General features: G+C 43.0%; 1 protein-coding gene across 1 annotated transcript; it reads left to right on the plus strand.

Annotated features, from left to right (window-relative positions):
* The first annotated feature begins 37,459 nt into the window (after positions 1–37,459).
* LOC145412090 (lachesin-like) lies at positions 37,460–74,353 on the plus strand. Its single transcript, XM_080282007.1, has 9 exons — positions 37,460–37,694; positions 58,345–58,442; positions 68,272–68,479; positions 68,816–68,974; positions 69,715–69,843; positions 70,986–71,133; positions 71,819–72,009; positions 73,313–73,381; positions 73,815–74,353. Exons 1-9 carry the CDS (start codon positions 37,460–37,462, stop codon positions 74,129–74,131), a joined length of 1,554 nt encoding a protein of 517 aa, XP_080138133.1. The 3' UTR covers positions 74,132–74,353.
* The last annotated feature ends 69,826 nt before the right edge of the window (positions 74,354–144,179 follow it).

Consider the following 144,179-nt stretch of genomic DNA (forward strand, 5'->3'; position numbering starts at 1 on the left):
TGGAGGGGTTGGGGAGGGGTTTGGGGTGAGGCTGAGGGTTGGGGGAGGGTTGAGAGTCTTGGGAGAGGTGAGGGTTTGCAGTTGGAGTGGATTTATGGAGAGGGCTGGGGTTAGGAAGGAGTTCATGTTATATGGGTTGTTAGTTGGGGAGATGCTGAGGTTGGGAGTTCGGGAAGAGTTGTGGGGATTGGGGACTGGTTGGGAGGTTGGAGAAGGGACAGGGTTAGGGTGAGGTTTGAGGAGGTCTGGGGAGAAAGAGAGGCTGGAGAGTAGGAAGGGTGAGAGTTTAGAAAGGATGGGATGAAGGATTGGATATCTGGAAGCATAGGATGAAGGACTGGAGATTTGGATAGATGGGATGAAGAATTGGTGGAGGTTGCGGTTGTGGTGATTGTTGTGCTGGTGGAGGGTGTGATGATGGCGTATGGTGGTGAGTAGTACAGGGGTGAATGTGAGTGTGATGTTAGGTAGTAGTGTTTGGTATGTTGGTGAATTGTGGTGTGGTTGTGAGTGAGGTGGGGGAGATGAGTGTTACCGTGTGTGGTGGTGAAAAGTGGTGTGGGAGTGACTGTGTTGGTGATATGCTGGGTGTGGTGTAGCAGTGTGGTGCTTGTGATGTGTGTGATGACTTCAGTGTGATGACTGAGTGATGTTTTATGTGAAGTGTGTGGTGTCTGAAAGTATATTAGTATGATAGGTAGTGTGTGTTATGATCCTGCTGCGGTTTAATATTTAGTGGAGTGTGGTGAGATGTGTGGTGCTGTGTAGTACGGCAAGGGGTATGATGAATGTGATAATAACAAAGGATATCAAATTACTATATTATACTAATTGATACAGGGGTACAGTTACATTCTTTATCATTTCTCTACCATTAGTGATGCAATCATTCTAATCACCTATTTTCTTTGGCAGGTATGTGTGTGTTAGTGAGCAGACAAGAGCATCAGTAACAACGGTAAGCGTCTGAGTATTCCATCTCTCCCGACAACGTGGAGAGTATTGAAAGGGGGGAACTGCACCGTATTTACTGAGTTTGGGAATCGGGATCAGTATTCAGAAGATTTTTTTTCTTCTTCTTCTTCTTCTCCGCTCAAATAATCACTGAACACTTCATATGAAACTTAAGTGAATAAGAAAATGACTAAGTATGACCAAACTAAACAGTTTCTTCATACTGTTAGTACACTTTTAACAATAAACTATATTTTATTCTCACATCTGTACTCCTGCCATTTGAGTGAAGGAAACAGTAGTTAAATATGTTCAGGAAACGAAGATATCTGGTTCTCTGTTAAAATGGTAGTTCTTAAGGTTTATTAGACTGCACGACAAAGCTAAGAATTAACTGCTTTAACATCATTACCTCTTTGCAAATTAACCATTGTTTAAAACGGAATGGGAAACAGAAACGAGACTAGAGCAGTAGAATTATGCAAGAATTCTCTCTCTCTCTCTCTCTCTGGGAGGCCGTAGATATGCTTTTGTTCCTTGTACTCCTTTGTATTCTGCCTTTTTTGCTTCTCCATTAATGTTCTGGGTCTGCTTCGCCTTCTCTTCCTGCTCTTCTCCCTCCACCTCGTCCTCGTCTTCCTCCTCCTCCTCCTCCTCCTCCTCCGTAAATGTTTGGTACTAGTCTTCTGGCAGTTTTTTTTTATATTTCTCACATATGTAACTTTTGTTGTTGTTTTTCAACTTTGGGGATGGAGATCGAGTCGTTCGTCTACATCCCCTTCACTCCGATGACTTATTTTGTGCTATCTCCGGACGATTTTATTCAGCCTAGGAGATGCTTCTCGAACTCAGTAAAATCGTCTAGATGTTAAAAATAAAGTGAAATAGCAAGCCACTTTACCGAAGGGTTAACGTGTAAAAGATTCCTTGTTGAGCTCCTTTTGTCTCCATAAAAAAACAAAAAAGTTAATCTCGCCATACTATCCTCCCGTCTATCCATCCTTCCATCCAGTTGTATCTATTTCCATGATTCCACTCACGGGATCCCATGCTAATTGACTCTCCATCCACTTCATTCCATCCACCCACTTATCCCACCATGAATCTGTCTCTGTTTCCATGACTAAGCCTCTATAATCCTTTAGTAATTTGCTATGCTTCTATCTATCCTTCATTCTATCCTTTCATCTGTCTTTCCATCTGTCTGACAATCTATCCATTCATCTATCCATCTTTGTATCTCTCTCTTAATCCATCCTTTCATCTAACTATCTTTCCATATATCCCTCCAACTATTATTTCATATATATCCATCTCTCCATTCATCTATTCTTCCATTTATCTTTTCATCTATCCCTGACTCTATCTGTCCATCCACCTGTCTATCCTTTCATCTCTCCATCCATCAGTTTCTTCAATCTATCCATCCATCCTTCAATTTATCCCTTCATCAACTCATCCATGTATCCTTTCATCTGTCCATCAATCTATCCCTCAGTCTATCCATCCATCCATCATTCTGTCTCTACAATTACCCCCCAAATGACCCCCCTGCAATTAAGGGCTAATGATACCCCTCCTTGCTGGGCCTAATGAGGGATTTGGCTGTTAGGGTGATAGGGTCTCATTAGGGAAGGAAACTGCCTGCGTCTGGGAGAATGGAAGGGGATGGATAGCAGGATAGGCAGCATCTTGTATGTGTGTGTGTGTGTGTGTGTGTGTGTGTGTGTGTGTGTGTGTGTGTGTGTGTGTTAGAGAGAGAGAGAGAGAGAGAGAGGGTTTTGGGGGAGATTTGGGGAGGAAGCGTGTAGTGTACCGGTAGTGATGATGATGATGATGATATGGGGTAGGATTCTTGAGTGTACTGTTTTATTCGTACTTCTGCCAGACGATATTCATTAACGGAGGAACTGCATCATCATCATCATCATTATCGTCGTCCTCTACTGTACCCCATCGTCTTCATCATCATCCATAGTCGCTTCCTCCTCCTCCTCCTCTCCTCCCTTCCCCTCCTTTCCCCTCTCCATTTCGCCCATTACAAAATTCAGATAGCAAAAACTCCCACTACAAGATAATGGCTCTGGAAAACGACTTGGGTACATGGGGTCATTACAGGAAGACGTAATAGATCAATTAGACATCAGGCCAGCAGAGAGCAATTTAAATGTTCTCTCTCTCAGCCTTAATGATGTCTGGGTTGGGTCATTAACACTTTTGCACTGGCTCTTCTCTCTTTTTTTTTAGGGGGGGAACTTAATTTTCTCTTATCTTTCTTCTTTTCTCTCCTTACGTCTCTTTTATCTTCACTTCCGTTCTCTCCCCTTCCTTTTTTTTTTGACAGGATTCCTTGCATCTCTCACTGTTCCTCCTCCTCCTCCTCCTCCTCACTCACATCCCTCTCCTGCCTTGATTCCCTTTTTCCCCTCACATCTCCACTTTATCAATGTCTCGCTTTTTCCCTTCCCTCTCTCTTGTCTGGCCTCCTCCTCATCCCTCACCCTAACCTCTCTCTTTTGTCATCTCTCCCATCCACCTCCACGCCCATTGCATTGGCTCCCCTTCTCTAATAATTCATCTCTCTCTCTCTCTCTCTCTCTCTCTCTCTCTCTCTCTCTCTCTCTCTCTCTCACTCATTTTTCACTCTTTTCCATTCCCTTCTCCCCCCACGTTTACTCCCCTTCTCGTCCTCCTCCTTTCCTCCACCTCCCAAACCACACTCCACCCCCCTCCATCCCCTTTGCATTTTCTCCCCCCCTTCTCATTACTCCCCCTCTCCTCACCCCCTCCCTCACCCCCTCCCTCAATCTCACAAGCAGATTAAGAACAGAAAACCTGGAATAGCATCACTTTGTCAATGAGTGCAAATTTCACTGATATCCCACTGCCTCCCTCCTCCCTCCTACTCTTCCCCCCTCCTCCCCCTGCTTCTCTGCTCTCCCCTCCCCCTCCCCCATATCCCCTGGCTCTCCCCCTCTTCCCCCAGCTACCTCCCTCAGTCCCCCCCATATCCCCTTCCATAACCCACATCTCCCATCTCTCCTGTTCTATCCTCTTCCTTCCCCATTAACAGGTCCTCTTGCAGTTTGTCCCTCGCTCTTCTCTCCCCCCCTCCCAGTCCTTTCCTCGTCCTCCTGTCCCGTCTCTCTCCACTTCCCCCTTACCCTTCTCCCCCTCCCCCCTGTCTTTCAGCCTTCTCAACCCTTCTTTCTCATCCCCTGCCTCCCCATCCCCTCCCGTCCCTTCCCCATTCCCCTCCCCCTCCTCCTCCCCCTCATTGCTCCCCACCACCCCTCCCCCTCCCCCTTCACATTACCAATAAGACATCTCCCCAGGGCACTCACAATGGCCCACTTTTACGCCCCTGATTCACGTAGACGGATATTTGGCGTTTTTGGCGCGAGGTACGAGGGCCCTGTAAGTGGATGGTGAGAGAGAGAAAGTGAGATAGTGGGAGAGAAAGAGAGTGGGATAGTGAGGGAGAGAAAATTTTAACTGCAGGTGAAATCTCTGAATGCTGGGCCACGTTTTATGCCGTTCTTGAAATTAGCTTTTGTCGTATTGTCAGTGATTTATTATTATTATTATTACTTTTATTATTATTATTATTATTATTATTATTATTATTATTATTGCCCGAGTAGTCTTGTAGTAGTTGAAGTAGTAGTAGTATTTTTTTCTTTAATGCGAGAGCGACCGACCGCTTCATTAAGTTGATGTCACGCTACTTTAACCTTAAGGTGGTAGGTGCATTCTACCATCCACTCACTCATTGTAGTGCTACCCTTAGATGACTACGCTGCACCCCAGGGAGCCATTTTACTGCGTTCACTCTTAACCATGCAACCAACGAATCAGGAGTGGTTGGGTTTTGTAGTTCACGAATTTCCACTCAGGGAGAGCGACTGGTTATTCCCACCGTATATGTCTAGACTGAGCAGCCTAGCCCAGGGACCCTACACGTCTAATGGATCAATAAAGATGTAATGCGATGAAATAATTACCATATATTATGCACTTCGGATTGTTTTGTGTGTGTGTGTGTGTGTGTGTGTGTGTGTGTGTGTGTGTGTGTGTGTGTGTGTAAAGAGTATACACTGTGAGACTCCAGCCTGTCACAGTGTTGTCATAAATTGCCAACATTTTACATATTTCCCTGTCAAACATATTTTCCCTTCACTTTTATCTCGCTTTTTTTTTTTTTTTTTTTTCGCGAGCGTGTGTTTTTGCGTGCGTGCGTGCTTGTGTGTGTGTGTGTGTGTGTGTGTGTGTGTGTGTGTGTGTGTGTGTGTGTGTGTGTGTGTGAGAGAGAGAGAGAGAGAGAGACAGACAGACAGACAGACAGACAGACTGACAGAAAATGTATACCAGCGTATTGTATGTATGTAAATATACATTACGTGCATGTGTGTCTGTGTGCACAGACAGACAGACAGAATGTATACCAGCGTATTGTATGTGTGTAAATATATTGTATGTGGATGTGTGTCTGTGTGCATTTGTGAGCGTTTTTGTGTGTGTAAGTTTTTTTGTTTGCTGGCGGAAGTTCAAGGGAACAAGCTATCCAGTATTAGCTAATGTTGAAGATAATTGGTACATGAGGCGGAAGTCGGCAATGGACATGGGCAGCGATTAGAGAGAGAGAGAGTGAGAGAGAGAGTGAGAGAGAGAGAGAGAGAGTATATTATTAGGTTTGTCCACTGTCCCCTCACACCATCATCTGTTGCTGTCACTCTCTCCCCTCTCTCCTCACCTCTCCCTCCTCTTCTTTCTCCTCACCTCTCCCTCCTCTTCTTTCTCCTCACCTCTCCCTCCTCTTCTCTCTCCTCTCTCCCTACCTTGTCTCGCCTCTCTCTCTTTAACTCTCTCACCCTTCACCCCTCACCTCCCGATCCTTCTGCTCACTTCTTCCTTCCCACCAGTCTACTTTCCTCCTCTCCACTTTGTCATCACCTCTCCCCACCTCTATCTCCACTCCTTTCTCCCCACCTCTATCTCCACTCCTTTCTCCCCACCTCTATCTCCACTCCTTTCTCCCCACCTCTATCCCCACCCGCTTTCTCTCCTCCTGCCTTCCCCTCTCCCCCCTCCCTCCCCCTCTCCCCACTCTCTCCTCCTCCTTCTCCCTCTTCCCGTCCCTCCTCTCCACACCTCTCCCCTCCTCCCTATTCCTCTCCCCTCCTCTCCCCTTTCTCCTCTCCTCTCCCCCCTCGTTCCCCCGCTCTACACCCTTTCTCCCGATTGATTCAGCAGACCTCAAACCCAACATTTTCAGTCCTATGTGTAGTGGAAACAGAAATTACCGTGAGAGAAAGAGAGAGAGAGAGAGAGATTGTAGTCCACCCTATTTTTTTTATCCCTTCACCATTTAGTTTTACCAGAGACGACGGTATCTTTAAAATGATCAGCACTGCCAAAGCCAAACCTCAGGTTCCTACTCCCCGAAAAGGTTAATGTATGTTTTATTATTATTATTAGTATTATTATTGTTTATTATTATTATTAAGAACTCCACATTCTGTAGAGTTCTTTTTTTTTTTTTTTTGGGGGGGGGAAGGGGAGCTCTAGAAGGCTGGCATTCCAAGACCATTCGAGATAGAGACGGGAACATTTTCAAGTGATGTCTCTTGGTCGCAGGCTTCTCTCGGCACAATTTTTTTTTTTTCCCTAGCACTAGCGCCTTCTGTTACTTTTTCAATTTTTGCCCTCTGCGCAGCAAAAAGCTACTGAATCGATTGATTTCCAAATGTTCCAGTATGTAGTCGTCAGCATATACTAGTGCATCTGGATATTGATATTGAGATCCAATAAATACTTTTTGAGATATTGAGGAAAATTAAAATGGCCGCCTTGTACCTGAAAGTGCGAAATTGGAAAGTATTTGGCCGATTTTGGCCAAACTCGGTGGAAATTTAGTGGGTCATGAGTGAAGAGGATTTGCATTGCACGAATGACCTTGACCTTGATCTTAAGGTCACAAGTCAGAATCCATAAGAAGTTTTGGGTCATGGCAAAAGTCCCTTAATATTAGGTCTACAGTGATGGTAAAAGTATTTTCATGTGGAATATGAATTTCTTTCAATATTGCTTCAGCAGTTTCAGAATTTTAGTTATTTTATTGATGATATTGATCTTATTCTTTGCATCAGTCCTACAGCAATCTGAATTGTTATTAATGTTCACTTAGAACTCTCTCTCTCTCTCTCTCTCTCTCGTTTTGCAATCTTTTCCTTCGTTCTGAATATATTTTGTTTCATAATGCCAGCACAGGTTGCATCATAGTGGCTGAGGTGGGGAATTTTTCAGCTGTTGCAGTGGTTTTATCTTTTTCACAACAATATGCAGAATTTTCGCATTTTTTTGTGGCCACTGTAAAATGCGATGGCTGAGAGAGAGAGAGAGAGAGAGAGAGAGAGAGAGAGAGAGAGAGAGATCGAAAATAGCAAAAATATATAAATGTGATGTTTTAATTCCAATCTGAGTGTAAGAGCTTCACTGACGAGGAGAGCTTCTGAGAATTGAGAGAGCTCTGATTCCGATCTGTGGATATAAGAAGATTATTTTGACAGTATCATAAGCAAAGCATGAATGACTAGGAGACTGTATGAAAATTGGGTGACTGTTCTCTTTAACTTACCCTGAAATTGCCATCTCTCTATTTGAATGTGGACTTTTAGGAATGAACAATAGAAAAATAGGCTAGTAACGAAAAAGTGCTATGGAATGGTTATAGAGCCGTAGCATTTCCTGATCCTGCCACTGAGCTTCGTGAAATATGCTACTAGGGACGAAAATCTGGGTGAATTTGGTGTAAAAAATAGTATAGCACTAGAAGGAGAGGTAAGGCGATAAATACATGTAGGTGGTAAGATAGAATAGTAGTTTATAAGGGAAGTGTTGTAGGAGGAATATTCATTGTTGTGTATGATCAGAAATACTTGGAAGGAATATCGATTAATCTTCCTCACATATCATAATCTATATTGACCATTTAGAATAGCATTAGACCTCTCTTGCCCAGTACTCCTTTGACCATATATATAAATCTCTCTCTCTCTCTCTCTCTCTGCAGAAAACGCCAAGACCCTACTCGATCAGATTTAGTCGGATCGAACTTGGGGGCTGCAGGGTAATAGGTCGAAAGGCTATTGTGTTAAAACTGAGGGGGCTGAGGTGTGGACAGACCCCCAAGTTTTTTTTAAATTGTATAGCTTATGATGATGGAACATTGTCACGGGATTTTTATCTTATCGCGGTAATTTTGATATAAATGGTTAAATATTATTTAATTTGATAATAATATTCAATAATATTGAAGAGCAAAGACAATGATTGTCTTGCTACATCAAGCAACGATTACTTTACGCTGACTTGCTAAGATTCTCAAGAACGAGAATTTATAAACTTTCTCAACAGCACACAGCAGAGACCAATTACTCACAATTGCTGAATTACTGTACTGTTAGCCTCTGGAGAAAGTTACATCACTCCTGACAATAAATAACTAATACTAACATCAGGTTCTTGCCGATGCTTAACTCCCAGATGGCACAACGGATATTAAGTTAATACAAGACTGGTCTAAATACCAGTTATGAAAGCAAACGTTTATGCAAGCTAGGAGCTATATGGAAAATAAGCTTAATTTGGATTAAATGAAACAAGATTTTACTTTACATTGAAGCTCAAGAAATAGAACTGTTAAATTTATTAATCCCAAAAAAATAAATTTAACGTTACATTTCAAATCAATGAGACGCACTCACTCACTCTCACACGAGCTAAATACTTACGTCTAAAAAAAAAAAAACACCTTAATTAAACTCTTATAACTAGAAAATACACAAAAGAAATACTATAATCGATGAATGCTGCGTATCACCAGATGGGTGGGAAGACTGGACTAACTGTGAAGTGGAGTTTGGGTACTAGCTGACCTCTCACACTGCGGCACAGGACCTTCCTCCGTCACAACAAACACAAGACTGACTAAGTCGTGGGAAAGCGGAGCACTCGGCCGCATTTTTTTAACGGTCAGAGGCGAACAATAAAAAAACAATAGTATCGCTCAGTACAGCACTTAGTGACGTGCATTAAATCGGTCACTCTTTGAAAACGGTGACGAATTATTTGAAAAGTATACTCCGATAATGGAGGGAGAAACGGTTAGCTGAGCGATACACAGTGAGTTTTCCACTAATAGTTCGTGGTTTCTCACAAAAAGGAAATGTCGCGAATTGATTCGTGACATTACGCCCCTTGAAAATTAAATCTTTCTTCCTTCAGAAGAAAGATTTCAATATACATACATATACATCCTAACTCAGTCACACAAGATTCACACTGTGGTGTGTGTGCTATCCTGCTACAGGAGTATGTCGCAGTCGCCAGTGAGCGAGTAAACCTCGTATTTACGTTAATAGAAACAAGCTTGAGGGAAAAACTCCGTGACGACGGTGAAAATCCTGTACTCAGGTCAAACTGAGCGAAAGTTCGCTACATTTACATTAACAACTAATTGTTATGTAGTGTTGTGTATGTAATACACGGTGTAGGTGTGACAGTTGTAGTGTAACTGTACCTACGTGTAAAATGACACAGTAATACAAATTTATAGTAAAATAATGATGACGAGGCAGAAGAGAAGGGCGGCAGCATGCAACAGGAACGGCCAGCTGATCTGCACGGCAATGCTGCACCCACCAGCTACACCTGCGAAAGGAATTAAGGTGGAGCATCAAAACTGTTATTTCTGTCTCTCTCTCTCTCTGCCTAGCAATCAGTACTTGTCATTATTAACCAGGAAACGTAATTCTTGAATTCACAAATTGCTTAGAACCCTTATAGCTTACTGGTTAACGCTTTCATTATTAACCAGGAAACGTGCCAGTTCTTGAATTCACAAATTGCTTAGAACGGGCAGTTTACTGGTTAACCTAACATTATTAACCAGGAAACGTGCCAGTTCTTGAATTCACAAATTGCTTAGAACGGGCAGTTTACTGGTTAACCTAACTCTACACTTACGAGTAATACAGGAAGCTGAAAATCGCTACGCAATCTCGGGCAGGTCACGTTTTAACACCCACCGTGGGTGTGAACACTCATGTGGGTAATGTGCATTCTCCGGGAATCCTCAGAGAGGCCCACAGCTCGAGACATTCCACAAGGTAATTCATACACAGCCTCGGACTGTCTCTGCAAGGTTCTCAAACTTCCCCTTAACTTATGGTATACATGTATGTACAAGCCCTGGATATACTGTGTCCTGTAGGGCCAACGAGTGAGACGTCTGGTCTACACTTTTAACTGGGAACCAGGCTGGTCCTTGGATTACTCAAATCGCTTAGGATGCCTATTACGGAACCCAACATACAACAGTTGCTAGTTAGTAAGCAGCTAGTAGGTGAGACATCAGGTCTACACCCACATTACCACTATCCTGTCTCTCAACTGACTCAGAGATTACAGGTGTGGTTAGAAACGGCACAGGAAGGGCATGTCCCTGATTAGTGGTGTTACTTTGACACACACTGCAGGAACGGACAAAACTATCTATGTCTCGTCCCATCCCTGGCCAAAAAAAGTCAGCTCGGATACGGCCCTGGGTCTTCCTTTTGCCCATGTGACCTCCTGAGGCTGAACAATGACCCCATTGTAACACTGCTAGGCGGTACTTGGCGGGAACGACAAACTGCAATCGAACCTCGCCCTCGGGTGTTCGTGACTCACGGTAGAGCCGTCCTTGTTTGCGAAGGAACTTGGCTCGACCTCCCCGTGAATACTTGATCACTCGACCCTTTTGTTTGTTCCGCACGGTAGCAAGTGTCGGGTCAGAATGTTGTTCTTGCACAACAAGTTGACTGCACATCAGATCTTGCGGCGATTCAATGATCACTGGGGTGACACAGTCTGGAGCCTCAGCCATGGCTCGTGTTACCGCAGCAGCCGAAGTCTGAGTAGCATCATCATTGGAGCAACTATCCTTGACTCCTTGAATATTTCCATTGATGAGTTCAAATAAAGGTTCTGGCATGACAACTGCAAGTGTCATACCAGTATAAAATGGAGATGCCACCTGGATACATGCCTCAGGGAACAATCTCACTGATCCATCAATAAGGCTTGCATGGATCTGTCGACCTGTATACTGCTCAGGCCGAACTAAACTCTGCTTGACAGAGCAACCTGAGGAACCATTGTCTCTCAGGACCTTCACAGGAATGCCTCCCACAAACCCTGGCTGTACAAGGAAGGTACTGTCACCTGTGGGAGGGCCTGTGGAGGAAGCAGCTAGCCACTCATGAGGCTGCTGAATTGATGTGGCAAACATTGTGCCTTGAGGATTATATTGAGAAGATGGAACATTGGCCATCTGTGGAGGGGGGTTCACTGTCACTGTGGGACTAGTGAACTGTGGGGAAGTACCCACACTGGTAGGGACGAGACCACCAGGCTGCTGCAGAGGAATGAAGGCTGCATTAGCTTCCTGCCTCTTTTGAGCTGGTGGTGAAAAAGTTTGTCCCGACGGTCGGTTGCGTGGCTGATACTGCTGCTGGTTAGGGTACTTGTACCTCTTCCACTCAGGTTTCTGAGTGTTTTGCCCCTGGTCCTTCCACTGCGGTTTTGGACCTTGGCCATTATTCTGAGAATGGCCTTGTTGCTGGGATTCAGTCTGAGACGGCTTCCCAGACTTATCAGGTTTTCTGTTCCAGGTGTTTTGCTGCTTGCGAGCTTGATACCCGTATGCAGTAAAGAATGCGTCAGCCTTCTCTACCATTTGGCTGGCATCTTTCACCTGGCAGATCTTAAGCTGTGCTATGAGCTCAGCAGGCCATGACCTCTCTAGCTGTGTACGCAGCATAAGGTCAATTATCCCCTCACGCGTGGAAGGAGTTTCATCTTTCTCCATCCACTCACCTAGGTAAGCAGTGAGACGGTCGAGGAACTGAACAGCTGTCTCCTTGTCTTGGAGACGAGCTCGCATGAACTGAGCTTTGGCGTCGTCTACTGTGAGACCATACGCCTTAATGAGTGCAGCTTTCATCACTTCATACGTGAGATTGTCTCCACGAATTCTGTGGAGAATATCGAGGGCAGGGCCCTCAAACAGGCTAAGAAACTGAAGCCGCTTAGCTGCATCATCGAGCTGGTAAAGCTGAGCCATGTCTTCAAATCGAGCTATGTATGGCTCGATTCGCTCGCCATCTTTGTATGGGGGAAGCTTGATGTGTGGGGTCGCCATAACATGTGCAGGGAGAGCGCTCGTGGAGCTTGAACCAACTGCACCAGATGTGTCTGAACCCAAGGAATCTCGCTTGAGCTTCAGCACTTCAAGTTCATGTTCTCGTTCTTTGTCTCGTTGTTCACGCTCGTATTCGCGCTGTTCTCGCTCTTGTACTAGCTCGTGTTCGCGCTGTTGTCGCTCTTTTTCTAACTCGAGCTCGCGTTGTTTTTGTTCGTGCTCACGCTGTTTTTCGCGTTCCTCACGCTGTTCTCCCTCGTATTCGCGCTGTTCTCGCTCGTATTCGCGCTGTTCTCGCTCGTACTCGCGCTGAATCCTACGCTCTTCACGAGCATCTTTCTCACATTCTTGCTCGTAATTGAACCGTGAGAGAACGTAACTCTGTATTTTCTCTGGGTCTGTGAGACCAATATCTTTGGCTTCCTGTACATAAGCACTGGCTGCCATGATGCTAGCTCAATTTACTAAGTAACTAGCGACTCAGTACTGATTGCTGCTTCGCAAACGAATGCTAATAAACAAATAAAGAATACAGACACAAGCTAGTGGTGACCAGTCTTATCTAGTTAACTGGCAAAAATTAAAGCAAAAATGCAAATGATTGGGAAGACTCAATAATAAACACAATGGGTACGCTGACTTCCCAGAAGCGAATAAAATCGTCTGGCGTTACCAAGAATAAACTAGAGTTAAGTACTCTATTGATTAATAAAGCAAAAACTCACTTGTTAAATTAACGGTAAACACCAGTAAACTTGTGCCTATAAACTTTAATGATAAATACCTAAATATGAATGAGTGAGCACTATCTCGTGAATAGCTTTAGAGCTAGGAGTTAATATCCTGGAATGAGGTCGCCAATTGTCACGGGATTTTTATCTTATCGCGGTAATTTTGATATAAATGGTTAAATATTATTTAATTTGATAATAATATTCAATAATATTGAAGAGCAAAGACAATGATTGTCTTGCTACATCAAGCAACGATTACTTTACGCTGACTTGCTAAGATTCTCAAGAACGAGAATTTATAAACTTTCTCAACAGCACACAGCAGAGACCAATTACTCACAATTGCTGAATTACTGTACTGTTAGCCTCTGGAGAAAGTTACATCACCCCTGACAATAAATAACTAATACTAACATCAGGTTCTTGCCGATGCTTAACTCCCAGATGGCACAACGGATATTAAGTTAATACAAGACTGGTCTAAATACCAGTTATGAAAGCAAACGTTTATGCAAGCTAGGAGCTATATGGAAAATAAGCTTAATTTGGATTAAATGAAACAAGATTTTACTTTACATTGAAGCTCAAGAAATAGAACTGTTAAATTTATTAATCCCAAAAAATAAATTTAACGTTACATTTCAAATCAATGAGACGCACTCACTCACTCTCACACGAGCTAAATACTTACGTCTAAAAAAAAAACACCTTAATTAAACTCTTATAACTAGAAAATACACAAAAGAAATACTATAATCGATGAATGCTGCGTATCACCAGATGGGTGGGAAGACTGGACTAACTGTGAAGTGGAGTTTGGGTACTAGCTGACCTCTCACACTGCGGCACAGGACCTTCCTCCGTCACAACAAACACAAGACTGACTAAGTCGTGGGAAAGCGGAGCACTCGGCCGCATTTTTTTAACGGTCAGAGGCGAACAATAAAAAAACAATAGTATCGCTCAGTACAGCACTTAGTGACGTGCATTAAATCGGTCACTCTTTGAAAACGGTGACGAATTATTTGAAAAGTATACTCCGATAATGGAGGGAGAAACGGTTAGCTGAGCGATACACAGTGAGTTTTCCACTAATAGTTCGTGGTTTCTCACAAAAAGGAAATGTCGCGAATTGATTCGTGACAAACATGTCTTTAAAATTTGGGGGGATGAGCTAATTACACTTTAAAAACTGCAGGTGTTCCTTAAATTACCGTAAATAATTAAGACATTGATAACAGGTGTTCCTTAAATTACCCTAAATAATTAAGGGATTGATTACAGGAGTTCCATCAATTACCGTGAATAATTATGGGATTGATTACAGGTGTTCCGTAAATTACTGTAAATAATTAGTGGGTTGATTACAGGTGTTCCATAAATTACCGTAACTAATTAAGGTGTTGCAGGTTAAGTACACTTATGCCACAGGTGTTCCTTAAATTACCGTAACTAATTAAGGTGCTGCAGGTTAATTACACGTAAGTTATAGGTATTTCGTAAAGCACTGTAAATGATAAAGGGGTTGCTTACACTTTAGCGCACTTTTTAAAATAATAATAGAACGGTGAGTGACGATGAAATAAGTGAACAACGGTGCAAGTGTTGGAGGGTACGTGAAGGTGGGGTAAGTGGCGGTGAGGGATGTGGAAGGGGTCATTACTTGCTCATAATTGTGTCTCATCAGGGTAATGGCGGCCCCTGAGTGCACCCTAGGGACCCCCCTTCCCCCCCCTCTCTCTCTCTCTCTCTCTCTCTAAATTTCCCCTTCAAGCTCCTCTTCCCCTCTCCCTCACTTCCCCTCACCACCACCCCTCTCCTCCCACCTACCACCCCTTCCCCTTTTTCTGTTTCATCCTACGTGTATTCCTCCTTCCAAAATATCCCCTTCCTTCTCCTCCTCCCACTTCCTCTCCTCTCCCCCCTCAACCTTCCCTTCCATCCTCCCTTCCTCTCCCCCTCCTTCTCTCCCTCGTTATTCTCCGCCCTCATCTTCTTGCAGTATTCTTCTTTAATTTATTACTATGGTTGTTGTATTTGTTAAACGAGAAGATTTATGACTATTTTCCTCCTCCTCCTCCTCCTCCTCCTAATTTCTCTTAATCATCATCCTCTGCCTTTCTCATTCTCCATTTCTTCTTCATCTTTTTCCTGGTCATTCTTTCTTTCTTCCTTCTCCTCCCCTCTTGGTCTTCCTTGTTTTCCCCCTCCTCATTCTGTAGCTCATTTTCCCTTCGCCCTTTGTCTTATACCTCACATCCTCTTCATTAATTTCTTTCTTTTGTCTCGTCTTCCTTTCCCTTCCATTCTATCTTTTCATCCTCTTTCCTCATCAGCATCATCATCTTCATCGTCATAATAATTTTTCTTTGTATTCTGCCCTCTTGTGTATTCTCCTCCTCCTCCTCCTTCTCCTCCTCCTCCTCCTCCTCCTCTTCGTCTTCTTTCCGCTCCATGGGTCACTAAACGCCCCACACAATATAGAAATCGGGATGGTACAAGAGAAGTGTCTGTATTGGAACGGTATCTTCTGTATTTCTTCTGAGGGTCTTCGATTTTGTTATAGTCATTTGAGATGGTGTTGTAATCGTTTATCATTATCATCATCATCATCATCATCATCATATTCATCACCATCGTTATTATTATTATTATTATTATTATTATTATTATTATTATTATTTATTAACACCATTTTCATCATCATTCCTGCATCATATTCCCACTATTGTCACTGGAATAGGTTGGATCCGGAAACTGGAAAAATTGAAACCATAAAAAAACAACTATCATCATCATCATCATCATCATCATCATCATTCACACAGTACCTTCGTGTTCGATCCTATTCCCAGACGCTCTCCACAAGAAATCAAAACCCCCTTCAGCTCGCTACATCACACCCTAAATCCTGCATCCCCCCCAGCCCATCCAGCCAGCTCTCCTCACCCCCATAAATCAGGGTTGTGAGTCCGCTGCATTTGGCCCGGAGAGCGGTGTAATGCTTCGTGTAATTATAGTAGTAAATAACCACATTAGCCAGGGAGTCGGGCGTCGTTTGTCATGTCTGCTGGTGGGTTTTCCTTCGGCGGGATGATACTGTTAATGCTGTTGCTTTTCTGGTATTCCCCGTCAGGCCGTCCAGGTGAGTGCCTTGATGTGTTCCTGGGTCTGGGAGGAGATTGTTGTGAGGAGGTTTATGTCTTGGCCCAAAATTGCCGTCTCTCCATCATCACTGTTCGAGATCTCAATGCCTTCTCTGTTCTGATTTTGCCTAAAGTTGCCGTCTGTCCGTCTTAAATGCTCCAGATCATCTTTACTCTCTCAGGCTCCAGTGCTTCCCACAGACGAATTAAATAATCGTGTTAATTATAATAAAATAGTAGAGCTCTCCCTGTGGGTCCTGTGATCCACTATTTGCTGCATAAATTGTTGGTCGTTAAATGGAATAGAATATAAGTGAGGTTTAACATGGCCTAAAATTGCCCTTTCTCCATCTTTAATTTTTATGAATATATATGTAGACATAGAAAGACAGGTAGATAGATAGATAAATAGATAAATATAGATCTCACGTAAAAAGGCTAACATATATATAGACATAGATTTGATAGATAAATAGGTAGCTGGATAGACAGGTAGGCAGGTAAAGATAGAGAGATAAACTGACCGACACAGACAGACAGATTCCTGGACAAATAGATAGTGATAATCAGACATAATGTAAATAGGTAGAGGGAGTAAGAGAGAAAGACAGACAAAGAAAGAGTAAGAAAACAGAGGACATAAACATTAAAGAGTGTGTAGGTGGTTTGAAATTGAAGGTGTGATGTTGAGTCTGGCAAATGAGAGACTGTAAAATTAAGATGGATGATTTTGTGTGTGTGTGTGTGTGTGTGTGTGTGTGTGTGTGTGTGTGTGTGTGTGTGTGTGTATTATTTTTGTGTATGCAGTAATGTTTGTGTATGAGAGAGAGAGAGAGAGTATATGAGCTCACGCATTTTTTTTTTACATGTAGATTACCTTTGAGTGCATGAGTGTTTGCATAATAAATTGAAAACTAGTGTATATGGCAGTGTGTTTGGTGTGTGTGTGTGTGTGTGTGTGTGTGTGTGTGTGTGTGTGTGTGTGTGTGTGTGTAAATTTTTCTAGTAATATGATACTGTATTTCGGGTTGTTCTGTATTTACCAAAACACGCACACACACACACACACACACACACACACACACACACACACACACACACACACACACACACACACACACACACTTCTTTGACACCCTCTCCCAATCTACCCACCAACGTCTCTCTCTCTGACACCCTCTCCCAATCTACCCACCAACGTCTCTCTCTCTCTCTCTCTCTCTCTCTCTCTCTCTCTCTCTCTCTCTCTCTCTCTCTCTCTCTCTTCTTACCCCTCATCCCTCTCCCCTTCTCCTCTCCCCCTCACACCTGCGCCCATTTCCCCTTACACACCTCCCCTCACATACGCTCTCTTCCTCGAACATTTTCTCCCCCTCTCACACCACACCCTTCCCTACCTCCCTCTCCCTCCCTTCTCTCCCCTCTCCCCTCTCACACCTGCGCCCATCTCCCCTCTGAGCCTCCCCTCCCTTGATTTAAATATTGTGAGGGGAACAAATGAAGGCAAATTGAGGCGCATCGAAACTGAGGGGAATTTCTTCATTGGTGAGTGCATAGTGATGAGGTGCCATGATCTGTGTGTGTGTGTGTGTGTGTGTGTGTGTGAGAGAGAGAGAGAGAGAGAGAGAGTTGTATAGGTGGATGGATATGTGGATGTGTGTTATTGTGTGAGCGTGTGGTTTTGTGTTCGTGTGTATTTCTGTGTTTGTGGTTGTATATGTGTAAGTAACTGTCAGGAGTGTGTGTGTGTGTGTGTGTGTGTGTGTGTGTGTGTGTGTGTGTGTGTGTGTATGTGTACTCCTCGGTTAAATGGATTACAGGGTGTCCAAACAGTTTTATCCCCATTCCCTGGCCCGCCTCTGTACCACGCTGACTTTTAACTCACACACACACACACACACACACACACACACACACACACACACACACACACACACACACACACACACACACACACACACACACACACACACACACACACACACACACACACACACACACACACACACACAGCAGGTTATATACATCCCCTTTGGGGCTAATGCCTGGAAAATCAATAAATCAATCAGTCATTCCACGTAATTAATTCTCTCTCTCTCTCTCTCTCTCTCTCTCTCCTCAGTGTATTTTTGTCTGTCACTATCCATACATATATATTTGTCTATATCTGTCTATCATTATCTGTCTGTCTATCTATCTATCTATTTCTGTCTGTTTCTGTCTGTCTATCACGTCTATCTACAGGAGAGAGAAGGGAATGAGGGGGAGTGAGGTACAAGGAAGTAAGGAGGATGGAGGGGGGGAAGGGGAGAAACAGGGGTTGACAGGACTGAATGGGAGAGGAAGGTAGAGGGAGGGGGAGGAGTGGGGAGAGAGGAGAGAGAGGGGAGGAGGAGGTGATTTGGATGGAGAAAGAGAAAAGAGAGGGGAGGTGGAGGCGATGTGGATGGAGAGAGAGGGGGGGGGGAAGGAAACCTGGGTGTGGATGGAGAGGGAAGGGAAAAGGAAAAAAGAAATAAAGCAGTGATAAGAGAGAGAGAGAGAGAGGGAAGCAGGAGAGGAAGAGGGAGAGACGAGAGGGAAGGAGGAAATTAAGAGGGAGAGGCGAGAAGGAAGGAGGCGAGGAAGAGAGGGAGAGGCGAGAGGGAAGGAGGCGAGGAAGAGAGGGAGAGGCGAGAGGGAAGGAGGAGATTAAGAGGGAGAGGCGAGAGGGAAGGAGGAGATTAACAGGGAGAGGCGAGAGGGAAGGAAGAGAGGAAGAGGGAGAGAGGGAGAGTGAAGGAGGTAGGAGGGAGGGGGGAGATGGGGTAGGTGTCTCGAACCTTAAGTGGCCACTGACACATGGACGGCCCTTCTGGAGTGTCGGGTGAGAGAGAGAGAGAGAGAGAGAGAGGGAGATGAGAAGTGGAAGACAAAAGGAAGAATGGAAGAGAGAAAGGGAGACAGATGAGAAGTGGAAGACAAAAGGAAGAATGAAAAGCAAAGTCGAGGAGAGTAAAAAGAGGGAGAATGCGTAGGAGGAGGAGGAGGAGGAGATGGGGTAGGAGGAGGAGAGGTACGATGAGGAGCAGGGAGGAAGAGGCGAGTTAGGAGCTGAAGCCCGACTAATATGTGGAGACAGACAGACACACACAGACACAGACGGACAGACAGACAGACACAAGTACCCATATCGAAAAGTGGACTAATATTTTACAAAGAAACGGAATAAGTGCCAGTCCGAAATTACTGGAAAAAATTAATAAAAAGTACCCAAAATTATTCCACGGAGCCAAAAATAGATAGAAAGGACATCAGTAATTGTCTGTCTATAACCATTTATGTATCTGTCTATAAAATAACATCAATAGATAGATTGATGGATACCGCTATAATGAGCGAGTGAGAACGAGAGATAGGCAGATAGGTGAGAAGCCAGAGGAAGTTACGAAATATATAAAAAAAAAATACATCAACTACTGAAAAGTGAGTTAAAAGAGAGGGAGGCAGGGAGAAAGAGAGAGAGGGAGATGAAAGGCAGTAGCAGGGACTGAAAAGGGAGAGGGAATGAGAGAGAGGCGCATAGAAGAGGAGGAAAAGATCACGAAGCTAATGAAAAGAGGGAGAGAGAGAGAGAGAGAGAGAGAGAGAGAGAGAGAGAGAGAGAGAAACGTACATATCTCACAAGACCACATCCTCCCTAGTGAAAGGATGTGTGTGTGTGTATAAATGAGAGGAGTGAGAAAAGTTAGGAAAGCTAGCTGGGTGCATAGTCTGTTATTTATTTATTTATTGAGAGAGAGAGAGAGAGAGAGAGAAATTAATGAAATCCTCCTTTACTCAGACGCCCCCTCTCAAAACAACATACCCCGTTTTCTGTCTCCACGGGGGTACTCAGCCAGACTCCCGCGCACACCCACACCGCCACACACAGTAGGTCACGCAGGGTCTATTTCCGAGTGGCACAGGGGCAAAACAGGCGGGCTTCTGACTTAGTGATGCCCTGCTAATGGCTGACTGACGCATGGACTGACGGGTGAGGGACGGGGGAAAGGTCAGGCCTGTCGGAATCGTAGTAAAGGTCGTCGAATATTTTTATTGAGCGTGTGTGATGTCCGCTTTTTCATTTTTAGGTCATTCTTTGGTTCCTCTAGATTAATTTGAAAGTTGGTTTAGAGGGTTTTATATACATAGAGAGAGAGAATGTTCCGTAAGTTATTTATTTATGTATTTATATAATTTTTTGAGAAACAGAGGCCATTCTATGGATGAATTTAGGAAACAATTCAGTATTTTCGGCTAACATAATTGATGGCATTTATTTGTATTTATTTATTTATTTTTGAGAGGGATGCCATTTTTTTTTCCATAAGGGCATGAGTTATTGTAGCGCCGGAATGGTTGATAAATAGACCAGTGTTAATATAGCGTTTTTTTTTTTTTTTAACTCAAAAATAACACCTGAACCACCTCCGGCAATTCTCTCTCTCTCTCTCTCTCTCTCTCTCTCTCTCTCTCTCTCTCTCCCTCTCTCCCTCTCTCTCTCTCTCTCTCTCTCTCTCTCTCTCTCTCTCTCTCCCCCTCTCTCTCTCCCTCTCTCTCCCTCTCTCTCTCTCTCTCTCTCTCTCTCCAACCAACTTTCCCACCTTGCTTAGGTATATAGAGCGATGGTGGGCTGTCTCCTTGCTTTGTTTATCTTGATTTGCTTACTTCATTTCCTTGCTTTTTTTTATTCCTCCGTCTATTCATTATTTTCCTTTTTTGAGTCTTGATTTTTCTTGATTATTTCCTTGTTTTTTTTTTTCCATATCTCAACCTTTTTTTTTGCTTACCTGATGCGCCCCTTGAAAGTTTGTTGTTTTTGTTGTTTGCTTGTCTCATTTTGCATCTCTTGTTGTTTATCTGATGTTCTTTCTCTTGCTTTGTTATGAAATTGTTGTTGTTGTTGTTTTGTTTTTGCTGCTGCTGTTGTTGTCGTCGTCCCAGCGTGGCTCCCGTATATATAAAAGACTAGCCAAGTTTGGTATAAAGTTTGTGGACTTGCACACTCTGGCTCACATATTTGCCCTCTCTCTCTCTCTCTCTCTCTCTCTCTCTCTCTCTCTCTCTCTCTCTCTCTCTGTGTTTATGCCTGTCTGTCTGTCTGTCTCGGTCGGTCGGTCAGTCTGTCTTTGTTTATGCCTGTCTGTCTGTCTGTCTGGATCAGAGGGGAAAGGAAAGGGAGAGGGGAAAGGGAAGGGAGAGAGGAAGGGGGAGGGGGAGGGGAAAGGGGAGAGAGAGGGGAAAAGAGAGAGAGAGAGAGAGAGAGAGAGAGAGAGAGAGAGAGGAAGGGGGAGGGAGAGGGGAAAGGGGAGGGAGAGAGAGAGAGAGAGGAAGGGGGAGGGAGAGGGGAAAGGGGTTCATGTAGCCTATATTTCCACTCTCCATAACCCTATAATCCCCCTCCCTCTGTGTTTTGACCCATAAGCCGTGTGATCTAGTTTTTAGATTAACTCACTTTTATATTTTGATTTTACGTATGTCATTTTATTTTTCGGGAGTTCATAGACTTTATTTTGTTTTTGTTTCAATTTTTCCTTCATTTTGACACACTAGTCATGTTATCTTTATTTTTTAGGGAGTTCATAGACATTCCTTTATTTTTATGCTAGTCTGTTTTATTATACATAGGGACTAAACAGGCTTTCTTTCCCCCATAATTTCCACTTTTCCATAATCACTGCAGTTTATAAATATTGTGTTTTGTGTGTGTGTGTGTGTGTGTGTGTGTGTGTGTGTGTGTGTGTGTGTGTGTGTGTGTGTGTGTGTGTGCAGTTCATACATAATTGTGAGACTCTTATGGGAAGGAGGTCATTGCATATGCTCTTTACGTAGCTACTTACTCATGGGCTTTCCTTCCCCATCTACCCATACCATCATAGGTGTGTGTGTGTGTGTGTGTGTGTGTGTGTGTGTGTGTGTGTGTGTGTGTGTGTGGTTCCATAATTTGCCTGTCATCATTTCAAGAAGGAAGTAATAAAGCAGTACATATAATTTTCCCCATATAATTTTACCCTCCCCCATATATCTTCCCCTCATATATCCTCCCCCTCCCCCATACATCCTCCCTCTCCCCCTCATATCTCCCCCCCTCTCAATGGACCCCAGTGTGTGTGTATGGGAAGGGGCTGTCTCTCTATAGTCGCTGAGTCTGCCCACATAAAGTCTCGCACGTAGACAGCTAAGGAGACAGCCGACCTATCTCGTAAATTAGGACCAAGGAGTGATAGGGCCCTGTCTAATATTTCTTTGTCTCTGTGTCTGTCTGTCTCTCTGTCTGTCTCTCTGTCGTGTTTGTCTGTCTGTTGTGTTTGTCTGTCTGTTGTTTTTGTCTCTGTCTGTCTGTTTAGTTGTGTGCCCTATCTTCCTGGATGTCTCCTCTGTCTGTCTGTAATTATGAAGTCACACTGGAAGACATAGGAAGACATAAGGCTATCTCATAAAATTATTTTCCTCTCTCTCTCTCTCTCTCTCTCTCTCTCTCTCTCTCTCTCTCTCTCTCTCTCTCTCTCTCTCTTTCAGAGCCTGTCTATCTGAATGTCTGTCTGAGTAGTGGAAGGGAATGAAGGTATGAAAACTTTGAAAGACCAATTTAGAACGTCATTTGCTCTCGTTATCTAGAATTAGGTAAACAGAAGGACAATCGCGTGTACCGCCTCCTTTATCTACTCCCTCTTTATCTCTTGTCTGAGTCTTCTTTATTCACTGCTGTTATCTCTTTATCGTTATTTTTAGTCCCCCTCTCCGTCTCCCCCTCTTCACATAATTATCTCCCTCTTCTCTATCCTTTTCTCACATGTGTTTGTTAGATATCTTGTAAATTTAGTCCTAACCCAGCGTATCATCTCGTTATCTTCTCTTATCTGTACTTCCTGTGTATTCCTGTGTAGTGTTCCCTATCACCCCCATCCTTCCCTGTCTGCTCTTCTCTTATTTCCTCCTGTCCCTGCCTCTAATCTCTCCTTTCATCCTGTATCACTCCCTCTCACTCCTTTATGCCTATATCTCCTCTGTTTTCCCTTTTTATCCTCCTTATCTCTATCTCCTCTTTCTATCTCCTCTTTATCTCCGTTACTCCTTTCTATCTCCTTACCTACTCTTTATCTCCGTATCTCTAACTCGTATCAGCATCTCCTCTTTCCTCGCCTCCTTTCGTCATCCAAACATCCTCTTCCTCTTAGGCAGTCACCCAAGTCCTCTCTTTCTTCATCTCCCTTATTTTATCTTCTTATATAATCTCGTATATGTTATATCCTCTTTATCTCCTTATCTCCCTCTTTCTCCTCTTACCCCTTCATCTTATCCTTTTAGCTATCTTCTGTTCCCCTTTATCTGTTTATAACCTTACCCTAATCTCTTCTTACTCCTCTTTATCTCTTCATATCTTCTCTTCGTCTCCTCTTATCTCTTATATCTCCTCTTCATCTCCTCTTCATCTCGTCATATCTCCTCTTCATCTCCTCTTTTCTCTGTTATCTCCTCTTACCTGTTATCAGCCTGTCTGCTACTCGTGTTGATTGCCCTCATCCCACTTTTATGGGCAATCGTTACGGCCTCTTAATTGACGCTATCATGATTTCCCATGTGAGGAGTTGGGGAGGGGGAGGGAAGGGAAGAGGAAGAGGGAGAGGGAGAGGGAGGGGGGAGATGAAAGAGAAAGGGGGAGCGGGAGGGGGTGGAACAGGGGGAGATAGGTAAGAATAGGGAAGGGTAGAGACGGGAAGAGGGAGAGAGGATTTGAAGAGGGGAGGAGGGGGAGGAATGTGGGGGATGGTGAGGGTGTGGGAAGGGAAAGAAGGAGGATGATGGGTGAGTAGGGAGGATGGGAAGAGGAAGAGGGATGGGGGTGGAAGGGGAGGGGGGAGAGAAGAGAGGGAAGGAAGATAGGTAAGGATAGGGAGGGGGGAGAGAGAAGAGCAAGGAGATGGGTAGGTAGCAGGCTTGGAGTAATTGTAATTTAATTGAAATGCAATTAATTACACCTTTTGGGGGTAATTGTAATTGTAAACAGTTATTTTATTTACCAGTAGTTGTAATTGAACTTTAAACATAAAGTAATTGTAAATGTAATTGTTAGAAGGAGAGAGAGAGAGAGAGAGAGAGAGAGAGAGAGAGAGAGAGAGAGAGAGAGAGAGAGAGAGAATATACGCCATAAAGTAAACATATTACATGACATAACACTTCCAGTACTTGTATATCTAAGATCTGTAGACTGTACGAGACTGATGTGTGTATTGACTGTCGTGACTACGTCAACATATGTGGTGGGACAGGTGTGTAAATGTAAACAGTTATAAAGTTCACGAATCACGAGTTGACAACACGTCCAATCTTTATAATTCTGAGATCAGTACGTGTTGGCTGTGGAGTGGGGGCAGAGCCAGTGAGTCACGCATAATCAGTATTGCTGGAAATTTCTACACTGCCAGTAGGGCAAAGCCAGGGCCTTCCACCTTCCGTGAACTCCTCTTGATTAACAGACAGATCTATTACTTCCTTGCTTGAAGGGTGATGCTTAATAACCCGAGATGTTGAAAATTATGGAGGTGAATATTGTTTAAGTTAGTAAAAAGTTAATTTGCCGTTTGTATTTAAATTTTAGTTTTGTACTCTAGATCAGGGTTTTTTTTTTTTTTTTCATAAAAATTATATATTTCTCAAGCATTTTTAAGGTACTAAATTTAATCACAAACTAGAGGAGATATTTACTTTTAACCTGTAAACTATCCATCATTTTTATATTCATATGATTTGTTTTTCTTTTTGGACTAGAAATTGTGGCTGCATAAATTTTGTTTTCAAATTAGATAATTTTTTTCTTCCATGTAATTGTAACTCCATTTGTAATTGAGTAATAGGACAAGTAATTATATTTGTGATTGTAATTGACCCAAACCAATGTAATTACTCCATGCCTGGTAGGTAGGGAGGGAGGAAGGAGTGGGTATGTAGAGGGGAAGAGAGGGGGAGGTGGGTGGTGGGAGTTGAGAAGGGTGTGGGGAGGGGAAGATGAAAGAAGAATGGGGGGGATGAGGAGCAGAGAGGTGGAAGGAGGGAGAGGAAAGGGAGGGGAGGAAGAGGGGAGAAGGTATGGGAGGAAAAGAGAGTGAGGGAGAATGGGAGGATGAGGAGCGGGGAGATGGAAGGGGGTGGGGGAAGAGGGGTGGGAGGGAGATAGACAAGAACGGGGAGGGGATGGAAGGGGAAGGGGAGGGGAATTGTAGGGGAAGGGTGGGAGTAAATATTGGAAAGAAGAGGATTTAGGGGAGCACTCGGTGTATGGCAGGGAAGGGGATTGTGTGGGGAGAGGGGAAGGGGAGGCATGAGGAGTAGGGGGTACGTGTGGGGGGGGGAAGGGAAATTTTGTGAGACAGAATGGAAATATTGTTTTGCAACAGAAAATTAATAATTCTGGAAGAAAACAGAAATTTTCAGGGATATAAGGGAGAATATTAGGAAAGTAAGAGAAATTTTGGGGACGGGAACGGAAAATTTGTAGGGGTATGGGGGCAATTTTTAGGGAGTGAGGAAAATTTTTATGGTAATGGAAATGAAAAATTTTTAGGGAAGTGAAGGAAATTTTTATGGAATGGAGGAAAATTTTCGACAAATGAAATATTTTGGTGAATGACGGGAAATTTCCAACGAGTGAAGAGCAGTTTAAAAGGGACTTAGGGAAATTTTCATGGCTGGGAGGAGGATTTTTAGGGAAGGAAGAGGACACTTATACTGAAAGGAAGGGAAATTTTCAGAGATGGACGAGTAGACTTATGAGGTCTCGGGATTCTATATATGGGAGAGAATTTATTTATTTCACGGAGGAAGGAAATAATAGGGGAGATAAGGAGGCGGGAGGAGGGGCAATAGTTGAATTTATGAGAGAGAGAGAGAGAGAGAGAGAGAGAGAGAGAGAGAGAGAATGAACAAGATGGACAGGACAAATGAACGAGATACGACAAGAGAGAGTCAGGCAGACACAGATAGATTAAAGAGGCAAATAACAGACAGATAGACATCTCGAGAGATTAAAAAGATAGACAAAAAAACAATTCCACCTCACTTCATCACCAACACCACCCTAATTAACCATCATCAATTAAAACCGATAAATTAACCTCGCCATTAACCATGCCACCAATAGGCTCATTCACCATAGCACTAATTAACCGTGCTGATGCGGACAACACTCACTTCATTAACCCCTCTTGTACGGTGCCCCATTTTCATGTTAACTATTTGATAATACTAGATGGTGTATGTGGCGTGGGATTAACTTAGCTTAACTAAGCTTGACCTAACCTAGCCTAATCTAAACTAACCCAACCCAGCGTAACCTAACCCAACCTAACCTAATGTTATCTAACCTAACCTTACTTTCTTTTACCTTACTTTACCTCACCTCACCTCACCTGACCTAACTTAACCTATGCTAGCCTAACTTATGCTAACCCAACTTAACCTAACTTAACCCAACCCAACCTACCCTACCCTACCCTACCCTACCCTACCCTACCTTTCCCTGCCCTGCACTGCCCTGCCCTGCCCTGCCCTGCCCTTCCCTACCCTTCCCTACCCTACCCTTCCCTACCCTACCTTACCCTACCCTACCCTACCTTACCCTACCTTAACTTAATCCAATCAAACTTGATATCTAAATTTCTGCTATACCTAACTAACCTAACGACGTAACTTAACCTCATTTGACCAGTATCCCGAAGACTCTGGTTTGACCTAGTTATTACCTACCGTCCGTATCTGAAGTCAGACTTTACTCATCCCCTTCTGACCTAATCTAACCTGACCCCCCCCCCCAACTCAATTCCTCGCGAGGAGCAACTAATAGAAAAAATAAATAAATAAATAAATCTCCAAGCCCATCACCTTAGCCTCCTGTCTCAAGCTTCATGATCCTCACCTGTACCTCCAATTTTTGCCTGCCCTGGCCTCACCTAACCTGACGTCACTTGAACTAATACCCCAGCTTCCTACACGACCTAACTTCGCCTGACCCACCTTATAAATGACCAAACTTCACGTGACCGACATCTCAAATTCCTGACAGGCCTAATCTAACCTATCCTGACCCATACCCTAATTTCCTTGCATAGTTAACCTAAACTGACCTGATTCGAGAGTAATTCCCAGATAGCAGCAACAGACAACAAAAACAGCAACAATCTCACAACTCCCCCCCCTCTCTTCTCTCCCTCCCCCTCCCCCTCTTCTCTCCTTTCCCTCCCTCCTCCCTGTCCTCTCCCTCCCCCCTCCTCACCTCAGCCTCCCAAACGTAATGATAACTCACTCCGCCTTGAAAGCTTGTACTCGGGCCTCTGAATGCAACCAGCTGTTATCTCCATGTTTATTGGGCCGGGGCTGAAGGCTGGGCGGGGCTTATCTTATCTGCCCCGTGATTGGTGCTCCTCTGAAGAATGGGGCGGGGTTATCTGGGGGGGAAATTAGTATTCATGGGGGAGGGAGGCAGGCACCCCTATTTTATTTTGTTGTGTTGGGCTCTGGGTGTGTGGGTGGGTGTGTGGGTGGGGGGAAAAGTGGGTTATTTGGTGTGTGGTGGGGGAAGATCGTGTGGGAGAGTGGGAGGGGGGGAAGAGTGTGTGGGTTTGGGTTGGTGGGTGGGTGAATGAGTGTGGGGAGGTTGAGTGCCTATGTGTGTGTGGGGGTGGGGGGAGTAAGTGAGTATGTGTGTGTGTGTGTGGAGGGGGAGTTGAGTGTGTGTGTGAGGAGGGGCAGTATGTCTGTGTATGTGTATTTGTCTGTTGTACTATCTGAAGTGAAACAGGTTTGGTTATCTCAGTGATCCCTAGGCTATTGTTTCACTATCCTTCTGTACACCGGCTCCTGCAACTCTCACGGCTGAACAGAATCATCTAATGTTAGCTAGAATATAATACAGTGAGTTGCCACGATCATGAGAGGGTACAGTAGCTCACAGAATTATGAATCGTGAATTAATGTCTTTCATCTCCCTCTCCCAGCCCATTAGAATTAATCTCCACTACTCATCTGAATCATATGACGTGTTCCTATGACTACCTCCATACCAGCAGCCTAGCCTCGGGTCCCTACACCTGAAGTGGGTGTTAGGGAAGTGGCTGTTACCCTTATCGTTTTACCAGGTAGTTTCATGCCGGAGTGATCTGAGACTGAGGGTTAGTATAGTCTTCAGATTAATATGCTCTTCAAATCTGGTTTCCCCCGAGACTGATTTCCACCACCATAATCATTGTTACCCTTGTGCTGGACAGATGAGCCTGGGTCCACATTATCATCATCATCATCATCATCATCATCATCATCATAGGCAGCATAACCCTATTCCACTATTAATTAGGCGACAGTGATGCGGAAACAGGAAATAGCGTAAAAACACAAGAGTAGGAAAACCAATATCACAGCCCTTGGAAACCCTCGCTTCATCCACACACACACACACACACACACACACACACACACACACACACACACACACACACACACACACACACACACACACACACACACACACACACACACACACGGGGCTTCACGTGATGGAGAAAGCGGGAAAGAATGAGGAATCAGACCAGTAATGGGAAACGCAGTTGATTCCCATGTATTCCTTCTCTTCCACATTGTATTTTTTTAGTTTCTTTTTGCTGATGATTTAAGATTTTATTCGAAGACATTTTGGTCTAGAGTGGTTAAATACAGCCATCATTAACTCGTTCACTCCCCAAGATCCTTCCAAAGGTAAAGAAAGAAAGAAAGAAAGCGAGCATTATCATAAAACATACTGTGGGTGTATGAGTGCTTTTCTTGCATTTATTTATTCATTTATTTTCATTTACCTATCTGTGTCTGTCTGCCAGTATATATGTCTATCTATATGTCTGTCTGTCTATCTATCTGCCTTTATATCTATCTGTTTACTCCAGAATTAGATCCAGTGAAAGAGGGTTGACTTAAGTAATACTCATCAGTAACATTGACATCATATTTTTTTACTACATTCGTCCCGTATTCAGAGTTCATTCAGCTTTGGAGTGACTTTTCGTACTGTTGAAGCGTTGTCTGTATTAACATCGTCAGTGTGAGTGATATTTACTAGTCGTCCTACTTTCTAATGATCACACACACACACACACACACACACACACACACATAGATAGGCAGATAGACGATGGATAGATAGACTGAAAAATAATGACACAGTATTTCTCGCCCAGACTGTTATCTCCAACTTGGGTTCGACCTCGCGTCCTCCTTCACCTAAAGTACAAGACCCAACCACTAAAACCCACAACACTAATATCCCTCTCACTCCACAAAAAACACCCCCAACTATCCATCTATAATTTTTCGGCTACGGGGGCTTCTCAGATAATCGAACCTGCCTCAAAGTAATCAGCTCCTAATCAACGACGTAGCTCACAAAGTCAAAAAAAATGTAATTGGAGGGTGAACGAAGCGAGCGGATGGATGGTGATTAATGGAGTGGATCGAAAGGTTGGGAAACAATTAGGGATGAGTGAAAAATTGGGGGAGGTGTGGTTTGTTTAATTGGGAGAGAGAGAGAGAGAGAGAGAGAGAGAGAATAAAACGGACCACACAGACTTAAGGTCCGTGGTGGGTGATCCGGCGTTATGACCAAGGGAGAGAGATTTAGGCTGTGATGAGGGGGATCTCTCTCTCTCTCTCTCTCTCTCTCTCTCTCTCTCTCTCTCTCTCAAATGATAATACTCCAATAAATCCTAATATGCCCTTTGGAAGACCTTTGTTCCTTGCCACATTCAATTTATTTCTTTTTCGGTCACTGTCGTAGGCTCGTAGATGTGTTAGAGAGAGAGAGAGAGATGGAAGACAACGTAGAAAGAAATACGAGAGAAAAATAGAGTGGCGGAAAGGTCAGGGAGAGCGAGAGAGACATGGGGCGAGGAGAAAGAAGTGAAACGGAAGATTGGATAAAGCCGGAACAGAGAGAGAGAGAGAGAGAGAAAGAGCGCAATTCTACGTTCCGAGCTTGCCATGTTTCAAATCTCACATATTATTACTTTTGACCGTGAGATTAGTTCCGACCATGAGATTAGTTTTGACCGGGAGATTAGTTCCGACCATGAGATTAGTTCCGTCAGTGAGATAGTTCTGACCATGAGATTAGTTCCGTCTAAGATAGCTCTGACCGTGAGATTAGTTCCGACAGTGAAATTAGTTACGACCGTGAAATTGGTTCAGACTGTGAGATTAGTTCCGGTCGTGAAATTGGTTCAGACCGTGAGATTAGTTCCGATCGTGAAATTAATCCCGGCCGTGTGATTAGTTTAGACTGTGAGATTAGTTCCGACCGTGATACTGTCTCGGCCGTGAGATTACTTCCGACCGTGAGATTAGTTCCGACCTTTTGTCAGGTGAATATCATCTCGTGGTAGCAATAAAATAAAAATCACACACACACACACACACACACACACACACACACACACACACACACACACGTACAGAAGGGGTTAATAATTGGTCGGGCGAACCAGGAGAGTAAGAATGAAACTGACACATAATTAGCTTGTCAGGTGGAGGGACAGGTAATATGTGAATGGATATCTACCTTAATTTCTATACAGGTGAGCGTGGTAATTTGTTGGACAGGTAAAAAAGGTAGCCAGGTACTATGCGGACAGGTAAATAGGTAATCAGGTAATAAGTGGACAGGTAAAGAAGGTAGCCAGGTAATAAGTGGACAGATAAAAAAGGGTAGTCATGTAATATATGGACATGTAAAGGTAACCAGGTGGACAGGTAAAGACGGTATCCAGGTATTATGTGGACAGGTAAAAAAAGGTAGCCATGTAATATGTGGACAGGTAAAGGTAACCAGGTAATATGTGGACAGGTAAAATAGGTAGCCAGGTAATATGTCGACAGGTAAGAAAAGGTAGCCAGGTATTATGTGGACAGGTAAAAAAAGTAGCCAGGTAATATGTGGACAGGTAAAAAAAGTAGCCAGGTAATGTGTGGACAGGTTAAAAAAAAAAAAGTAGCCAGGTAATATGTGGACAGGTAAAAAAAAAAAGTTAGTCAGGTAATATTTGGACGAATGTGTACTTCATTCTCTATACAGATAATTATTAATTAAAGCACCAATTAGAGGCAAGGATCATTATTTTCTTCGTGTAACTTTCTTTCCTGTTCAAGGCTTCTTCAGAGAGGGTGAAACGATATGCTTCAAAACAATAAAGGCTCTTACCTCTAAATGGTGCATCTGCCCTGGGGTGGGGAGGGGGGGGGAAGAATACGAGTACCTCCCCAGTGTCCCTGCTTGTCGTAAGAGGCGACTAGAAGGGGCCTTTTTGTCTTCAGTCTTTCTCTCTCTGTTGGTCATCTCTTCTCCTCTGCCCTACCTCTATCCCGTCCTACCTCTCTTCTTGATATTTCCGTGTTTCTTCCGGCCTTTACGGGCATAGTAGCCCTAATAACACAGGTAATCATATTACATAGGTAAGTGGTAGGTTGGGGCGCTCACCATCCTCATACTCGATGTAGTGCTGCTCTCAGGTGTTTGCCCTTTCCTCTCATCCCACCTTTCCTTCCTTCCTCTTCTGTCTTTCTTTACTTCTTTCCTCGTCCTTCTGCCTACGGGTGACTTTACACTCCCTCTTTTGTCTTTCTTTCTTTCATTCTTTCCAGTTCCATCTGCGTATGGGTGACTCTACATTGAGTGACAAGCTAAATGGTTTGCTGTACACCAGGAAACCATTTACTACGCTGGGTGGTAACCATATAACCAAATTATGGCGCCTGGTGGTTTAGCGGCTAATTGCGGCGCTCCAATCCGATTGAGCCGGTGAAGGGTTATATCCAAGGGATGGTTTGGATTTATTGTTCACGTAATACCACTCAGGGATGAGTGAGGCTGGTCACTCATCTTAAATGTCAGGACCAACTTGCCTAGCCCCGGGGTCCTACGCTCCTCATGGGGCAACGTAGGATTGGATGATGGATGGATGGAAATTTCTATGCAGGTATATTGCAATAAAGGCAAGTGTTGTACAGGTAAATTGTTATACAGGTAAATTGCAATAAAGGTAAATTGTTGTACAGGTAGCTTGCTATACAGGTAGCTTTTTGTACAGGTGGCTTGCAGTACAGGTAAACTGATATTCAGTAAAGGTAAAGTGCTGTAAAGGTAAATTGTTGTACGGGTAGTAGTTATCCTTGTTTATTATCATTATTATTATTATTTATTATTATTATTATTATTATTATTATTATACAGAGCTACAGACGATTTTATTCTGCTTAAAGAGGATTATTTCGAACAGGAGGTGAATAGATAAATAGATAGATTGATAGACACAGACGTAGCCTTCCTTTACCCCTGTTTTATTCTTGCCATCCACAGACGATTTTATTCAGCATAGGAGAGATTTTCGAACTAGAGGGGTTAGAGACAGCCTTCATTAACCTCTTCACTAATAGAGTCCCTTCCTAGTCTGAACAAAATCGCCCTTGTAATGTGTAAAAATATGAAAACCCGAGCGAAAAATTTTGACTGATTTTTAGAGCGTGATGAGGCGTGGTTTGTTGGGAGAAATACCGTCAGTGTTACAGAAGCTTAGAGTGAGGCTGGGTGAGGCAGTGTAAGGCAGGGTATGGCTGAGTGAGGCAGGGTATGGCAGGGTGAGGCAGGGTATGGCTGAGTGAGGCAGGGTGAGGCAAAGAAAGAGGCAGGGTAAGGAAGGATGAGGCAGAGTTAGGCAAAGGAAAGCAGAATAAGGAATAATAAGGCAGGGTGAGGCAAAGTAAGAGGGAGGGTGAGGAAGGGTGAGGGAGTTAGGTAAAAGAAGGCAGGGTAAGGAAGAATAAGTCAGGGTGAGGCAGAGTAAAGCAGGATGAGGCAGGGTAAGACAGGTTGAGGCAGGTTAAGACAGGAAAAAATAAAGTGAGTCAGGGTGGGTCAGGAAGAAGCAGGGGTGAGGCAGGAAGAAGCAGAGTGAGGCAGGGTGAGGCAGGGGGGCGCTGTTCGACAAAGACTGGGACAGAAGTTGGCGTGTTCGGAACTCCAACGCGAACCTGTAAACTTTTTGCCGGCGCCTCTAAAAAATACCTTGCTGAGATTCTTTCCAGCGCCACCGTCCGCGTCGTCTTCCGCAAGGTGAGGAGAGAAAAGAAAGAAGGGAAAAGGAGGAGAGGTGAGGAGGGAAAAGAAAAGTAAGGAGGAAAATGGAGGAGAGGAGAGGTGAGGTGAGAAAAAAAAAAAGTAGGAATGGAAAGGGAGAAGAGGAGAGGTGAGGAGAGAAAAGAAAAGTAAGGAGGGAAATGGAGGAGAGGAGAGATGGGGAGAGAAAAGAAAGGAAAATGAAGAGAGGAGAGATGAGGAGAGAAAAGTAAAGTAGGGAGGGAAATGGAGGAGAGGAGAGGAGAGGCGAGGAGAGAAAAGAAAAGTAGGAAGGGAAAGGGACAAGAGGAAGGTGAGAGGAGGGCGTGAGATGAGAGACGGGAAGGGAAGGGAAGGGACAGGGAGACGAGAGGAAAGACGAGAGGAAAAAGGAGACGAGGTGAGATAGGGAAAAAGAAGCAAAATAAAAGAGAGGGAATGAGGGGTAGGGGAGGGGAGATTGGTAGGCGGAAGAGGGGAGAGAAGAAAGAAGAAATGCATAGAGAGGAGGGGAGGTAAGGTGAAGAGGAGGGAGTTGGGAGGGGAAGAAATGAAGTGAGGAAAAAGGAAGTGGGTAGGATTTGAAAAGGGGCTATGGTTTCTTTATTATCAGGTATTTTCTTCTTCCTTCAACCTATAATTAGTGCATCTCTCTTTCCTTCGATCTTTGTTTTCATGCATATACCCTTACGTCCTTATTTATTTCGACATACAATTATCTTTTTTATGGTGGATTTTATTATACCTCAGTGACATATGTCGTAGTGAATGGGGTAGACCCAGTCTCCATTTACCTGCCCAGTCTAGTATTTATTTATTTGTTTATCTATTTATCTTTATTTATTTATTTTATTGCAACAAATGCTTTTCCTTTCAAATGTCAGATATTCAGGAGAGACAAATGGGTGTATGTGTGTGAATTCTCTCTCTCTCTCTCTCTGGCTGAGTGGCTCTTTCAGGCGATATATAATATTGTTTCCTTACTCGTTCTTCTGGATGGCTTCGTTTAAAGCAAAAGCTGTGTGTGTGTGTGTGTCGGAGAGAGAGAGAGAGAGAGAGAGGGAGGGAGGGGGGGGGATATAGTGACTGATGGAGAGAGAAAAAATAATAACATGAACAAGAAAAGTTAGAAAGGAAGTGATAAAAAGTGAGAAAGAAAGACAGTGAGATGGGGTAGGAACAGAGGGGAAAAAGAGAGAGTAGGGAGAGGAAAAAAGAGAGAGGGAGGGAGGGAGGTAAGGAAGAAAGGGGAGGTAATATTGGAATGAATTTGGTGAGAAAGGATGAAATATTGAGAGAGAGAGAGAGCGCACACACACACACACACACACACACACACACACACACACACACACACACACACACACACAGAAGAGTGCGGGAACGAGGGTGAGCCAGTGTAAGAAAGGGAGATAGAGTGAGAGAGTGAGCGAGAGAGGGTGGTGTCCCCAACAATGGATGGACAGCGACACTGCTAATGGGCCAAGACGCACATCCCCCCCCTCTCATTGTACACACACACACACACACACACACACACACACACACAATTATTTTGTCCTCATAGTATCACCCATGTTTCCATTTTCTCCCAAACGATTACTCCGCTCTCTCTCTCTCTCTCTCTCTCTCTCTCTCTCTCTCTCTCTCTCATATCCATTTTCCCATATCTTTCCTTCATCTTCCCCCTTCCTCTCCCCCTCCCTCTCTCTCCCTCTCCGTTTCTCTCACCTCCTCTCCAACCCCTCCCGTCTCTCCCTGACCTTCCTTTTCTCCCTTCCATTTTTACTCGTGTTAACACAAGGGGTGCGTCGCCTCTCTCTCTCTCTCTCTCTCTCTCTCTCTCTCTCTCACTCTCATTTTTCCCACTTATTTTTCTCCTCGTCTCCTCTTTGCTTCTGTTTCTCTCCTCTGCCTTTTCTTTGTCTCCCTCCCAATCCCTCACATTTCTCCTCTCTTTCTCCATTCATCACCTTTTCTTAGCATCTCCCTTTCCTCCTCCTCCTTCCTCCTTTTTTCTTCCTCCTTCCTCTTCTCACCTCCGTACCTTCTCCTCTTCCCCAAAAATAGTTAAATTCCTTTCATATTACATTTTTCTCCCCCCCCAAATTTTCGCCCATGTAAATTTTATCCCCCAGAGGCACCATAAGGATATCAAGTTTACAAAATGACACCTCTGTGTGTGGGGGGGGGGGTTCGTGAAATACGGTCTCATAAAAAAAAAAATTAGGATCGAACACTATTATAAACCAAGTAAATTTAGGGCACACACACACACACACACACACACACACACACACACACACACACACACACACACACACACACACCAAATCAACAGAGAAGTAGCGTTAATTCAAGCCTCCTCCGTTTTCTTTCATCTGGTAATGGTAGGGCAGACTTTACCATCATGGGGTATGGGGTACCCTTGTGGGGTTTGAGTTTTTGATGCGGCAATTCCACATCAGATTCATGTTTGATTAGATGGGAGTTTTATTGGGGAGAATGTGAGTGGTTGGTGATATGGGTGGTGGTGGTAGTGGTGGTGATATAGATTGTAGGTGGTTAATTGTGGTGGTGGTGATGATGGGGTGGTGATGGTGGTGGTTGTGGTGATGGTGATGATGATGATGATGCTTAGTGTGAATTGACTGGCTGTAAATGCATTTGTGTAGATATTAAAGCCACGTACAAAGATCAGTATAGTATAGTATCCTGCAAAATAAATCGCCGAGGAAAAGGTGTCAAGAGCCATCGTGTCCGGTTCCGAAATCGCCAACTCGACAATCCGGCGGAGCGATGACAGGCTGAAACAGAACTATCCTTGTCTGTAACTTTTTGCTTCTGTTCTCTCCCTCTCCTTCTCAGATTTTCTCGTCCCACATCTCCATTTAACTCTCTCTCTCTCTCTCTCTCTCCATCAATTCTTGTTATCATCCCTTGTGTTTATCCTTTTCCACTTTGTTTTTCTTCAATATCATTTTGTTTATTCCCCTTCTCCATTTGTATGTTTTTAATGCATTTTTTCTTCATCCCCTCTGATCCTCATTCCTTTTTTACTTCTTAGTTTCATTCACCTTTTATCATCATGTCTTTTCGCTTTCATCATTCTTCTTCCTCATCCATCTTCCTCTTTATTTTTATTTGTTTTTCATCTTTATATATCTATTTTTCATCTTCATTTCCCCCCCCTCCTCCTCCTCCTCCTCCTCCTCCTCCTCCTCCATCCAAAGCAGTGTGTGTGTCAGCGTCATTGGTGCTCCTGAAACCCATTTGTTCCCCCACCTGTCCTATCCACGTCCTCCCCCCCTTCCTCTGCCTCTTCCCCACCCCCCTTCTCTTCCCCTCCCTTGCCTCCCCCCTCTTCACCTCCCCGGCCTGTCCCCCCTCCTCTTCCTCTTCCTTCATTCTTCGTTATCACCTCTACTCTCTGCTCCCTTCCTTTTCCCAGCCTCTTTTCTTTCATATTTTCATCACTCTTTCTCCTCATTGTCCCTCTCCCTCGTTTTTACACCTCTTCCTCTGCACTTTTTCTTCTCCCTCTACGTAATTTTTATCCTTTCATCTTTTCTTCCCTCATTTTTCTTCTTCCTCATTATTACTGCTCCTTATGCTTGTTTCTCCTCTTCGTTTTCCTCTTCACCTCTCGCTCCTCTTTCTTCCTTCTTTTACTTCTCTCCCATCCTCCTCCTCCCTCTCCTCCCCTTCCGCCTCCACACCCCTCCGAAAACTCCTGAAGGCCATTTGTCCCTCCCTAACCCCCTTCATGCCTCTTCCACGCCCATGTCAGGTGAAGAGTCCAACACAGCAGCCATGTCCATCCCTGTCACCCGAGCTGCTTGTCTCGCGTCCTCTTCCCTGTATTTTCTGTATCACTTCTCCCCTCTTGTTTCACCTTTCCTCCCCACCCACCCTTTACTAGCGAATGGGGATGGGGAGATATATGAGAGAGGAATGTGAGAGTTAGAGAGAGGGCAACCTAATGGGAGAGGACAAAGTAACATGGAGGCGATTTGTTTGTGACCACACTTTACGGGATTAGGGCGTCTGGCTGTAGATAGATAGATGAGGTGTGATTGTGAAATGCATGTGAAATGTGGCAGTGCGAGACTTGTGTGCGTGGTGTGACAGTATGAGATGATTGTAAGATATGCCAGTCTGAGGTGTAAGTGAGGATTGACAGTGAGAGGTATGTCGTGTTAGGTGTGGCAGTATGAAATGTGCCAGTGTAAGGAGTGGCAGTGTACAGCGTTCCCTTCAGGCATTCGTACCGACGGGCGCGAGACAAACGGGGACAAAAGAAGAAAAGAATAATAGTGTAAAAGGTGGACATCCGCTGCAGGGGTCCGACAGAGCGAGGACGTCCCTCACTGTCAAGGAGAACCCAGCCAAGGATTTTACGTGGCCCCACCGTCCAGGAGGCCCACTTGACGACAGATCTAGCCAGGGTAAGGGGCGGGGAGGCTTTTGAGGATGAGGGAGGACGTGGGAGGTGCTGGGGGTGGGTTTTGAAGGGGACGGCAAGAAGGGGGAATTAAAAATCGGGAGTGGGGGTGGGGGAGTGGATGGTGAGAAGGAAGGGCTATAAGATCGAGAGTTGGAAGAGGGGGGCAGGAGGAACGAAGGATCGAGGGTGGGGTAAATGGAGAGAGAAGGGGATCGAGGGAGGGAAGAAGGGAGTGGAAAAGGGAACGAGGGGTGAGGGGAGGGGAGAGGAAATGGGAAAGATGTACCGTGACGAAGTAGGAGGATGTGTCGAGGAGTGAAGGCTGGCAAAAGGAGGGTGTGGGTGGGAAAGAACAAGAGATCGAGGAGGGAGGGAGAAAGAGGGAGGGTGTAAAACAAATCGAGCAGGTCGGGGAATGTGTTTGGAACGGAGAAAAGGAAGGGAGGATGTGGGCAGGGACTAAAAATTGGAAGAGGGAGGGAATACGGCGACAGGAGAGCGACTTGATAACAGTAAAAGCCAGATTTTGTGTCGGGGGGTGATGGTGATGGTGTCGGGGGCGGGGGGCTGGGGGGATCGGAGGGAAAAAGAACCAAAGACTGAGGGTGGGGGAGGGGGGAAGGGAACATTTGGCAGGGAGTGGAGGGTGCGAGGGAGGGAGAGTGGATATGTGAGACGGTAGGAGGATGTGTGTCTGGGTGTGGTGTGTGTGGGAGGGGAGAGTAGGGGGGTAACGGGGAGAGTAGGGGGGTGACTGAGAGAGAATTAAAGATTAAGAGTAGGGGAGAGGTGGAGGGAACATTTGGCATAGAGTGGAGGTGGGAGGGAGGGAAGGAGAGTGGATATGTGAGAGGATAGGGGGATGTGTGTCAGGATATGCAGAGTGGGAAGGGGAAGGTGCAAGTGGAGAAATGACGAATTAAAGATTACGGAGGGGATGTGGAATATGTGGTAGGGAGTGGAGTGAGATGAAAGTGGTGCGGGGTAGGGTGTAGGGTAGGATGGAAGATAGGATGGATCTGGAGGAAGGTAAGGGATGTGTTTCAGAGGTTGGAGGGAGGGGGGATGGAGGGATCTGAATAAGGAGGGGTTAAGGATTCAGGAGGGGAGGACGAAGGGGTAGGTGGGGAGGAAACCAGGAAGGGTAGCAAGGTTTGGGGGGAGGTAGGAAGCTGAAAATGGAGGTGGGCGCTGGTTACGATTGGAGAGAGAGAGAGAGAGAGGGGGGGGGGTAATAGGAGGTTACATCGAAACTTCAAAATGGCACACTTCTGTTTTCTAATTTTATTCATGTCCCTCCAAGCCTAGACTATAAAGTTTAGCGCTCCCTAATTCACTTAAAATGGCTGGATTCGCCAAGTTGGATTTTCTGGTGGGCTGAAGTTTTGTGTCTAAACTTATTTGGTAAGTAGTGAAGTGGCTGTGTGTAAAGATATTGGGTTTGGTCAGAAAATACTTACTAAAACAGAAATGCATAGGTCAGAACTAACTAGGTGTAGATAGATACATAGATAGATAGATAGGCAGATAGGTAAATAGGTGGACACGCAGATAGGTTGATAGATAGGCAGATAGATAGATATAGATAGGCAGATACATAGATAGATAAGTGGATGGTTAGAGATAGATGGATAGGTGGATGGATGGACAGACAAATAGACAGACAGATAGACAGGTAGGTGTTTAGATAGATTGATAAACTGATAAATAGATATATAGTTGCGAGCTGGATATGCTGGCCATTGTTCCAACCAGATCCCCAAAATAGGAGGACTACTGGGTCACAGGGAACGGACTAGCTGGTCAGTACTGGAGTCAGAATGGGGAATGAGAGACTGACTGGGAGAGTGTATCTGAGGGGGAGGAGGAGACCAAGTATGAGATTCGTAGAGAGAGGGCCGCTTGATGGCCGTGACGAGAGCGACATGGAAAGTTTGTTTATTTATTTATTTATTTATTTTTATGTAGCCGGCAATTTCAGGGTTAAGGCGTCTGGTTATGAATTGATAAAAGAGTGAGTTTTACTCCAGGTATCCCTTTTTTGGATAAGGGCAAAGGCGTTGCCCCTGGGTAGAGGACTTTTGGTTTGGAGCGTGTAGCATTTTATGACCGGATGCCCTTCCTGATGTCTACCAATGACCCTTGGGTGGATTCGATCCTCCGACCCTTCGGTCAGAGCGGAGCGCTCTAACCCACTGAGCCACGGCTGCTGATAGGAAAAAAAAAACGAAAAAAAATAAACTTGCCCAAAACCTCCATCCTCCTTGGAAGAGAATCCGATCCCATCTTAAGAGAATCCGATTCCATCTTAAGAGAATCTGATCCCATCTTAAGATAATCCGATCCCATTTCAGAGAATCCGATCCCATCTTAAGAGAATCCGATCCCATTTAAGAGAATCCGATCCCATTTTAAGAGAATCCGATCCCATTTAAGAGAATCCGATCCCATTTAAGAGAATCCGATCCCATCTTAAGAGAATACGATCCCATCTTAAGATAATTCGATCCCATCTTAAGAGAATCCGATCCCATCTTAAGAAGCGATCCTCCTGCTGCCTCTTGCATCACGTTAATGAGTAGGGAAGGTGTCGAGGCTGTCAATACCCCCGCCTCTCGTTAGCAGCAGTGGGTGGGGTGGGGGTGGGGGGGGGTATTGTTTGCCCTCACCGCCCCGCCAATGATAAACAAAAGTATCTGGGGATGACAGCACGTTGTAAAAGTTGGTGTGTGTGTGTGTGTGTGTGTGTGTGTGTGTGTGTGTGTCTGTGTCTGTCTGTCTGGGGTTGGGAGCGTTTTTTTTAGGGTTTTGGCTAGTTCGTTTTGTTATCCTACCCCCCCCCCACCTTTGGTTTTCTCCTCCCCTCCCTCCCTCGATCCAGTCCCCTTCTCTCCATCGTCCCCTCTTTATCCCTCTCCTCTCTCTCCACACCCCGTCACCCCCTCCCTCTATCTTCCCTCCCATCTCAAACCCTCTCCATCCCCTCCTGATCCATCCCTCCTTTCTTTGTCTTTATTTCAACGTCTTCCAGCACCCCTTCCTGAACCCCGCCTTTCGTTCCCCCCATCCCTTCTATCCCTTTCCACATCTATCCATTCTCCTCTCCCCGTATTCTCCCTCCTCCTCCTCTCATTTCCTTCTCACCCTCTTTTGCTTCCTTTCACTCTCTCCAGTGTCCTGTCTCCGCCCCACTCGTCATGTTTTATATTATCATTATCATTATTATGTTATTATTATTATTATTATTATTATTATTATTACAGCAACAACAACAACAACAACAAATACTATTACTACTACTACTACTGCTACTGCTACTACTACTACTATTACTGCTACTACTACATAATAATAATAATAATAATAATAGTAATAATAATGGTAATACATAAAGGGACGTGAGAGTTACCTTGTACCCCACTCCTTCACCCCCACCGCGGCTCAAAGTTCGATTTTACTCTCATTCTTCACTTTTATTTTGTATTTTGCATTAACACACGTGGAAATCAGCTTACCACCCACGCCTCCCTCCCGCTGCGTCTGAAACCAGGATGTAAATAGAGTGTTTTCCCATTTTCTTTTTATAGACGCCAAACTTACCAGCTTTTGCAAGGGCGTCGGTTTCTTTGTATATATATGGATGGATGTACGTATGTGTGCATATGGATGGATGGATGGATAGATGAATAGAAAGATGGATGAAAAGGTAGATGGATAGAAATATGAATGGATAGGTACATAGAAAGATGGGTGTATGGGTAGATGAATTGATAAAAACATGAATGAATGGATGGATGGATAGGTGGTAAAGTTTCTCATGAACCCCTAATCCGATCAAAATCAAACGGCACATATATATAAATAATTTGTGAGTAAAGTAAGTAGTGAGTCATTTTCCTGTAAATCAATCAGAGGTCAAGATCAGGGGGTCAAGGTCAAAGTTCAAAGAGTGACGTCTGTGTGTTTTGAAAGTTGGGTTTTTATTAGGCTTACTTTTTTTTATATATATATTTCTTCTTTAGAGGTTAGTAAAACGAGGTATGTGATTCCCCCATCTTTTTTTTTTTTTTTTTTTTTTTTTTTTAATAGAAACATGGGAGCCACCTACTCCTCCGCCCACTCCTCTGTCCGCCCATTCCCCTTCGCCCACTCCTCTCCGCCCATTTCCCTCTGCCCAGTCCTCCCCGTCCAGTCCTCTCCGCCCACTCATTCCCTCCTACTCTTTCCCTCCTACTCTTCCTAGCCCACTCTTCCCCTCCCACTCCTCCCCGCCCACTCCTCTTCTCCCACTCTTCCCTCCTACTCTTCCTAGCCCACTCTTCCCCGCCCACTCCTCTTCTCCCACTCTTCCCGCCCGCTCTTGCCCGCCCACTCTTCCCGCCCGCTCTTGCCCGCCCACTCTTCCCCGCCCACTCCTCTCCGCCCAGCCCGCCTCCAAGCCCGACCAGCCCGCGCGTCAATTTTGGCCATTACTGAGAGACAAGGGCAGAAGCAGCTTTTGTTACCTACGCCCATTTAGATTTCACGCCCTTCCATTCCGCTTATCTGGTGGAGAGAGAGAGAGAGAGAGAGTGTCTATGTAAATCCTTTCATTAAGTAATTCTTCTGCAGGTGAGAAAAATTAGAGCCTTGGCAAAGACACACTCTCTCTCTCTCTCTCTCTCTCTTTCTCTCTCTCTTTCTCTCTCTCTCTCTCTCTCTCTCTCTCTCTCTCTCGTAATTTATTGGTCTCTTCATATCAGTTACTATTTGGGGGGAGAGAGAGAGAGAGAAGGTTAATGTAAAATGATACTAAAGCCAAGAGGAGGCAAATGGAGGGACGAAAAAGAGAATGAAAGAGATGAGCTAAAAAAATGAGGGGGGGGGGGAGAAAACTGAAGAGGGGAAAGAAAGGAGATGAAAAGGAAGAGGCAAGGAACACGAGTCAAAGAGAGAGAGAGAAAATACGACGGAAAGAGTAGGAGATGGGAAGAAGCAGAAGAGCCAAAAGTGGGAAGAGAAGATGAGGAGGAGGAGGAGGAGGAAGAGTATGAGGAGGAGGAGGAGGAGGAACGAAGAAGAAGAAAGTTGGAGGCGGGGGAGAAGGGAGGGGGGTCTAAAGGCCAAGCCCCTCTTGATCCAGCTCCGTCAGAGCCTGTGCAGTTTTGGAGATGCTGCTAGGAAGAGGAGGAGGAGGAGGAAAGGAGACGAGAAGAGAAGAGAGAGGGAGAGAGAGAGAGAGAGAGAGAGAGAGAGAGAGGGGAAGGGATGAAGAGACTATGGAGCAAGGGAAGGAAACAAAGGAGGAGAAAGAGCTGGAGATGAAGATATCAACGATGATGATGATGATGAAGACAAATAAAGAAAAACGGAAGGAATCACGGCAGAAGTAAACATGAAGTGGAAAGCTAAATAGAGACAAAGCAAAACGTGAAGACAAAGATGAGTCACGAAGAAGTGGAAGAAAAAGGAGGAAGATGAAAGAAGAGGGCAAGGGGGAAAAAGAAGGAAGAAGAAAGGCGAGGGGAGAAGAAAGAAGAAGGAAGACTGGGGAAGAAGAAAGAAGACAAAGGGAAGGGAGGAAGAAAAAGAGGAGGAAGAGAAGGTGTTAGAGGGTGAGCCATCTTGATCCTGTTCCGTCAGGGGGAGTGCAGTTTTGGGACGCAGCGAGGAAAACACTGACTTAGGCCAGGGGAGTGGGGGGAAGTGAGGGGGAGGGGGAGAGAGGGGGTGGAGAGGGAAGAGGGAAGGTGGGGAGAATGGGTGAGATGGGGAGGAGGGAATTTGGGGGATGGGTGGAGCTGGGAAGGGTTATGAAGTTGAAATTTGGAGTGGAGGGGTGGGAAGGGAAAGAGAGGGAAAGGGGGAGGGGTGAAGAGGAGGAGGAGGAGGGAGGGGATACGGGATGGGATGGAGGTAAGACGGGGCGTTGAGGATGAAGTTTTGAGGGGAAGGTAGGAGAAGAAAAGGGGGGGGAAGAGGGGGGAGATAGTAAGGGGTGGAAGAGGTGGCTATTTCAAGTGAGGGGAAGGGGAGAGGAAGAAGAGGGGGGAGTAGGTAGGAGGGGGAGGAGATGAGGAAAAGAATTGAAGGGGGAAGGCAGGATGATGGTAGGTGATGAGAGGGAGGAAGGATAAGGGAAGGATGAGAATAAAGTGAAGGGGAAAGGGAAGGAGGGTGCAGGGAGGGAAGTGAAAACTGAGGGAAAGGGTGTACAGTTTACAGAGTACAAAGGAAGTAAACAGCAACTGACCTGTTGGTCCTTTGGTGGCTGTTTGGTGGATGGGGAAAGGAGGGGAAGGGAAAGAAGGAAGAATTGAAAATGAGGGTAAGGGTGGGAGGGGAAAGATGGGGAGGGGAGGGACAGGTTAAGGAGTAGATGAGAGGACTAAACGATGAGTAGACAGAACGGGTAACTGGAGCAGATAGAGAGATTAGGAGAGACTGAGAAGATCGAGAGAAAGTGAGATTATGTGAACTCAGTGGACCGCAGGCTTAAGTCGCCCTTCTCCTGCAGTCCACCCTCCTCCTCGGGGGGGATTAGAGAAGTAACCGAGGGACGTTTGTATAACAGGCAGTTGAGCCGATCTATTATGTCGGTGCCACCACACGAAGGCGTCCCTCTCCAGCAGCGGGGAGATTATAGTGTGCAGCCAAAGAAAACGGGCGGAAATCTTATGAGCAGGGGGACTGGTACATTTTTCTGCCCCTTGATATAAGTGTAATTCCCTCGAGTCGACCTAAAGCGCTCATCATCCCCGACCATTTTTTTCCCGCCCCTTAATCGCGTCTGGGTGGGGATGGGGATGGGGGTGAGGGTGGGGATGGGGGTGGGGAATCTTACACAGACTTCAGGGTTTAGGTGCTTTTCCAGCTCCTCTTCCTTAGCGACATATGTTTTGCTTATTGTACCTTCATGTTCACATTTATTACTCTGCCTCAACAAGACCAGCAGTTATTTTCTTAATGTAGTTTTCTTCTTTGGTCAGTTTCGTAAGCCGTCAAAAAAATAGGGGTTTTTGAATTACGCCCCCTCACCTTCTCTAAATGTCCATAAAAAAGAATAATAATAAGGCAAATATACCCAAAATAAGGACGAGGATACACCCAAATGAGGACGAAGATACACACAAATACCTCATTCCGAAGTGCACAGTTTTTCTCCCAGCTTCCTGTCCTGTCGTCATTTCAGCATGATGTCTAAAAGGAGCTTGGGAAATATGTCTGAAAAATTGCTTGCGATATCCACAAATCCCCTCCTCCCCAAAGAGATGCAGGAAATGTAAGAGGAGGAGGAGGAAGAAGAAAAAGAAGAAAATGCATATAGATTTAGATAGATAGTTAGTTACAGAAAATGAAGAGGAAGAAAAAACTAATTAAATGTGCAAAAGAAAAGCCGAACCCCTAAAAATCGACTTAAGAAAAACAAGAAACACATATAACCCGGAAAAACAACACACACATACCAAAATGCCTCTTTCTTCCGGAGTCGTGCACAATTTTCTCGCAGTCTCCCTCTTGTCGCCACTGGATATCACGGGACCTGGGTGTATCGCTCCAGACATCCGGGGACTGGCTGGGGACTATCAGGGGGACTTCTGAGGGCTTTTCTGGGGGGTTGGGGAGCTGTGGGGGCGTTTGAAAGGCGGGGTAGGTTGTGGGGGAGGTGCCTGAATGCGGGGAGTTGTGGGAGGGCTTGTGGGAAGGGGTGATATTGAGAGGGTTGAGGGAGGGGCCCTGTTGGGAGGACTTGGGGATGTCTAGGTTGGACTGGGATTGGTCGTGTGGAGAGGCAGGTGGATTTAAAGTGGACTTTAGGTGGAGACAGGTGGATTTAAGGTGGAAACCAGATAGAGATAAGGATGGAGTTAAGGTGGCGAGACGGGTGGATTTAAGGTGGAGAGGCGGGTGAAGAGAGGTGGACATAGGCTAAAGAAAAGAGTACGTGGAAGTTAAGGTTCAGTTATCAGGGCACAATGTCAGGTTTCCACCTTTTTGTACACTTTACTAAATACCACCATCATCATCATCATCATCATCATCATCATCGTCATCATCATCATCATCATCATCATCATCATCATCATCATCATCATCTGCGGTAGAAATAAGCAGCGGCATAGATGTGTATATTATACTGCCACTGACCTAGGACGAACAGTTTAATTTTCTAGCGTCGGAATATGGAACGCAGTATTATTTTTAGTGTGTGTGTGGGGGGGGGGGGTCGTGAGGTATTGCCATTATTATTACTAAAAAATATAATATCTTCTTGTTAGCATGCTTTAATCTGTTTTAGTCTGTTTATTCTTGACGTATTATACAATGTTTGTAAAGAGGAGTCATGTCCTTTTCAGCTTTTTTTTTTTAATAGCTTACCGTACATCAGCATTTTCAAAACATCCATAGCGCGCGCGCACACACACACACACACACACACACACACACACACACACACACACACACACACACACACACACACACACACACACACACACACACACACACACACACACACACACACACACACACACACACACACACACACACACACACACACACACACACACACACACACACACACACACACACACACACACACACACACACACACACACACACACACACACACACACACACACACACACACACACACACACACACACACACACACACACACACACACACACACACACACACACACACACACACACACACACACACACACACACACACACACACACACACACACACACACACACACACACACACACACACACACACACACACACACACACACACACACACACACACACACACACACACACACACACACACACACACACACACACACACACACACACACACACACACACACACACACACACCGAAACTGACAGCCTATCCATTTTTCGCCCCCGTCCCTGCCAGATGTGGGTGAAGCAGCAGGGCCTTGTTTTACCCGTTACGCCAAATGATATGCAGTTAAAGCCGACAGAGCTGAACTCCTCTTTGTGTGTGTGTGTGTGTGTGTGTGTGTGTGTGTGTGTGTGTGTGTGTGTGTGTGTGTGCCGTTCCACTTCAGCTGTATGGCTCTCTGGGTTTACTTTTCATATATTTTTTGCGGTTTAATTTAGAGGATAGTGTGCTCTTTTGGTGATAGTTGAGGTGTATAGTTTTTATGATGATGATGGGCCCCTATGTTTTGGATGCTATGTCTGTAGTCCATTTCAGTTCATCCCATTAATAAAACATGAATGTAGTAATAGTGATTATAATTATGATGGTAAATGGTTGGCTTTATTTATCTTTAATGTGTTATAGATCTGTATTTTGTGTGTATTTGTTTATTTATTTATTTATTTATGTAACCACAAGTCCTCCTACTCCTCCTCCTACCCCCCCCCTCCTCGGCGAAACTTTTCATTTATTTTTACTGAAAAATACGTAAATTAGGTTACGAGGCTGATTTTTTTTTTTACAGTATAGCCTCCGATCGAAATCTCCTCTCTCCCCTCCTTCCATCGTTCCCCTCTCTCCATCAGCCCTTCCCCTCCCTCTATCATACCTCCCCCCCTCCCTTCATCATCCCTCCCCCTCCCTCCATCATCCCTCCTCCTCCCTCCATCGTACCCCCCCATCGCTATTATATATTCCTGAAAGTTACTCCACAAGGATGGATTTGCAACTTTAATACGGCCACGAAAATGTTGGTCCTGATGACAGTCCTGGGTAGAGGGATGCCTGCCAGCTGTTTATTGATTTAGTTAGTTAGTTAGACAGATAGATTGACAGTTGTTATTAATTTATTTATTTATTCAGATAATTAGCTAGATATCGATTGACAGTTCAGTTATTCATTTATTTCTTTAGATAGTTAAATAGACAGAGATTGACAGTTCAGCGGAATCGTTACCATAATCATCATCATCTGTTTTGAGTATATGAGTCAGTGAATATAGTGAGGGTACATGATATGGCCTAGCTTTGTTCCTAAATTATTATCATTATTATCAGCAGCAGCAGGAGCGGAATCGTTATCATAGTCATCATCATCATCATCATCATCATCATCCCACTATTCTACAGTAAACAAGGTACACACCGTCCAGAAATGTCAAAGGAAAAACACACACAAAAAGTAAAACTGTGATCAGAGTGCCTAGGGAAAATAAGCCAGTCCATTACTCACTACCACTGTTCATTTAATAATAATAACAATAATAATAATGATAATAATATAATAATAATAATAATAATAACGTTGATGATAAATACAAGGACAGTGCCAGAGTTAACCTGTTGCATACTTGAAGGACTGGGAGCATTGGTTAACTCTTGCAATACAGAGGTGGACGGAAGAAAAGTAAGAAGAAACACATTATAGCAGCACGAGTAAATAAAAAAAAAGAAGAAACACATTATAGCAGCACGATTAAATAAAAAAAGGAAAAGTCACCACAGTGGAGAGATCATCCAACTGTATTTCCTCCATTAGAGAGAGAGAGAGAGTAGAGGGTTAATTCAGTGTGTCCGGGTAGAGGTGTAGGTGTAATTGCGTGTATATTTTATGCGTGGGTGTGTGGGATTGGATTTTGTGTGAGGAAGTTAAGCAAAAAATGTGACCTTATATATTGGTTTAATCTCTCTCTCTCTCTCTCTCTCTCCTGTTATAGTTCCTGGATCTACTGTATATTTGTCATTTCTCAGTCCATTTATCGAATTCTATCTGTCTGTACTTACGTGTGTGTAGTATATATGTATATATATATATATATATATATATATATATATATATATATATATATATATATATATTGTATCTATCAGTCATCAATCATCAGTCTGTTTTTCTGTTCGTTTCCTCTTCATCCTACTTTTGTATTATATCCAGCATTACTATTTAATGGTCAAATGTCCACAATTCATCGTTCAGTTTAATTTCACTTACTCTTTTATTAAGTCCCCCTCCCAGTAGTCCATTTTTTGTTCCCATATTTTTCCCATTTTTGGCTGTCATTATTTTTAACATTTTTTCCTAGCTTAAACACACACACACACACACACACACACACACACACACACACACATTGAAAACTTTCCTTAATCTTTCGTTATATTTATGTTGTTCGTGGTGTTATTAAAGTACAGTATCATTCTTTCGTTTTCACATCTTCATCCTCACTCACCGCCTTCCCCTTCCGCCACTCCATCTTCTTCAGCCATCTTTTACAACCACTCTCCCTCCCACACAAAACCCCACAAACCCGGAATTACAGAAGGCTTTTGTGCTGCAGGCTGGGGTATGTGTTTGCTAGCCCTTGTGTAAGAGGGTTGTTGCTACTTTTAATTTCTCTCTCTCTCTCTCTCTCTCTCTCTCTCTCTCTGGCAGAATAATTAAGTTTCCCCTTTTTTTGTCTGCTCATTGGTGCATTGTTTCTTTCATTGTTTCCGTTTTCTACTTGTATTTCCTTCCTGGTGGTAGGTGGTGGAGACCATCATCCACTCACTTGATGCAGTGCTGCCTTCTTTTTCGCCTTTATCATTCTTCTTCTTCTTCTTTTTTTTTTTTTTTTTTGTATTTCCTCCTCTCTTCTTGTTTCTCCCCTCCTTTCTGTCAGTTTTTAGTGTTCTTCGTTCCACTTCAGGTGGTTCAGCTCTTGAGTGACAAGCCTACTGGTTTCCTGTAACCCAAGATGCCATTTACAACGCTGGGTGGTAATCATATAACCAGATAACGAGGTGATGTGGAGCCTACTGTGGTGCCCCATTTAACTGGATGGAGAGACGCACATGTGGCGTCCATCCAGCAAACAAACCTCCACACACTTCCTCGAGTTTCGCTGTGACGAGGCACTGTTCACTGCAAGGGAGCGTCGGTTCACGTTAGGTGATGGCCCTGCAGGGACAATTGTTTTCTTGCAGTTGATGGGTCTGTTCGGCCTAACAATTTGTGGTTACTCAAAAAATAATTTGTAATTTCTCGTCCATCTCTTTTTCCTCACAATTTTTTTGTTTTGTTTCAAGTAGAATTTAAGATCCCCTTTTTCCCTCTGTATATGGGTGCGTTATTTCTCTAGTTACCTTACGTAGAATGATTGCGTTTCAGCTCAGTTCTCTTCTGAATACTGTGTTTCTCTTACTATTTTTTTCTTCTGATCTATTGTATTGTTATTTTCTTTTCTCCCTCTTTTTCTCCTCTTAACCATTATGTCTTCCTCTCTTCTTCTCCACTTCGTGATTAATTTATCCAGTTTGTCCTTGTTGCATCGTCTCTGCGCTGTTCTCTGGGAAACTCTTGTGTACGAGAGCTATGTACTTAAAATTCATCTTCCATCTCTCCTCGCACTTTTTCATTCGTTTGGTAAAATGGTTAAGTCTCCCCTTCCCTGTTTTTATTTTCTTTCTCATTGTAATTCCTCTTCTGTCTCTCCATTCGTCTCAGTTTCGGTCTTTTTCTTGCTTTTGTTGAACTGTTAATTCCTTCCTTCCCAGTGCTTAGTTAATTTTAATTGTTTTCCCCATTTTCTTATCCCATTTCTCATATCGATTTCATTCTATTCTCTTCATTTATTTCCGTCAATGGCAGCGTATTGTAGTTTCCCCTACTCTCTTCTTCTCTTCTGTTTACGTATATTCTCTATCTATCTAACTATCTATCTATTGCCAGACGCCACAATCCCGTAAGGGGTGGCCATTTGACTTTGAGTTATTTGTTTTATGGGAAGGAGCACTAATCCTCCACCAACCCACTTGTTGACACGTAGGGAGCACGTATGATTTGGTTATATGGTTACCACCCAGCGTAGTAAATGGTTTCTAGGCTTACAGGAAACCATTTGGCTTGTCACTCAATGTAAAGCCACCTATAAAGGAAAGAAAAGCAATAAGAAGTGACAGGAAATATGGGAGAAATATGAAGAGAGGAGGGCAGGCACAGAAACAGAATGATAAAGGCTAAGAAAGAAGTGGGAAGCTCTACATCAAGTGAGTGGATGATGGTCGCCACCACCTACCACATAACATATATTCTCCCTGTTGTATAATTATCATCTCATCTTCCATTGCATTCTTTCATTCTTTTTTTCCTCATTCCCTCTGTGGTTAAGATAATATGTCGACTTTCCTTTGCAATTTTAAGTAGTTAATTTCTTATCATTTTCCCTTATTCTTCGTCTTCCATTTTTTCTCCTGATTTTTCTTTCACATTTTTCATCTTCAGTTTTATTCTTTTTCCACTTCCTTCACATCCTCTTCTTACTTTCCTCCTCCTCACGTTTTCCTTCCTTATTTTCATTCTCTTCTATTTTCCTCCTTATCTTCCCTCTCTTCTTCCTCCCATTTTTCCTCCTACCCTTTCTTTTTCTTGATTCTTCCCTCCATTTTCCTCCTCCTCTTCCTCCTGTCCCTCCCATTTTTTCATCGTCTCTTCCTCCTTCCTCCTCCTCCTCCTCATCATCATCATCATCATCATCATCATTTCACTTTGCTAATTCTCTCTGTGCTAGTATATAATAAGTTTCCCTTGGCTCATTTTAGCTGGGTACTCTCTCTCTCTCTCTCTCTCTCTGTTTTATTGTTTTTAGGTCTTTTCCACTCCAGTCTAACACCAAAAACAGTGCTAGGTTGATGATGATGATGATGATGATGATGATTTTATGACTACTGCTACCATGTTCCCTCTCTCTTCGTCTCCCATTTCATCCATTCTCTTCCATGGTAAGAATATTAGAGTCTTCCCTCTCTCCTTCTTCGCCTCTAAGACCTTCATTTCTCTTATCGTGCCCGTTTTCTTTGCGTCCCTTAGTTCCCCGTTTGGATAAGTACCCCGTCGTTTCCTCTGTTTGGCATTTTTTTTTCTCTCTCTCTCCCTTATCCGTCTCTCCCTCCGCCCTCCTTCCTTCCTTCCTCTTTTTCTTTTTGACCCTCCTTTCTTTCTCTTTTTTACCCTTCTTCCGTTCTTCCTCTCTCCTCCCTCCTTCCCCTCCTCCCTCCTTCTCTCTCTCTCTCTCTCCATCCCTCCCTTCTTCTTTCCTTCCTTCCGTCCTTTCTCATCCTTTGACCTTCCTCTCCTCTTATGTTTACCTCAGTTCACTTTTTCTTTTTTTCTATTTTTCCTTCACTTATTAGTCTCTCCCTTCTTCCTCCCTCACTTCCCTATCCCTTCCTTCCTCTCCCATTCTTTCTCTTTTCTCCTTTCTTTCCCCATTATTCCTCCCTCACTTCCCTATTCCTCCCTCCCTCTACAACTTTCTCCCTCTTCCTTTTCCTCTCATTCTCCCGGGACGCTTCCTCATGCGATCTTGTCTACTTTTATTCCATCACTGATTCTTCTTCTCCTCCTCCTCCTCCTCCTCTTCGTCCTCCTTTTCTTCCTCCTCTTCTTCCGTCCTCCTCCTCTTCCGCCCGTCTCATTCTCTCTCTAGTGTTCTCTCTTATCCTTCTCTTACTGCCCAGTTTCCATCCTTTTTATCGTTATTTTTCCACTTCATTTAGCTCTCTCCTCCTCCTCCTCCTCCTTCATTTTGTATTATCTCGTAGAAGGGAAATACTTTTAGACTTCATGATTACGTCTAGAGATACTATCTCTCTCTCTCTCTCTCTCTCTCTCTCTCTCTCTCTCTCTCTCCCCCTAATTTTAATCCTGACTTTTTTTTTTCTTCTCTTTTACCTCTTACATCTTCTTTCCCCATTTCTCTTCGTCCTCGTCCTCCTCTTCCTCGTCCTCCTCCTCCTCCTCCTCCTCCTCCTCCTCAATTTTGTATTATCCCGTAGTAAGAAAATACTTTTTGGGCAATGAAGTTACGTCACGGATGGCACTCCACTTCCTCCATGTTTGTTTTTCCTCCTTCTCTTCTTTTTTTTTTCCTCCCTACTGCTCTCTCCTCTCTTCTCTTTTTCTTCCCTTTTTTTCCCTCTTCTCTCTCCTCTCCTTTTTTCCTCCTACGGTACGGGCCGAGTTAAGGAGGAAGTGAATGAGATGAATGATGATTGTATTGCCTTCACGGTGCCATCCTGACGAGTAAACAGTGAGAGAGAGAGAGAGAGAGAGAGAGAGAGAGAGAGACACACACACACACACACACACACACACACACACACACACACACACACACACACACACACACACAGGTAAAGTACTTAACGTGGTGTAGAAGAAAGGGAAACTCGTACCCCACATTAACACACCAAGAAAACAATAATACTGCAATGGGTAGAAAGGGAGAAGCAGCTGGGTAGATGGGGAGGGAGGAGTGGGGGTGAGAGGCTGGAGAGGGATAAATGATGATGGGATAGGTAGGGAAGGAAAATAGAGTTGTTTTGAAGGAGGAGGAGGAGGAGAAGGAAACGATGATGATGATGATGATGATGGCGATGCTAAAGAAGAAGAAGGAAAAAATAAGAAGGAATAGAGGAAGAAGGAAAAGCAGAAGAAAGAGAGAAGGAAGAATAATGAGGATGGAGTTTGATATCCTGAGGGGAAGCGCAAAATTTAAACCCCACATTAACCCACAGAAAGAAAGAAAATGAAAACAAAAAAATAAGATGAATAGGAAGGAAGATGAGACAGAACTGCTTGATTTTGTTGAAGGAAAGAATGAGGTAGAGATACTGGAAGGAAAAAAAAAGTAAGTTTGGGCTGAGAGAGAGAGAGAGAGAGAGAGAGAGAGGTTAGTCTTGTGGGTGATGCTGGTAATTCATTCACTGTGTATTGTGGTGACTGGGTTTGCCTTTTTGTTTGTATTTTTTTTATATGTACACTGGATTAAAATCTTTTCTCTAGCAACAGGCGTGGTGTTGGTGCGGAATTTATATTGATGAATAGATATAGATAATAGACAGATAGAGAGATAGGCTGCTTTATTCAGCTTGGGGGAAACATCCTTAGGTTAAAAAAATCTTCTGAAGATAACAAGAAGAAAAAATGTAACTCGACTGAGGAGACAAAAAGGGAGAATAAGAAAGATCGATAGCTTTCCCTTTTTATTTCCTTATGTATTTTCCTGTTATTTTTTATTCTTATTTCAGTTTTCATATTTATTTTCCCTTTATTTTTCCTTAACCTCCTTCCAATCAGCTGAAAAAAATTGGAGATGGGTGGCGATTGAGAGTCCCAGGAGACATTATTTCTCATCATCACATTATTTATTTTTTTTATTTATTTTTTTTACTTCTCATGACCGGGAAAACTCTAGATCTTTATTCATCCTGGAGTGCGTCACAGGAGCTTGTGAGTCCTTACCAGAGTGAATAATTGAAGGATCATTCATTACCTGGAAGCCTTTTCAAATTTTTCATGGTATTTCGGCAGAGACAAGACGCTTCTGAAAATATATACATACATTATTCAGCCAGATCAGATGAAAAAGGGATGGTTGTCAGTGTATAATGAAAGTGTATAATGGCACTTCATTCAATATTTCAAACGCTTTAGAGCTCTGCCTTGTATAGCGACACAGACACATGATTTTCGAAATTTATACGCGACTTCATAAATAAAAATAACGCAAAAAAAAATCAGGCGGGGTTGTAACTTTTGAAATCTAGTGAATAATATAAGATCCATGCATTAATTTGGACACATCAGAGGTCTTCAGTGTATATTGGCACAGACATGGCCCTTTTGGAAATCGTTCGTCATTATCATCGTCGTCGTCGTCGTCGTCGTCGTCGTCGTAATAATAATAGTAGTAGTAGTAGTAGTATCTCCAGTCATCTATATCAGTCATCATTCATCATCATCATCATCGTTACATCATCATCATCATCATCATCATTCCTATCTTTCTTTGCACCTCGGTATACGGAATATCATCGTCTTCACCAACCTTGAACCCTTAGAGCTCTTCATTGCATATCCGTAAAAACCAGAACGTCCAAGTGTTTGTGCTGTGAAGGATGATGGCTTTGGGCGAGATGGAATGCTGATATCATATTGTATTTCTCGATTTGCAGTGGGGGCTTTAGGGGTGGAGGGGAGGGAGGAAGAGGAAGAGGGAGGAAGAATGGTGGGGTGGAGGGAGGTGAGGATGGAGGCAGAAAGGGATGAAAGGAGGGGGAGAAAGAGGGAGGTGAGGTAAGAGAGAGGAAGTAGAAGTAAAAGCATTGTACGAATAAAATAAAACGTACTGGCCCATCAGGAGGTTATCTTCTCGAATTAAACTAACAAGGATTAAAACACACTAACGTGCACAAAGAAATGAAAACAAAGAGGAAGGCTCTCCTGCACCCACCACACCCACCGGAAAAATATCTGGCAGGGAAAAAAGACGTAAAAATACAATGACGATCGAGCACCATGAAAATCGAGGCAAGAAAAACATCGAAGGGGGAAATTTTATGAACTCTTTTCTCTCTCTTCAACAATTCTGAAAATAAAAAGACTAAAAATGAACACAATAACAGAATGTCGTTGTAGATAATAATGTAGTTTATCTCACACTGATCTGCCCACGTGTTAACATAAAAATATAACACTGCAATATTTTAGGCGTGTAGTGTCGAAGTGGAGGCTAAAATAGACAGGGAAGAGGAAAAAAACGCAAAATTATGGAAAGAAGTTGGGTGCGCAGAGAGAGAGAGAGAATTGACGAGACTGCAGGGAAACAATAGAGAGGGCCGGAGAAAACACAATAATTGAATAAGAACAGACAGTATTTAAAAGTGAAGAGAAAAAGGGGAGGAAGGGAGTGATGAGGGAGAGGGGAGAGAGGCGGTGGTAGGGGGGGTGTTGGGGGGAGGCAGATAGGAGGGGAGGAGAAAAGGAAATAAAGAAAAGAGGGAAAAGCTTGAAACAGAAGAAAGGAGTGGAAGAAAAATGGAAGGAGAGAGAGAGAGAGGAGAGGAGAGGGAGAGAGAGAGAGGGAGGACACCACTACTAAAAGCTGTTGTATGTCATGTACCTGCCGGCGAGGGGAAGGGGAGGGGGAAGGGAGAGGGAGGAGGGGAGAAAAGGGGAGGGGGAAGGGAGAGGGACGAGGGGAGAAAAGGGGAGGGACGTAGGGGGTGAGGAGAAAGAGGAAGTGAGAGGGAGAGGGGAGAATGAAGGGAAGGGAGGGGAAGAGAAGAATAGGTAGAAGGGTAGATGGAGGAAAGGAAAAGGAAGGGGGAAGGGGAAGTGAAGCGGTAGATAGACAGGAAAAGCAATGGGAGGTGAGAGGAGGAAAGAGAGAGAAATAGAAGAAGAGGCAAGGAGTTGGTACAGGGAGAAGGGGAGATATAAGAGGGGAGGCCAAAAGGAAGGGGAATGGGGAGGAAGAGGAGAGGTGAGGGAAGAGAGACAAGGGGAGGGCCAAAAGGAAGGGGAAGGGGGAGGAAGAGGAGAGATGAGGGGAGAGAGGCAACGGGGGGGAAGGGAGTTATGAGGAGAGAGCAGGAGAAGGAGGAGGAGAGAAGTGGAGGGAAGAGAGACAGATGGGGAGGGAGGAGAGAGCTGAAGGGATGAGAGAAGGGGAGGATGAAGGAGTGAAGGGGAGCGAGAGGGAAGAGAGTGAGTTAGGGAAGGGAGGGGAGGGGAGAGGGAGAAGAAGAGGGAAGAGAGTAGAGGAGGATGGAGTGGAGGGAAAGGAGAGAGGGAAGGGAAATGCAGACGGAGAGAGGAAGGGAAGAGAGAGGGGAGATGGGGGGGGAGAGAAAGAGAGAGGGGAGGGAGAGGGGAGAGGGGCACAGGAACCGCCTCCCTTTTATTCCTCTCAATATCGCACGTGAAATACATTTATCTGGGCCTGCAAGGAGAAACCCATGTACCTGCACGTTTTTTGGATCTAATTTCCAAATGCAGTTCCAGAGTCGCATAGGCGTTTTGGGGAGCGGAAAATAAAATAAATAAAAATTGGAATATATTGGTTGTCGTTCCACATTGCAAGGAGAAATTCATGTCCCTCCCCTTTTTTAAATACGAAATGTACTGTAAAGTCATACAGGTGATTTGTGATGATGGAAATATTTGAGATAATAAAATAAATTATTGGAATCCTACTATAATTTAATAATTATAGAAAACATTAAAATTTCACATGTAAAGAGAAGCTCACACTTCATGGTATTGAAATTTTAGATGTTCTAAACTCATAATGGTTTAGGGAATATATAGATAGATAGATAGATAGATAAACATAACAAACTCCTGATTTACCATGACAGAGTATATAAGTGCCTGTTGGCCTAGATTTTCTTTATTTTTTAACTAATAACAAATAGCATTGCTACTGATGTATAGACTTATGGGGTAGCAATATTTTAAGAATGATAAATGCAGTGTTATCAGATACTGTAGGATTCACCAACATAAAAATTCCATATGTAAGGAGGTAATCTGGTCGCCTTTTTTAAATAGTAAGTTCCAAACACAATGCCGAAATCATGTACTTTAATCATGCAAAAAAAAAAAAAAAAAAAAAAAAAAAGATTCTACTCTCGAAATTGTGCTTGAAAAAGCCTTTTGTTAGTTTCCTGCTGCAAACTATTATTGCTGTCATAATGGAAATTAATACATTCCTTCTTTTTTTTTTTTTCGAAAATTGAGAAGAAATTCCACGTGCAAGGAGAAACATATTTCTAAATGCAGTTTTGTAGTATAAGTGTAAACTTGGGGCGGTACCGTAAATAGTAAAAGAGAGAGAGAGAGAGAGAGAGAGAGATTTGCAGAAGATTACGATTAAATTCCAATTCAAAAGCAAGGAGAAACTCACGTGCTTCAGTGTTTTCTTTTTCAGTGCAGATCTTAAATCGTAAATTTTTTTGAGGGGATGGGGGTAAGGGGCCGACAGAAATATGAAATAAATAAAAACGGCAAAATATTGATTCACCAAGATTGAAATTCCACATGTGAGGGTTTCATAAAGGGGGCGGCGTCCCCCGACATGAAAGAAATGCACCGTCCAATAAGCCGAAATTTTTCCACATGGCGTTATTACATTACACCCCCCCTCCTATGAAATTTGTATCCCGGACATAGCCACGGGTTTACCCCGGATTCTTGCATTATTCTCTCATTCGTTTGGTCGTCTTGGTTTGCTTGATCTGTGTACAGTCGGGGACCATAATGTGCCTCCATATTTCTCCTCTTTCCTACTTCCTACTTTCCTTTGCTAGCTAATAAAATCTAAGGACAGTTTCGCCTTATATTTCCCCCTCTTCCGTACTTCCAACTTTCCTTTGCTGGTTAATTTCTAAGGATATTATTTTACCCTGTATTTCACCTAATCCTACTTAGATTTTCTCTGTAAACTGGTATACCAGAACTGAGAGAGGCTTAGTATGTTTTCTTGTCCATATATAATTCCGTCTGATACGGTTTGTCAGGGCTGAATAGTGACGAACATGCCTCGTGGGAAGTAGACTCGGATGAACAATAGGCGATTTTTTGTCCCTGAAAGTAAAATTTTGGTCAGTCGTTTGTTTGGGTTATTAACAGTTGTAGTCATTAGTCCGTTTACCTTCCTCTACCCAGGCTTTGTATGAGCCTCTCTACCCTATTCTGCCCTAGCCATCCCTACCTGCCCAACGCTTAGCTACCCTTCGTGTCCCTTACCTACCCTTCCTTACCCACCCTCCTTATCTACCCAACACTTACCTACCCTTCTCTTCCCATACCTGTCCTGCCATTCTCTTCCCTTACCTGCCTTGCCTTTCTCTCCCCTGCCCTAACGCACCACTTTTCGTGCCCACAGAGAAGCCGTACTTCCTGGAGCCCATCAGTAACGTGACCATGCCAGCCGGTCGAGACGTGAGCCTGTCCTGCGTCGTGGAGCACCTGGGGTCCTACAAGGTGAGTCATGGGTTTTTATGAGGTCAGTCCTGGGGTCCTACAAGGTGAGTCCTGGGGCCCTACAAGGTGAGTCCTGGGTTCATACGAGGTCAGTCTACAGTAGGCAGAGATACACAAACACACATGATCAATATTTTAACTTATATTTTGATACGCAGAAAGAAAAACAGACACTGGAAGTTCACGCCTTTTCCTGTCCCACCAAAAAAAAGATAAAAAACGAAAAAAAAAAAAAAAATGGCTCATGATAATTTTTGTCTAGCAACCAAGTTTTGATTTTGTAAAGAGAGTAAAAGCCACGGGAACATTTTAAACACTCCTTGTCTTTCCTGTAAAAATCAAATCACAGTTAAAACAAATACCTGATCGTAAGTTTGTGTTTCTCAGCCCTGGGTTCCTACAGGATGAGTCCCATGATCCCCTTGAGTTAGGAAATTGCTGAGGAGAGATGAACCATTTACCCAGTCCATTTTATGCTGTAGCTGTTCTTTGTTCTACCAGTATCCAAGCTGCTAAGGATGTAGTGATTAGTTTTAGGGGCTGAAGAAAGATGAACAATTTTTCGTATCTAAACAATGCTTTTGCTGTTATATGTTGTATCCATTAAGTGCTGAAGAGAGACAGCACTTTTTTCTGTCCAAATATTGCTACTGCTGTTTTGATCTCTGGTGCTGAAGAAGATTAACACCTTTTTTCCTGTCAAAATTATGCTTCTGCTGTTACTTGTTGTCCAGTATCTTAAGTGTTGAATAGATGAACACTTTTTCCAGTTTAAATTGTACTGCCATTGTTTTTATCTGGTGCTGAAGATGATGAACACTTTTTCCTGTTCAGATTATGCTGTAACTGATATTTGTTCTGTTATCTTAAGTGCTGAAGAGGGATGAACACTGTCCCCCTTTCAAAACTGTTCTCTGTTCTGCCCATTCCGTGTCTTTTCTTCCCTCTATTACCTTTCCCTGTTCTGTACTTTTGTCATTCTCCTCCTGCCACAACTATTCTCTTTTCTATCCATTCCCTATCTTTCCTACTCACCCTTTTTCCATTTTCAGTACCTTTATCATTCTTTTTCTTTTCAGTCCTGTCTCTTATGTTATTTGCTGCACTACCCACACTCTAGGTTTCTCATTTTTCTCCTGCTCTGCCCTCTCTACTCATTTTCTGTTCTCCTTTTCGTCACACTCTTTTCTTTTATTCTCATCTTTTCTTTCTCTCATTTTGCCTACTCCGTTATTGTCCTGCCGTTTATGCCACATTTTCCTACTACCACTTTGTACTCATATTTGCCCACTCCTACTTTCCTACTTGCATTATTCTACTCCTATTTCTCCTGCTACTTTATTTCCCTGCTCTACTTCTCGTTCTTCAGCACCTTTAACACCAATTAGAAGTAGTCAAATAAATAAATAAGTGAATAAATAATACTTCGGTACATATTAAGCTTAATGAGTAAATGAAGAAGTCGGTCATTTTCGCTGTATTGTGATAATAGTTTTGCCGTGCAAGTTATATTTTTCATTTTTCAAACTCCTAACCATCCCTGAAGCGATATTAGGACATGGTTTTTGATGATGATGATGAGGAGGAGGAGGAGGAGGATGCTAAGGAAGACAACCTCCATGATTCTCTTATTTATTTTTCTTATCTCCGTCAGCTGTTATGAAGCCATGTACTTGAAACTTTTGCGGTTATAAATTATTTCTTTAGTGTGTGACGTATGAGATTAGTCAGCCATATATATTTTTTTTATTTGTCTGATGTTATATATAAGTACATACTGTAAGATATAAAATTACGAACTCACAAACACACACACACACACACACACACTGAGCAAGACGTGGGCAGTGAGTGAGAGTGAGAAGAGTGTGTGGAGGGAATGGGAAGAGGCAGGCGGAGAGGGTGTGGCGTGGAGGGGGTTGGAATAAGGTCATCCATAATGGCGATATAAGGAAGACGGAGGACGAAGAGGATAGGGGAGGGGGACATGGGAGAAATAATGCCAAAAGGAGAGGAGACAGTATGAGAAAAGAGAGGAGGAGGAGGAGGAAGAAGAAGAAGAAGAAGAAGAAGAGGAGGAGGAGGAGGAGGAGGAAGAAATTTTGAGAAGGGAGGAGGAAACAAAATAAAGAGAAGGTTGTGGAAATAAGAACGGTAGAAGTGGAAAGAGGAGGAGAAAGAGAGGTGGGACAAAGAAGAGGAGCTTTATGAGGCACGAAGAGGAGGAGGGGAAATAAGGAGGAGGAGGAAAAGAGAAAACGAGGAGGAAAAGAAATCATGACAAGCAGACGCAAAAGATGACTTGAAGACGACGACGACGGCGATGATGATGATGATGATGTACAAGCAAGGAAAGGAGAAGGAGGACGAGGAGGAAAGAAAGAAAGCGAAAAGTAAAGAGAGAAAAAAAAAGGAGGCAAGATGGGAGGGAGTACTTATGTAAATGGTACACTCTCTCTCTCTCACTCTCTGCCCTCAATCAGAGACCCACGGAGCGCGCCTGGAATATATTCACCAAGTTGACGACTGAGGCGGTGAGAGAGAGAGAGAGAGACAGAGAGAGACCTTTTGGACTGGAGGGCTTAGATTAGAATTATTAGAAAGATTAGTATTTTTTTATGTATTGCGGACGATTTTCTTCAGTTACAAAAGGGAAAGAATTTAGTTGGAAAGAGATATCACCGTACTGAAGAGGTTGAGCTTAGAGGAGTGGATGATATGTGTATACTCTCTCCCTCTCTCTCTCTCTCTCTCTCTCTCTAACTCGAGAATTTTTAACCCCCATTTTCACATCCCATTTCCGACTTTCCCCTAAAATTTCCGTGTATTTTTTTTCGCCCCCACGGAGTTGCTCTTAATCATCCGCATTTAATGAGCGGAAATACCAAGATGAAGAAATTGTCCAGGCTGGAAACTTTGTGGAATCGCTAAGTTTCTCTCTCCCTCCCCCTCTCCTTTTCTCCCCTCGCTTCCTCTCCCTCCCTCTCCCTTTCTCCTCTCTCTTCCTCCCCTTTTTTTCCCTTCCCTTCTCTCCCTTTCTCATTTTTTTAGCTTTTCTGAATAACTCTTTTTACCTTTTTTCCCTTTACGTTTTTCCAAATTTACTCTCCTCCCCTCCCCTCCCCCCTATTTTCTCCCCCGTCTTTTCTTTCCTTCCATCTTTTCCCATCCCTTTTTCCCTTGCTCCCCTTCTCATCTCCCCTTCTCCCCATCCCCTCTACCCTTCCTTCCCCTCTCCTCTCCCCTTCCTCCCCTTCTCCTCTGCTCCTTTCCCCCCTCCCTTCTTTAATCTACCATCTTATTCTCATTCCCCTCCTTCCAACTTTTTCTGCGACTCCCTTTCTTCTCTTTTCATCCTGTCGTCTTCACTTAATTTTTTTTCTTCATACCCCTCTTCCTCTTTCCTTTTTAACTCTTCCCTTCCTTGTCTTCCCTCGTCTCTCCTCTCGTCTTTTCTTATTCGCTCCTTTCCTCTCCTCTTGTCTCTCCTCTCCTTTCCTCTAAACTCTCCGTATCTATTCCTCACCCAGTTCCTCTCCTTTTTTCTACTGTCCTCTCCATTCCTCTCCTCTCATCCTCATTCCTCTCCTTTCCTCTCCTCTTTTCTCTTTTCCTCTCTAATTCTCACTCCTCTCCTCTCCATGCTTCTCCTCTCCCCTCCTCTCCTCCTTTCCCTCACACACCACCTCCAGCACGGCAAGTTTGAGGCATTATCTAACTTACTAAATAAGAGATTAGCCATCTGCCTTAAGTATTCCGGCCGAACCCCTTCACCCCCAGGACGTCTTTTGTTGGGTGGTCCATATATACAATAACTCATTTCAGTTCTCGTGTTGTGTGGGGACGGCTCGCTCAGTCTGCTGGTGTGGGGTGTTCAGATATTTTTGGATGCCTTGTGAAAATGTTAGTCAGTCATTTAATAAACGGATCTTGAAATTGGCTCTATTATATTGTTTTGTTTTTTCTTGGAGGAAACATTGTCTTCTTCTGGCCTTTGGTTCCTTCTTCCCTATATAAAAAACAAAAACAAATGGACATCAAATTCGAACACACAATAGAATATGAAAAATGTTTAGGAAAATAGACAGTGGTGCAGGAGAGACACTGGTAAGGTTAATTGTACTCTTACTACCCTAACTTGGCCTAAAATTGCCATCTCTCCATCTTGAACGCTGAGCTGGAACAAGCAATTAATAGTGGAGTATGATGCTGGTCACGAAAAAGTGCCATGGAACGGATGTAGGGCCGTAACATTGTCCTGCACAGCCATAGAACTACGTGAAATAGGGGTACGAGAGGACGAAAATCAAGACCAAAATAGGGTGAAAACTATGCCCTTCCCCGCAACACACGAGACGTGAGATGAATTATATGTGGACTACCCTGCCCTCAATTTTTGGCAATGTCAGACGATTTTATTCAGCTTTCGGTATGTGAGATTTTTTCGGACTGGAGGGGGTTGGATACACTTGTCATGAACCCCTCTGTATCGATAGTCAGTTTATTTCCACCTGTCAGAGCTCCCTAGTCAGTCTTTTTCCACCTGTCAAAGCTCTCTAGTCGTTTGTTTACACCTGTCAAAGCTCCGTAGTCAGTTTGTTTACACCTGTCAAAGCGTCCTAGTCAGTCTGTGTTCACCTGTCATAACTCCCTGGTTAGTTTGTTTACACCTGTCAAAGCTCTCCAGTCAGTTTGTTTACACCTGTCAGAGCTCCCTAGTTAGTCTGCTTCCACCTGTCAAAGCTCCCAACTCGGTCTGTTTACACCTGAGCCCCCTAATCTGTCTGTTTACACCTGTCAGAGCTGTTTCCACCTGTCGCAGCTCCATAATCAGTTTTTTACACCTGTCAGAGCTCCCTAATTAGTTTGTTTCCACCTGTCAGAGCTCCCAAACTCCCATTTAGCTCAGTTGATGGCCAGGTCTTATCATACTGTATTAAGGGGCTGATTTGACTAGTAACCAAGGAAATCCATTCCTTTCCTACCCTCATGACTAAGGGGATTTCTCGCCACCACGACTTAGTATCCAAGTGGTGAGAGTGACCCGATTCCGTCAGATGCAAGCAACGTGTCTGTAGTGGGCTCTTCTAGGATGGTTGGAAAATCGTCTGGAGATAGAATGAAAAAAAAAAATGTCCGTGGGCTGAAGGGGTTGAGAGAGAGAGAGAGAGAGAGAGAGAGAGAGAGAGAGAGAGAGAGAGAGAGAGAGAGAGATACGGAAAGAGATGTAAGGCAGGAAAAAGAGGGAAGACCAGGAAATAGTGGAGCAAAGTTAAATGACAAGGAAGTGTTTGGGCGCGCGCACGCACGCGCACACACACACACACACACACACACACACACACACACACACACACACACACACACACACACACACACACACACACACACACACACACACACACACACACACTATAAATTCTAAGTTATGCTTTCTTTATTGTTTAATATTTCTGTATTTCGTTCATGTTTACGTACCTCCACTTTATTGTCACTTTCATCCACTTAATCCTGTCACTTTCCCTCACCTTAATGTGTCACTTTCCTCCACTCGTTTTGATCACTTGCTTCCTAGGTCACCATCATCCACTTCTTTTCTTTAGTTTCCTCCAGTCTTTCCTCCGGTTTCTTCCATTTCTTTCCTCCAGTCTTGTTTCCTCAGATTCTTTCCTTCGCCTTTCTTCCGTCAAGTTCTCGCCTCCAGTCTTCTTTCCTCTCCCTTTCTTTCCTCCAGCCTTCATTATTCTAATTCTTTCCTCCAATTTCTTCTTCCAGTTCTTTCCTCCACCTTTCTTACCTCCAATTTTTTCCTCCAACTCTTTCCTCAAGTTTTCTCCTCCAGTTCTTTTCCTCATTTTTTTTCTCCACTCCTTTTCATCATTTCCTATAGCCGCCTTTTCCTTCAGACTTTTTCTTCAGTCTTTTCCTCCACAATTTTCCTCAATAATTTTTCCCCAGTTTCTTCGTTCTAACTCAGTTTCTTCACTAATTTTAACCTGAACTTTTTATGGTAACACGTATAGAAAGTGGGAGGTAACTATTTCTCTCTCTCTCTCTCTCTCTCTCTCTCTCTCTCTCTCTCTCTCTCTCTCTCTCTCTCTCTCGAATTTTTATGAGAGGGGAGAGAGACAGTAAGAGAAACAGGAGCGCGATGGAGAGACGCAAGCCAGCGCAAAGCAAAAGTACAACAGCTAAAACTGAGAGAGAGAGAGAGAGAGAGAGAGAGGGGGGGGGGAGGGGGATAAAGAAACGCGTCCGTCTGTTCAAGTCACGTCCAAGTTTCGTCTTAATGCCTCGCGATGTCGGCTAAAATTGGGCCGAAAGTTGAGACTCCTCCCCTCGGACAGTAAAAATGCAAAATGGCGGTGGAGGGGGCGAGGATACCTGGGTGGGTGGGGCTGTGGTGGGGTGATTATCTGTGGGGAGAGAAGGGGAGAGGGGGAAGAAGGGGAAGGGAAGAGAAAGCAGAGTAGGCTGGGGTGGGGTGGGAAAGGTGGATAAGAATGGTAAGGGGCAGGGGGAGAAATATAAAAAGGGGAAAGCAGTTCGGCAGGGGGAGAAATAGCTAGAAATGGGGAAGGGGAGGAGGACGATATGAGTGGAAAAATGTTAGATAAGGAAAGGGAACGATGGAGGAAGGGAGGATACCTGGATGTGTGGGGGCATTGTGGGTAGACAAAGGAAAGAGGGAGAAGAAAGGGAAGGGAAGGGAAGGGTGGGGAGAGGAGTAGGGGAAGGAAAGGGATGGCTCAGGGTAAGGAACAAAAAGAGAAAAAATGGAAACGATGACATACTGAAAGCTGCACGTCTTCGGCAATAAGGATGTCAATAACCTGTACACTTGATTTTGATTATAACAGAAGGAGCATTAGCGAAAATTAGCGACGATGAAAACCTAGACAATCGAAACAAACTCGAGTAAAGGGGTGAGATGTGGGGATGGGGTGTGGGAGCAGCCGGAATGAAGGTTGGAACACGACTGATTTGAGTGACCAGCTTGGAATTTTGATATAAATTATGAAGTACAAGTAAAATGACATGATTAGTAAACATAGAGTAGCTGGATTATAATCTTTAACTTGGCCTACAATTGCCATCTCTCCATCTTGAATACTATACTCTTTAACTTGGCCTTAAATTGCCATCTCTCCATCTTGAATGCCGAGTAATAAGAAGGGACCAACACTAAAATATAATGCCAGCCATGAAGTGCTGTGGAAAGGATATTGAGCCGTTGTCTTTTTCTGCCACTGAGCAGTGTGGAATAAGTACAAAAGGACGAAAATCTGAGCCAGGTTAAGGTGAAAAGAGCTTAGTTTGAGCCCTAAAAAAAAAAAAAAAAAAAAAAAGAGCTTAGTATGAGCTCTAATAATAATAATAAAAAAAAAAGATACGGGTGTATGTAATGGAAAGGAAGGACCGTTTCATTAGACATTAAGGAGAGAAGACTGGAAACTGGTAAGATAAAAGAATGAGGGTTTGAAGGATAAATTAAGTGGAATACTAATAAATATCTGGATAAACACACACACACACACACACACACACACACACACACACACACACACACACACACACACACACACACACACACACACACACACACACACACACACACACACACAATCAGGGCAGTAATTCCCCAACAAACTCACACGTCTGCTCCACCACTTCCCCCTCCACCCTGACCCCAACCCCCAGCCCAGTCCCTTCTAACCTGATTACCACCCTCTTGCTCTCTCTCTCTTCAGTCCTCTTCCTCAGTCCTTTGTTTTCTTGGTACCTCTTGTCAGTCTGTATCTCTATGTTTTGTTCAGATATTTTCCTCTTTTTCGTTCGCTCTGTAAATCTTTTCCGTCATTTTTGGAATTCTCATTAGTACTTTTCGTTTCTCCTCAGTACTCTCTTTAATCAGTGCCTATTCTAATTTCGTATCTTCAGGCTTTCTTGAGAGTACTTTTTCTTAGTCCTCCGCCTTTCGCAAATTTCCGTTCATGTAGCAATTTTCATCAGTACATATTGTTTTGTAATTTTTCTTTAGTCCACTATTTTGTCATGTTACATATACTTAGGCTTTCTTCGGGGATTTCTTTCCTATTCCTCCTCGTCCTTACATCTGTTAAGTCTCCTTTGTTGGCACTTTTCCTTTTCATGGACCACTTCCTCAGTACTTCTTTCCATTCCTACTTTTGGGTTCTTCTGAGTTCACCTTTGTCTCAGTATTCCTACAGTATTATTTTTAAGTTCTTCTCAGTACTTCCTCCTCAGCACCCCCCCCCCTCAGCACCCTCCCTCAGCACCCCCCTCTCTTCAGTAACGCCCTCCTCAGTACCCCCCTAATCGGTACCCCCTCCTCAGCACCCCCATCCTCAGTCCCCCCTTTCCTCAGTACCCCCCTCCTCAGCACCCCCCTCCTCAGTCCCCCCCTCCTCAGTACCCCCTCTCTCCAGTCGTTCTCTGCCCTGGTGTTGATCGAATTAGGTAACGTGTGATTAAAACAGACGTACACGGTTTAAATAGATTTTCTTTAGTAAATCTTATGAAAGGGTCTCTCTCTCTCTCTCTCTCTCTCTCTCTCTCTCTCTCTCTCTCTCTCTCTCTCTCTCTCTCTCTCTCTCTCCATCCATCTCTGTAAAAAAAAATGGATTAGTATATACAAAATCTTCAGAATTAAAAAAATAGAGGGTACAAAATACATTAACATCTTCACTGGCTAAGATTAAATCTATTCTATCTATCTACTGCCAGACGCCTCAGTCCCGTTTGGGGTGGCCACAAACAAATCGCCTCCAAGTCGCCCTGTCCCCCGCCATTTCACTCCCCTGCTCCCAACTCACCCCCCTCTCTCATATACCCTACTTATTAAACCCCTTCAGCACGGGGACGTAATTTAAAGTTAATCCTTGGTACATCCAGACAATTCATTCGGTTTAACATATTGATTTATTTATTTATTTTAATGGAGGGTTTAACGAAGGCTTTGTTGAACCTCCCCAGCTTCCTTAAGTCTCCCCAAAGCTGTGTGAAATCGGCTGGTGGTAACAATAAATAAATAAATAAATAAATAAATAAATACGTCACTGGTTCTGAAGGGGTTAATCCTGAGAAGTAATTGCCCCGTACGTGTGATTAAAAGACCTGTCAGATCCTAAGTGTTGTCTGAGTCCGGGTCTTGACTGATCGAGTTACCCCTGGAAATTCGCAGCCTTTACCCCGTTTTCTTTTTTTCTTTTTTCTTTTTTTCTTTTTTTTTTTTTAGTTAATTTCCTCCGCCTCAGAAAAATGTTTTGACCCACAACGACCCACAAGGGAGTTTGTGTGTGTGTGTGGGGGGGTGTATGTGTGTGGGTGTGTGCAATACTGTAATTCTTCTTTCAAACACATTCATCTCTGACCTGCGTCACTGTGACCTTTTATCACGGCCACAACAAAACTCGCCCATACACCGCAGCTAATCTCCCTCCTACTGATATTCCACTTTTTACAGTTCCCTAACATTATCCTATTGACCTTTGACCTTGACCTGAACCCCTTTAGTACGAGAGGTGTCACTAAAGCTGAAATATAGTTGTTTATCGGTAGCAAAAATGAAATGAAAAAAAAAATGTTATGGTGCTTGGTACGTTAATGGAGTGAATGTTTAAGGTTTTTGCTGAATGAAAATCGGCAGGTTAGTCTCTCTCTCTCTCTCTCTCTCTCTCTCTCTCTCTCTCAGCCATCCTCACAGTCGGAAAATTAATCCCATCACCCATGTCCCATTAAACTGCACTCCCATTTTCCCCTTCTCCCATTTCGTAACCCATTCTCCCTCTCCGTCTCCTCCAAACAGCTAGCGTGGATCCAGAAAGATCGCTCTGCCATCCTGACGGTCGGTAAGCACGTCATCACCCGCAACAACCGCATCGGAGTCTCCCACGACGGTCACCGCACCTGGTACCTGACGATCAAGAACTTGCGGCCGGGCGATGCGGGCACCTACATGTGTCAGATCAACACGGAGGTCGCCATCAGCCAGACAGGTCACGTGGGGGTTGTAGGTGGGTATGAGGAGGTAGATAGATGGGTAGATAGTGGGTAGATACTGGGGTATTTTGTGAGTAGATAGACACAGATTGACAGGTAGGATATCAGATGGTAGGTAGGTGGACATTGACAGGTAGGTATTAGGTGGGTAGTAAACAGGTAAACAGACAGACCCACGTATATATACGTAGACAGGTAGTTTTTAGGTAGATTCTGTGTAGGTGGACACGGATTGATAAGTGCATGAGAGAGAGAGGGAGAGTGAGAGAGAAATAAAACATCCGATTCTACACTTATCACACTTTCCCTTCTCCCTCTCACCCTTTAGTCATGCCTCTCTCCCTGCACAGTGCCTCCGTACATCAAGGACGACATGAGCAGCGGTGACGTGAGCCTTCAGGAGCGCATGGACCTGACCCTGGCCTGCAGTGCTAGAGGCAGGCCCGTCCCCAGCATCAAGTGGCGACGTGAGGACAACCAGCCAATCAGGGCCAACCACACCACCTCATGTATGTACCGGGGGGGGGGGGGATTGGGGAATTGGTTGATTAATTAGCGGTGGTTGATTTGGGGATTGGTTGGTTGATTATGGATGAGGTCAAATCACACCACCCCATTTGTGTAACGTACTGAGGGTTTGGTTGGGTGATTGGGGGCTGGGTTATTGAAGGGTTGGTGGATTAGGCGGTTGATTGGGTGACTAGATTGCTGAGGTCATAGGATCAGATTGTTGTATTTTAAGCTGGTTGTGTATCGGATAGTTGATTGGTTAATTAAAAGTGGCTTGATGGTTGGTTGGTGGCATACTCAGTGAAGTAGTGGTAGTTTGTATTATTATTATTATTATTATTATTATTATTATTATTATTATTATTATTCCTACTGCTACTACTACTACTGTTACTACTACTACTACTACTACTACTTCATAAACATCTTTGCTTATCTGAGTCAAAAGAAATACACATCCCATTATGGCAACTAAATTCCCTCATATCTGTACTAATGACTGTCTTGATTTAACCATATCTATCTCAACGACAGTGGATTTCCGCACTGGATTACACGTGGTTATTTTTTTTATATCCATGCCTCAGCCTTTCACTCTTCACTCCCCTTCCATCACCTCACCTTTCCACCTCACTCACCCCCCAGCTTTGGCCACCCTCTCACTCCCTCTCTGTGTCTGTACGGTATGGTCTATGTGACTTTAGGTAACTTGGCCTCCCTCTCCTTCTCCTGACACTAGTGATGGAGGTGCCCGGCCCTCTGTTGCGCCTTCGTGGGGTGACAAGGAGTGACATGGGCGCCTACCTGTGCATTGCCACCAACGGGGTCCCTCCCTCCGTCAGCAAGCGTATTGAGGTTAACGTTAAGTGTGAGTACCTTTATTTGTATTTTTTATTCGTTTGTTGGGCATATTTATCTAATGTATCTTTGCATCTTTATCTGCTTATGTTTATTTAATGTCTCTTTTATCTCTTTACTTGAGAAAGTTTATCTGCTGTCTCGTATGTTTTTATAGAGTATGTGAGTTTAATGTCTCATGTTCATATGAGAGTGTTTATCTACAGTCGTTTTCTTATTCTGCTTATAGAAAATGTATATCTAATATCTTTGCCTCTTTTTCGCCTTATTTATTATGATTATCTTATGTCTCTTATCTGTTTGTTGAGTGTATATATAATGCATTTACCTGTTTATTGAGGATATTCATCTGATATGTGTCTATCTGTTGAGTGTTTATTTAATGCCTTTCCGTTTCACTGTTTATTTGAGGGTGTTTTCCTACTATATCTGCCTCTGTTAGTTTATTGAGTGTATTCTTGAATATGTATGTCTGCATGACTTGCTTATTGAATAGGTTTATATGATGCTTCTGTTTATCTGTTTTTGGGGGAATGTTTATCTGATGTCTCTGTTTATTGAGTATATTTCTCCATCAACTTCCTTGTCTTTTTTCCCTCAGTCATTGTGTTTGTGTATCTTTTCCAGAGATTAATCAAGCTGTCTCTTTATCTACTTGTCTGTTTCCATGTCTGTCTATCAGTGTCTGACTTGTGTTTATGCATCTGCCTGTCCTGTGCCTTAGTAGCTGTCTGTGTGTCTGCCTGTCTGTCTGTCTGCCTGCCTGTCTGTCACCACCAACGTAATTCTTCATACAGCAAGTGCAAAGGTTACCTGAGAATACGTCCACTCTCTTTCTAGTTCTTTATATTTTGTTTATGTAGCTTCATATTTATCTTTTCTCTGCATGTACGTGTTTATCTCGTTTCTGTGGAGTTTGAGTCTGTTAGTCTTTGTTTATGTATTTGTCTGTTTGTCATTATGTGACTGTCTGTCTCATTTTTTGGCTAGTTGTTTGTATGTGCCTATCTGTCTGCCTGTTGTCTGACTTAAAATATTTGCTTGTTTGTCTTTGTGTTTGAGAGAGAGAGAGACAGACAGACAGACAGACAGACAGACAGACACAGAGCGTCTATTATTTTTTCCTCACCTCACCTCTCCTTTCCCCCACAGTCCTGCCCACAGTCATCGTTCCCCACCAGCTGGTCGGCGTCCCCATCGGGCAGAACGTGACCATCGACTGCTACATCGAGGCGTGGCCCCAGGGTCTGAACTACTGGAAGAGACCCAACGGCATCGACATCCTACACTCTGACGATAAGTGAGTGGAGGGGGGTAACTGTGGGTAGGTTAGGTTGGTTGGATTGGGTGGGGCTGGGTTGGGTTAGGTTGTGTTGTGTTGGGCTGGGTTGGGTTACGTTAGGTGGTGGTGGTGGTGATGATGATGATGATGAGCATGAGCATGATAGTGAATGTCCACCACGGCCTGCATTTTAAACTCTTCATCTGGGACATAAACAAATCAGAAAACAAATACCGTAACGTAACTCACACCTCTCTCATTCAGCATTACTTTTCCCCTTCACCCTCTCCTTCACAGTCAGCATTTCTCCGTCAGTCAGCATTCCATATTTCCATCTCATTCACTTCGCCCGTCAGCATTTATCCCAGTCAGCACCGATATTCCCCTCACCACCTCTCCACTCGGCATTTCTCCCAGTCAGCAGCATTCCATATTTCCAACATCACCTCTTCAGTCAGCATTTCTCCTAGTCTGTCAGCAATTCATATTTCCATCTTCACCTCTCCAGTCAGCATTCATTCCAGTTAGCATCCCATATTCCTCTCTCCTTCACCTCCAGTCAGCATTTCTCCGTTAGTCAGCATTCCATACTTCCATTTCTTTCACTTCCTCCTCGACATTTCATATTTCCACCTAATCTCCCCAGTCAGTATTTCTCTCAGTCAGCACTCCCCATTCTCCTCTCCATCATCTCCCTCATCAGGTACGAGGTGAAGGCGGTACCAGGGAATCAGAAGTACAAGACCCACATGCTGCTGACCATCACCCACGTCACCCTGGCCGATATAGGGGAGTACAACTGCATCGCCAACAACAGCCAAGGGGGTGCTGAGCAGGTCATCAGGGTCTCAGCATCAGTGCCCTTCCAGCATAACCGCAACGCACTCGATAAAGGTGCGTTGGAGGAGGGACTGGGTGATTTACAGAGGGAATCAATAAACGCTGACATAGGGAAGGGATATGCGGATTTACAGGGATTACTTGATATACTTTATGCGAGTAGGAGGGGAGGATTTGTATCTTTCTAAGGGGAATCAGAACCTTTCCATCAGTGTTCAGTAAAGGAGCATGGAGGGGGAGGGGATTGGGTGAGTTACAGGGGACATTGATTAAGGAAAGCAGGTGGGAAGATTTGCAACTTAATAGGGTGGCATGGGGTGTTTATTGATGCAGTTGTTGTATACGGGTCTCAGCTTTGGTACCACCCTTCCTGGACAGCCGCAACGCACTCTATAAAGGTGCGTTGGGGAGGGAATTGCTTAGTCTCACAATTAGTTATGTATTCATTAACCTGTCTAAGTACATACTGCAGAGGTTATGTGAGGATAAGTTGTGGGTAGAGGATATGTGGGGATGGCTTGTTGTAGGTAAAAGTTGAGGATAGGTTGTGAGTACAGGACATGTGGGGATGGCATGTTTTAGGTAAGTTATGTGAGGCTAGGTTGTTGTGGGTAGAGATTATGTGAGGCTAGGTTGTTGTGGGTAGAGGTTATGTGAGGCTAGGTTGTTGTGGGTAGAGGTTATGTGAGGATAGGTTGTTGTGGGTAGAGGTTATGTGAGGATAGGTTGTTATGGGTAGAGATTATGTGAGGATAGGTTGTTGTGGGTAGAGGTTATGTGAGGATAGGTTGTTGTGGGTTGAGGTTATGTGAGGATAGGTTGTTGTGGGTAGAGGTTATGTGAGGATAAGTTGTTGTGGGTTGAGGTTATGTGAGGATAGGTTGTTGTGGGTAAAAGTTATGTGAGGACAGGTTATTGTGGGTAGAGGTTGTGAGGATTTTTACTGTGGGTAAAAGTTATGTTAGATTAGGTTGTTGTGAATAGAGGATATGTGAAGATAGGTTGCTTTGTTACTGTTCTTGCAGTTAGATATTTGTATGGATAAGTTATTGATAATACTATGATTATGGTATTACCTTTGCCCGTGGTGGTTCAGTACTAACTACAGCAGGTCAGTTATAACATGGCAATTAGAAGGATGATGGTATTGATTGCTATTTTCCTTATTGTATAGCCTTATTATTTACTTCATATCATGGTATCATCAGCCCTGTCTTTGTTCACCGCTATTTTATTCATAAGCTCAGTACACTTTACGTTTACGTGATAAGTGTTTCATCTTCGTTTGCACCGCCTTTAACCAGCTGGAATTTTGAGCAAAACGAAAGCGTAACCACTTTTCTCTTCCCTCCAACAGGCTACGAGAAGAAAGACAACACGTACGGGAAGTCTTCTCTCTCGGCCGTCAACTGGAGCAAGGACAACGGTGAGAGGGGTGACAGGGGTGTTCGGGGAAGAGGAGAAGGTAGACAGAGTAGTGACAGGCTTATTATAATCTATTTATTTAAGTGGACGAAATTTACTTGGGCTGTTTCCTCAGTTGATAACCAGAAGACCTCCTCTACTAATAATGGAAATCTGCTTCGCGTGTATAGAACTGTTTTCCCAATTAAATTTATTTCGTTCATTTTTTAATGGAGTTAATAAATCCTATACCTGATCAATCCACCTCGAAACGCGCCAAGTAAGATAAGTCGTATGGATACAGCAAGAATTAATTGAAAAAAGGAACATCACTATACCAGGGTCAGTCAGTAAGATAAAACATTAGATACATTAAGAGGCTACATACTGCATTAAAAAAAAAAAAAATCCAGATATTTCAAAACCACTATAATTTTTTTCTCTCTCCTCCTCAGACGGTTCCTCTGCCTTGAAGGAGGATCAGGAAGACCTGAGGAAATCCCCACAGAGGAACTACAAGACCCAACAGCACCAGATCAACAACCGGATCCTCAACCAGGGACTTGACCACGATTCGCCCCTTCCTCCTCCTTCCTCCTCCTCTTCCTCCTCTTGCTCCTCTTTTGCCAGGAGTCCGAGGGGGTTTGTGGGGCCCTTGCTTGATCCTCTCCTCCTCCTCCTCTACTCCTTATCCTTCGTCTCCTTCAGCGACTTCCTCAGGTACCTCCCAGCTCACGTTGTCTTGGCCCTCTGCTCCCTAGCCTGTCTCTAGGGCCTGTACCTCTCGTCAGCTAAGAAGGCTACGTAGCACCTGATCCTTAGCGATTTATTTCGCATCTGGCCCTTTAATGTTCTCGTTTAGGGTTATTTTCTCACATTTGGTCGATATTTTCAAAAGATTAAATAACATAAAAGAGAATATTGAGTTGTAAGAAACAGGATAAATTGCCATGGGAAAGGTGCTAAGAAGCCTCGTCATCCCTACGAGAATACCGGCTTAGGAACTGTAGGCAACTAGAGGAGGGAGAAGTTGTAATGTAGGATTGTATCGTAGCTCGGTAGTCCTGTTGTAAAAGAAAGTCAGCCGTATTATGAAAACTGGATGTGCCAGGGTGTGGGTAGGCCCCTATATCCATGAATTTGTCCATCCATCTATCTATATCAAGCATTCTATCCATCTATCTATCTGTCTATCTATCTGTTGCCAGACGCTTTAATTCCGTAAGGGTTGTTCACAAACAATTCACCCCCATGTTGCCCTGTCCTCTGCTGTGTGACTGTCTTCCCTCCAGCTCACACACTCCCCTTTTTATCTCTTCACTCCATCTCTCCATCTCATCTTTGATCGCCCCCTGCTCCTCTCCCCCTCCACATCACTCATACTTTCTTCCAGTTAGTGAGGTCATAGTTTTTTTTTTTAACTTTTTTTTTTCTCCAGTAATGAGGTCAGACTTATGTTTATTTTCCATCTTGTGTTTCAGTAATGAGAGGAGCCATTTTTATCGTGTGTTTCCAGAAAATGTGGGGGTTTGCCCTGCCCTTGATGCACTCTGTTTTCGTACTACGGACGTGTGATTCTAAAGAGGCCAAATTTTCTATAGTTTCCCCCCTCCCCTCCGCCTCCCGCTCCTCCTCCCCCTCCCGTTCCCCCTCCTCCTCCCCCTCCCGTTCCCCCTCCCCCTCCTCCCTCTCCTCCATGTATCCAGTTTTTTTTTTAAGTGGATAGGGAGGTGATAAGGAGTGTAAAGATAAGGATAATTTCAGTTAATGTTAAGGATAATCAAGTGTGTTAATACAGATAATAAGGATAATTATCAGTTAATGTTAAGGATGATGAGTGTTAAAACAAGAAAATAAGTTTAAAAAAAGAAAATGTGGATAATTTCTAAAAGGAAAGAAGGATAGTTACAGTTCATATTAATAGTGATGGTGTTAATAAAGAAAATAATAATAAAGATAAACACTGGTAAGAAGGAAAATCAGTATAACTTAAGTAACTGTTAAGGATGATGATGAGTGTGTGATGATATTAAGAAAACTCAGTAAATGTTACGATTAATAAGGAGTGCTAGTAAAGAAAATAAGGATAAACTCAGTAAATGATAAAAGATGATTACGAGTGTAAGTGAAAATTAGAGTTAATATCAGTAATACTAAGAACAATAGACGTTGGTGAGGAAAGATTAGAATATTGCCAGTAAATATTAAAGATGCTCCTGTTAGTAAAATTTATCAGATCTGAAGGCAGCAAGTCAGTATATGCTAGTGGACATTTGGAGAGTTTTGTGCAGTCAGCAAACCAAGTATCGTTACCAATATTTTCATTAATTTGAGATATGGGAGGTGCTTTCCAGTATTTCAGAGTCGTATTTTTATTCATCAAGTTAATTTTTTTCCCATAATTTGATACCTTATTTGAATCTATGTATCCACCTCTGGACAGAGACTAGGTGACCGGTTCCCAAAGGCCTTGCATCCCCCCCCCCCCCAGTAATAAATTATCCACTTTCCCCTAATGCCTTATAAATGGAACTGAAGCTGGTGCCAAGTTATTTAATATTAATGGCTGATGGAGTTGAAAATGATCAGTGGTTAGTGAAGGATGCTAAACAGTAGAGTATATTATTAGTTTATTGTTGTTGTGTAGTTTTGGTAGTGATTGTTCCGTTTCATTTTTTAGTTCTTCAATAAATTTAACTCGTAATTTTTCAGTTTCTTTTATAACGAATTGCTTCCCCTGCAGGAAGTTTTTTTCTTTTTCTTTTTTTTCTTTTTTTTTTCAAATGGAGCTTAATACATTAGTTTGTAATAATGAGAAATCGTCCTTTTTCTTAGATTACTTGGTGTTAATTTTTTATTTTTGTTATAGATGTAGTGGTAGTAGTAGTAGACAGTGGTAGTAGCAGTGGTGGTGGTGGTGGTGGTGGCCCAAGGTTCATGTGAAATGTGAACCCTGTGGACAACAAGCTTATATTGCCCTTGTGCTGTCCACCATCCTCCTTACGGGGGATATGTAGGTAACTGAGGGATGTTTTGTACAGTATAACCAAACAGCTGAGCCGCCAGGGTATATCGGTGCCACCACATGAAGGCATCCCACTCCAGTACCAGTTATAGTGGTACTTCATTACGATGCATCCATTTCAATGAAGAAGGAAGGAAGCCAATATTACCTACAAAATTCTGTATTGGTAATTATTTTGAACTTTACTAATTCCCACATTGTATTTTAATTTGACTGAACATTATTTTTCTCGGCTTCAATCAGTTTTCAATTTAAGGACGAAGTCTACCTTTTTTTAATAGGGCTAAGTGTTCCATTAAAGTTGTATATTTTGTATTTAAGTTTACCATTCAAGATATTCATTTCCATTTTTAAATTAGGTTTCCACTGAAGGTCTACAATTTCTATTTTTAATTTTTTAATGGTTAAACTGTTCCATTTTCATTGTTTTTCATTCAAGGTGTGTTTTATATTTTTTAGGTAGTTTTCCATTCAGGGTATATTTTTGATAATTAGTTTTTAGTTTAAATATATAAACTTTAGTTTTTGATCCGCTAACCATTCAGTGTATGTTTTTTCATTTTCTAATTGGGGTCCATTCAAGCGATAAACTTTCCATTTAACAAGTTTCTCATTCAAGGTAAGATTCGTATTTTATTCCTTCTTTATTCAAGGTATAATTTTTTCTTAATGAATTATCCATTCAAGGCATAAGTTTCTCAATATCAGTTTATTTTCCATTAAATATATTGTTTTCAAATATTTAATGAGTTTTCCATCCTAGGTTTAAATTTCTTACATTAATTAGTGTTCCAGTCGAGTTATAAGTTCATTTGTCTTCTGTACGAGGATATATATATATATATATATATATATATATATATATATATATATATATCGTCTCATCTCAGTCGTTTGAGTGTCCACGCAGGACCGGCCTATCCCAAGCGAAGTGGGGATGATACAGTCAATGTATCTCTACCAGGTGGCTTAGGCTGTCTGGCAGAGATTGTGTGTAGGGTGAGAAGTGCTTGTAAGTGTAATTGTGGTGTTGGAGTGGCTTTGGATGTGTGTGTAGTCTGTGAACCAAGTGTAATCGGCCCGCGCAAGCCGACTGGGTGCAAGCATACTTTATAGTATGCGACACTGGTTCAGCCACAGCACCCCTTGCGTCCGCCAATGCAGTACGTGGTCGGAAGAACGCTCCCAAAGTTTATTACCCTAGCGGGGCGCGAACTCTCGTTCTTCAGCGTATGGAAATGCACACTCTACCACAGAGGCTGCATATATATATATATATATATATATATATATATATATATATATATATATATCATAATCAGAGTAATTCAGTATTAATGTGTATAACAGAAGATACGTGAAGTAAAGCAGGGTAGCAGTTGTAGGAGAGTAAAGGTCTGGTCCATTTCAGTGAAGCTAGATCAGTTACCATTATATATATTAATATACGTACTTATTAATTGGCCATGTCAACTTGATCTACAGTAGATTGCCTTAGAGGATGATTTGTTATTGTGGAAACTGGTTGAATTTAAAGATATCGTTTTTCATTGAAGCTTTCTTAAACTAAACATTTATGCTGCAACTACTTTTTTTTTTTTCGTTAGTTGCATTGAAACATCATTATTTCTCAATGCAAGATTCTATTTATTTTTATTTCACTCATTTTGGTAAGGGAGGAGTAAAAATGAGTTAATGACCCTCCCATCAATATATTATCGCATAGAATATGATGTTGCCTTACGTTAGTGTCAGGCGGGAAAATTGAGCATGTGAATTCATGCATACAGGTTTTAATTGGTATATGACCAGTGATTAAAAAAATAAATAAATAAATAAATAACGTAAAATAAAAGTCAGTGTGTGTGGTAAATGAAGTAGAGTAACACAAAGCCTGAGAACATGGGACCATCTGGCAAGTAACTCACACATTAAACCCTCCCTCAGAATGCAAAATACGTCAAGTGATGCGCACCGACGTTTATGAGGACCGCGTCAGTGGATGCCAGCTAATGATAACGGGATAATGAGTGAAACCGTAGTAAATAATACATCGTTTTGGGGACAGGCCAAAAAGAACGGAATTTCGAAAGTTAGCACCAAGTATTTCAGAATGTAAAGACAGTGTAACGATATTTTTGTTGCTAACTGTACATAAGCTGGCCAGAATATTGATCATTTTTTGCTATGTCAGTGAGAAGGACTTTTTTGTCTTTTTGCGGACTATATAAGCCAAAAAAAAAAAAAAAAAGTAAGGATTTTTTTTGCGTGTGTACATGGGAGGTGACGTAACTGCATGCCCTGATCTGTGTACATATAGCTGTTCTTTTCCCTACCGCCGGAGTGGTGTACATAGTGTTCTGGTGTGTACAATAAGAATTAGTTTGTGTACATGCGACTGAGGTTTAGGTAGCATTGTTCTCTCTCTCTCTCTCTCTGTCTCTCTCTCTCTCTCTCGTCTTCATCAACTTACATCCCCACCTATCTGTCCACCTAGTTGTCTTTATCTGTCTCTCTCACTCTCCGCCAGTCGCATCTCTTCTCTGTAAACCGGAGGAGAATTTTAAGATGTTTGTGCCATATTGGATCAAGTTACGTCGATACATCTTTATAAATCATGTAATAAATGTAAATGACGACAATAAATAGATAAATAGATAAGTAAGGCCACACAGTTAATAGAGCCAATTATTATACAACACTTCAGGCCCTTTTGCCCGAGGACGATTGTTATTATAGTCTTGCTCCCTAAAGACGGTTTTTTTTTAATGGTAGGGAGGGTTTTGCGTGGTAATGGGGTTGATGGAGGCTATATATAATCCTGTCTAACCCCTCCTTCTGCTTGAAAATTCTCCCTATGCTTGAATAAAATCGTCTGAAGGTAGCGAGAACAAAAAAAAAAAAAAAAGTGGACTTTTTTTCTGGTTATAATACGAATTGATCTCAAGCTGTGAAGGGGGGGTCATTCTCTCTCTCTCTCTCTCTCTCTCTTTAAAACCACCTCTAGATCGAAAAGCCTCCCCGAAGGTCAACAAAATTGTCTGGAATCAGAATACAATGAGGTCCTCGTGGTGAAAGGGTTGATGTAGAGTTTATGCATAATGTACATACCCTCCTGTACATAGCGATACTGTCTCCGTATTACCTCTCTCTCTCTCTCTCTCTCTCTCTCTCTCTCTCTCTCTCTCTCTCTCTCTCTCTTTAAACGTGTCCTGCGCAACTAAGCGGCTGTTGGATCTTTTCTTAAGGGATTGGATCGTGTTCTCGTGGCCTTTGGAGTCTCCCAGTACTTTTCTTTTCTAGTTTATTTCCACATGTATTGTGATCCTGTTGTGTGTATTTCATGCCCACAGTGTCGATATGAAAAAAAAAAAAAAAGGAAAAAAATAATGTTAGAACTCAGAAAATAACGTACGCGACTTTTTTTTTTTTTTTTTTGTTAATATTTACTAACAGAGCAGTCCTATTAGCCTAGTAAATCGAGAATGAAGGGGAACAAATTATCCTGTTACTTCAAGGAGTTATTGGGCGTTGATCCTAACCCTTGAATGTACGTTTGTTCTGAGCGATATAAAATGTGTAACTCATTTAAGAATTCCCGATGTCCAAGGAGGGAGGATATGTGACAATAATAATAATAATAATAATTTACTGAAAACGCGCCTGGGAGCGTCCTAAGACCACGAGAACGTCCCATCACGATTCTAGGCTATTATAATCGTAAACTACTATGGTCTATTGCAATGATTATTGTGTTATTTTATCCGAGTTTATTATGTATTGTGTCAGGAGGGATCCAGATGTCACAGAGGCCGTATGTCACAGGGGGTTCAGGTGTCACAGGAGGTTCAGATGTCACAAGGGTCGGATATCATGAGGCTCCGGGTGTCGTATGGGTTCCGTATGTCACAGGGATCGAAATGTCACGGGGTCCATATATCACAGGGGGTCCCGATGTCACAGGGGGTTCGGATCACATGGAGTTCCCGATGTCACAAGGACCCCAGATGTCACAGTGTACAAAATAATCTCAACAATCACAGTCCACGAACTTTGTATTTTATTCCGGTGAACCTCAGACAATTATATTCGCGTCCGTTTTGTCTTTTGCTCCACCTGACGTCAGACGAACATATTCCAGCCATTATTCTTAAGGGTGTACAGTGTTCGCATAGTAATCTGTACAACCTTTGCTTACTGTATGTACAAGCTCAGTCTGAAGTTTGTACAATTTGGTTATGTCTAGTCTGAGTTCGCAGTATGATAGTATGTACACTTCCGGGCATTGTTTTATTGTGTTTCGTGGTTCCTCTATAATGTTGGCATTTATTGCAATTTCTGAACATATCTACCCATAGTCTGTACATATCTGGTTCCTGTGTACATTTTCGATCTAGAGTTTGTACAGTATCGATCCCAGAAGTTGTGCATTTTCAGTCTGTATTCTGTACGTTCTCCGGTCCTCTGTATTTTTCGGCTCCTGTGTACAATAGTCTTGGTCTACAGTCAGCAGTTTCCCGACCCGTAGTCCGTACATCTGGTAAAAGCATCACAACTTGGACTCACGATACGTTCAACTGCGGCTTTAGAGTCTGTACAGTTTCGGTCCCTCTGTACAACTCGTGGCTCACAATCTGTACATTTTTAGCCTAAGTTCTATACATTCTTAACCCCAGCTCTGTACATTTTTAGTCTAAAGTCTGCCCATTCTTAGCCGAAATTCTGTACATTCTTGAACTTAAATTCCGTAATGTTCTCAGTCCGTATGTGCAACTGGCTCCACACTTTGTACATCTTGGGACTCGCGAGGTGTACGGTTCTGGGTCAGCCTCGGTATCATTGTACATTTTGGTCGTTTTGCCCAAAGTTTGTATAATTTCAGCCTTTCGAAGATTGTACGTTCTAGGGACACTGTACTAAATTCTGCACGTTCTAGGGACACTGTTTGTACTAAATTCTGTAAGTTCTAGGGACACTGTTTGTACTAAATTCATTCCCTTTGTACACTCTCGAACTCTCCCAACAAATTCGATCTCTGCAAATCGATCTCCGTACAGATTAGGTGTCTGTACTCTCTTGGTCCTTCTTTTTAAATATGGCACTTCGTACAAATTCGGTCTCTCTACGGTCACAGCCTCTCATACATTTGGTCCATGTACAAATTTGGTCCTTCTGTACAAGCTTGTCCCCTCTGTACACATTCGGTCCCTGTGTACAAGCTCGACCCCTCTGTCCAAATTAGGTCTCTACTATTTCGGCCAAGCGGTACAATCTCGGCCCCTCAACGGATCGGTCTCTGAACAATTTCGGTCCAAAGTCTGTACAGTTTACCCCAGACCCTAAGTCAAAAACAACCTTATTAACTATATTTTTTGGTTACCCAACCCATCCTAACCCAGTCTAACCTAACAACCTAATTCACCTTAACCAAACCCAGTCTAACCCAGTCCATCCCAACTAATAAAACCTAACCCAATCTAATCCAACTGAGACTAACGCACTCTAACCTCATCCAGTTCAACCTAACCCAATGTAACCCAACCCAACCCAACATAACCCATCTCAACCCAACCCAAACCCACCTCAACCCAACCCAAACCCACCTCAACCCAACCCAATCCAACCCAACCCACTTCAACCCAACCCAATCCAAACCCACTTCAACCCAACCCAATCCAAACCCACTTCAACCCAACCCAATCCAAACCCACTTCAACCCAACCCAACTTAACCCCAAGCCACTCGCCTGTCTTCCAAACCAGCGTACAGATCCCCAGGTTTAGTCTGTCTGTACCTGAAGAGTCTTGTGTTATGTCGACGATATCAATAAAAATACTGTCTGATGAGTGGTGTTATTAATTCCTACATTTCACTTAGAGGAGTTCATTTCTCTCTCTCTCTCTCTCTCTCTCTCTCTCTCTCTCTCTCTCTCTCTCTCGAACTGTGGTAGAGGCTCATTTCTATTGCTTCTGTCCTTCCTCAGTCATGTCCACCTTTCTTTCGTCCATACCATTCATTCTTTTAACTCATTCCATTTAGTGCAGTTTCATTATTTATTTATTTTTCCGGCTATCTGAGTATTCTGTTATAATTACTTTTTAAAAATCATATACTGTTTTTTTAGCGCTCTGTTTTTCACATTTACTTCTTTTTAATTGGTTCGCCAGGCTTTTAATTGGCTTCTTTTACTGCCGTCTTATCGCATGGTATGTCTTGCCTCGTAATAGATGTTTATTATATGTGTTATATTTAAGCCCATCCCTCCAATGACCTATTTTATATTCCTGTGTTGTGTTGTTTTATGTTAATCTCCATCTCTTCATTTACCTTCGTTATATTCTTGTTTTGCTTCTACCAGACACTTCTTCAAATGTGGAGAGACTTTCGAACTGGAGGAGGTACATATGGCCTTTAGTCGTCCCGTCACTACTAAAAATCTTTCTTAAGCTGAAAAAAAAAAAAAAAAATCGCCAGTTAATGGTAAGAAGAAATTGGAGCAAAAATCATCGTACTGAAGAGCCAGAACCATGACATCAGGTTTGAAATGAAAACTAACAGCTACTAACCCATATGATAACAGATAACAACAGTAACAATTATAATAGTAGTAATATTAGTAATGATAATAACCTGATAACATCAGTAGCGATAACAACAGTAATATTAGTAATAACCAAAATAACACCAACAGCAATTATAACAACAGTAATATTAGTAATGATAATAACCAAAACACCAGCAGCAATAATAACTAAACAGCAATATTACTAATGATAAGAACCATAATACTGATACTACGGTTATACTATTTTTTTTTTTTACACAAGCATCCCAACAACCACTGAACACCCTTAATGATTGTTTCCATCCTCTTCCCAGCAATGAGTCTAATATAACTTCATGTCAGTAGTTTGGTCGTATCAAGATTAAAAGTAAGAACAACATTATCGATGTGAATAGGTTACCACTCTGTTCTCGTTTGACATACTCTGCTGCCTTTTCTTTTTCTTTTTCTTGTTTTATATGCTCTTCCACATCCACCTCTTCTTTCTTCTCCTCCTAGACTGTTCATTTTCTCCCGTTCCTCAGCAGCACACGCCACCACCATCTCAGCCATACTTCCCCTCTTTACGGCCCTCATCAACCCCCTCAGTCTCTTCTTCCCCCCCCCTCCATCCCTACTTCTCCCCCTCTTTGGTTTACCTACCCCCTCCTCTCCCCACTGCTTAACCACCCAATCATCTCCCCCTTTCGTAACTTCTCACCACTCCCTCCCACACACCCCAACCCCCTTTTAATTCTCCCTCACGTTTCCCCCAACTCCTCCTTCAGCCTCCCCCCCGCCACACACACACAAATCACACACCCCTCTCTATCTCTTCCAGTAACCTCCATTTTCCTTTCCACCACTCCATTCATACACTCAAACCTTCCACCCAACCCCCGTCTATGTTTCGCCTACCCCTCACAACCTCCCCAGCACACTCTATCTTCAATCCTTCCCTTTGTAGCTTTTCTTTGCTACATCTCTCACACAGGCACACTCCCGCGGAAATTTTGCACCTCTACGTCACCCCCCTCTGACTATCCTTCATTTCCTTCCCTTGTCCTCCTCTGTTCAGCTACATAGAACAAGTTTTCCTTCCTTCCTCCATATAGCTTTCCTCCCATTTCTAAACCCTTCCATTCCTCGTCCTCCTCCTCACTGCTCCCTCACCCTCTGACACTCTACATTTCTTCATATCCTAACACACACTCCATTCCCTGTCTCCTCCCTCTTCCATATACCAACTCCCTTCCACACCCCTTCCACCTCTCCCTCACCCAACCCACACAAAACCACGCCCCCTCCTTCAACTTTCTTATGACATCTTTCTCCCCCTCCTCAGCACACCCTTTCCACCTCCTCAGCACACCCTTTTCCCCTTCCTCAGCACACCCTTTTCCCCTTCCTCAGCACACCCTTTTCCCCTTCCTCAGCACACCCTTTCCCCTTCCTCACCACACCCTTTCCCCCTCCTCAGCACACCCTTTTCCTCCTCCTCAGCACACCCTCTCCCCCTCCTCAGCACACCCTTTCCCCCTCCTCAGCACACCCTTTCCCACACACACCCCTAACTTTTCTTAAATTCTCCCCACCCTTACTTCACCCTCTTTGCCCCTTCATCTCCCCCACAGAGTACAAGGAAGACCACTTGATCCCCGCCGGGCCACACCTTCTTAACTGCCATCTCAAGACCCACTCCTCGGTCTTTGGCATCTTGGTCTTAACGTTTCAGTGGCCGGCTGGGATCTGGAGGTGGTGTGGAGTGTATTTCTGTTTTGGTGGTGATTTTCTGTATGATTATGTTTGTCGGTCAGTTTTCTGTGGTGATTTTTTTTATTATGTTAGTGCGTGTTGTTCTTTTTTTTTTTTTTTTTTCCGGTGGTGATTTGTGTATGGTTATAGTTTGTGTGTTTGGTTAATGCACACACACACACACACACACACACACAAACACACACACACACACACACACACACACACGCCAGCAGTGGGACAAGGTGGTGGAGGGGTCAGAGTTGGTATATCATTTGACAGTGTTTGCGGAAGACCCGTGACCTCCCCCTCCACCTCCACCTCCGAGAAAGCGTGGTTGGCCAAGTGGAATACCGCAGAGAACTCACACAACATCCACGTTACGGTAGTTCCCTGTTTTATTGTCAATTCCTTTAGCCGTGGGGACATCTTATTTATTTTTATTTTTTGGGGGACAGGCTTTTAGTACCAGGGATTTGATATATCCTTTACTGACTCCTCCTTTACTAGGCAGCTCCTCTATATAACATTAGGTGATCATAGCTAAGGGGTGGAACTCTTGCCCTGTGCGATTGAATGGATTGTTGCTTCTGCCAGACGGTTTTACTCAGCATAGAGGCCACTGGTATTGTGGGTTATGCATTTTTCACACACACACACACACACACACAACCTCTCTCTCTCTCTCTCTCTCTCTCTCTCTCTCTCTCTCTATGCCCCACGTTCCGGCTTGCAATAGTGCAGAAAACTATATAAAGTATTAAACACATTGAGCAGGACTACTATACTACTTTTACTCAAACCTGGCCTAAAATTGACCTCTGTCCATCTTGAATGCCCAGTTGTAAAAGTAGCTCTGCACTAGAATATAATAGTCACGAAGAAGTGCGGCTGGGGGGACTTAGAGCTATAAATTCTAATTCTTCAGTCGAGCCATGTGAAATAATCTGCAAAAGGACGGAAAATTTAGGCCAAGTTAGCGTAATAAGAGTATAGTAGGAGGCATATCACATTTCTTAATACCGAGACGCGTACGACTATAAGGAAACAGAGGGAAATATTCATGAAGATATTTTTGAGACGAGTAGGTTGCTGTGTGAAAAATTTGGCCATCATTAGCTAAGGGTATGTAAACATTTGCCATGAGACAGGAAACCAAACTTACAGTGAAGAACACCAAAACGATAAGGAGACACAAGGAAAATATTATCTAACCCAGCTAACCCTTTACCTGTGTTGTCTTTGAATCCTTAACATGGAAAAAAAAAATCTAGCTTAATGACGAAATATTTCCTAGTCATTCAATCCACTTACACTGCCTTTTTTTTTCTTTTTCTTTTTTTTCTTTTTTGGGTAGGGGGGGATGAAGGAATTGTCAGAGTCCAGAACACACAGCACTAATATTTTAACATGACAACAATGAGAAAGTGTAAGTCATCCACCAGATGTGCCCTAGTCAGGTAATTTTGAACTTTTAAGAGCCAATCGAGTTTTAAAAGTTTATATTCTTTTTAGTAATCGACAACACATTCCATCATCAGTGTTTACAGTTTATAGACTTTGGTGAAGATATAAATACAATGACTTTTATTTTTAATTCTCGGTACTAACAGGTTTATTGGCGTGGGTAATCACATTTTTAACATTTTCTAAGTGGAAGCCCTTTTTAAAGTTTAACAGTGAAAGACCTATTTTTTTTAAGTTGTAACAGTGAAAGACCCTTTTTAAAGTCTAACAGTGAAAGTCTTTTTTTTTTTTTTTTTTTTTTTTATAGTCCAACATAATTTCACAGATTAATATTCACACCTGCACTCCAAAAGCCTTCCCCTTCGCTTCAGTCCCCCGGTCATTACAGTTTCATTCACAGCGCTGCCGACACGTTTAATAGTGTGGCAAAAATTCGACGTACAGGGTTCGCTGCTAAGAGGATTGGCGCTTAAAAGGAACGTTCACTCCATGGGCTTCTCTCAGCCAGTGTCGTAATTTTTCGTTCGGTGTTTCTTGTGCTGAAAATTGTTGCGCTCCTGTTTTGAAGAGTTAATCAACATTATTTTTGTTCTTGTTGTCCAGTATCTTAGTCAAGTCCGATAAACTTATTGGCCTTGTTAGTATTAATTATTATATGCCTCAAAGTTACTAGTAACAGGAAACTGGAATCACAGGTGTCAAGTCTGTAATGTACAATCTCGAATCTAGAACAAGCAAATAAACACCATTTATACAGTGGAGTGAAAGATAGGAATAATAGATTGTTGGTGGAGAAGAGAGAGAAACTGAGGAGATGGAAGGAGCACTTTGAGGATTTGTTGAATGTGGAGAGTGAGAGCAGTGCAAGTATAAGTGGTTGGGGAATGGCTGGGAGAAGAAGAGATGAGAGGAGGGAGGAAGAGATCAATAGGGTGGAAGTAGTGGAAGCGATGAAGAATATTAAGTTGGGAAAGGCCCCAGGAATTGATGGAGTGTGTGGTGAAATGCTTAGGTATGGGGGTGAGATTGTTGTGGAGTGGATATGGAAGTTGTGTAGATTGGCTTGGGAAGAGGGAAGGGTTCCAGAGGACTGGAAATCAGGTATAATTGTTCCTTTATACAAAGGAAAAGGAGAGAGAGAAGTATGTGGTAACCATAGGGGTATTTGCCTACTTAGTGTGACTGGTAAAATATATGGTAGAATACTCATTGATAGGGTTAGGCATATGACAGAAGAGCTAGTTGGAGAAGAACAAGGGGGATTTAGGAAGGGAAAAGGGTGTGTAGATCAGATAATTGTTCTAAGATGTTTAGTGGAGAAGTATCTAGAGAAGGGAAGGAAAGTGTATGCTGCCTTCATGGACTTGGAGAAAGCTTATGACAGAATAGATAAGCAAGGTATGTGGAAGTTATTAAGAATATATGGAGTGGAGGGGAAATTGTTGAGTGCTGTGAAGAGTATGTACGAGGGAGCTAGGGTTACGGTGCGAGTGGATGGTGAGCTGAGTGAGTTTTTTTATCTCAATGTGGGACTGAAACAGGGTTGTGTGATGTCTCCATGGCTGTTTAATATATACATGGATGGGGTTGTAAAGGAGGTGAGGGTAGGGCAGTGGATGTGGGGGTGGCTCTAATGAATGAGGGTGAGATTTGGAAGCTTCCGGTGTTGCTGTTTGCTGATGATACAGTACTTTTGAGTGAAGATGAATGGGAGTTGCAAGGTTTGGTGAATGAATTTGGGACAGTGTGTAGGAGGAGGAATCTGAAAGTTAATGTAAACAAAAGTAAAGTTATGGTGTTTGAGAGGAATGAAGTCACAGAGTGTGCAGTGAGGTTGGATGGTGAGGATATGGAGAATGTTAGTGCATTCAAGTACTTGGATAGTGTGATGAGTAAGGATGGAACTTTGGGGGATGAAGTGCGTGAAAGGGTACAGCAGGGAAGGAAGGTCGTTGGTACACTGAAAACAGTGATGAGAAATAGGGAGGTGAGTATGAAAGTTAAGAAGTCACTGCATGATAGTATTGTGATCCCTACCCTGACGTATGGAAGCGAGGCGTGGACCTTGCAAGAGGGGAACAAGTCAAGAGTGAGAGCAGTGGAAATGAGTTACTTGAGAGGAGCATGTGGAGTGACGTGGAGGGACAGATTGACGAATGAAGAAGTGAAGGAACGATGTGGGGTGGATGTGGATGTGGTTGAGAAGATTAGGAGAAATACACTGAGGTGGTTTGGATATGTGAAGAGAATGGAGAATGAAAGACTGACTAAGAGGGTGTATGTAGGTGAGGTGGAGGGAGGGAGGGGGAGAGGTAGACCGAGGATGAGGTGGAGGGATGGAGTTGAGAGGTATATGAGGGAGGGGGGGTGAGTTGGGGGGAGGGTAGTCAAATGGTGGGTGACAGAGCGACTTGGAGGCGTTTTGTCTGCGGCCACCTTTTGCGGGATAAGGGCGTCGGGCTATAGATAGATAGATAGATAGACTTGCTGGATGAAGGAGATTCAGTGTTTTAATCGGGATAATCAAATATTCTTCTTAAACACTGCAGGTATCTTATTATATTACCATTTTTAAATTTTTAATTAATGGGGTAATATTTTCCTATATTGACTGTCTTGAACGTCATACGGGAAAATGTATTTTTTCCAGACATTTAGCAGCATTTTATTTATACATCATGCAAGAAGGTTAAATATAATCAGTATATGCAATTTGACATTTCAATTCAAAGGAATTCAAAATTTTGTTAAATACGTTGTTAAATAAGTGTATCGGATTAATGGGAGGCGCCGGATCAGTGGGGGGCACTGGATCAATGGGAGGCACCAGATCAATGGGAGGCACCGGATCAGTGGGAGGCACCGGATCAGTGGGAGGCACAGGAGCAATGGGAGGTACTGGGTCAGTGGAGGCACTGGATCAATGGAGGCACCAGATCAATGAAGGCACCGGATCAATAAAGGCACCGGAACAGGGGAGGCATTGGATCATTGGAGGCACGGGATCATTGGAGGCACAAGATCAATGGAGGCACCGGATCATTGGAGGCACAGTAACAGTGGAGGCATCGGATCATTGGAGGCACCGGATCAATGGAGGCACCAGATCATTGGAGGCATCAGATCAGTGGAGGCACCAGATCAATGGAGGCACCGGATCAATGGAGGCACCGGATCATTGGAGGCACTGGATCACTGGAGGCACTGGATCACTGGAGGCACTGGATCACTGGAGGCACCGGATCATTGGAGGCACTGGATCACTGGAGGCACCGGATCACTGGAGGCACCGGATCACTGGAGGCACTGGATCACTGGAGGCACCGGATCATTGGAGGCACTGCATCACTGGAGGCACCGGATCACTGGAGGCACCGGATCATTGGAGGCACTGGATCACTGGAGGCACCGGATCACTGGAGGCACCGGATCACTGGAGGCACTGGATCACTGGAGGCACCGGATCATTGGAGGCACTGGATCACTGGAGGCACTGGATCACTGGAGGCACCGGATCATTGGAGGCACTGGATCACTGGAGGCACTGGATCACTGGAGGCACCGGATCATTGGAGGCACCGGAACAGTGAAGGCACCGATGATTGGAGGCACCGATCATTGGAGGCACCGGATTTTTGGAGGCACCAGATCATTGGAGGCACCAGATCATTGGAGGCACCGGAACAGTGAAGGCTTCGGACTAATGGAGGCACCGGATCAATGGAGGCACCGTATCAATGGAGGCACCAGATCAGTGAAGGCACCGGATCAATGGAGGCACCGGATCAATGGAGGCACCGGATCAATGGAGGCACCGGATCAATGGAGGCACCGGATCAATAGAGGCACCAGATCAGTGGAGGCACCGGATCATTGAAGGCACCAGATCAGTGGAGGCACCGGATCAATGGAGGCACCAGATCAGTGAAGGCACCAGATCAGTGGAGGCACCGGATCATTGGAGGCACCGGATCAATGGAGGCACCAGATCATTGGAGGCACCGGATCAGTGGAGGCACCAGATCATTGGAGGCACCGGATCAATGGAGGATCTCTTCCAATTCCCGGTAAGACTTCACCACTTTAATCTGAAAGGAAAGATTTTTATCTTAGTTCGTTAATGTCTAGTTGGGATGTTTAATATGGACATAAATATTTGAAATATGATGTCTGATTATCAAATGCACGTGGAAAGTGTTCATTATTAACTCTGGCAGTTCGAGGCAATTTCTCATCCATAAATGTCAGTCGCATTTCGTATCTCTGTCTGCTGTCAAATATAGTGACCTGACCTAACCTAACTACGCCTAACCTAACGTAACCTAACCCAACTGAAATTGACATAACCCAACCCAACTCATCCCAGTTCTAACGCGGCTGCAACAACAGGCCAAGCATGGATCTGTTCAGTTCCATCACTCCTTCCTGATTTCCTGAGTACTAAAAAAATGCAATAGCGACATGTGTTCATAGAAGAACGGTTGCTTTAAAGTGCATAAACCAAGTGATGAACATATTTATTTCAGTCTTCGTTTATTGTGTGTAATTTTTAAATAATGCCAAAACTGCCTTTTATATACAATTTAAAAAGTGTTTTAAACTGACGTGATAACTTTACATATATCTGTTGGTAAACTGACGTAAAAAGTTTTATGTACATCTGTAACCCCAAGTTGGAATGAGTGACCTAAAAGCTTTCCATTTGTTTGTAAACCCAGTTTTAAAAATTTCATTTTTTTTATGCTCACGTTTAGCTTGTCTGATGCATCTGCCTCGTGCTGATTCACTCCCACTTCCACCCTACCAGGTAAGATGATAACGAACCTAATCGATACAGCTTCAAGTTTTGGTGGATGGAACAGTTGAATGTTATGAATGATTCTCTGATACTAAGTTCAATAACTGTTTTTTTTTATATCACAGTCTGTATTAACCATTACATTTTTTTTGTTTCAACTGTTAGACGAATCTGAGTAGGCTCTTCTAATCTGTAGTCTAGGCAGATAAAGAATGAAATGCAAAGAACTTCACCATTAGTAGAGTTAACAAAGTTTCACCATTCAGAATATATATTAGGTCTAGGGACACTCACAGTTGCTGTTATGAAGGCCACCTAAAGGGGAATAACTGATCTACAAGGTAGGGATAAACATTCATTACTTTATGTATTGAAGCTCTAGCAGGCAAACAACAGAATCGTCTTCTGAGAAGAAAAAACATCAGTGCTCTTTACAAAAGTATAAAATATAAAACACAGTTATTTATACAGTTATTAATGCTTTGCTGTGTCTAGCGTGGTGTTGATTTCTTTGCTGTTTTACACCTACTTTCATACAGCAGGCAAGTTTGAAAAGCTGCCAGAGTAATTTTATTCGAATATATGCCAAACTGTTTCAACAAATTATATACGGTAGAGCAGAAATTATTTTATTTATTTATTTTTTTGGCATTTGATTTTCTATACAGTTTTTTACACATTTTGTGCCACATGCAAGTGTTGCTGATAATGGAAGAATTATGCCTATGTTTGGAAAGTTGTTCGCTATTGTTGCGATCCCTGGCTCATCTGAATGTGGACCCAGTGGACTTCAGACTGAAAGTGCCCTTCTTCAGTCTTCTGTCATTTGATGGGATAGGAAGTTGAGGGACTTTAGTTAAATCAGTGGTACCATGTGAATGCATCCCTCTCCAGTACTTAGATTGGATAACATAGATAGAAAGAACAGGGGTATTATTCTTCCATTAGAACAGTTCACTTCACTGTCCTTACTGTGATGCAAGTACACGTCATTGATAATTACTGTACTGTATAGATTTGCACATTCACCACTTGACCTCCACTGCCACAGACTCAACCACAGGAGCATCTTCAGGTATAACTTTTCCTGGCCAGGTTGCCATTGACTTTCACCTGTAAATATCAGTGTCAACCAGTATATCTCTGGTGGTAGGTATGCCAGAGGAATGAGTACAGTTGTTGTGTTGTACAGGTACCAGTGTGTACAAAACAGAGTCGTCCATACATAGCACTCCACAAGAAACTCATATGGCAGGATCGTTTGTCGTGTAAGGATAGCTAAGTCTGCCATGTGGGCATGGGTTTGGCAGGTGAGAGTAGAATTATAAAGGGATGCAGGATAGACACCAACAGCACTAACTGAACCTCCGGTGTAACAAAAAAAAGAACTGCCCGGCGTAGTGGAAGAGGAGCGTTATACAGTACAGTATATGGATATCCCTGTATTACCGTGTCACTAAGGAACATTTTCTCTTTTTATTCTTGTAATGGTTCTGTACAGGTTGGGGGGAGCCATTATTAACTGGAGGGGTTAGATATTGCCTTTTTTAATCCCTGCACTCTGAAATGGCTCTCCAGAACGCAAGATCATCATCTGTCAGGAGTAGGAATAAGATAAAAATGTCTCTGTACTGAATGAATTAGTCAGTGCTGAATGTAGATAATGGCTGAGATTGTTAAGTGACTGGAGACTGTGACATATCTTCCTGAGTGATTTATTCTGCACATTACACTTTGGCATCTTCCTGTATGTTGTTGATGTAAAATGTGTTGATATTAAGAAAATAAGAGCATAGAAAGGGAATGTTAAGGTGTAATATGCAAAATAGATCACTAGGGAAAGAGATGCTATGAAGTGTTCTTTGCCATATACAGTACTCTGAATTTAGGTACTGAAGATGGGCAGAGAAACAAACTACAATATATACCCAGTACTCTTTTTACACTAATTTGGCCTCAAATTGCTATTTTCATCATGAATGCTGAGTTGTAAGAAAAAGTAGCACTAGAATATGGTGCTTATCAGAAAGAGATGCTATGGAAAGGATGTAGAGTCGTAGTATTGTCCTTTTTTGCCATTGAGTCATGTGAAATAAACTGCAGGAAAAATATTTAGGCCAAGTCAGGGTCAAATGAGTATTGTAATAAGCCCAGGTTTAACATCAGCATATTATACTCTATTCACTTTGACTTGGCCCACAATTGCTGTCTCTCTATCTTATATATTGAGCTGTAATACGAGAGCAACACTAGAATATAGCGCATGTCACAAAATGCAATGGAAAGGTTATAGATCCATAGTATTGTATTATTATACCATAGACGTGTATTGAGAGCAACACAAGAATATAGCATTTGTCATGAAGAAGTGCTGTGGAAAGACTGTAGAGCTGTAGTATTGTATTCTGCCATTGAGTTGCCCATGTAAAGTAAGCCACAAGGACAAAAATCTCTGCCAGGTTAAAGTGCATGGAGTATATAATAATTACAGTATCTGGTATTTTAGGAATTTTATTATGGAAAAAAACAAAAACTGGAAAAAAATACTGGTACTGTATTTTTTGTTCTTGCTATTTCTTGATTTTATTCAGCATGGGATAGGCTTTTCAATCTGGAGGGGTTAGATATAGCATTAATAAACCCCTTAGAACACAAAGTCATCCCTCAGTTGAATAAAATAGGTTGTTAACCCGCCCCGTCCCGTCGACGTATGGGTACGTTGCAACAATTTGCATTTGCCAGTCCCGGCGACGTACCGGTACATTGTGCAATTGCAAAGTGCATAATTTCGACAATTTTTAAATTTCGCGCTTGATTTGCGGTACGTATCCTCGCATGACCTTCCCCTACCTGCCACCAGGCGGGGACACTCAGCAACCCCACGTGACCCGCGCTAACCCGCCACTCGTCCACTCACCTGGTAGCAATGGTCCTGCTCAGACATGGCTAAGAGAGGTCTCTCAGACGGCGAAATTCAAGCCGCCCTGGACGCCTTTACAGGCGACAGTGATTCCCCACTGGACGACGAGGTTGTTGATAAAGATTATGTGCAGCCAGAGGAGGAAGAAACCACCAGCAGTGACGAGGAAGTTCTGTCTCCCAGGAAGCGGCAGTATGTGACTTACCGTGCTGCTAGAGAGGGGCGGCAGGCAAAGAAGCCACGTGCAACATCCTATGCCTATCCCCAACGTGATTTGGAACCAGAATTCGAGGACGAGGACGAGGACGAGGACGGAGCCGTGGGACGTGCTGCCACGTGGTATGGACGTGAGGTCATCACTCATCGTGGCCCAGAGCGCACACCACGTCGGACGAGCAGGTATGGGCCTAGCATTTTGTTTGGGGAGCTAGGAAGTGCCATGGAGGGAGTGGGGAGTGAAAGGGAAAGTACAGGGAGGATTAGGGAAAGTGAGAGTGACGTGAGTGAGTCATTGCTCTCCCTACGTAGTGTGAGGCGGCGTAGTGTATCACGTGGGCGAGTGCGGGTGCGTTCATTATCACGTGGGGTTGTGAGGGAGGGGTAAGGTGGGGAGGAACCACTCCCAAGCACGTCTTATGCTCCCCAATATCCCCTAACACGTGGTCGAGCTAGGGTGCGTGAGAAAGCACGTGGTGTTGTCATGGAGGGGGAAGGTGGGGAGGAACCACTCCCCAGCACATCTTCTGCTCCCCAATATTCCCCTACTTCATCCCCACAGCCCCCTAATGTTCCTCAAGGCCGTAAGGGTAAGGGAAAGGGAAAGGGTAAAGGCAGAGGGAAGAGGAGTGACAGTGGGGAAGCCCTCTGCACTCCTTCTCCCCCACCTCCCCAACCAGGATCTCCTCCCCACCCAGACGAAGGCGGTGATGGGGATGATAGGGACGAGGGATTTGTGGTGTGGAATTGGGAGGATGGGAGTGATTTTTCTCCCCTCATTCACCCCTTCACTGAGCAGGGGCACTCTGGCTGCATTTCTCCAGGAATTCACCGTAATTCCACCAGGTTGGATTTTTTCCACCTGTCTTTTAGTGAGGCATTTGTGGAGCAGATTGTATACCAAACCAACCTGTTTGCAAGCACCCAGCGCCTTGAGAGTGAAAGATTGGGAACAAGGAGTAGGCATTCTATCATATACGATTACCCTGTCTCCCTTTCAGAAATGTTCTTATTTTTTGCCCTGGTCCTTTTGATGGGTATTATACGAAAGAACAGAATTCCTGCTTACTGGACTAGGGACCCACCCTGTTATGTTTACCCCAGTATTTGGTCAAGTGATGAGCCGTAATCGGTTTCAACAAATTCTAAGTCGCCTCCATTTCTATGATGCTCATGATCCTGCAAATGTGAACAACACTGATAAAATGAGGCGAATTCGGTTGCTCTTTGATCACTTGAGGCAAACCTTTCGTTCCTCATTCTGTTATCCCTATAGAGACCTCGTCATAGACGAGAGTCTTGTGTTGTGGAGAGGCAATATTTCATTTAGGCAGTATATACCCAGCAAAAGGCACCGTTTTGGGTTCAAGATCTTTGTTATGTGCGACTGTAGGACTGGATACGTGCAAGACATAGTCTTGTACACCGGTGCACAGACAGACATAATAGAAGATCGAAGTATTGGACTGTCGGGAGCAGTGGTAAAGACGATGATAGAAGACTACCTTCATCGTGGTCACGTCCTCTACTTGGACAATTGATACACTAGCCCTCTTCTCGCTCGTTATCTTCACACACATGAAACTGGAGTCTGTGGAACTGTGAAGGTGAACCGGCGTCACATGGTCAAGGTAGGGCGGAAACATGCAAGGAATGAGGTTGTCTTCTTCAAAGCCAACAACATCCTTGCAACTGTGTGGAATCACAATAGAGAGGTAAGCCTATTGTCAACGGTTCACCGCCCCTTGATGCACCGTACTGATTCAGTTGATTACCGTAGCGAGAACAGGCGTCTTATTTGGAAACCTGAGTGTGTCATGGACTATAATATAAACATGCGCCTCGTGGACCAGTCAGACTCCATGATATCGACAGTAGAGTGCGCCAGGAACACGATGAAGTGGTATAAGAAACTGTTCTTTCACTTGCTAGACTTCACTGCTCTGAATTGCCACCACCTTCACGCCATGACAACAGGAGTTCAGGAAACCTTCGAAGGGTTTGTGAGGGAGCTCACAAGAGAGATGTTTGCACGGTATGCTGTAGAAAGGCCCCAACATCGCACCCGCACTGCCCCTATTGCACAAACTCCCCTGAGAATATCCGGCCGCCATTTCCCCACTCCTATCCCTCCCCAGCCAAACAGACCTAGGCCCCAACGCAGGTGTCACGTGTGTAGCAATTCCCGGGTGAGACTCACCACATAGAGGAAGTACACCCGCTATGAGTGCGTGGAGTGTGACGTGGGTCTCTGTATTCACCCGTTTCAGCGAATATCACACGTTGATGCAATTCTGATATGGTGTGAATGCGACAGGACACTGAAACTATGAAGTAAATGCGACAGACAGACGCTCAGTGAAATTATCAGTCATGTTGATCTCCAAATATTAGTATAAAGTGCATACGGGTATAACATAAGTGCAAAAATTGTATAAGTGTATAAATATGCTGTAAGTGGAAACATACATAGCGAGGGTTTTATGATGCGATATTCTGTCGCTCAGTGCAATAAATACGGCCCGTAATTATATAATTATTATTATTGGAAATGCTTACGGGTATACTGTAAGTTCAAATTATTGTAAGTGCTGAAATATATTCTAAGTCAAATATTCATAGCGTGTGTATAGAGATGCGATATCCTGACGCTCAGTTGAATGAATAAGGCACGCAATAGTGAAAATAGAAGTCAACAAGTGGTAAAGTGTGTAACGTATGTGAAGAATTAGTATATAAGTGTGTGAGTATTATGTTGGTCGAAACATTCATTGCGAGGGTATTTTCATGCAATATTCTCACGCTCACTTGAATAAATAATGCCAGTAAGTATGTACAGTGCAGTATAGGGGTGTAAACGTGTGTAACGTAAGTGGGAAATTATAATTGGAGTGAATAAATGAAGTAGAAGATGAAACACGAGTGTTTGAGATCGTGGTTGCTACGTGAATATGCGCTAGCATATCGCTAAATGCCCTCGTAATGAATGAAAATAATTGAAAACATTTACAGTGGTGGAGGAAAGGTTCTATGTAAAGGGAAAAATAATAGGAAAGTGATAAAACAATTGGGTATGTTGAAATACGAGTCATAGCGAGTGCGCTTACTACGCTGGTGTGCGCTAGACTTATGCTGCATGTCATCATAATGAATGAAAACATCTGAAAACACTTACAGACACTTGTAATTGGTAAAATGTCATTGAAACAGAAGTATACATGTAGAAAAAATGATATGTTGACTGATACAAGAAACTTAGCATATAGCATGTTACGACTCGGACCTAACTCGCTATGCTCCTGCGATGGTACAATGCTTATTTTTCATATACATGTGTCTGAAATCCATTATATTGTTACTGTTATTGTTTATTTGTTCAAATTAAATATAGAGGTGTTGTGTGTTGTTTCTCCCAGTATTCCTTACCATAGAAAACGTGAGCTCCTGGCACGTCCATTACAGAATACGCTACCTGGCTCGGGGAACCTCACCTGTTCTGACCACTTATAGACCACGGTAAGCCCTTTCTTGGTGATTTTCCTTCGTTTCTCAACCTAAGCGGAAGTTTGAGCCAAAAAAAAAAAATTCCAAAAAGGCTCGGGACTAGGGGATGTCGGAGGGGCGGAAAACCTCGGGACGTGACGGGTTAACAGCAAGAATAAGCTAGAAAGATGTCAGCTAGAAATGTTTAGCAAGATAGCACCATATTGCTTGTAAGTACAATGTTTGTACTGAGTGAAGTATGTAAAAAAAAAAAAAAAAAAGAAAAAAGTGGGTCAGAGAAAAAAGGAAACATGAAAAAAAAAGACTGAAAGGCAAAAGCATGCTGTATTACAGGAGACCCAGTGATTGCCATAAAAAAAGATGGGTTCACTGAATGTAAAAAATGGATCACCAGACTTTATGATCCATTAAAAAAATACATATATATAATGTGAACCCCACAACAAAAATTACAGTGTTAAAAAAGAGAATATGTAGACAGATTTGCAGATGCTGAAGTTCCTGGTGGATGATGAGTTTATAATAGTTGCCAGAGGAATGAAGAATGAGAGACTGACTAGGAGAGAGTATGTGAGTGAGATGGAGGGAAGGAGGGGAGACTGAAGATGAGGTGGGAGGATTAGGTGGAGAGGTATATGAAAGATGGGGTGTGATCTGGAGAAAGGACAGCTAGATGGCAAAAGACAGGGTGTCATGGAGATTCATATGTCTCCCGCCTCTGCCCCTTCCTGAAATAATTAGGTTTGTGGTGATTAACAGACTTCCAGGTGTTGATGTAAGGTGGATGGTGAATAGATAGATAGATGTGGTATATATGGTTTAGGTCAGTAGATGATTACCATCGTCCCTGAGATGTGATCTAGTCATTTTGTATTCATCCGATGGAACTGGACCACTACCACAAATTGAACACACGGTCATGGCTGCATGAATTTTAGTGAAACGTTTATGAGGTAGGATTGATTCTCAGTTATTAGTCAAATCACCCTTCCAATCCAGCAACACCGCCTTAGACTGAGCTGAAAAGAGTTGGGGATTTTTGTTTGGTTATGATCAGAAGCCTGGTAGCTGGCCCTGTACAGCACTTCCTGGCAGGAGACTTAGTTATATTAACTTAGTCAAGGTCCAAGCAGTAGTGCAGTGGCTAAGGCCACTCTGCTAATCCAGCGGACTTGGGTTTCAATCGCCAATTGAGTGCAGATTTTTCTTAATTTAAGTAGACTGGACTTTCAGTATGCTTTGATGGGTGCCTGCCTACTTGTCATTGGGGGAGGAGGATGGCTTCCTCAATACTCAGTCATAGGCCCTGTCTGTGATGCTATAGTTAGAGGGAAGTTGCCACTGGGACATTTGGGATTGCACAGGGCACTCATTCCTGAGTGTGTATAGGAGCCAGGTTTCTTTTTCCTGGATGGTCTCTTAAGACTATGGTGTTAATCCTTTTCCTCAACAGTCTGTTCCCTCGGTTAGGCTGGACTCCCTAGCCTTGGAAGGCAGCTGGCTCAAGAGAAGAACACGAATTCAGACCCGAAGTGTTGGGTAAGAGACATACAGAACAGCCACTGAAAACCAGCCATTGAAAAACTTCCCAGTGCCATTTGCTGGCGGCAGACAGTGGATCTACATGGCACTCTCTATTAATAGTGTATGTAAGAGGGAAGGGGAAACTGAGGATGGGGTGGAGACATAAATGAGAGTGGTTTGAGTTGGAGGGAGGACAGTCTGATGGCAGATAGGGTAACGGAAGTAATGTGTTCATGGCCACCGAGGACTAATGCATCTTGTTATAGGTAGTTGAATGCAGAGGACTTGGTACAGAGAACTATGAGTGTGGGGATACAGCAAGTGGAAGGTGGGTGTCAGTTCAAAGGGTTAATGGTTTTTTTATGGTTAAAATTATGGCTTAGTAGGTGGACAAGCTTGGTGGTGGGGGGTTGACAATGGTCTGCAATACGCAGGCAAGAATTTGAGAGATGAGAACGACTTTGGACTTGTGTGAAGTGCCACCCTCTGACTGAGGCAACAACGAAGCAGGGGAAAGAAAAAGAAAGTTTCAAAGAAAGGTTTGGATACCCATTTTCTACGCTACTGGTTTGATGGACTTGTGTCCAATATCCATAATTAATAGACAACAACAAATAAGGTGTAATACGAAAAAACAATTTGCATCAAAATCACCTGGAAATTTTGTTGCTTATATTACGCACCAACTTCTGTCATAATGGCGGCCAAAAATCTTCCTTGAAAATACTCGCCTCAAGAATTAAAGCACCCGTAGCTGGTCCGTACATGGACTTCTTGAACTTCTAAGGCGTTCATGGCTAATATACTGTATTATGAGAGGGTATCAAGAACTAATCGGAAATTGTGGAATAGATACATAGTGAAAATAAATATCCGACCATGTGAGAACTAGAGAAAGGATACCGGTGGGAGCTGGATGCTGCAGAGAAATCACAGAAATTCCATCAAAATCTTCATAATTATGGAGGCTGGAGATACGCCCACCGGATAATTAGGTAAGGAAATCATGGTGATACTTGTGGTTGTATGGAAATAGAGAAGTAAACGCGAGAATGCATGAAACGAAGTGAAGTTGATTTATGGCATTTCCCGCATGATGTTGCTGTAGTAAAACCCTCGCGTTCCTTTGATGTTACCGTCTTACGCAGGATACTCGTTCACCCATTGGTCGACTAGGTCAGTGTTTTGTGGTGGTTCTTGTGGTAGTATAAGAGTAGGGAAATGTGATAATGTATGAAATTGTGATGATACGGGGTATATGCATGATCCAATACGTTTCTTCCTGTTTCTATGGTTTATGAAGGTTGGGCCTTATACTTACCCACTGGTGTATACTTTTTAAGTATATTGTGCGGATTATGGTAGAAGTATTAATATAGGGAAATATGTGCAGTAAGTGCTTATACTGAATGCTGATTACCCTCCACATCAATGATCCGTTTACTTTTATGCATACCACGATGTAATTTTTTTCTAAGATTTTTGGTGTATTTTTTAAGTGACTTTTTTTTTTTTTACCGAAGTTTTGTTTATGGATATATATTGTACTGCATTACACTAATCATATCCAATTAGCCCTAACATCCATCCAAACCAGGTATTGTATGTATAGTATTTACTTTTACCAAGATTGCCACTAAAGGATGTCAGGGTTGAGACTGAAGATTGCAGCTTTTACATGTAGATTGGGTTTTGCCAGTGTTGATGTGGCCTCAAGCTTATCGGAATGTGAACTCATTGGACTGCAGGCTGAAGCTTGCTTTCTCCTGCTACTCACCAACTTCTTCAGGTGATAGGCAGTTAAGGGATGTTTCAGTAACCAGACTGCTCCAACACCTGTTATATCAATGCCATCACATGAAGGCATCTTGTGCTGTATATAACACTGTGCAACATAACTAAATAATTCCAGTAAAAGGTCGTTAAGTCAGACCAACAGGTAGTGAGGCCAGTCCAAGTACTGGAAGGTTCCAGTACTGAGTACACTAAGGAGTGACAGACTTTACCTTAAGATGGAACAAATCCAACTTTATGAAAGGCTTCAGACTCCTTTGGCCTCGTACAGGATGAGCCTTAATACATTCCAGTATGAAAACAGGTTAACCGTGTACAGTAAATATATTATTGGGAACACTTACCATAATGATAACTGCCGGTCCAATACAATATTGCCTTCATGATAGATAGCACAGGGGTCTGAGTTTAGGTGTGTGCCACCAGCAGACTCATACTTAATGCCAGTTCCAGGTGTGAAATAGTAGCATTTTTTTATTATGTAGTCCAACTTCCACATGAAGGCATTCTTCTCTAGTACCACAGCTACCATAACTGTACGGTACCACATTCAAATAATTATATACAATTGTGCATGTTTAGCTCAGATGCTGGGATATCTTGATGTCTCAGTTTACCTAAACTTGTAGAGAATTTGAACAATATTATCATTTGCTAGAGATCAAGCAGCATGAAGATCCATCAGTAGGTGACCAAGGCTGATGCTTGGATGCATGATGGAGCATTTATGAATTAAATAAAATTATGTACAGATATGAAAATATAGTACAAGTACTTTTAACAGTGTGACTTAAAAGTTGTTATTAGTTCTAGTTTTATCTTATGCCTGATAGTGTAGTGGGTTAAGATGCTTGTACCAGGTATGTCCCATAGAGGTGTACATCCAAGGGAAGGTTTGGGTTTGTCAATCACATAAAGCTATATACTTGGGCAGTGGCTGGCTACCTTTGACCTAAATGACCAAACTGAGTCCCAGGCCCCTGTGCTTTGGTTGGGGCAGTTAGAGACTGGAGGATAGATAGACAGGTAATTGATAGATTGATAGATAAGTAGATAGACTGATAGATCAGTAGATAGGTAGAGTGATAGATAGATGGGTCAGAAAAAAGCATTGAGTGATGATATTTCTGTTTGTGGGTCCTACCTAAGGCAGTCTGTTAGGCAGGAATTAGGTTCTGGATAGTTATGATGATGAGAGGCAGTCAGATGAAGTAAACAGTATTTTAATTGATCTCACAATTTCAGAATATTATCCAACATATCCATCCACCTCATCCTTAGGCTGCATCCACACCAAATACATGCTGATGCTGGCAGGTCAGTGGGTGCAGTGCAGGTGTGGCTGAGAACTGCAGTGGGTTACAGTGATGCAGAACTCCCACCTGTGCTGGCAAGTGTTTGGCGTGCATGCAGCTTAGGTCTCCCCCTCCCCCTCCACCCCACCCCACCCGCGTAAAATCTCTGTCAGTCTATCCATTCAGTCCGCATCACCAGATTGTCTCAGGTACTAATACAACTTTCCAGTTCATCTACTTGGTAATATGCAGGTGAATGTGAGGTGGGGTGAGGATTCTGAAGGCTTAATTGAGTGTCCCATTTGACTGACCATGCTGTTGATAGTTCGCATGCTGTTATGCATTTTCCTCCTTTGTGGATGTACAGTATCTCCATCATTTTTAGATGGGAATAGGGGTTTGGATGATAATTCTGTCACGTGTCTTTTTTCCCTTTATTTGTGGATCATTTGTCACTATATTTTTTTAGGTAGGAATAGTGGTTGTGATAATGATGGGATGTACAATGTCTGCATTTTGTTTCCAGGGCTGTATGAGTCAGTCAGCAGTGTTCAGCACACACAAATGACACCCTTATGGACGTCTTCACAATCTGCATCAACTGTATTTACAACAGCAGCAGCAACAACAAGAAGAAAGTGAGGAAGTGGAAGGAGAGCAGGAACAAGAGGAAGAACATCATCATCAACAAGAAAAGGAAGAAAAGTAAGAGGAAGCAGGAAAGTTGTAGAACAAACAGAAGCACAGCCACACCAAGAATAAAAACAGCAACAACAGCAAAACAAAAACAAAATCAACAAGACCAGCAGGTAAATGCACTATTTGTTATATTACCTAAGGTAATTGAACATATAGTACGTTTATGGCCATAGTACTAAAACTTGATTGTACAAAGATGTAGGAAAGAAGTTAATACATGTATGGTTTATTTATGAAATACCTGTAATTGATGAGAAGGAGGGTGGTGATGGGGGGGATGGAGGATGTAAGGGGAGGAGGAGGAGGGAGGGAGGAATGGAAGGGAAGGGAGGAGGGAAGGGGAAATGGAGGGGGTAGGAGAAGGAAGGGGGGATTGGAGGAGGTAGGAGGAGGGAGGGGGTAATGGAGGAGCTGAGAGGAAGCATACTTTTCAAGGAGGAGGAAGAAGTGTAAGGAAGAAGGATAACAAGAGGTGGAAAGACAAGGAGGGGAAAGGAGGAATAGGAAGAAGAGAGGTGGCAGAATGGGAGTGCAGGGAGGGAGGTGATGGAAACAGGCAAGTTGGTGAAAGGAGAGGGAACTAGTTGGGGGAGAGAGGGATAGGGGGGGGGGGAACACGTGACTGGAAAGAATTTAGGGGGGTAGATGGAGCTGCCGGCTTTTGCTCAGTCTGGCATGAACTGTGACTGGAGAAGGCTGTAAGAATTTGGTAAGATATTCCCCCCTTTTTTTTTTCCATTAATTTCATGTATAATGGTGATATTGATACTAGTTTGCATTTTCAACATACCTGAGTATTACTGAAGCATACATATATATTGAAATCTTAACTGAAAATAGGATGACATAACTGTGTGTGGAGTTTGGGGTAGGAATGTGTGTGTGGACTTTGGGGTAAGGTGTGTGTGTGGACTGTGGGGTAGGGTGTGTGTGTGGACTGTGGGGTGGGGTGTGTGTGTGTGGACTTTGGGGTGGGGTGTGTGTGTGGACTTTGGGGTGGAGTGTGTGTGTGGACTTTGGGGTGGAGTGTGTGTGTGGACTTTGGGGTGGAGTGTGTGTGTGGACTTTGGGGTGGAGTGTGTGTGGACTTTGGGGTGGAGTGTGTGTGTGGACTTTGGGGTGGAGTGTGTGTGTGGACTTTGGGGTGGAGTGTGTGTGTGGACTTTGGGGTGGAGTGTGTGTGTGTGGACTTTGGGGTGGAGTGTGTGTGTGTGGACTTTGGGGTGGAGTGTGTGTGTGTGGACTTTGGGGTGGAGTGTGTGTGTGTGGACTTTGGGGTGGAGTGTGTGTGTGTGGACTTTGGGGTGGAGTGTGTGTGTGTGGACTTTGGGGTGGAGTGTGTGTGTGTGGACTTTGGGGTGGAGTGTGTGTGTGTGGACTTTGGGGTGGAGTGTGTGTGTGTGGACTTTGGGGTGGAGTGTGTGTGTGTGGACTTTGGGGTGGAGTGTGTGTGTGTGGACTTTGGGGTGGAGTGTGTGTGTGTGGACTTTGGGGTGGAGTGTGTGTGTGTGGACTTTGGGGTGGAGTGTGTGTGTGGACTTTGGGGTGGAGTGTGTGTGTGGACTTTGGGGTGGAGTGTGTGTGCGGACTTTGGGGTAGGGATGTGTGTGTGGACTTTGGGGTGGTGTGTGTGTGTGTGTGGACTTTGGGGTGGTGTGTGTGTGTGTGTGGACTTTGGGGTGGTGTGTGTGTGTGTGTGGACTTTGGGGTGGTGTGTGTGTGTGTGTGTGTGGACTTTGGGGTGGTGTGTGTGTGTGTGTGTGGACTTTGGGGTGGTGTGTGTGTGTGTGTGGACTTTGGGGTGGTGTGTGTGTGTGTGTGTGTGGACTTTGGGGTGGTGTGTGTGTGTGTGTGGACTTTGGGGTGGTGTGTGTGTGTGTGTGGACTTTGGGGTGGTGTGTGTGTGTGTGTGGACTTTGGGGTGGTGTGTGTGTGTGTGTGGACTTTGGGGTGGTGTGTGTGTGTGTGTGTGGACTTTGGGGTGGTGTGTGTGTGTGTGTGGGCTTTGGGGTGGTGTGTGTGTGTGTGTGGACTTTGGGGTGGTGTGTGTGTGTGTGTGGACTTTGGGGTGGTGTGTGTGTGTGTGTGGACTTAGGGGTGTGGGGCTGTGTGTGTAAAGTTTGGGGTGCATGTGTATGGAATTGGGGTTTTCAGTGTTTGTGGATATTTTGTTTTTGATATTGTTTATAGTGTGATGGCTTATAAGGATATTCTCTTTCAGGTGTTAGTAGAGGGAAAGGGCAGCATGATGGCGAAGAGCAGAATGACGCAGATGGGCCAGTTCCATCAGTTGAATAACACACCACAGTATAGCTAAGTAAGAATTTTTTGGTGGTAAGGTCATTTTTCTCATGGTTGAGAAATTGAAATAAGATGGAAGTACTGTTTTCTAGGCTTCACTTGGTATAGTTTTGTCCATTTTGTAGTTTAATATAGCATATTGCCAGAATGTCAGTACCTTGCCTTTGCCATAGCACTTTTTTGAAGAGCAAAATTGTTAGTTTCATCATTCATTTACTGGGCAGATACAGATGTTAAAGTTAACAATATGCAGTAGACACTATGGAAGAAATGTTAAAGAATGGTTGCAATTGAAACTGAGATCAACAGTTTTATGCAGTGTTGGTGAGGGCAAAGGTAAAATAAGTATATGTTGGTGCATTTATAGAACTGTATTGGGGTCCATTTCACTGGGCATGTGAAGAGAATGGAGGATGGCAATGGAGGGTTAGAGGTGTGAGTCTTGAGTGTAGAGTTGAGAGGAAAGGGTAGAATGAGATGGTTTGGGAATGTGGAGAGAATGGAGGATGACAACAGGTGCGGAGGGTGAGAGGTGTGAGAGGAAGACCTGGGATGAAGTCAGTGTAACCAACCTCAGGGATACCTAGACTGATGTATGCAAGCATCTGAGCCTTTATTAATGAATATCAATGGAATTGTTGACTAGTTCTTCCTCTTTTTCTGATTCGTGCCTCATCCCATCCATAGGAGGGCAAAGAGGCTGTGATGTAGATGTAACTACTCCCCTTATTATTTTCTTTATTCATGCTTTCTGCACTCTTCTTCACCCCATCATTAGGCAGAAAAGAACGGATTGAAGGAAAATTAATATTATCAATAGATAGGTCACTTACTGTTTGCATTAGCACAACTTGAATAGGGGAGCAGCATCATACTGTATAGGAGTAGATGTGTTGGTTATTGTGCAGATTCTGATGTTAATATTTTTCAGCGAGAAAAACTTGTATACTAGAGCCCATAACTCAGTTGTGGGTTCCTGCTTATCTGCATGTAAATCTGGGAGACCTCAGGCTGAAATAACCCTTCTGCAGTTCACCATCTGCCCTTTGAGGGCTAGGACAGCTATTAACTGATAGACTCCTTGATGAATGGGTTAAAGCCTTCAGTTATGTTCTTCAGCGTAAGATTTAACTTGTTGCGGTAGCACTGTCATTTTAGTTAAAACATTGAATTCTAAAGCATATACTTCAGAGCAGTTGGAGGGGAGGGCAGCGTGATGGCAGAGGCGGCCACCCGTACTGGTGGTAGACATCCACCACCACCACCACCACCACCACCTTTGATATGGGGAGCAATTCTACTGGATCCTAAAATGGTGAGTATATGTAAAAATGTTATACTTGATCACTTTTGTGCCAGTCTGTTGAAACAACCATTGATGGGCCTTGTGGAGTGTACTGTACATGAATTTCTACAGTTTTCTTTTAAATTTTTGCCATGGTACTAGCGTTTAGCTAATTGCCAGTTGGTTGCAAAACTTGCCTCAGCAGTTGCTGGCAGGTTTAGAATGTACTAAAGCCTATAGTTAAATAGCTTAGGAAGTTAAATTTGTAAGTTTCATTAACCTACCAACCTACCTACATACCTACATCCTTTACCTACCTACTGTACATGTCTGTCTGGCCTATTACTTTTAATAAGTTAGTTTTGGAGGTGTTGGCAGGAATGACTTACCATAAGACAGGTGACAGGAAGCTATCTAACAGCTGTTCCTTAGCAGTTTTCTAGGGGTTAAACCAGAATCAGCTTAACCCTACAGCATTTAAAAGGAAGCTCACTAACACCTCTACCTTAGCCATTATTCTAGAGACAGCAGTGTTGACAGTAAAGCCAAATCGTTACGCAAATTTATACTTTTCCAGTTTCCATTGGTACTTTTAACGTCACACAAAAAACATGATTTGATTCTTGCTGTTTCCAGATTATATTCATCATATACATTTTTGAACTGGAACATATAACCTTCATTAACACCTAACACTTTTCCCTTTGCAGTTTATAATGCATACTGTACCTTACAGTTCTGTTGTCATATAAATCCTTCATACATCAGTGCCATGTGTCCTTTCTAAGTTATGAAATTGCCAGATTGTAACAATATTAAAAAAAAAAAATTCACTAAGGCAGAGGTATTAGGGGAGCTTCCTAAATATGAGGCCATCAGAGCCATAGGTCCTCCCTAAGTTGTACAGTTACTTGGTGGTAGCAAGAATAAAACCAAAAAATAACTAAGGAAGAGGTGCTAGGGGAGTTCAGGAATTAGAAGTACAGTATATCTGTTTGAACTCATCCCTATATAGGCCCATTTGAAATTTGAACCAGATGGATTGCAGGCTTAAGTTGCCCCTCTCCTGCAGTCCACCGTCTTCCTTTCAGTGCATAAGAAAGTACAGGATTGTTTCTGTAATTAGGCAGTTAATATATAAAAATAGAAAAAAATGCTTCTGCCTGTGATTGTTTTTCCTTCTGTCAGTGACGACCTTTTAAATGCAGTCAGTATCCAGGCATCTCTCAGTGAATGAATCTTGACCTTGTTCAGCTTTTGTTTGGAGTTTTGTTTTAACTGTGCTTTTTTCCTTATGATCCCAGCTTTTAAGTACTGTTTCTAGGAGTACTGGACTTTTTTCTTAGTTTTAGTTGAACATGTCGAACCATAGAGCAATAGATATATTGTAGATAAAACACACAAGGAATATGGTGGATTATCTTTTGGTCTATTAGCACCAAAGACATAAAGTAACTTGGTGGTGGGATGAGGGTGTAGAAGCTGCAATTAAGGAGAAAAGAAGGCTTTTCCGGGAATGGAAGAAGGGTGGTAGCAAAGAGGAATATTTGGCTGCCAAGCGTAGGGCTAGGAGAGAGGTATACAGGGCAAAGTCTGAGTCACAGAGACAATTACTTGATAACCTAAATCATGGGGAAAGGAAAAATATATTTAGGGTGGCAGGTCAGGTGAAGAGAGATAATCGGGATATCAGAGGTGAGCAGTGTGTGAAGAATGATGAAGGAAGGGTAGTGGTGAACAGTGAGGATATTAAAGATGCATGGAGAGAGCATTATAACCGGTTGTTGAATGAGGAGTTTGACTGGGACAGGGAAGGTTTGGAGCCAGCAGATCCAGTGTCTGGCCCTTGGCCTTTGATTGATACTGCTACTGTGAGTGAGGCAGTAGGCAGGATGAGGGTGGGGAAGGCAGCAGGTGTGTCTGGCTTGACTGCCGAAATGTTGAAGGCCTCAGGCGATATAGGGGTGAGTTTAGTCACTGACCTGATAAATAGGATTATTTATGAGTGTGTTGTCCCAGATGATTGGCTGAAGAGTGTAATTGTAAATGTGTATAAAGGGAAGGGTGATGCCCTGGAAAGAGGAAATTATAGAGGTCTAAAGCTTTTAGATCAGATAATGAAGGTAATGGAGAGAGTTTTATGGGGAAGGCAGCAGGTGTGTCTGGCTTGACTGCCGAAATGTTGAAGGCCTCAGGCGATATAGGGGTGAGTTTAGTCACTGACCTGATAAATAGGATTATTTATGAGTGTGTTGTCCCAGATGATTGGCTGAAGAGTGTAATTGTAAATGTGTATAAAGGGAAGGGTGATGCCCTGGAAAGAGGAAATTATAGAGGTCTAAAGCTTTTAGATCAGATAATGAAGGTAATGGAGAGAGTTTTAGAAGGTATGATTAGAGAAAGGGTGAATATTGATGAGATGCAGTTTGGGTTTATGCCAGGTAGGGGGACCACTGATGCTATATTCATTGTTCGACAGCTTCAGGAAAAATATATTCGTAGGAGAAGGGATCTTTATTTTGTTTTTGTTGATTTGGAAAAGGCCTTTGACAGAGTCCCTAGAGAGGTGGTGAAGTGGGCAATGAGAAAGCTTGGCTTGGAGGAGTGGCTGGTTGGGGTGGTTATGGCCATGTATGTGGGTGCTCACACCCAGGTGAGAGTGAATGGAGATTTGAGTGATGAGTTTTCCGTGAATGTTGATGTGCATCAGGGGTCAGTCTTGAGTCCCTTGTTGTTTATCATGGTACTTGAAGCCCTTTCACGTGACTTAAGAAACGGACTCCCGTGGGAGTTGTTGTATGCTGATGATTTGGTGTTGATTGCAGAGAACGAAAGGGAGGCGGAGGAAAGGTTTAGGAAGTGGAGAGATGGTATGGGGCAAAAGGGTTTAAGGGTAAATGCAGATAAAACAAAAGTGATGATATCTAGGGTTGGTGGCGGTACTGTCAAAGACGAGGGAGAGTGGCCATGTGCAGTTTGCCACAAGGGCGTGGGAAGTAATTCCATCTTGTGCGGTGTGTGTGATAAATGGGTGCATAAGAGATGTAGTGGTATCAGAGGTAGACTGCGAGATAATGCTGATTTTATGTGTACGGTGTGCTGGGGTGAGCAGGTGGAGATCGTCAGACGTGAAAGGATTGAACTTGCTGGTGAATCTCTTGAGTGTGTGGAAGAGTTTTGTTATTTGGGAGACATGTTGTGTGGTGGAGGTGGGGCTGGAGCTAGCTATGTGGCTAGGGTGAGAAGTGGTTGGAAGAAGTTCAGGGAGCTCTTGCCTCTCCTGACATTGAGAGGGCTCTCCCTACGTGCTAAGGGGTCTTTGTATGCAGCATGTGTTAGGAGTGTAATGCTGTATGGCAGTGAAACCTGGGCAGTGAAGGAGGAAGACATTCGCCTGCTCAGACGTACAGAAATGACAATGATTAGGTGGATGTGCAGTGCGTCCCTGCGTCCAAGGCCTGGAGGGGCTGGGTTTACAATGGAAGAGTTGAGAGGTAGGATGGGACTGGAGTGTATTGGTGTTGTGATGAGGAGAGGTAGATTGAGGTGGTTTGGACATGTGGAGAGGATGGGGGATGATAATTGGGTGAGGAAGGTGAGAAGTGTTAATATTGGGGGTGGGGTTATGAGGGGTAGACCGAGAAGGACATGGGACGAGGTCATTAAGTGTGGCCTTAGGGTTAAGGGATTGAACAGGGAGGCTGCAATGGATCGTGCAGCGTGGAGAGCCGCCATTAGGTGACCAAGGCCGACACATGCAAGCATGTTGGAGCCTTTAAAAACGAAAACGAAAACGAGCACTGTGTATAGTTTGTTATCTTTAAAGTCCAGACAAACCTTATCCTTGAGTATGAGATCACGTTTAATTTGGCTGGCATCATTCTTTGTCGTTGTCATCGTTTTGTGGGTTAGGTATTCCCGTTGGCTGATGTTGAGTCTGTCTGATAAATTACCAGTATGCTGGGAATCGAACCAGGGACTCTCAGGTGAGAGCCAGGCAGCATACCACTACACCACGACCAGGTAAAAGTTAACTCACGTTGTCACAATCTTGTAACCAACGTCCCTCCCCTTCATTCCGACTTGCCGTAAGTGCTTGGGATATATTAAAAGCATCTACTTGCTCGAGTGCCAGGGGGTTAACTAATCCTGTTGATGCCCACAGTGGGGGCGGAGGGACGTTGGTTACAAGATTGTGACAACGTGAGTTAACTTTTACCTGGTCGTGGTGTAGTGGTATGCTGCCTGGCTCTCACCTGAGAGTCCCTGGTTCTATTCCCAGCATATTGGTAATTTATCAGATGATTTTTCCTGTGTACAGTACAGGTTTCTCCCTTCATGATGTTGAGTGTTTGTTAGCGGGGTGTATTTGTGTATTATTTAATGTAGGTACCTGGTGGTCTAGTGGGTTAAGGTGGTCCAGCTAGATGTGCTTTAGAATATTAGCTCTTTTTTAGGTATGGAATTTAAACTTCTGATCTTATGTTTAGATGCTCTAGTTGGCAGGTGTTTAAAATTGTGTGTGTGTGTGTGTGTGTGTGTGTGTGTGTGTGTGTGTGTGTGTGTGTGTGTGTGTTTAGGTTATTGTCTTTAGGTGCCTAGTGGTTTAGTGGGTTATGTCTGGTGACAGGATTTGTCTAGTGGCCCAGTGGGTAATGTCAGGTGGTCCTGTGGGTTTGGGTGCCTGGTACCTTACCAACCACAGCTTAGTCTTTGTGTTGGTAGTGGTTCAGTTCTATCAGATGAAAACAAACCAGCTAATGTCTGTCTGTCTATTTCCAGGAGGTAAGTTGACTTCTGACAAGATAGTTGAAGACAGCAAGATCAACCCACCTGTGTAAAGGAAAATACCATAGGCTCCAAGAAGATTGGTAATGTGCTAAAACTGCATTTCCCTTTTTCCTTTAACTTGGCCTAAGATTACCATGCCAGTTGCGAAGAAATGCTGTGATAAGGGTTTAACTTTGGCCCAAAATTACCATGTTGGTCATGAAGTGCCATGGAAAGGGTTTAACCGTGGTGATGCTTGTCACAAAGAAATGCTGTGGAAAGGATGTAGATCCATTTCTGTTTTTTTTTCTCTCCCTCTGCTGAACTAAGTGAAATAAGCTGCTAAAGGATAAATCTTGGCCAAGATAAGGTGAAAGAACTGTAGTTGTGTATACAGAAAGTCCTCATTTGTGTTGGTCACAAAGAATGGTGTGGAAAGTTAAGGAACTGTAGTGATATACACAGAAAGTGCTTAACTTTTTTTAATGCAAGAAGTTTACTCATTTTGTCCCCAGGAATGTTTGTTTGCTAGTTATGAAGTGCTGACTATTTTGTCCCTAGGCTTATCTGTGCATGAACATGGTGGTCTGGAGGCTTAATTTGTCCTCCACCTGTAGTCCACCATTATCCTTTGGGAGGATAGGGAGGTATATGACGTAACCAAGGAGACTCATGAAGGCAACCCACTCCAGTGCCTATAAAGTGGGTTAATATGACCTGTAACCAAGAAGACTTTTGTAGTGCACCATCGTTTGGGGAGGATAGGGAGGGAATTGAGGGACATATTGTTTAATGGGATTATCAATGGAAGGACTAGTTGTTGATCAACCCCGTCTGTCTGGCCAAGCAGACCCATCAACCACAGGCAAGTTACAGCCACTTGCAGGGCCACCCCACATGGTAAACCGATGTTCCCTTGTGGCTGACAGTGCCCTGCAACGGCGAGGTGTGGGGAAAAGTGTGGAGGTTTGGTTCGTGGATGGATGCTGCATTTGCATCTCTCCACCTAATTAACATGAGCACCACAGTAGGCTCATCACCCCATTACCTGGTTATATGGTTACCACCCAGCCTTGTAAATGGTTTTTTTGGTTGCTGGAAAGCATGAGGCCTGGCACCTGGTGTGGAACCCACCTGAAGTGGAAAGAAGAGAAATAAAAAGTGACAGGAAGGAAAGGGAGAAGCAGGGAGGGAGGACAGAAACTATGACAGAGTAAAAGGAAGAATTAGGCAGTACTACAGTGCAACCTCCAAAGTTCGAATACCATAATTTATGAAATCAGTTATTTTTATTTCCCAAAATTAGCTCGTATATGACCACAGCTTGTAGCATATAAAATTGAGAGCTACACGTGTGGTACTGATGACCTTACTATAAAGGGTCTGGTCACCCATAATAGTTTCCTTTCCTCCTTGTGGTTATCTATCTATCTATTGCCAGACGCCTCAATCCCGTTTGGGGTGGCCACAAACAAATCGCCTCCAAGTCGCCCTGTCCCCCGCCATTTCACTGCCCTGCTCCCAACTCACACCCCCCTCTCTCATATACCTCTCCACCCCATCCCTCCATCTCATCCTCGGCCTCCCCCTCCCTCTTCTCCCCTCCACCTCACTCACATACACTCTCTTCGTCAGTCTTTCACCCTCCATCCTCTCCACATGGCCAAACCACCTCAGTGTGTTCCTCATAACGCTTCCTATCACATCCACATCCACACCACAACGCTCCTTTATATCCTCATTCGTCAGCCTGTCTCTCCACGTGACTCCACAGGCTCCTCTTAAATAACTCATTTCCACTGCTCTCACTCTTGACTTGTGTCCTTCCAACAACGTCCAAGCTTCACTTCCGTACGTTAGAGTTGGTATCACAATACTGTCATGTAGTAACTTTATCACTTGTGGTTATGAAGGTCCTAATTCTGTGATTTAGTTTTATCATGTTCAGATTTCACCATCATTGTTGCTTCAAAAAGGTGTCCTAACTTACTGATTAGTGCAGTGCTGTGAAAAAAAGTATGTAAGATAACCATGCAGCCAGAAGTACGTAGTGTGTGTGCATGTGTTGTGAACCGATTGTGGTGATGGAGACAACCATGTAACACACAATAAAGTGAAGATAAGTTCTGCACTAACTGAAACAGTTAAGTAACTTTGCATGTGTTCTGAAAGACAGTGGTGTTGTTAAACATGACAGTATATGACACGACAAAGCAATGTGATAAGATTTTTCTTTGTCGAGTGAAATTACGATAAAATATCTCAACTACACAACACAGCGGAACACTTGTCAGACGTCAACTAATTTTACGCATGTTTTAACATAAGCATGGTTGTTGACAGGCACCAGTCTCCTAATATATTGCCCTTAGATTTGTATTTTTTAAAAACCACTGAGCAATCTGTATGTAAGTATATTACCAAGTAACTCCACAGTAAATATAAACCTCCGGCATCTTTCCACTTGTTCACACAGTGTACACAAAGCATTGCATTGCCATTTGAGATTACAATTATTTTTCTGCAAGATTATTATAATGCAGATTTATATAAGTGTACATTATCAAAAAATACATCAACAAAGTAATCATTGTGTGAGTGAACATTGCACAGTATACATTATCATAAAATACATCAACAAAGTTATTATTGAGTATTACATAATATGCGAAGAAAACTGTAGCATCACAACGCATTGATCAGGCAGTATTATAAGCAGTCGGCTGATCACCCACTAGGCAATGCAAGATGATGGTGAAAGATGTAAATATTCATGTACAATACTGTAGTTTTTGGAAATGAAGGCAAAATTGTTGTCCCTCACAACTTGCTGATTGATGTTAATTATGAATACAACTGTTAAGTGCTGTAGAAGAAAGGGATGTACACAAGATGAGGAAAGAGAAATGTGCACCAAATATTTAATGGTTTGTAACAAGTATTGTAATGATGATAATTTCCTTGAGTTAATGGATGGAGATGGGGGATAAATGGTTGTTACAAGAACATTGGAAAATAGGATGCCTGAAGTCAGCTAGTTAGCCCATACTACAATGCTTGTCAAAAGCATGTCTAAATTATGAGAATTAAGGATAGCCACAGAAATGCTTCATATGTAGTTCAAATTTTTCAGAAGTTCAGGTAGTTTGGACACAAGCACTTCGAAGTTTAGAGGTTGCACTGTACCGTATATCAAGTGAGGAGGTGATCACATTCACCAACCACCTGAGGGACTAGTAAGCAAGGAGACTCATGAAGGCAAGTCTCTTATACCTGTAAAATCTATTGCTACAGCACATTGATATGACTAGCAACCCTAACCAAGGAGACTGCCACCTCATGAAGGAAACCTTCTCCATTTCCTATTAAATTTAATTGTTATAGTATGTTTTCAAACCTCCCTTTCCTTGGGGGAAGTAGCCTAGGTATATAGATAGATCGAGATGTTTTCAAACCTGACAAGTCTCCATTCCCTTTTGTCTCAGTTGATGGCAGTGTTGTCAGACTGAAGGGTTGATATGACTAGTAACAAAAGTGATATAATCTAGGGCTGGTGGCAGTACTATCAAAGCAGAGAGTGTGTGGCCATGTGTGGTTTGTCACAAGGGTGTGGGAAGTAATTGCATCTCGTTCAGTGTTTGGTAAGAGGGTGCGTAAGAGATCATGTGGTATTAGAGGTAGACAGAAAAATGCTGATTTGGTGTGTGCAGTGTGTGGTGGAGAGCATATGGAGATTCAGGCATGAAAGATTGATCTTGCTGGTGTGTGTGTGTGTGTGTGTGTGTGTTTCTGGGGACGTTTTGTGGTGGAGGTGGGGCTGGTGTTATCTCAGTGGCTAGGGTAGGGAGTGGTTGGAGGAAGTTAAGAGAGCTGTTGCCTCCTAACGTTGAGAGGGCGCTCCCTCAGTGCTAAGGGATCTCTGTTTGTGGCATGTGTTAGGAGTGCAATGCTGTATGGTAGCAAGACCAGGGTAGTGAAGGATGAGGATGTTGGTAGGCTCAGACATACAGAAATGACAACGATTAGATTTGTTTGTAGTGCATCCTTGAATGATAGTCTTTGGGAGGGGTGTTAGGACTGCAGTTGAAGAGTTGAGAAGAGGGATGGGACTTGAATGTATTGTAGTGATGAGGGGTAGTTTGAGATGGTTTGGACATGTGGAGAGGATGGAAGGTGAGAGCTGTGATTGTTTAGGGTAGAGTTGTGAGAGGCAGACTAAAAAGAGACCTGGGATGAAGCCAGAATGAGACCTCAGGGATAAGGGACTGAAGAGCGAGACTGCCAGAGATCAAGCAGCATGGAGAGTTGCCAGTAGGTGACCAAGGCTGACACATGCAATTATGTTCAAGCGTTTGTAAGCTATAGGAAAGTAAAAGAAGTAATCAAGGAGACTGTCATACCTCGTAATTAAGGACCGTCAGGCAATGCAACCCCTCTCCCCCCCCCTCTTCTTAATTTTTTTTATTTTCAAACAATGCAACCCCCCTCCCACCTTTTTTTACAATGCAACCCGTCCCCCCCTCTTTTTATTTTTCCAAATCTGTCAGGTGATTAGTATTCCCATAAGCTTAGTCAGGGTACAAAATTTTCCATTACCAGTATGGAGGGAACACTTAGGCCAAACCTGTGGCTAAACGAGGACATCTGTATATGCGCTGTGTTTGTGGATGTGGAAGCACCTCTTGGCCAGTCGGTCAGATCATTTAATTTTCAACAGTTCTTTGCTCGTGTAGATTTTAATATACTGTATTGCGGCCATCATGATCCCACATCCATTACTTGTATATGTGTTGCCCATAAAACATTTTCTTTATTCCAATAAATGATTATTTAATATAAATATTTTAATATTTTATCTAGGGGAGTACTTTATTGCCTTTAAGACTGAAAAACTGCTTGATTTTGACAAGGCAGTCGTAGAATTTCCGATATTTTGAAGGTAGTAAAATTGTGCTATTTAAAATGTCAGTTGTTTTGCCAATGTGTGAAGTATTGTCGCAACTCCGAATGAAAATACTAAACACGGCCAAAGAACAGCAGAAAAAAATAATATATCCACATGCTCTTGGTGCAGACAAATTTTTTGAAATTTACCGACATTGCATTAGTGGCACACAGTGATGCAGCGTGCCAATTTTTATTCCATCTGACTACAACTTGTATGTTTATCTCATTTCTATTGCTATGTCAGTGGTCACTGCCCCTGTGAAACGTCGGCTTGCACCCTTTCAGCACTCTGGCAGGTGCGTAGCACCTGTCTAACAGCAAACTTTCATCCTTTTTCTGTCCAGCTGTCAAGTGCAGGAGTTAACCATTACTCCCAGTCCTTCATTTATGCGACAGGTCAACTCTGGAACTGCCTTCCTCACTTTCCAATATCCATGAGCCTTCAGTCTTTTTAATGCTGTGTCCAGGCATCTCAAAATGAACGGATCTTGAATTTGGCACTTAGTTTTTTGTTGGAGGGAACAGTCTTTCAGGTTTTCTAGCATTTGGTTCCTTCATCCTTGCATAAAATATTTACTTAAATCGTTGTGGGAACAACGTTGGCCGAAAAATTATTTGCTATATTGTTCATCTGTTATGTTGGACTTAAAGACCAGTTGCATGGGTATGAAATGGCTGGTTAGGCCATGAACAGCATTACTGATTTTATACATACAGTACTTTATTAGTTGCCTACTTGCATCAGACCATGAGCAATAGATTTAAACTTCAGCCAGTCTCGGTTAAGATGCGTGTCTGTTTATGACAAAGAAATTAACAAGGGGCTATAAAACTGTAGCAAACAGTTCATAAGTAACCCTGTAATTTGTTAAAGTGCTGTTCCAAGGTTTTTTAAGGGAACGAAGTCTTAAAGGCAAGAAATGTTACTTAATGACTTAAAAAATATAACATGGACATATTATCACTGTTTTTTTTATAACTAAGATCTGTTACTGGTAGATAGATTATGGCAACATTCCACGAGTTTAGTAAGAAATTATACGTCATTTGGTTGTCTTTGCTCCATAAATTAGAATTGGGAGACCGAGGGATGGAGTGGAGAGGGAGAGAATTAACTAGGTGTGTATGTGAGTGAGATGGAAGGGGAGATGGAGGGATGGAGTGAGAGACTAATGTGTGTGAGGTGGAGGGGGGGAAGAGGGAAACTAAGGGATGGAATAGAGGATGTAAATTGAAGGAGGAAGGAGAGGGAGACTGAGTGTGTGTTAGGTGGATGTGGGGGAAGAGGGAGGGGGAGACTGAGGATGAGATGGAGGGATGGAATGGAGGTATATAGGAGAGGAGGGTGTAAGTTGGGGATGGAGAGTGACTGGAGAGGAGACAACATAATTAGGAGAGTGTATGTGAGTGAGGTGGGGGGAGCTGAGGATGAGACAGAGATGGAGAGGTATATGAGAGGAGGGTGTAAGTTGGGGAATGTGAAAGACTAACTAGGAGAGTGTATGTGAGTGAGATGCAGGAATGGAGAGATATGAGAGGGGGGTGTAAGTTGGGGGAATGGAGAGGAGACTTCATTAGGAGTGTGTATATGAGTGAGGTGGGGGGAGAGGCAGGGAGGGGGGGCTGAGGATGAGATAGAGATGGAGAGGTATATGAGAAGGGGGGGTGTAATTTGGGGGGAGGGCAGGTAGATGGCAGTGGATAGGGAGGAGCTTTGTACCTTCACAGAGTTAAGGCGTCTGGATATAGGTAGATAGCATGTCCATACCTTCACATTGTTATAGTAATGTGGCCATAATATATATCTTTACAGTATTATTTGTAATGCTTGAGATTATACTCTGAACTTATATTTGGCCTAAAATTTTAATCTTTCCAGCCTGAATTACGAGTAGTAACAGAATCTTAAAACAGGATGGTAGGTTCACTGTGAAAAGGATGATGAGTAATAGCATTGCCTTTCTGTGCCTCGAGTAACTGTGACACAGCTGGAAAAGAATGGAAGATTGGGCCAAGTTAGTGAAGAGTAAATTATCAGTGGAATGTGATTTTGTTGATATTTAACATGCATCACAGCAAGTGCATGTTGGTATCTTTGAACCTCTTCAGTGTCGTTATGTATTTTCTCAGTTTATTGTTCCTGCATCCCAGATGATTTTATTCATGCTGCTGCCAAACGATTTTACTGAGCTTGAAAAGCTCTCTCATACTGAAGGAAGGCTGTTATGTCCCCTCCAGTATGAGATCGCACCCAAAGCTGAATAAAATCGTGTGGCATCAGCAGGAATAAAATGTCCTCATACTGATGGGGTTAATTGGCTCATGTCTTTGGTATACTGTATGCCATGTTGACTAATGGTGCATTGCTTCCTGTTTAACATGCCTTAGCAAACACACGTTGCGTGGTGCACACAGTGTTTAGCAATGCATGTTAAGTAGCCCTTTTGATCACTCTGTTGTATGCCATGTGTTCTTGTATAGCTCTGCCTGGCATTAGCTGGGCAGAACAATAAAAGACATGGCATCTACACAGTGATTTGAAGGGCACGGTCTTGGAAGCATCTTGGGGTAGGGCACAGAACCTATCTCGATAAATCGGCCACGAAAATACTGACTGGCAACCCTCCCTTGGGGTTGCCAGTCCTTATTTCTCTGGCCGATTTATCGAGATAGAAATGTATCAAAGTGAAGAAGGTGAAAAAAAAAAAAAACTTAGTGGAAATAAAACCAATGTATTATTATTACAATGTCTTTATTATATACATATACCTTTTTTGTATATTACTTATATATGTATAGAACTTTGAAAAATATCAGAAAGAGAATACCAATAGACATGAATAGTACGGAGGAGACATCACTTCGTACTATTCATGTCTATTGGTATTCTTTTTCTGATATTTTTCAAAGTACTATACATATTTAAGTAACTTATAACATTCAAAATTTAGCACTTAGAAAAAATCATAAACTTTACAAAAGGACAATATACAAAGACATTAAAGAATAAAAGAAACATATTAAAAACAAACAAAACAAGACACATGGGGCAGGACAGAGGAAGGACAGCAGGACTTAGCAGAGATAACAGGCCAAGAACAGCAGGACATGACAGGGAACTGGGCAGGGCAAAGCAGGACAGAGCACAAATGACAAGGCAGGTCATGACAAGGCAGGTCATAGCAAGGCAAGACAAGCAGGATACAGCAAGAGATGGAAGGGCAGGACACCTTAGGCAAGAACAGCAGGACATGACACAGATGATGGAAGGACATAGCACAGATGACTGGGTAGGGCAAAGCAGGACAGAGCATAGATGATGGAAGGACACAACAGGGCAGGACAGAGCACAAATGACAAGGCAGGTCATAGCAAGGCAAGACAAGCAGGATACAGCAAGAGATGGAAGGGCAGGACACCCTAGGCAAGAACAGCAGGACACAGGGTAAGAATAGCAAGGAGGGGAGGACAGGCCAAGGATGGCAGGGCACAGCAAGAGTGCAGATGACAGTGCATGGGTGTAGGGCAGGACAGGGGTGGCAGGGCACAAAGCAGGACATAGCACAGATGATGGAAGGGCACAACAGGGCAGGTCATAGCAAGGCAAGACAAGCAGGATACAGCAAGACATGGAAAGGCAGGACACACCAAGGCAAAAACAGCAGGGCAGGACTTAGGGTAAGAATAGCAAGGAAGGGAGGGCAGGCCAAGGAGGGGAGGGCAGGCCAAAGATGGCAGGGCACAGCAAGAGTGCAGATGACAATGCATGGGGGGAGGGGAGGAAAGTGATGGAAGGACAGGACAAGGAAGACAGGAATAGCAAGGGCCACCTGGGAGGGCATAGCAAGGGTGTGGGTGGTAGGGTGGTAAGGTTAGGATGAAGAGAAGAATGAGGAGGGGAAGAGGAAGGAAAAGAAGAACAATGAGGAGGAGAAGAGGAAGCCTAATACAGTACTTAACTATATGAAATACTAAAACAGAGAATAAACACTCAACTTTGTTTTCCTTTGTAGTATTAATGCCAACAAGGGATATCGTTAGTTTATGCTTCAAAAACTGCTTGTTAGTCTAATAATGATAATAATTAATAATAGTAATAATAATAATTTACTGGCAAACCCCTATCAGTAATTCCTCATTTAAGATACTTTCACTAAGCACAGTTTCTCTCTTCATCTGTCACTCAGAAATACAAACACTTTTCACATAATATGCTTCTTACTTAATCTTAAAGGCGTGCTGTGAAAGAACGTTAATTCACCTAAAAATATTATTCTTTTAAATTTAACACAAATACATAGTTCTGTCCAGCATATGATCCTTAAATGCTGGAGAAAAAGTCCCTCTTGCTGGGACCCAACCCTAACCACGCAATCAGCACTTTACGGGAAAATATATCAATTATTGAATGAGGAATTACTTTTTGCTGGCATTATACACAAACAAAACTCACAATTTACACATATTCAGTTTGTAACTGTGTGGAAAATATGCCATTAGATCTCAAATGATGTGTTTATATATATTTCAAAGCTAGGTGTATATAATATACTAGAGCAACTGACCCTCCAGTCTGGCCCCACTTTGTCAGAGGAAAAAAAAAAAAAGCATTGCAGTCATTCAAACCACCAAGGAAGTTGTACAGTACTAGACCTATCACTTGACCACTGCCCCAAATTAAAGTGACCAAAATCCAAATATAATGTGCAACCATTTTTGTTTTATTTTGCCTCTTTTTTTTTTTTTTTTCCATTATTATTTACCCCTGTACATATTACCCAGCCACTACACCCATTCAAATGCTATATCACTATATGCACGGCCTCAACAACATCCCTCTTCCTCCTCTACCCAACACTACACTTTCCTCCTCCTCTAACCAACACTATACTTCCCTCTTCTTCCTCTACCCAGCACTATACTTCCCTCTTCCTCTACCCAACACTACATTTCCCTCTTCTTCCTTAACCCAGCACTACACTTCCCTCTTCTTCCTCAACCCAGCACTACACTTCCCTCTTCTTCCTCAACCCAGCACTACACTTCCCTCTTCTTCCTCAACCCAGCACTACACTTCCCTCTTCTTCCTCAACCCAGCACTACACTTCCCTCTTCCTCAACCCAGCACTACACTTCCCTCTTCTTCCTCAACCCAGCACTACACTTCCCTCTTCTTCCTCAACCCAGCACTACACTTTCCTCTTCTTCCTCAACCCAGCACTACACTTCCCTCTTCTTCCTCAACCCAGCACTACACTTCCCTCTTCTTCCTCTACTTAACATAACACCTCACACAATTTTTTCCCCCTACCTAAACAACCTCCATCCTGAAAGGACGTGTTGTGAAAAGCATATTATTTTTTCATACTGTAGTGTAGCTAAAACAAGTATCTGTGCATGCTACATAAGAAGGATTTTTTTTTTTTTATGCAAAGAAGAAGGAAAAGATGCCTGCATAAATGTTCACTTAAAAAAAAAAAAAAAAAAAAAAAATCAAGATCTGTTCATTTTGAGATGCCTGGACACTGCCTTAAAACTCAAGATTTAGGGTGATCATCTGTGGGGCATCAAGTCTGTAATATAGCAAACAGTTTTAGGATATTCTTCACAATGATATATTTTACGATGACAAACTGGTGAGAGCATGTCGTTCCATTTCACTAGTGGCTTTTATCTTCCAATCACCACTGATTCTAAACAGCAAATTCTTCTTTTACTGATATGGCATTCTAACTAAGTGTTCAAATGGTACTGTGAAATGTTATACTGGCACACGCAACCCCGGGCAGAGCTAATACCCTGCAGTGGGATGTTTTGTGAATCAGGTTCCTGAATAACAAACTTGGTCTTACAATTCTGTGGCATTCAGTGTCAAGGCAATTTGTATGCACTAAATCCAGGGCTATATAAATCCATTAGCTCACTTTTAATTATTCTTTCCTTTTCATGTGGCTTTACAATGAGTAACAAGCATAATGGTTTCTTGTAAGCCAGGAAACCATTTACAATGCTGGGTGGTAACCATATAACCCAATTATACATGTTCCCTGCATGAAAACTAGTTCTTGGCGGAGGGTTAGTGTCCCTCCCCATAAAATAACCAACTCAAAGACAAACCACCACCCCTTATGGGATCATGGTGTCTGCCTATAGACAAATGAACTATGTACACCAAACATTAGCTATGGTAGGAACTGTCTCCCTATACTGAGAGACAGTAATCAAACCTAATAATGTTCTTGTATGGTAACACTAAACAAAGGTGGGTGAAATCATGTATATCAACCCTCCTGAGATATCACTCATTACATTTTGACTTTTGGCAACAATGACCCCCTCCTGCACAGATACTTGTTTTAGCTACTGTGTACAGTCACTACCCAGCACCTACACCCATTCAAAACCTACACTGGTGTTTCAAAGACATCTGTTCACATCCTACACCCAGCACTATATTTCACAAACGTATATCTGATACATTTTTTTCTCTCCCCCCTAAAACGGCCCCCATTCAGAAGGAACTGTGCTGTGAAAAGCATATGGAATTTCACAGTACAGGTCATTGGCTCCGACCACCCGCATTATTTGCAGTCCGCTGATGGCTGTGGCCGTCAACCTCCTCCTTGTTTTTGTTTTTGTTTTTAATATACTTTACTTTTATTATTTCAGACTGTACACAGCTACTACCTATGCACACAAGGCCACTACACTCATCCAAAAAACTCCCACCAAATAGGAACCTTCAAAAACCACCACCAGACACCCACCCTTCAGAAACAACCCTACCCAAAGAAACATGAATACACCTATTCTCTTTAACTTGGTCTAAAAATGCCTTGTGCTCTCTCATGGATGCTGAGTTGTAAGAATACAGTATATAAGCACTAAAATGTGATGCTGGTTATGAAGAAAAGCAATGGAAAGAATGTATTCAAAACCTATACTACACAGAATGATTCAAAAACATCTGTTCGCATCCTATACCCAACACTACATTTCACAAATATACATATTTTTTTCCAACCCCCTTAAAACGGCCCCCATTCCAAAAGAACTGTGCTGTGAAAAGCATATGGAATTTCACAGTACAGGTCACCGGCTCCGACCACCTGCAATACCGATGGCCTAAGTGCAGTCCGCCAGTGGCTGTGGCCGTCACCCACTTTTTTTTTTGTTTCTAACTTTATTTCTACTATTTCAGATGGTACATAGCTACTATGTAGATATACATGGCCACTACAGCCACACAACAGAAGCCTTCAAAAACCATCACAACACAACCACACTTCAGACACAACCATACCCAGAGAAACACAATTACACCTCTCTCTCTCTCTTTACTCTAACTTGGTGTAAAAATAGCTTATGCTCTCTCATGAATGCTGAATTGTAAGAATACAGTACATTAGCACTAAAATATGATGCTTGCCAAGAAGAAATGCTATTAAAAAATCCAGGTCTGTGATATTTTCTTTTTCTGCCGGTGAGCAATATGAAAAAAAGCTGCAAAAACATTAAATTCTGTGCCAAGTTAGAGTCAAATGAGTATAACCAGAGTTCAACACAATCATCATCTTTCCTTCAGTGCCAACACAATATACAACACACAGACAATACACTATGCCCACAGTGTAATGCCTCCCACACCACCGCACACACCACACTACCACAAATCACTCACCACATGTACCACAGTGTAAGGCCTCCTCCCACAGCACACGACACTCACCACACTACCACAACAATCCTTCATCATATATCTTTGGGGCTGCCAGGATTTCTGTAATCATGTGGGATTACAAGTCAAGATTTACTAATACACACCAAATATTCTTCAAAACAGCATAATCTAATAGGCTTATCATCTACTGACAAAGGAATGAAATATAAGAACTGATTTTTATGCCTAAAGGGAAGGTGGGGGAAGAGACTGTGAGTACAGGTAATGGAAGAGTCAAAGGCCGGTAATGATTTTTTGCACTAGGGCAAGGTTTCTCTCCCAATTTCTCTTCTCTATCTTTCAATTTTATTCCCAGATAGAAATATTTAAGGTAGGAGCCAAGAACAAAGAATAAACAAGCATTAAGAGGAAGAATTATCAGCATCATGCCTAGTGAAGTGGACTAATTATCATCATCACCGTAATAATTATTTTTCAATCATCGTAACCATTTTTTTTTCTCAAGCAGTCATTACCACCCTATTCATTTTTTTACACATATGGATTAAATGCATAAGGCCCATAAAGCAAACTGAACATCCATTATAGGGAGAAACTAGCCAACTGCAAGCCCACTGAAATGGCTCTGACACTCATTCACTGACCATTCAAATCTCAGTATCTTACACACACACACACACACACACACACAATGGGGACATCCCACAGCCTTGCTCACTACAACACCGATAGTAAACCACTGCCATTTACATACTTCATCTCTCTCCCTCTCTCTTACAGACTCACAAACCACCAAAACCTACCCTGACAGACACCAACTCCATCAAAAACACCTAACAAGACCCACAGACCATCAAAGTGTGAGAAATACCAACAGCACACCCTAAGACTAGTCATTAACATAGCATACTGCATGAAAGTAATCTGCTCAACAAATAATACTGCTGATTTCTGAGACACCAAGGATTAACAGATGACAGGAAGGGATTTAACAAGAAAATTAGGTCTTACACAGGCTTAAAATATACGGTAGCTAATGACTACGTGATCACAAACAATAGCTAAATCAAAAGAGTTTAGTTAATTGCGACACCTTAGCATCTTTTCATTAGTTATAATTTTAGACAGCTGAAGATGACCTACTAATGGCATACTTTCCCACCATTACAAGTAAGAATAGATACGTAAAAATAACATAAATATTACAAATCAACACATACATAACTACAGTCAGTCTGTTTTCATCTGACAAAACGAGGCAACTTTTATAACTTCAGTACTAAATCATTGGTGTATAAAATTCAATAGGCCTTAGTGATGAGGTAGGGATGAGTCTCCTTGGTTACTATTCAAATTAACTCTCAAGTCTGACTACACTTGCCCATAATCCAAGCTAAGAGGTTATGAATCTCTGGCTACATAAAATTTGATAAGCCTTGGTAATGAAGCAGGGATGTGACTCCTTGGTTACTAGCCAAATTAACTCTCCAGTCTGTACTTGGCCATCAACCAAGCTAAGAGTTTACGAATCTGTCAGGTGAAAGCAAACTGACTATAGAATAAATCAATTGAAATAAAAAGGCACCAAAAATCATATCCATATCACTATATAAATACACAGTCAGCCACAGGAAAAAAAAAATATTATAATGCGTAAACCATACTAACGACAAAATAATGTTCATATATATGCAGGGAAAAATCTCAACTCATTAATCTCTGACCAAAATGAAGGGAATCAACTGGGGATGTTTAATGAGGGAAATCAACTCAGAGTGATTGTTATTCCTTGAAATAAATGAAGGGACATAACTCAAGATGCTAATTAATCTCTGACAGAAATGAACGTTAACTAAGGATGCTTGTAGTTTTTAATTTCTCAGTGCTATTTTGGGCAATATATTTTTCTTTTTAATGCAGAGAAGGAAAAATTGAAGGCTGCAACAAATAATACACAAAAGAGATCCAATTTCAAGATCCGTTAATTCTGACATTCCTGCACACACTGCATTTAAAAGACTAGAGGTCACAGGCAGGAGGAAATACAGACTGAGTAAGATAATTTCATAGCTGACTTGTTGCAAATTAAAATCTTCCAAACAAGGATTATAAGGTGCATATTTTTTCAGCATATTTTTTCCTGTGGCAGACTGTCCAGTAAATCACTATGACATGACAATAATAAAAATGCAAAAGTAACACATCATTACAAGAAAATAAGCATAAAAGTACAACATAACCAATATCAACACTTCAGGAAGGATAACATATGCAAATCCAATTTTTATTGTTCAATGAAAATGCACTATGGCTTTTTGTGAAGTCCATTTATTTGCCACAGTTATTTATGATCTTTTGGGCTGATAATACCTACTGTTGTGGTGGTCCCTGGTTCATTTCAATTACTGAGAATCAGAGTCAATGCTGGAGAAACTAAATACTGGAAATTAATGAAAGAAAACAGGCAATATGAGCTCCAAAATTAGCCATACAACACAGATTATCCTCTAATAATCTTTTCAGACATGTGTGTGCATCTTTCAGCAGTCTACTTTGGAAAATGACAAGCATATATCCTTAGCAAAATTTTTCAGCTCATTCAACCACATCTCATTCAAGAAGCTAGATGATCAGCACACACAGATAGGCTACAAACAACTGACATTGTTTTACTTTATCAGGGAGCAAATACTGTATAGGCAAAAATGTTGAAACTGATGCTTTATCGGATCAGAGAAGTGGTTTGGTTACAGCACAACTACAGAGGAATACAGGACCACAGCAACAGCAACCCACAATTTACTAAACCATAATACAGGGTCGTCCATATATCTGGTGTGTCGTCGGCTCAGTCTGCTGGTATGGAGGAATCAGGTATTTTGATGACTTTATTCAATTATGCTCTATTTACTGGAGATTAAATTACTGTACCATCTCTCCTTTGTAAATGTTAGTTGAAATAAGAATGTAATATGATGCCAGACATGAAGAAGTGCTATGGAAAGGATGTTGGGCCACAGTGTTATCTTATTCTGCCAGTGACGTGTGGGGAATGAACTGCATAATGAATTGCATAAGGACAAAAATCTCATGTCTCTGTGTGTCATGCCTTTGTGTTATGTTTGTGTGTCCTGCCTCTGTGTCATATCTTGTGTCATGTTCGTGTGTGTCATGTCTCTGTAGTTGTTCAATTTGTATACAGACAGAGCTATAAGAAAGATAATAGGTATGGAAATGAATATATTGAGTGTCTATTGAGAGAGGGTAAGATGTGGAAACTTGCTGAACTGTTGCTTGCTGATGATACTGTATTGTTAAGTGATATGAATGTGAACTGCAAGGCTTGGTGAATGAGTTTGGGGGTGTATGTAGGAAATGGAATCTAAAAGAGAATGTATATGTGAGTCAAGTTATTGTCTTGAGAGAAAAGAAGCCACAACATACACAGTGAGAGTGGAAGGTGAGGAAAAAGAAAACGAAAGTGCATCCAAGTACTTAAGAAGTGTGATAAATAGAGATGGAAGTGCCTGAAAGGGTACAGCAGAGTAGAATGGCTGCTGGATCACTGAAAACTATGACAAGGAGTAGGGAAGTGAGCATGGAAGTGAAGTGAGAAGTGTGGAGACAGACTGACACACAAATGAGGAAGTAAATTAAGAAAAATACTTTGTGATGGTTTGGCCATGTTGAGAGGATGAAGAATGAGAGACTGACTAGAAGTGTATGTGAGTGAGGTGGAGGAGGTGACCAACGATGAGATGGAAGGATGAAGTGGAAAGATATTTGAGGGAGGGGTGTGGAAGTGAGCATGGAAGTGAAGCTTGGATCCTGCTGGAAGGACACAGGTCATGAGTGAGAGCAGTGGAAATGAAGTGAGGAATGTTTGGAGTTTTATGGGCAGAAAGACAGACATATGTGGAAAAAAAGAAGCATTGTGGTGCTGTTAGAAGAAATACTCTGAGAGGGTTTGGCCATGAAGAGAGGACAGAGAATGAGAGACTAACCAGAAGAGCGTGAGTGAGTACGGTGGAGGGGGAGACTAAGGCTGATATGGATGAATGGAGAGGAGAGAGATAAGAGGGAGGGGAGTGTGAGTTGGAGAGAGGATAATCAAATGGCAGAAGACAGAGCAACATGGAGGCAATTTGTTTGTGGCCACTCCTTATGAGAGGTGTCTGGCAACAAAGAGATAAAAGACAGAGAAGGGGTAAAATCCCTGCTTACTTAAAATGAGTTTTATGCAATTACTGGAAGCAAATGCAAGAGGAGATATTTGATTACTTCATACAAAATAATGCAAACAATGGATGCAAACAGGCAATCACTATATAGTAAAACAGGGTTATGGGATACAGAAAATGATGCAGGGTAGAGGTGGTACTACAGACTGAGCCTTCACCACATCAATCGTCATCATTATAATCATCATAATAATCAACATTATTCATTATACTCATTATTGCAATCAACATCATCATCCTAACCTCTTCTTCCCACCTACAGATGGGGTAAGGTATGGCCCAAAAAGCAAGGACAAAACACATGGGATCAGACATGTAATATATGAACCACCCTGTATTCTTTACCATCTGTGGCATATAACCAGGACTTACTGCATCTGTTGGTGATGTACAGGCATGTGCAAAAGTATGCCAACAATACTCTGCCAGCACTAACTTGTATTTCATATTTATCACTCTTGCTCAAGTGACTTTTTTTTTTTTTACTGATGCTTGGAACAGACACCTTCAGTTCCTTTACAATGCCCCTGAAGGAGAATGGTGGCCTATGTTTGAATGATAACTCTGGTCTGCAGTCCTTACCACATGAACTATTTCACACAACACCTTCCACTGCTACAGCTGGCAGAGAAGTGTCAACATACTTTTGCTAATGCTCAGGACAGGAGTCTTGCTACACATTTCAATGCTTACAGCAGCGTATGGCTGGCCAGTTGTCTATAGCCTTAGTTGCTTTACTCGAATCTGGCGGAGATGTCTTCTTTCAGAGCTAACAGCAGGATGTAATGACATTGGTTGTTTGATATGCTACTGATCAAAGTGGACATCTGGTGACAACACTGACAAGCCAAGTGGCTTCTTGCTACCCAGGATATAAGATACTACACTTGGTGGTAACATACAACTAGACAGACACATGGTGGTGTAAGGCGTTAAGCCATTCCAGCTGGATGTGGCCCCATAAGGTATTACATCAGTCAGTAGCTAGTCCCAGGTCTCTTGTACAAAGGGGAAACAAAAAACTGATGAATGAATGGGTGGCTGTGAATGTGTGGTCCAGCATCTCACAGATGTGAACAAAGTGTGCAACGTCCGGCTTGCAATATCCACTTAAGGGCGGACACCCAATCATTGAAGTATTGCGTGGGCTGTAAAAAATAAAGGAACAAAAGAACCGTCATAGCAACCCCCTCATAGAGCGCGCTGCCCCCTTACTGTACAGGCACAACGTGGTTATTACAAGCAAGGGCTGCGTGCATGTTTGCTTATATAATCATCCACCTGTGTGCCACTTATCCTTCCAACATATGCAATGAAGACCCCTTCCCTTTATCAAAAATTAGAACTCCAGAGCCCCGCACATACTGATGTTGGAACCGATATATATCATGGCACACAATGCTGGGTTGTGTGTGCTGTAAGTTATTTACCCACCCACCCACTCAATCCCCAGTCCCCGAAAACCCCACCAGTAGCAAAGGGACCTGGGCCTGCGCTACACGACAGTAAAATAGCAAGTAATTCTGCAAGAAAATTTTAAAGTTAATTTTTACAAAGCATATTTTTCATTCATTTACCGCCAGTGTAAAAGTTTAATCTCCTCAGTCTGATTTGGTGCTTATTTTTTACATGCATACCGGTACTTAGCGTTCTACCTTCCACATGGGGGAATCGATAGGGCCGAGGTTTGTAAACAATGAGTAAAGCAGACATTGCAGGGTTGACTGGTGTGGGTAAGTGAAACAGAAAACATAGCAACAATATACAAGGGTACAGCATGCTAATCCAGTACGCTAATCTTAAGTGTCTGATCTGAAACAACTGGCCAACCACAGGCTATAAAAATCTGTCCACTGCACATCTAGCAAAGTACAATACAAACAACAAGAACAATAATAATAATAATAATGTCAATGTCAACAATCATACGCATAATTCACTGGGGTGTCTTTTAGGTGGCACAGGAGGCTTGCTAAGGAATTATTAGGAAATCACCACAGCCACAGAGAAGACAAGCCACTTTCATTAAACTAACACCAGACATTGTTCAACTGAGAGGAATACTGTACTAGCAGTCCAAGGCAGCAAAAATAACATGGGGAACCTTTCTACCTCTTTATCCATCTCAAAATTCAAGCACTGTATCCACCTACCTAACACTTATCTTGCAATCTGTATGTTATGTATACCTGTAATGTTTATCTGTGTGCGTCCTTGTCCATCTAGCAATCTATGAGTAATGTTTATCTATCAACATACTTGTCTATCTACTATCCATATATATCTGTGTAATGTTTCTCTATTTGTGTACTTGTCTTTTTATCTATCTATCAGCTTTAAATAATGGTGAGCTGATGCAATAGCTTAGCAAGGAGACATGCTAATCATGAAGATGTGCAATGGAAAGGTTTCAGAACTATCTGCTACAGGTATAGTTGGGGAATTTGCTTACTATATTCCTGTTACTCTAACCTGACATAAAATTACCATTTCAGCAATAGTTTACCAAACAGAAGAATGCTAGTCATGAAGAAGTGCAACAGGAAGGATGCAGACCTGTAGTATGGTATACATTACTCTACCACTGAGTTACATCAAAACAGCTGGTGAATGAACAAAATCCTGGGCCAAGTTAAGGTGCAAGAACCATGACAACGGAGCACAGATTAATATAAACAAATTAAAAAAAAAAAAAACATCATTATTACCCTTTGACCCCCAAGCATCACTCTCAGCTGAACAAAATCATCTGGTGTTAGATGGAACAAAGATAGTTGCTCTCCCACTTATGAACATTTGACCTACAAACTAGTGTTGTTGACGAGACTAAAAACTTACTAGCTTGAGATTTTACTAAACTTTATGGCTGGTACTGTTCCTAAAATGTTGCCAGCCTGATAGTGCCAGAGATTGATTCCTGGCACTGTATCATCCTATCGTCATTGTCGTCGCTGTCATTGTAACCGTGGATTAGCAAGTAAAATGAGTAAGTACCTAGATAAAATTAACTGGCTTTGTATATTGGTGGAATGATCTAGTTTTGGAGCCTAGCACTGCCTCTGAGCATAATTATCAACATCATTAGGCATTATTACCATCATCAGCCCTACCTCCTTTTCCCACCCAAGGATGGGGTGAGGTACTCTCAATAAAAATTTCGTAAGTACGGGAGCAACTGTTGACATACTCTGTCCATCTCAACTTGGCTTAAAAGTGATCTGGAAAGGATGCAGAGCCACAGTATTGCTATCCTTGTCTTACTCTGCTTCTGAGTTATGAGATTAGGCTGTCAAAGGTCAAAACTCACCGCCAAGATGAACAAACCAAAAAATTTCTAACTCACATTTCAGAAGGGTGGCACTCGCTGTGGCTGTAGTAGTTGAGGTGTGGATGGGATCTGAAGACTGATGGCCTACGGGAAGCTCTTCACAACTTACCCTGAAGTTAGAGGCCACTGTGCAGTATGCAAATACAATGAGCCAGCACAACCAGCCCCACAGGCACTGGCAGCACCAACACAGCAGTAGCAGGAATGGTAGCAAGGCAGCTGTGCAGGAACAGGAACACCAGAACACCAGCAGGAACAGGAACTCCAGCAAGAAGAGGAACACCAGCAGGAACAGGAACTCCAGCAAGAAGAGGAACACCAGCAGGAACAGGAACTCCAGCAAGAGCAGGAACACCAGCAGGAACAGGAACACCAGCAGGAACAGGAACACCGGCAGGAACAGGAACACCAGCAGGAACAGGAACTCCAGCAAGAGCAGGAACACCAGCAGGTACAGGAACTCCAGCAAGAGCAGGAACACCAGCAGGAACAGGAACACCAGAACACCGGCAGGAACAGGAACACCAGAACACCAGCAGGAACAGGAACAGTATCAAACACAGCTGTACAAGTACCACTGACAGCCCCTGAAAATATGGCAAGTTTTTAGGAGATAATATTGTGTATTACATCCCAGTGTTCTCTTGCATATTATTTGTATCACTTTAAAGATACAGGAGGTGAAGCCTGTATATACTACATGAACGAACAATATGAGTGAGGAGAGGATGCTTAAAAAATAAAATATAAATTTAAAAAGATAAACTCCAATCACCCTTCAGAAGTATACCGTTACTTACCTGAGAGTGGAGGGAGATGGTAGGAGGAACGTTACCTTGAATATGGTATTAACTTGGCTTTCTTCTTGCCCCTTCCGCCTCTCTGTAGGTAGTTTCCATGGTTGAATCAACTCACATACCTGAAAAACACATTACACATCAGTCCTTTCATACTGAACTTTAAGTTACCTGGTATTGGAGTATCTGGTGACAGCAAGACCAATATCATCTCGGGACAACATGAGTTAAATTACACGGCAGTACCAAACGTGAAATAAGGCTTTAAAAAGATTTCTCTACCTAACTATACAGCCACATACCTCAATCCCACACGGGGTAGCCACAAACAAATCACCTCCATGTTGCCATCCCCTGACATTTTGCTGCCCTCATTAGGTAGGTAGGTAAGTAGGTAGGCAGGTAAGTAGGTAGGCAGGTAAGTAGGTAGGCAGGTATGTAGGTAGGCAGGTATGTAGGTAGGTAGATAAGTAGGTAGGTAGGCAGATGGGTGGGTAGGTAGGTGGGTGTGTGGGTGGGTATGTAGGCAATTGCGCAGGTAGAGGGGAAGGGGAAGAGCCAAATAAATAAGTAAACATAAGAAACCATAAAAACAAGGAGACTATCAAAAATATCCCATCAAATGAACCAAACAAGCATTCCCATAATCATTCATGCAAGAGTGATGGAGTAAATGTATGAAAGTGTGAATGAATAATTATACATATGCAGGAGTGGTACAGCGATGAATAACCCCGTGTGTTTGTCCAGACAGTGAGATGCACCAACCATTCACTATTCAAGCAAGAGAGGATATGAATAACAGAGGGAATGAATAATTATACACATACACGAGTAGGAATTAGTGAGATTATCTACATGCTGAAATAAATTATCCATCCATTCATCAGTTCAAGCAATACAGGCAATGAATAACAGAATAACAGTAAGAATGAATGAGCATACACAAACAGCAGTGGCAATGGACTTCAAGGCGAGATCATCTACCCCGTGAAATACATCATACATTCATACACCTAATCCTGCACAGTTCGCCCTAAAATACACGAAGTACACTTTTTTTTTTTTTTTTTTTCATGAAATGTACAGATGCTTAAAGAATACTAAATGAACTGTCTCTCAAACCACGCCCTTTTAACCACATAATAATTAACCACTGAACTTCATTAGGTTAACTACTCACTCGCACACACGCACACACACACACACACACACACACACACACACACACACACACACACACACACACACACACACACACACCTATACTATCAGCTAAAAAAAAAAAAAAAAAAAAAAAGTCTGGGAGTAACAAAAACAAAAAAAAGTTAAGGGCTCTGTCGTCACTGCTGTTGATGCATTTGGGGTATTTCATTCAGGCTGACGACCCACGATTTTAACGGAGAGATTCAACCACACTCCTTTCACCTTAACCTGGTCCAGATTTTCGTCCTGTTGAAGTTTAATTTTCACGTAGCTCAGTGGTTCAAGACAATATTACTGTTCTACATCTTTTTAACAGCACTTCTTCGTGATTAGCTGTACATTCTAGTGGTAATCTATTACTAAAACTCAAATTTCGAGGTGGGTAGATGCCCATTTGAGGCCAAGTTAGAGAAGAAGGAGAATAGTCAGTGTCAAAAACACCAGGGAGTGTTATTTATGCTAACATGAAGGCTCTGACTGACACCTATCGAGTGCACGAGAATCACTGGAGGCACGGACTCAATTTGCACCATTTTATTCCGTCGAGAGAAACTTTTGGTCAGACAAACGCAGATTACAGTTGGCCGGCCTGCGTTGCCATGACAACATCCCGTCTCCCTTTCAGCAAATCCTTCAGCTTTTACTTGAAATAAACCCCAGCCGGCTATCATACAAAGGCAGCGGTGCTAACTCTTGCTCTCAGGCCGCTGGGGACGCTGAAGCCATGAAGGAACGCCAAAGAACGTGAAAAATAAAAATAAAATCAGTGACGCAATCCACCAGCAGCCATCTTGCCAATCCAGAACTACCAACCTCGTGCGTTTGCGTCAGTTTCTGTACTTCATAATATAGCTGCATATCTCATTCTATCTCTGCCTATCTATCTGTCTATCTATGTCAGTTTATTTATGTGCCACACACCTACGGTAATACCAGAGATTATCCATGGAGGCCGCTCTCATTTCATCTCCACCCCCTCCCTCCAGCTCAAGTGGCCCTCTCTTTATCAATCTTTCCTTCCAGACGGGCCTCGACAAAAAGTGCATCCACGCATTTCCAAGATGGGGTTCTGTGTGTTCATCTGTCTATATACCTGTCTATATCTGTCAATCTCTACAGTACATCTATCTATCAATCCATCCATCCTTCCATCTGTACTAAATTACCTGACGCAGCATCCACTGAAGGGGGTCTAAAAAAATCAAAATCCCCACCAGGCATATCATAAAGGGGAAAAGAGGTCTTCATATCGGTAATTGCCATGACGTGGGAAGGGAGGGAAGAGAGGGGGAGGAGGAGAAGAAAGGGAGGGGGAGAGGGAGTGGGGAGAAAAGGCGAAGGAAGAAGGAATGGGGAGAATAGGGGTGGGGGAGAGGGAGTGGGGAAAAGACGGAAGGGGGAGATGGAGTGGGGTGAAGAGGGGAGGAAGGGAGGAAGTGGGGTGAAAAGGGGAGGAGGGGAGAGAGTGGGGTGAAGAGGGGAGGAGGGGAGGGAGTGGGGTGAAGAGGGGAGGAGGAGAGGGAGTGGGGTGAAGAGGGGAGGAGGAGAGGGAGTGGGGTGAAGAGGGGAGGAGGAGAGGGAGTGGGGTGAAGAGGGGAGGAGGAGAGGGAATGGGGTGAAGAGGGGAGGAGGCGAGGGAGGGGGAGGGGTGGAGAGATTGAGGGGGGAGGGGGAGGGGTGGAGAGATTGAGGGGGTAGGGGGAGGGGTGGAGAGATTGAGGGGGTAGGGGGAAGGGTGGAGAGATTGAGGGAGTAGGGGGAGGGGAGGAGAGATTGAGGGGGTAGGGGGAGGGGGAAGGAGTCTGGTTAATTTAAGAAATGGCTGACACAGATCCTCTTCACCTCTCAACCCGAATCCATTAACCCCCATTTTCCCCCTCTCCTCCTGCATCCTCCTCCCCCCTCCACCTCATTCTCTCCCCCACCCCCTCGTCCCCTTCCTCCCTTCCTCTTCCCCCCAGCTTCCTCCTCCCCCTCCTATTTGCCTATCAGCATATTCCATCAGTCAGCTCAAAGTCTACCTTCTCATTACTAAGTACCGCAAAAATGTCGTCAGTAGTTTTTCTTTTAATTTTCTTTTTTGTCTGGAGTACCGTCGTCTAATAATGTAAAGATCATTTTCATTATTATTATTATTATTATTGATGCTATTTTTTGCTAATAGGGTAATTATGTGTATGTACAATGTGATGTCCTCAGGTCTTTATCATTACTTTTAATATGATTTTTTCTTGTATATATAATTGTACAGCACATCACATATTATGTAATGTGCATATGTACAGCATTTTGCATAGTGTATGTTACAGGGAATTTGTGTAACCAGTGATTTCATGACATCCCTAGTGAATTCGTGAAATAAGTTTGAATTAGGTTGGGTTAATTAAGGTTAGATTAATTTAGGCTGCGGTTAGGTTAGGCTGGGATAATCTAGGTTAAACTTAGGTTAGGTTAGGCTAGGTTAGTTAGGTTAGGTTAGGTTAATTCATATGAATGTTATGTTAAGCGTCCATATAAATTAACCTAAACTAACCTAACCTAACTAAAGAAGCCTATTGTAACATAAACAACCTACAGCAGATTTTTCCAGCATAACCTAACCGCAGCCTAAATTAACCTAATCTTAACCCATCCTAATTTAAACTCATTTCACGAAATTCCCAGGGATTTCATGAAATTACTGGTTACACAAATTCCCTGTAACATTATGTACTACTACTGCTACTGCTACTTAAACGGTGCTGCAGGTGCCACTACTACTCTCCCTTTATGATGATGAAATTTATTATTTTTTTTTTATGTATCAAGAGATATGAAATAAAGCCGATCGACTGACTGATTGATTGATTGATTATCACCATCGTCATCAGTCATCTTAATCATCATAACAACAACAACAACAATAATAATAATAATAATAATTCATCACCACCAGCATCATCACCACAGCCCCAAATCATAATATTGCAATGGCTCAGGAAGGTCCAGAAATTAGACCAAGCAAGACCCCCCCCTTTCAGCTGACTGACTTCATCTGGCAGGAAGGACACAAAGAGCGTCATGGTACTGAAGAGATCAATGACGCTTGTTCAAAACCCCTTCACCCCGAGATCTACCATGCCTAATATAATAAGAAATGATAATAAACATGATAAAAAATAAGTAAAATAAAAATAATCAAGACTAACTTAAATATCGTCTTGAAGAGAACTTAAGATTTCGTTCCCAGCGTCTCAACTACGGAAATCCCTCCCCCTCTAACCTCCCCACTTTAGCTGAATAAAATCGTCTGTCCGTAGCATGAATAATAAATCAAAATCCGCCCCGTCGTCGTAGTGGAGGGGTTTAGGAAGTTACCCTCCTCCTCCAACTAACCATTTGCGAGTTCTGGCCTACAAGGAAGTTCAAAATATCGGCCCGGACAATTTTCACAGTAGCAGCACCGATCGTAATTTAAACAGAAAATAATATCGTGTGAAAACTACCCCTGACATAATATAAAGTACTTGCTGAAGTGTTAAGCGTTCATTTAGCTGTAATAAAGGGCAGTACACTATCGAAGACCGTCCATCTTTTCAGCGTTTAAGACGCTGCTGATCATCTTGAGAAACTGCTTATTATTTGCCTTATTTATGGCTGAATCAAAGCACGATATTGTTCAACAGGTATCTGAAATTTTGCCAAAGTTATTTTCCACACGATATTAACCTATTGAAAAACACGACTTGCACGAATACTACAAAAATTATCTGTGTCGACATTTTGAACTTCCTTTTAGCCCCAAACTCTCAAGTGGTCGATTGGGAACTACCATTTAGTACGTGGAAATTCTCGGGGGTAATTTCCTTGTTTTTCGTCCATGTTATCTGGATAGTGACTAGACAGGAGATAATGGCGTGGGAAGCAAGGAAAGTTTATGGTTTTATCTCCTCACACAAACACACACACACACGAAGACAGTGATGACGAGGACGATGGTCACTACAGTCATGATGATCACGACTTTATATTGACTACGATGGTGATTGGCGAGTAGTGATGATGACGCAAGAGAGGCGTGGATGTGGGGGAGATAACATGGATTGTGCCAGGCGGAGTCATGGCTTTTTATCTTACAGATGTGGCAACTATAACATATTTCTCTCTCTCTCTCTCTCTCTCTCTCTCGTTATAACTTTTCCTAATTTTTTTCTTTCTTCTTTTTTGCGTTTCTGCCTTTTTAAATGCTATTATTGATTCAAACTCATATATATGCTTATTTTTGGTTTCGTATTATTCATTACTTTCTGCTCTTTTCAGTAATAATATTTCATTCTGTATCATTCATTTCCACTCATACAGCCATACATTGCAGTTCCTATAGTCATTCATTATCACACAGTCATTCATTATCACTCATACATTCATTCATTCCCACTCTTGTCATTCACTCATAGCTTTTCTTACACAGTCACTCCCGCTCTTCATTCATTCATCCTTTTACATTCATTGACTCCCACTCCCATTCATTCCCATTCTCATCATTCATTACGACTTTTATTCCACTTGTATTCATCCATTCACGCCCACCCTAGTTCTCCCCTCATTCACGCCCTTCCTAATTCCACTCTTATTCATTCATTCATTCTTATTCAGTGACTCACCCACCCACTGCCCTCCTCCACGAAATCCTTCCCACGTGACATCCGTATCACAAACCTTCGCCCACACACCTGACACCCTCCCACACATGACATACTTTGTTTATCGGGAATCCTCTAGAAAAGGAAGTTGCTGGGACTGACTCATGCTGTTTCTTCATCATCGTTATCATTATATTACTATTACTATTATTATTCTAATTTTTATTATTATTATTATTATCATCATCATTTGTCTTCATTAGCTTCATCATTACCAGTATCATCATCATCATCCCATAGTCATTATCTTTAACAGCATCATATCATCATTAACATTATCATCATCATCATCATCATCACCATCACCATCAGTGAAGTCTCTAGTTAGTAAGAAACATGATTATAGTAACTCGCTTAATCCGCTCCATGTCAAGTCATTTCCTACCTTCAATCGACATGTAACAGATATCTGAATTACTCATGCCGTGAGCGAGGCGGAGCGAGGAATTTTCCCTTAATTTTCTCCTGCCGGGACACCTGTTAAGAGAGAGAGAGGATATTAGTGTTTCCTATTATACTGCTTCATACTATACCACAACATTATACAATTATACTATATCAAATTATACCATTATACTAAATTTGAAACAAAAGGCCAGAAATGAGTCGTAACTCGGGAACTGGTGGCCCGATTGGATTGGAAATTGTTTTATTTTCCAAGTTATAGCATTTCAACGGTAACAAGATCTAACAAAAATTACGCTACATGCTCCCTTTTTTGCTGTATTACAGCAACAGACAAACAAACATACAGAAATCCGATCATTAAAATATAATGCTATTGCTGCTGCTGATGATGATGATGATGATGATGACGATGATGATGATGATGGGGATGAGGAGGACGACAATAATGATGATAATTACGAAGACGACTATGATTGTGATGATGATGATAATTGCGACGACGGCTATGATGATGATGATGATGATCTATCTATCTATTTATCTACTGCCAGACGCCATAATCCCGTAAGGGGTGGTCACTTGACGATGAGTTATTTGTTTTAATGGGAGGGGCACTAACCCTGCACCAACCCACTTGTTGACACGTAGGGAGCAAGTATGATTTGGTTATATGGTTACCACCCAGCGTTGCAAATGGTTTCTTGGCTTACAGGAAACCATTTGCCTTGTCACTCCATGTAAAACTACCTGTAAAGGAAAGAAAAACAATAAGAAGTGACACGAAAGATGGGAGAAATAGGAAGAGAGAAGGGCAGGCACAGAAAAAGAATGATAAAGGCTAAGGAAGAAGCAGGCAGCACTACATCAAGTGAGTGGATGATGATCGCCACCATCTACCACCAATGATGATGATGATCATGATAATTACGATGACGGCTATTATTATTATTATTATTATGATGATGATGATGATGATGATATTTACGACGACGATTATGATGATGATGATGATGATGATAGATAGATACCTTTGGGAGTATCGCAGCAAAATACCATTGAGATGAATGCGGGTACCTTGAAAATACAGAACAAATCCGAAATCTAGTTTTCTTGTGCAGTAATAAAAACATCTTACGTACGAGAAAAACTGTTGAATGATAAGACTCTCTCTCTCTCTCTCTCTCTCTCTCTCTCTCTCTCTCTCTCTCACACACAAATTGAAAAAAAGAGGTCATCAGGAAACTCTCTAAAAAGGGTCGTCGGCAAAGATGAAAGACTTGCTCTATTGAGAGAGAGAGAGAGAGAGAGAGAGAGAGAGAGAGAGAGAGAGAGAGTTTCTCGTGAGTTGAAGGGACGGATCAGGGTTATCAGTACCGTACCTATCTCGCATCATTTATTTCCCACTGCCACACCAACAGACTAAGCCATCCCTAGAACGTACACCCTCCAGTGCAGCGCTATATACGGACTCATCAATGAGGTTAAGGGAGAGGATGATTGGCTGGCGAGCGGCTGAGGGTGTGAGGTATTAGGGGCTTAAGAGACGCTAAAGTGTGTGAGAAGGAGGGAAAGAGTGGGGGAGAGTGATATGTGGAAGAGTGAGGATAGGAGTGGGAGGAAGTGAGGGAAAGAATGGAGCAGAGTGAGGGTTGGAGTGGAAGAGAGTGAGGGTTGGAGCTGAAGAGAGTGAGGAAAGAGAGTGAGGGCACGAGGGGATGAGAATGAGGGCAGAAGTGTGAGAGAATGCGTGTGAGAGTGGAAGAGTGATCAAAGTACTGGAGAGTGAAGACAAGCGCAGAAAAGTGATATGAGAAGAGTGAATGAAAACTAAGTACGTGTCTCAGAGAGTGAAGACCGAGTGAAAAGAAGTACTGAAATAGGGTGAGGGTGGAGAAAGGGAGGGAGAAAATGGAGGAGGGAGGAGACGCAAGCATGAGAGAGTAGAAGCCAAGTTATGCAAGTGAACAGGTGGGGTGGAGTGGGGATGAGTGCATGAAAGTGGGGTGAGTGAGGGGGAATGAGGAGGGAAAGGGGGAGGAGTGGGGGAACGAAAGGGGGAGAGGGGATTGAAGTATGATGGAGGAGGAAGAAGGAGGAGGATAAGGATGAAAATGTGAAAGTGAAAGAAACTTAATAATAAAGAAAAAGATATGTATGAAGAAAAGGGGAAAGGTATGATGAAATTCAGTCGGGTGGCGTGAATGGGAGAAGGAGAAGGGGTACGTGAAGGGAGGAAAAGGAAGGGGGAGGAAGAACGGAAGGGAAAGACGGAGTACATAAGGTAGGGAAAGAAGGGGGAAGTAAGGGAATGGAGTGGGAAGGGACACTGGGGAAGGGACAAGCAAAGAGAAATATCAGAGTGAATGTAGGAGGGAGAGATTGGATGTGCAAGGAAGATATGAGAGTGAGAGGGGAGGAGAAAGGGGAGAGGAAAAGGAACGCTGAAGCAGAGAGAGTGGGGCGGAAAAAGAAGGGGAGAAGAAAAGGAGCGCTGAAACACAGAGAGTGGGGAGGTGAAGACGAAGATGAGGGGAGAGAGGAGGGGAGAGAGGAGGGGAAGAGTAGTGCTATGACAGTGAGTATGGACAGAGGAGATGAAGTAAAAGGAAGGGGAATGGGAGAGGGAGGGAAAAAGCAAGATGGAAGAGTTGAATGAGAGGATATGGGGAGAAGTGGAGAGTGAAGGTGGGGTTGGCAGAGTGGGAGGGATGGAGGAAGGGAGGGAGGGGGGTGTGGGGGTGAGTGGGGGGACTCATTTATCTCGGCCACATCTCCGCCGTAATTGAAGGCGTATTGGCGACCTGTGCGGCTCCTCAGATTACCAGCAAGTTTTTCTGTGGGTGGGTGAGCTGGCGGCTGATTAGACGCTCGTCTGTCAAAAGACCACCAGGATGAAGTCGTCATTTGGAACGGCTTCATAATGTTAGTGGACGGACCAAGATATATATATATATATATATATATATATATATATATATATATATATATATATATATATATATATATATATATATATATATATATATATATATATATATATATATATATATATATATATATATATATATATATATATATATATACAGTATATATATATAATGAGGGATGGTGTATGTGTGTCAATTTACATATACATAGAGATACAGACAGACTGACAGAGATGTAAGAGTATACAGAAAAACAGAGAAGGAATCGGCATTTATAGATATTGTTAAGTAAAGAGATATACAGTACATGGATAGATGAATAAAGATACAAATAAGGATGATAGATAGCTATACATGCATTTTTGTAACTAGGCATAGGTCATTTTTTATTACATTAATGAATTACAAAGGCCCATACACTTCAAGTAAGACATGTCTGCTTCTAAATTAGTATTCTTCGCCAAGCAGAAAGACACACTACAGTAAATTGCCAAATACTAAGCGTGGAATAGAGTAGCGGCAGGTGCGTCTCACTCACTCGGTGTTAAAATGAACTGAGCGGTGAAAAATATAGGACGGGTATTACGGGATGGGGGGGGGGGACTGATGGCTAAACCCTGTCCACGCCACGCCATCACTGCCCACATACACCTGCACTAGCGCACGAACACACACACACACACACACACACACACACTCACACACTCACACACACACACACACATTAACCATCCATTCTAGGATTTCCTTGACACAGACCAAGACATATGTTAGCATCGTCTCTCTTAAATTCCTTCCCCACATACATGCTATCTCTTTTCACCACGATGACGTCTCTCACCATCGGACCAATAAAGATCTCTCCATCTTAAAAATAAAATAAATAAAGGAAGTTGTCACAGAGCTGGAGGGGTTAATAAAATCTCCCAGTTTACAGACTCTTAACCCCCCGAGACCGAGTGACCTATTCTTCCCTGAACCAGACGATTTTTCTCAACTGGGGAAAGCGTCTTGTGCTGAGGGGGTTTAGTGGGGCAATACCTAACGACGGTAGGAAAAAAAGTTGATCCCAAGCTGAATAAAATCGTCAGGAGAAGGTATGACGAAGCTGGGCACGTCCCACGGCTCGGACTGCCCTTTCTCTCATGCTGAATTTAGGTCTATCTCATTTTTTTTAATTTTTAAGACCCTCTCTCTCCCTCTCTCTCTCTCTCTCTCTCTAAAACTCCCAACTTTCACTGTTTTCAATTAGGAGCAGAAAATGAATGAACACGAGTCACCCAGACCAGCTTCCTTCCTTCCCTCCATCCTTCCCTCCCTCCCTCCCTCCTTCCTTCCTTCCTTCCATCCACCCCGGGACAAGAGTGATAGTAGCAGGAGGAGGAAGAAGGGGAGGAGGAAAGGAGAAGAAAGGAGAGGATGATGCGTGATGATTAGGAGGAGAAAGAAGAGGAAGAAGGGCACACAGGAAAAACCGGAGGAGGAGGAGGAAAGGGGGGGAAAGAAAGAACAGAGGAAGAGAGGGCAGACAGGAGGAGAAAGGCAGGGCAGAAAGGAAGAGAGAAGACGAGGAGGAAGAAAGAAAATATGAGGACGAGGAGGAGGGAGACGAGATTGAGGCAAAAAGAGCCAAGAGGAAGAGGAAATGTTTATCGGGGACGTGTAGAAACTGTGTGTGTGTGTGTGTGTGTGTGTGTGTGTGTGTGTGTGTGTGTGTGTGTGTGTGTGTGTGTGTGTGTGTGTGTGTGTGTGTGTGCGCGCGCGCGCGCGCCAGTATGGATGGGTGTATGGGTGGATGGGTGTATGGGTGGATGGACGGATGGGTGGATGGATGGATGGGTGGATGGACGGATGGGTGGATGGATGGATGGGTAGACACACAGACACAGAAAAGAAAATGCAGACGCTGACCCGGGACAACCCAAGGCGTAGAAGTAACTGAAGAATAATTACAATAAAGACATCAAAACGAAAATGCCAGAAAATCCACAGAATATATAATGAATCTTTTTTCTTTCGCTCTCTCTCTCACCTCCAGTTCGAGTTTAATGAAGACTTAGAAGAAACACCTGGGCCTCCCGCGTATTTATTTGCATATAATTAAAAAGACGCGGGAAACCGACATTTATCCATTAAATTATTTATTACTGATGTCTATAAATCAATGTCAGGATATTAGGGTGTCAATAAAGGATGTCAAAACAAAGAACATCAGTAAATATGACGTCAGACAGGTGACCAAACGAGACTGATTTATTTTCGTGCAGAACTGTCGTCACGAATTCGGTCTGAAGAATTTAATCATGTAAGAAAAATATATGAAAAATTTATATATATCTCAGTGCCCAAACCTGCACGACTTCCACACCCTCTCAGATCCCTACACTCCTCCCCCTCCCTCCACCCCGTCTATTGCTCCACACCCTCACTCTTTCCTGTTCTATTCATATCCACTGTCAACTCCTGGACTCCACACCTTTCCTCCACTTCCTGAATCTCTCCACATCCCCCTCCTTGTTATCCACGTTCTTTCCCAAACTCCTTCATTCCATGCCCTCCTTCCATGTTCTCCACATCCTGTCTGCATCCCCTTCACTCCACTCTCCCTCCACTTCCTTAATACTCCACAATTCCCTTCCTTACTATCCACATCTGCTCTCATTCCCCTACACTCCACACCCTCCTACACACCTAGACTTTCTGCAC

Source organism: Coenobita brevimanus, chromosome 92, assembly GCF_032717465.1.
Source record: "Coenobita brevimanus isolate Jiangsu-jjx chromosome 92, ASM3271746v2, whole genome shotgun sequence".
NCBI classification, from domain to species: domain Eukaryota; kingdom Metazoa; phylum Arthropoda; class Malacostraca; order Decapoda; family Coenobitidae; genus Coenobita; species Coenobita brevimanus.

Excerpts from the sequence above, each read along its gene's own strand:
- LOC145412090 (XM_080282007.1), top strand. The coding sequence starts at position 37,460 with ATGAAATGTGCCAGTGTAAGGAGTGGCAGTGTACAGCGTTCCCTTCAG. Across the intron at positions 37,695-58,344 it reads TGACGACAGATCTAGCCAGG|AGAAGCCGTACTTCCTGGAG; the intron begins GTAAGGGGCGGG and ends TCGTGCCCACAG. Across the intron at positions 68,480-68,815 it reads AGGTCACGTGGGGGTTGTAG|TGCCTCCGTACATCAAGGAC; the intron begins GTGGGTATGAGG and ends CTCCCTGCACAG.